Source organism: Pungitius pungitius, chromosome 15 (assembly GCF_949316345.1).
Source record: "Pungitius pungitius chromosome 15, fPunPun2.1, whole genome shotgun sequence".
NCBI classification, from domain to species: domain Eukaryota; kingdom Metazoa; phylum Chordata; class Actinopteri; order Perciformes; family Gasterosteidae; genus Pungitius; species Pungitius pungitius.
The window spans coordinates 7,116,813-7,236,172 of NC_084914.1; the positions used below are offsets into that span (position 1 = coordinate 7,116,813).

The window sequence follows — 119,360 nt, forward strand, 5'->3', positions numbered from 1 at the left end:
ACCAAAGTGCTGATGAGGTTATTCTTTCCTACCCGCAGAGAGCTCTTAGGCGTCATGATGACCTTTTTGTTGTTACTGATCTTCCCGACGTTGGTTGAAAGCTCCGTCTCAAATATTTGGCGAAGCAGCTTGTTGGAGGTCAAATCGACCATCTTGATTATGTCAAAGCTAACGGCATCTCTGTTCTTTTCCAGGAACCCTAAACAGAGAAAAGAACGTTGCTTAGCTCCTAACGTTACCCATCTGGTTGGACCTGGTCTTTGCGTTTTGCCCGTTGTACCTCTGGAGTCGTAGTGAACCTCGCCTGCGAAGTGGCAAATCCCAAAGTCTGTGTCGTGTTCACTTTTGGAGGCGATGTAGGTCTTGTTCCCTTTGTGCTGCTGGTTCATCTTGTTCAGCATAGTTAGGTCAGTGCCCTGGGATACACCATCGAAAAAAAAAAAAACATTTCAATAAAAAATAATGAGAAAAGATTTTACTGGCAGGTTTTACAGCAAAAGCTGAAATAATGTTTTCCGTGTGTGAATTGACCAAAAAAACAAAACAATACCGCACGGCACCATCACCTTTGGAAAATGGCTTTCTTCATCTATAAGAGCCAGCAGGTTACAGGGTTTCACTGCAAGAATGTCCAGGACGTTCTGATTGTCGCTAAAGCGGATTTTGTTAAACACGATGTCTTCTTTCCGGTACTCCTTCTGCTCCAGCTTGAAGATGTGGCCCACGAAGAACTGCTGCAGCTTTTCGTTGGCAAAATTAATGCACAGCTGCTCGAAGCTGTTAAAGCCAGAGGACGACATCGCGTGTTAGGTAAAAGCACAGAGTCGCGCGCTACGCTCGGCTTGAAGGGAGAGTGAAGAAACGTCCTGACCTGTTTGTTTTAAAGTTCTCAAAGCCAAAGATATCCAGCAGGCCGATGGAAAGGAAGGACGATTTGCGGTTGTTGGTCAACTTCTTGTAGATGACACCGTTGATTTTCCCAACGATCCATACAAACAACTTATTGTAGATCGCCTGAGAGATCAGCCACACAAACCCAAGGAATATAAACCACTGAAATGCATTTGTGACTGTGTGGTTGTTGGTTCAAATCCCCACTGTCCCAACAACTCCCGCCCCCTTCCTTACACACACACACACACACACACACACTTCTATTATAGTGAATGAATGTTGCTATTGAAGTCCCACTCAATTGTTCTCTCTACGATCAAAGCTCCAAATCACATCATGTAGCTGAACTATCACGCTTCCTTATCACTTGTAATATCTAAGATCCAAAGGGTAATGTTCACATGTTTCCTCTATGGTGGAGAATCAAGATCCAATAATGAAGTATGGAACATTGATTTACCGCCACTGGCTTCATTACCTTGACGAAGGCGTCTCTGCTGTCGGAGGCCTGTTCGGCGCTGAGGGGTTTGGTCACCCTCTCTCTGTTGGTCATAAAGGAACGATGGGTGAGGCTCGACGCCAGGGAAGACTTGTGGACCTGAAAAGAACAGACAAGAACTTTGTCGTTAAATGCTGGAGAATGAAGATTAACGGTGCAGCAGGTTCAAGTTCCCTCCATATCCTTTTTGTTGAGTCAACACACACAGAAAAGAAAGTGCTCACCATCAGGATTGACGCTGCGATGCTGAAGTGTTGTGACTTGCTGACGTCACTGGTTTCCAAGTTATTTTCCGTGTTGGCTGGTGGGGAAAAAAAAAAAACAGGAAGTTGCTCCAAGAAACTACAATGTAGAGGTGCTGTACTTCCAAATGATGCTACTTTACACATCCACTCCACAAATAGGGGGTAGTTCACCACATTTATTCAACAGGTGGAGTTACTTTGCAGATAATCATACACAAAACAGTTAGTGATTTTGTGACGTTGAATTCATTAGGTCAATCGAAACAGAATATACATTGTAATAATTTTCACTTACTTTAAAAAATGTGGTTTATACATGTATGCATCACAGATGATTATATATATTGGCTGTTTGTTCCCACTACTTATACTTGTACCTGTGGTACATAGATGTTGTGTTGCCTGACTTTTTACTTGTAGGTTAAAATGTGTAATTGTTACTTTGTTTATTTGCTTTTAGGTTAGCAAACATTAAAATGTTATTTTTAGAGTATGACTTTCTTAACTTAACGTTGAATTTATGCTCCCTCTATTCTATTAACTTATTAAAATGATTATTTTGAGAGAAAAATTGATCTAAAATGCAAACACTCACCCTCGAAGCAGATGTTTCCCAGATGCAATATGGCTGCCAGGAGCTTGAGGATTTCCTGACACTGGCTCTCTGAGAAGGTCAAGATTTCCATCGCGGAACGAATGATCTTGTAGTCTTTAGCGTCATCCCGGCCCTCACATTCGACATCGCCGCCCTGCAGCACACGAGAGAGGGGAGGTTTAGGTGGATCACTGTCGGGTTGATTGTGTGTTTGCTTTTAGCAGGTAGATACAGTGATACCTTGGAGAGGAACGTGTACTCCTTTGCATCGCCGAGGTTCAAAATTTTCTTCTCCTCTGCTGTGACCCCTGCCAGCATGCAGTAAAACATGTGGTAGTTTCTCTCGTGCGGCGCCTGAGCATGTGGAACAACAACGCGCTATTATTGCTGCAAAAATGTAAAAAAAACTAAAGGTGTGTGAAAGGTGTCACTTTTCTGTCAAAAGGGCAAGCAAGTAACATTTCATTTGGCTTTTTGGTGTCATTAAACCTAAGCACAGTGTAGGAGCTTGGTGACAGGCAACATGGAAATGATTGACTCCCTGTACATGACACAGCTTGTTGACCATGATAAGTGCAGGTTTATCTAACCAGCCCTGCCTTTATGGGTCTACAGCATTAATCTGCCCAGATAAAAAGGAGACAGGTGTTTGGACAGAGACAACTCACCTGATGGCAGACACGAGACTTCTCCAAAAGATACTGTTCCACACGAGCACCCTCGATCACTCCGTCCTTAGTGAAGAAGATCTCCAAATATTTGCCGAAGCGGCTGGAGTTATCGTTTCGGATTGTTTTTGCATTTCCGAACGCTGCGTGGGAAAGAACAGGGACAGCTGTTGCCTGCCTGTTGGGTACTGTCGGCACGTCTCTGCGTCATTCAAGCACTCGCGGTGGTTGTGTTGATGTGGTACCTTCTAGTATTGGGTTAGACTCCAGGATCTGCTGTTCAATCTGCTGCTGAGAGAGCTCACCGCTCACTGCTGCCAAGTACTGCAGGATTAGCTTCGTGCTCTCGGTCTTCCCTGCTCCTGATTCACCGCTGAGGGAAAAAAAAAAAAAAAAAAAAAAGAATCAGAAGGTGACCACCTGAATAAAAACTCTAATCCAGACTGCCTATCTGCAACAGTTTCCAGCAGAGTGATTGACCTGACCTGATGATGCAGCACTGGTTCCTGAGATGACGTGTCATGTGACCGTAGGCGGATTCAGCGATGGCAAAGATGTGGGGAGGGAGTTCCCCGAGCTGTCGACCGTGGTACAACTGGACCTGGGGGACAACAGGATGCACACACATGAAGAGCCAATGCCACCTGTAGGAGACAACTATTAGTAGTTACTACAAGCCTCACCTGGTCAACTGAATATAGAGGGAAGTCCTGATACGGATTCACTGCTACCAGCACAGAGCCGGTGTAGGTCTACAAACAGAAGAACATGGCTGTATAAAACTGTGTAAACATTGTGTGAACCTGGCCTTCAGAAAAATGATAGAGAAGATACTTCAGTCTCTATCCAGTGTTGATTTGTAATAAAATAACACTCATTCCCCACCCAGTGGATTTGCTTGTTGCATGTGGGCCTTACATAGATGATGTCTCGTTTGTGCCGTAGAAGGAGATTCCTAAGGAGGCCGGCCTCATTCATGTCTCCGAGTTTGATCATGTCATCCACGCCCTCCACTGACGTGGGGTGCATGATCTTCAGGGAGGCTTCCTGCTCCTGGGAAAGACTCTTTTCCTGCGAGGTCAAAGTAGAATTACCACCTCGAGGTCCTGCGCCTCTCTCAAACCATGAAGTTGCAGTTTACACCAAATGTCATGAAGAGAATAACCTGGTTGTGAAATTGAATCATCAGCAAAATCTGGTTAAGAAGATAACGATAGAAGCTGTGGCCAACAGATCACAGTGTAAAAATGAATTAAGGAGCAGTAACAATCATTATAAAGCTAATCGCAGCATATGTACTGCGTTCGATTTACCTTCAGGAACTTGTTTAGCATAAGTGTGCTAATGGTATTTACTAATATTAGCTCCACAGTTTGAGGAATGTACATGTCCTTCCAACCTCTGCGGGGAACAAATATCTTTTTTTCACACAACCTCAAACCAAGACCAGCGCAAAATCCAGAAGATCAGCCTGAAAGTGCCGAAAATCTGGGACTACCAAAAGAATTCTGTGGAGCAAACTAAGAGCCTAAAGGCCTTCACGCGAGGAGGCTTATTAGAAGCTAGATCCCGGCTGAAAACGGGTGCTCTGATGCTTCCACCTGTGCATTTTACTACAAAGAGTGTTTACCTTTCCATCATCATCCACAAGTAACCGTTGACCAGATTTAGTCACTTTGACCTTCGCTCCAATGGGAACCCCGATGTCAGAGTCCACCCACACCCACTCCCCCTGACGACACACAGCACAATAAAAGGTTAACAATTCCACTTTTGTGTTTTAATGTGTCGGCAGCGTACGGAATTAATGTTTAATCGCTACCTTTAGCAGTTCAAAGTGTTTTTCTTGAATGAATGAGTATTTTCCGGTAAGCAGTAATCTCATCTATAAAATCCATACTCGATACCAATGATTTTTTCCCACTTACCTTTTTCAACATCACCAATTTTCAGCGTTCCTACGAAAAGAAATCCACATAAAGAGTTGGGGAGTTTCAAAGAGAAAGCAAAAGTGATACCAAAAGAATCCTGTTTGGTTCAAATTGAAGAGATCTACCTATAGGTCCTCGAATCGGTGGTCTTCATTAATTCCAACTCTTGGAGCTTCCCGATTGAGCCGGCGAGCTCTGCAGTGCGTCTCCGTGTGAAGGGACGGACGCAGCTCTCCTTTGACTGGCGAGTGGATTTTATGGCTTTTCGAACTTTGAACCTGCTGTCGGAGAAAGGAAGAGGAAGAGACTGATCTTACAGAGATATTTCATATCAGGCTGGTCTTAACCTGGATACCATTTTAAAAGGTAAATCTGCAATGCATTCGGATAAAAAACAAAAAAACAATGCCATGTCATGTAAAAATACAAATCGAATGCCATTTCGGACCATTTTTTAAAACAATGAGCACGTTCATATATTGAAATCAAACAACTCCTTACATAAATGGCCTTCATGTTGATTGACCAGTCGTAAAACGGGTGTTGTAATGAACTTATGTGCAGCCTTTGGATGATGGCTTTATCAGAGGGGAAATCTCACTGTCTTGTAAAAAAAAAAAAAAAAAAAAAAGATGTTAACATGGGATTAAACAAACTATTTTTCTAATTAAAAGGAGGGTCAAGTTGAGGCTTTTCATTTGTGTGGCAATACAATCCCAATGAAATTGAGTGAGTCATCTACTGTGTCAAGAAAGGGGTTGAACTTTGTCCCTCAAGAGAAACCTGCCTCTTATTGGAATATGTGAGTTATCTGCCCCCCCCCTGTTGTAAAGTTAGTCATATGGTTGTGGGTGTAAAGTCAAACTGTTTACGTAGCGGAGTCACTGCAGGTTTATGTTGGCGTCAGTATGTTTGACTCCGTTTACTTAAATGAGGTGATCAGCAACATGTGCTGAAAAACAAAGATTCACTTCAACTGCCAAGTTTTTTTCTGGACAAACAAGAGGTGGTCCTACCAGTGTTGTGGTACACTGAGAAGTCACCGGGTGACGATGGGCATCTTTTCTATAAAAAATTAAAAAACTGGAGTATTAAAAAAAAAAAAACAACTATTATTTCACAGGGTGTGGATACCTGTTGCCATAAAAAGGTGTGGTCATCAACTGTGACACATCTTCTATCTTGACGGTGCAGAGGGTTTATGGTGGATTATTTACAAACACTCCCTGGTGATAAACACATTGACGTAGTTTGTTTGCAATATAAACTAAACCGAAGAGGGCAGTGCCACATAGTAGTTCATTAAGGGCATCGGTGTGTGTTACTGGCAGCAGAGAGTTTCACTGCTTGGTGCTTCCTCCTTGGCAGCAGTACGTAGTCGCCCTTAAAACGGTATTCATAAAAACACTAGTTGGAGTCGTATGCGTTTATTTTCCCGGTGACATGGGGAAGTAAAGTACAGATGAATGTTCCATACAGACATGAATCAAAGTTACACGTTAATGTAACTTTTCAAAAGACAGACATTGTACTAGATTTCTATGAATTAACAGCATTCTCAGGTCAAGTTTGTTTTTTTCAACCTGAAATCACAGAAACACATCCTACTAAAATCAGTACAGATGTTTTTGCACAAACACTTGCTGGTTTAAAATAAATGTAAAGTTTACATCACAACCTAAAAGCCCATGGAAGCAAAATAAACTTATGACAGGCCTTTTATTCATTGAGACATCTGAAGATAAAACAAAATAGTGCAGAGGTAGCAGATGCTTTATGACACTAAATTGGCACTCATAACTTAAGAGGCACACCGACCCAAAGCAAAATGGGACTTCAACAAATTTACAGCGGCAAAGTTTTCTGCCCACTTAAATTAAGGCTTAAAATTCACAGTTGATATTAATGAGGTCAATAAAGTACTTCTGCTGCACAAATCCAGTCGAACCGACTGATTCAGAGCATAGAAATCCCCCATAAACAACAAACGGAAGCACTCCAAACGAGCTCATCAACTTCGAGGCCACCAATCACTTTCAGCAGCAATTAAAGGCATTCCTATTTTCTTCTACAAGCAGTAAGAATTAGGTGAGAAATGATTACGCCTCGACCCATCTTAAGAACAGAAAACGTGCCTTAGTTTAGACAAGAACAATACGTTTAAGAAATCAAATCTAATGAACAGTCGTACAAGCGGTTCTGAATTAGCCCTCCAATCACACACAAGAGTCGCAAAGATCAACCGTTATAAAACAATAAATATATACGACACTAAAAAATCCTAGATGGCTTATGGTAAGTTAAGATAGCGGTTCCGTCAATCAGAGAAGGTATTTTACAGCCAGCATAGCAGGTCAGGACAGCAAAATAAGTCAACTTTAGAAGTGTGGCTCTATTGCTTTGCAGAACACAAATATATTGATGTTCAACTGAAATAGCAGCTTTCACACATTAGACAGTGTACAATACGGCCCTCAATAAATCAAACACTAAAATACAACTAATGCTGCTTTGGTTCTTTTCTTAGGAGACCTGGGTCACAATTCAATTTCAAATCCAGGCATTGAGTTATATTGGGTAGTGTGCCAATGAGTTCACTAAACTACGAATCCTAAATGATACATTGACAGCCATTTTCCAAATCATAGCATCATTTAGGTTTACATCTCCTAAGAATGAAACTCAACTTGCCTTTTGTTCCCAATAGGTTCATGTCTATGACCTTCCATGTATTGTAAAAATGAAACAAAGAAATTCGGAACGCAGAGTTCCCTTTTCAACTAAATACAAAATATTTAACCCCAAAAATAAAAAAACACTAGATTGGCCTTCACACTAAGAATGAAAGTCAATGGGAAAGTAAGTGGCGCTTACCACAGCAATGCAGCTTCTAAGCTGCTTCTACCAAACAAAAGAAAATGTGCAATTAAAAATGTCCATTGTAGTGTTTTGATTGCTTCTCAGTTGGACTTGCACTCCTCGGGCCTCTTGAGCACAGCACTGTATTTCATGGGGGCACCGTCAGCTTTGAGCTGCACCTCCACTAACGTGAAGATTGAAATGACCTGCAGGTGGAAAGAAGAAATCAGGATGATTGTAATGAACATTCTGTCAATTTGCTTGGTTTAACGGTCTAAACTCAAGCTCAAACAACTGGTCCATCGCAAGAAACAAGTTAGAACCATTTTATTTGTGATGCCGTCAATTGTTTTTAGAATCAAAATGGTAAAATATACAATTCCTGAGACAAAACTGCATCAAGAAGCTCTATAGTAACCAAGAGGATTTGCAGTCAACAAATTAGTAGCTTCTCAATCTAATAACCGGAGATTCTTTTTTCTTTTTCTATTTCTTCTGCACAGGACTGTGACACGTATCACTTTCTAGCTTCTGCAGTTCTCACCTGCTCTACCGGAGCGTTCTCTCGGTCCTCTGCTCTCCAGACCAGTGTCAGTTCAGATGTCTTCCCCACTTTACGATGGCGGAATGAGTCCAGACCCACAACAGACTGAAGGAAGCAACAAATATTGTCAAACGGTTTCCAATTGAACGTCCGCGTGACGATCCATTACTCTCTAAACGGACACATTTAGTCTCTCCTGAGTGAACTTGTTTCGGTGTCGATAGATGAACAACAGGGGCAACAAACTTTGCAATCATTTCCAAGAAAACACATTTGTCCCCTGTTTTGATAAAATAACCGTGCTTATGAATTGTATATCTATAGATAAGACTGTAGGATTGGCATATGTAAGCATTTATCCTGCTCCTGTGCCCTTCAAGCATTTGTTACTAAAATGTTTACTGTATACACTCCAAGGTTGGCTTTTATGAATACATTATATTGCTCTTTAGATTGTGTATCTGAGCTCACCTTGCAGTAGACACGTTTCTGTACTCTGTAACGGAGAACAAGCACATCAAAGGACTGATCCAGGACCCCCATCACCATGGCCTCAGACTCCAGAGGGCCGCAGTCCTATAGAGCGCAAAAAAAATAAAGTAATTCTGTATATTGATGATATGGTTTTATTAATGTATTAAACTAGTTAATACCGCTGCTTACATCTGTTCAAACCAGAACTGAGCGGGTAAGAGAAAACAAATTAACATCCATCTTAAAAACGGATCTATGCTTTTGCCACCGACCTTTACAAACACGCCAAAGAAGAGCTCAGAGCTGAGCTCCTGGACTCGCTTGGACACGGTCTTTCTTTCATTGCAGCGCAATGCCTGTTTCTCGACTTCTTCCGTTGACAGCCCCAAGCCAGGCCCACAATCTGCAGGTAAACATTTGATGCATATAATGAGTACTGGAAAAGACACACACACACACACACACACACACACACACAGAAGAAGGAAGGGCAGAAACAATGCTTCTACTCAAGGAGAGATCAGAGGCTCCTTTGTTCCCTTCTGCATTTAAATTCAACACAACTGCAACACTGTACGAAGCCAGTGGGACATTCTGTGTTCTATTTAAATGTGTGCGTTTGTCCAACAGAGACTTTGGCGGAGACGATACGCACTAAGTGAAGAAGCCAGCAGCCGGTGGACGACAATGTCAGCGTAGCGTCTGATAGGGGACGTGAAGTGAGTGTAGAAGGGGACGTTGAGTGCGTAGTGCTTAAACCGCTGCTCATCCTTAAGTACACCGGTACAGAAGTACAGCGCCATCTGCAAAATAACAACATCCCACATGGAAGACAGAAACTTACAGAAAAGTCACTGGAACGGTTTCGTGAGAATGATTAAATAGTTTGGAATATTTTTTTGGATCAAAATGGCCATCCCTATTTGATGAATGGCATCAAATAATTTCCTTCATTTTTAAGAAACTTCCATTAAGCACTTCACAAAAGCAAATGTATTGCACACAAGCTTGATATATATAGATGGATGCTGAAAGGGTAGGTTTCCCTCACTCTGACCTGCATGGGTCTGGAGCACATGTGTGTGAGGACTTCTTTTCTGGCAGTGGTATACTCATCATCGCCAAGACTTGCGTTGAGACTCTTCTGCATGTCGGAAAAGGAAAGGTTTAAAATCATTAACAACAACAATCTATACTTAAAAACAAGAAATAAAATGCATTCAATGCTTTGATATTAAAAGTTATCACTAAAAAAGGAAAATCTAAAGCAAGTTGCAAAATAGAAGTTCTAGTTTTTCTGAGGTATTAGAAGAAGGGCTACATTTGCTATAATGAGAGAACTGACATTCAATGCTCCTGCAGAGGAGAGATCCAAGTTGATTCCCAACTGGTCACAAAGCTCCTGCAGCTCATCCATCATTTTGGCCTTGGGTGGAGGGTGGCGTCTGAGCAGGGCTAGCTGGGGGAATTGCTTGTGGATGTGGTGGGCTGTAGCAATGTTAGCCAGTAACATGAACTCCTCCACCAACCTAGAGAACACAGATTTGAACAATACATTGGTTAAATGATCAAGGCTGTAGAAAACATATACTGAATGATTGTGATGAGTATATACAGTCATATTTCATTTTTGTAGAGAAAGACAAAATAGAAGGGTTAAGGGAGGGTGGGTTACTCACTTGTTACTGTCTCTGTATTGGTAAACGTAGCAGCCTTGAGGCATCATGGTCTCTTTGTCCAGAGTGAAGGACAGTTTCAACTATAACAAAAAAGTTATGTTGAGCTGACAAATGAAATGATTTAAGTATTGTTCCCATACATTTATCCATTATATATGTTAACCAGCTGAAATGGTATTTGATGAACTCTTGAGAAAAAAAGGGAACAGAAGTAGAGCGCTGGAAGCATGAACACCAGCTACAAGGACAATGGAAAAAAAACCTACCATAGCGACAAGGGTCAAACAAGAGAAAGAGCGCTCACCTGCTCCAGTCTGAGGGCTCCTCCTGTGAAGCGTTGAGCGCGGAGGTTCTTTGCAATGGAGTGCAGGTTCAGCACCGCCTGATGGATCTCATCAATGGGGTGCATGGGGTCCACGGGGGGCAGTTCCTCAGCAGGGAAAATCTTTTCAGGGGCCTCGATCATGGACTGGGCATGGTCGTAACTCAGCTTCACGCAGGAGCAGATAACGGAGCGGCCAAACCACTCGCTCAGGATCTATGGGGAGGAGTTAGACCAAGTGGAACCAGTGAGGGGAAAAACAACAACAACAACAACATCCATCCATCCACGTGTGGACTCAAAGGTCTTACCTTCCCCTCCGGTGTGATCGTCCAAATGACAGAGAAGGTGAGTCTGTCAGTTTGAGGATTGAGGCTGCACAGCTCCTCGCACAGCAACCGGGGCAACATGGGGATCACCTTGACAAGACGCGTGACAGTTGTGTGCATTAGCATTCGTCGCTGCTTCATTCGAATGTGGGTGTGATTGAGGAAATTGATTTTAAAAACACAAATTTCAAGGAACATTCACCTTCTGAACCATGTACACACTAGTTGCTCTTCGGCTGGCGATGGCATCCAGAGCATTGTCCTCCTCCACAAAATAGCTCACATCAGCAATGTGAACTCCCACCTCAAAGTTACCTGTGTTTCAAAAGACAGGCTATAACACAACTTCATATCCCACATGAAACAGTGGATGGATCTATAATCAGAGATCAACATTCAATATCACTGAGTTCTCCCGTTTACCATCAGGGAGTCTTTTACAAGACAAAGCGTCGTCCAGGTCTCTGGCGGTGGAAGGGTCGATTGTGAAGATGCACTCCTTCCTACATATGATAATACAGGGATTTGTGAACCATAAATAAAAGTCCTTTATTTTTTAAATAAATACTTGTTTGCACGAGCAGTGGGAATCTACAGAGCTCATGTTTCTCCTTTTGTGCAAAGCTGGATCATGTGGCGTTCCCACCCAGAGAATGAATGAATGAATATATATATATAAAAACAGAAACTAATATAGATATAATATTACCTCAGGTCTCTCCTCTTACTCATCTCCTCAGCAGGGATGGTCCAGGGCAGGTTCTTGGGTAAACAGTTCAATACCCCATCTGAAAACTCTGAAAAATCCACCTCGTACTCTATGAGGATGCCCTCCGTCTCTGGCTCGATTTCTCCGGCCTGACCCAGCGTCTTGGCAAGTTGACTGGAGAACACGTTAGGGGAGAGTCAGCTTGGCTGCTCGAATGGTTCCACGCATTAGGTTCTAAATATGGCACTCACCCTTCAGCAAAGTTGCTGTCGGCCGCCCAGTTGGTGATACGACAAATGAACAAGGTGTTGGTGTAGTCGCCCGGACGGGAACTGAAGTCTTCGGGACAATCGGCGAGGAGAACGTTAATCCGTGGCACCCGGTGGTCCACAGGAGAGAACATGGCGAAAGGCTTGTCTGGTAGGAATTTCAGAAAGCCTGTCACGGCCCTTGAGTGCTTTTTTTCAATGATGTACACCACCTGGAAGACAAAGAAGGGTTTCTTTAATATTCTGAAGATGAATTATTTGTTATGTCGGAATATTATTATTACAAAGACATGGGGCTGCATACTCTACTGCAGCCATGTACATGCCAATAGGCTGAAGACAGTTCAGCCTATTTTTATATTTTAATAATTCCCTTATGATTATAGACTTGAGTTGGGGGGCATAAACCCTGCTATTTGGAGTGCTTTTTTATGTGAAATGTTTAAAATATAAATGAAAAAGGGGGTTGAGCAAAGAATACGGCAAAACTAATAAACGAGTCACTGACTTTAGCAGTCTTCTGGAGTATTTCCCCATTGGGTCGCGGGGTTGAGGGGTCTTGCAGATGTTCGCCTATTTCTATTTGATGAGAGGAACAATTTTGATTTGATTGGCAACAGCTGTTATAATCATAACTCACATTTTAATACAGTACCTGTGTCAGTGAGGGCGGTATTTTGCAATTTTCGAATTAGTTCGTCCTGGTCGCTACATTGGTCATCCTCAATACCAGCAGGCCTGGGAGTACGCGCTGTTGTCTTCTTGTGCACTGTTCGCCCCATGTTTTCTTTCTGGGTGTCTGACTCACTGGTGCCCTCATACTCCGTATCTGACCTCACAACCTAAACAAACATACACAAATACATCATGGTGTGTGGTGTGTTTGGCTGTGCCCTAAAAAAGATGTCGGAGCTCAAGACATGCGGCTTACAAACAAAAGTTGTATTGTACAAAGACACGCAAGTATAGTCTACCTTCCACTGCTCCCTAGGGAGAATTCGTACCACCACTATGTCACCATTCAGTGCTCTGTTGCGAGCTACAATCCCATCCAGATATACATCTCGCCCATCATCCTGCAAAAATAGAGAGACTGCTTAAAGTCTCCTGCATGCCTGGAAATTGGTAAAACATTCTGGAAAGATGTTAAAGTACTGATTCAATAAAATCACTAACATACAGTACACTAGACATCAGCAATAAGGTGCTTCTGTAGAACCCAACAAGTAGATGAAGCAATAAAACATTAATTGTGAAATTAATTTTGGATTGAACTTACAGGAGATGGGATGAAACCATCATGATATTTTTTGGGGTTGATCCTTAACTTTCCCTGCAGAGAAAGTATGCAGAATTCAGAAATTAGTCCACTAATATATTGTGATATATATAGTTGGACCACCTTGTGTAATATCTAGGACACACATTTCCTTTGAATAAAAAGAAAATTAGTCCACACCGTTGCATGGTACTGTAGATTGTAATGCAGTACTTCTGAGTTTCTACCTGAATGAGTTCTCCTCTTTTGAGGCCATGGGAAACCTCCTCAAATGTCATGTAGGATTCAAAAACAGGTCTCTTTGATCCCCTGGGTCCTCTGTTCTTACCCTTGTCAGCAGGAGAATTGGCACTTGAAGCTGAAAAATATTTAACCATTTGATTTCATGCATCATAAACCACCAAATGCACACAACTACAATATCAAAAATGTCTGACCGCATGCTGAAAATTAAAATTCAAATAAAATTCTACAATTTACATCTTGGCTGCTGCAGTTTTTTCTCTATACCAGGAGGGGACTTTGGCCTTAACATCCGAGTGTCAACCCCAGATCGGAACTGCCCTTCTCCGCTTCTATCCTCTTCTGGCTGCCTTGAATTAGCCTTTTTTTTCTTTGACTTCTTCATCTTCTCTTGCTCCTGTCCACTTGTACCAGCTGTGTTTGGGGACTGGGGACGTCCAACAAATGACTCAGTCTCTTTCGATGCAACATCTTTGTTAAAGTCCCTGGTTTTCCGCTTCTTTGATTCATAGGGTTTTAAAGAGCCAAGCTCCTCACCAGACTCGACGTCTCCATCTTGGCTGGTGGCTGTGTCTCTTCTCTGTCCACATCGCTGTCTGTCAGACACACCCTGCTTCCTTTCAAAGTCCTGCTGAGCAGTGCGGGTGCTGAGTTTCTCCATGTACAATGACAGTGAACTCTCTTCTCCTTTACTTTTCATCGAAGAGGGGGAAAAGTCACTTGAATCAGAGAAATCATTGGGCACTTGCTCCCTTTGTTTTTGTGGTATGCTCTGCCTGTCACTCTGGGCCTTGAGCAAGGGGCTTGGCAAAGTTTCGTCCCTTTGAAATGCTTTGTCCTTTGCATATTGCTCTAGATACAGACTAAACTTGCTGCTGCAGTGCTGACTGAGGAGCCTCGCATAGGCATCTTTCTGAGGAGGATTGCTTGGCCGATTTTGAGTGCGCTTTGGCTCTCGATTCAGGTTCTTCCCCTGCCGAGGAGGATCCATATGGCAATCTTCAAAGATTACGTCCCTGAAATGTCAAACGATATAACGTTACACAAGGAGTGTCGATCTTTTATAACGAGTTACAGTAGGCGTAACTTTCAGGGAGTTTTACCTAGGACGCAAATGTTGGTGGTTAACGCAATTATCTCAAATATTTTTAGCAATCGCTAGCGTTGGTGACGTACACCTAACTTGGTGAATAAACGTCACATTGCATAAAATTAATGAACATGTATAAGTATGCGGGACAACAAACTCTGTATCATCCCATTGTCTTTGTTTCTAACAGCCCGCGAGATTCAGAACGTCTTCTGAGCACCTAACGTTAACAAACGGTTAGTAGCAGGGCCCGACTAGCATCAGCTATGCTAACTGCAACGGCAGGTTTGGATTTAACGTTATCTAACTACTTGTATATCACACAGACTAAAAACTTTACCACAATTAACGAAATGAAATGGCTGAAAATGATGTCAAACTGGAAAAATGAAACATTACCGTATTCACCGCGTGTAAATTAAGTAACTGTCGCACAGGGCAAAAAGCTGGCTGACACATTCACTTCCTCTGACGTTATGAACGGTCACAATCATGCTACCTTTGAGTGCTATCGGAAATAACGAAACACACAGCAAGGTCGTCAACGCCGTCAAGATCTGTGTAGACAACATCATCTGTGGTATACCAATATTTTACAGTAACAATATAGTGTGTCCTCTCATTATATATTATTCAGGGAAAATCGCGTCGCTCCGTAGATTATGTGATTTCACTTATCAATCCCTAAATTTGTGGCTATATAGGATATTGTAGCGACTCTCGCTAATGAAGCTCTGGACAACGTGCTCTTCTTCAGACTTTATTACGGAAACAGACTACGGTCGGCCGTAGCCTACGCCGAACAAAACACACCGCTCTCAAAAACAACAAGAACTCCCGCAACGCTCCCCCGTTCCGTTACGTGAGCCACCCCCGAAACATCACCACAACACACCCCTTTAGGTGGCACTACGATGATTGACATAAAACATTGTGAGCCCTTCACTGAACTACTAAACTCCGTAAAGTGTAACTTCGCTCACAGAACATGTAAACAACAGTCCGTTACAGTATATTAAATTAGCCCAAAGACAGGGAATTGTATGGTGGCTCCGTATCAAACATAACACTAGAAAGAGACAATTGGACACGCCTGATTGGAAGCATTAAGAGAGACACAAGCAACGACTAGAGGGCAGCAAAGACTAAATATTTAAAGACTACACACAGTGACACCTCGTTGTGTGCAAGTTGCGCAAATGAATAAAAAACGATAGGAACAAAAGTAAACATTTTGAAATCAGAGACTTTTTGTGTGATGTCTGGTGTGTGAAAGCATAGTTTATTCTACAGGATGAACACAGCTCTCTCCCGACAAGCTGATTTCACACCTGTCTGTTCACGCTTGCACAGTACGAGACAATTTATGAACCCCTCATTTAAGACAACACACATGCTTGCCCACATTCACACATTCCACTGTGAAATCCCTGGGGGGTAGTAGGTGATGTTTGGGTATGTGCATGTGTGCTGTCAGGGGGGCTTTCAGAGGATGTAATGTAGATGGGTTTGTTGCGTCTCACCTTGACAAAGGTCCAGAATGTCTTGCAAAACTCCTGCATGGCCATTGATGCATGCCCTCAAAAGCTGTTGTTGTGAAGTTATTGTGTGTACGAGCTCTACACATTTGAGTGAAATTGTTTTATCTTAACCGTTGCTCATAAATGTCACATGTCACTGTTCATAAAAATTCAGCGAAAGCTGAATTCACTCAACTCCCCCATGTGGCGTGACCATTTCTTTACTGACAACATCACAAATTATCTAGAGCTTCAACAAAACCCTATCATCTGTGGAAACATCTGTTTTATAATTACCACCTATACGCTGCGATTCTCGTCAATTACAGCTGATGTGATAAAGCCACAATTGAATATGTTATGTAATTTAATTAAGTCTAGAATGGACTGAATATTTACCTATTTGGTTTAACAATACTTACGTTTTGCTGTTATCAGTATAAGTGCTGCTAAGTATTAACACTGAATTAAATTACTGCATACAACAATGTACTTTATTCCTCTGCACTGCTGACTGATTTGACTTACAGGCAGTACCACAAATAGCAAGACTTATTGATTTATAAATTCAATTACATCATACTTGTATTTGGTTTGAATGAAGCTGGAGAAAGCCATGAACGTGTCTTTCATATGTTCTCAGGTATTATTTCTGATGGGTTGTCTCCCTGTGTGTGTGTAATAGGATATTTGTATTCTTATTTTTCTTTATTTCACTCTCTAAAAACAAGAGGGACGCTTGTCCATAACAAAGTATTTTGCCAAAACGTGATCCGATAGCGTAACAAAGAAACTCTCAGACCACTCATTTGGAGCATTCTTAACCAGCATTAGTTGATTTAACTGTCCTTCCTCTGGCAGACTGATCACTTCATTCTTCTTCATCACTCTTGATAAGCCCTCTGATTTCCTCACAGGTGCATGGTCAAAGATGGAGGCTTGAATACCCAAAGGCAATCTCCACATTAAACTGAGGCAGCAGTCAACTTCCAACAGTCAATTGCTGCACAGCAACCAAAGATTAAAAGAATCCCCCACTTTCATGTTGTTGACAGCTTCTACATTAGCTCCGATTTGGGTGTGGTTTAAAAATAAACCTTTTACATCAGAAGATGCTATCATGAAAATAAAGGGGCAATACGTATTCAAACTGCTATGAGTGTAAAGAAAAATGACCATGAAAAATCTTTTCAGACAAAGTGAGCGACTCCGTCATGGCATCCCAGATCATCCCACCAGTGACACAGCAGGCCACAGCCAGGAAATATGTTTTTATGTTCATGATTATTTTGCTCTTTTCTGAGGAAATTCATGAGGAACCTTTGGGAGAACATATAGCGTGGGCGATAGAATGGTTAGTACGACATTCTCTCATGCACTGGTGCAGATGGACTCGAGTTGTAAAGCATGCAGATGAAGCAGCAAATGCCCATCAAATATTCATCGGGCCAGGGGAGGCAGTGCAGCTTGTAAAAGAAGATGAAATAGAGGGGGCAGCAGCCATCGTTTGGTACACACTTTCCTCTCCTTCCCTGTGATGCTCTCTCCACTGCTTGGTGCCGTCTCTTCTCCTCCACCTAATTCATCACCTCCACTACATACAGATCTATTTGGATGGGAGCCCTGAGGCTACTTAGTCGTTTGAACCAATGTACAAACTGAATGAAAGAGTTCTTTTGTGGATTTTTGGGACTTACAAGCAATTTCTTGTCGGAAATATCTGGTCTATCACCAGCTGTACATCTAGCGTTATGAACATATCTCTTCTAAATGTCAGTCTGATTTGATCGGTGTGTCGGTGCACTGTAGATGCTGCAGGTCCCGACAGGCTACCTTCCTAACCTCTTGCTGCAGCAGTCAGCAGGGGGGGGCCTCGGCGGTCGTCACCTTTCCGCTGCCATAGCAACGGCCTGGGAGTCACCCCAGGCCGGAAGTGTGCTGCAACGCCCATTTAAAATCCAAGGCCGTCTCCTGATGAGCCTCATGAGCAAACCGAGATGGATACCGGACCAATGTTTGGTTGTTTAATTGATTGACAACAGATTAAATATGGAATTCTAACATATTCCATCAATACGATTGAGAAAAAGAGGCAGGTGACACACAAATGGTCCTCTCTCTGACTTCTCCTGTATTCTCTCTTTCTTTTGTATTATGGCTATCGTGATGTATTCATTCGTAGTTCCTGAATATTGCTAAATTTACAATATCGTCCATGGCTATGTATACGTCTCCATCAGATCTCCCATCATGGAGGACAATATGACAAAACAATTGATGCAACAAATATTAGCACTGCTGTATGTATATTTTTGACCCAGCAGATTTTTTCACTTTTTCTGTTAACCCATAATAAAGTCATAAAAGAACTAAACTTCATGAATGTTTTTTGTGACAAAGAAGTATCTGTTCCAATCACTCAATCAATCAGAGAAAAATCAGAGAAAAATGAGGAGGTTCAAGTTTTGGAGAAATAATAGGAAACTCAAGTGTATGTAAACGTTTGACGTTTTTATTCTGTTTTAAGACAACGTAAAGGAGCAGCCTGTCAGATACGATCAACGGGATGTTCCCTCGGTCCTGGTCACCGCCTTCGCGGTTCTTTCCCACGGCGGCTACTTTCAGCACCGGACAGCTCCGGTATCAGCCACGCCCCGCCCACCTCCGGCAGACTGGCAGAGGGGAACAACCACACACACCGGTGGGCGACACTTAAACTGGCCTATTAGAGTTATATTGGGAGGGACGGGACTTCGAGAAGAATTTGCTGCGCGTCTTCGTACACGTACACGTGGATTTCATCTCAGAGAAGGAGTCGAGAGAGAGAGAGAGAGAGAGAGAGAGAGAGAGAGACTGCGAACGCTCGTTACGCCGCTGAGTGGATTAGGGGGCCGATGAGGAGTCAGTGTTGTTATATTTTTTTGAATGAGCTATGAGGCCGGGTGGGTGTTTCGATCAAATAGTGCCACGGTAAGAAAACTGGGTCGAAGAAACGAAAAGTCTGTGTTTTCGCGGATAGAAGATGCACAGGACCGGCAGCGGAGAGGCTTCATACCGCTTTGATTCACGGGTACGTTAAATCAGGACGTTCATTGATTGGTGTGTGCTACTGTTTCTTGTAGATCGAACAAGACGTAGAGTCGCTTTGGTTATGCACGCCACACTTTGCCAAGTGCCCGCGGTGTCTTCTCTGTGCCTGTAAAACGGAACGACATGGCTCTCCTGGTGGTCCCGCTGCTCCTGCAAACAGGGCTCGTTTGGGCATCGAACTACGGTTACGTGGAGTGGTCTGACAGCGAGCGCGAGGAGAAGCACCCGTCTGTCTTCAGCACCAAAAACACCAACAGAGAGACGCCCCAACACCCGACCTACTCCTCGCTACCGGCCACCGAGCGCGCGGTGGTGGCGCACAAAATCGAGGAGGACCTCCCGAGGGTGGTGACCGCGTTCCTGCACACCGGGGACTCCTCGGCGCTGAGGCAGGTCAACTGCTCGCGGAGGTACGAGCTGAGCAGCCTGCGAGGCGGACTGCACGTCGCCTCCCACTACTCCCTGCACAGCATCCTGGACACCGTGGCGCACGCCACAAACCTCCTGAACATGATCCTCCAGGCCAACAGGTCCCGGGAGCAGACCTCGCGGCGGGACGTCCACTGGTACCACGCGCTGGTCCAGAGTATCCTCGAGGGGGACCCCAAAATCCACAGGGCGGTGGTGACGTTCCACGCGGACGCACCGACACAGGGCCCGAGCGTTTTCCTCCAGGCGACCAGGATGGAGAAGGAGGTGGTGCTGCAGGACTTGACCGGCTCCGCGCACCCTCACCTGAGGAGCAGGAGCCCGGAGTCGGACTGGTTCAATGACTTCAGGGACGGCAGGAGACCACACATGCACAGGAGAGTCCCGGAGTTATCGGGCACAAAGACTGGGAGTTACCTTCTCGACAAGAACCAGATCAAGTGGTCCGCCCCGTACCTGGAGTGCGAACACGGGGCGTTTGTGCCCTACTGGCTGCTCACCTTGTCTGCTGGCTTCTATGGACTGAAGAGCGACTTTGCACCAGAGTTCAGGTGAGATGAGGGGTGTTAGCGCGTGTGTGCATGTGTATTTGTGTATACAAAGGAAAAACTATATGCAGTTTGTGCATAAAAATGCATGCTTTGTCATTTCGTGTGTGCAACATTACAGTAACTCTTATCTACTAGTATGTAATACTACTCAATGAGGCTGAATGTAAATTTGGATCATGATATGAAGCCTCCATGCAAGAAACAGATGGTGCAAAAGTGGCTTCACACACAGGTAGCCCTTTCTCATCGAATATGCTCACCTGTCAAAGCACAGCTGCGCTTCTCTTCTGCATCTAATGAACACTGCAAGCTTTGTAAAGTGCGTGTGCAGGCTAGAGTTGCCATCTGTGTGCTTATGCTATAGGTGCATAAAAACAACCAAGGATCTCGTATAAAAACAAAAATCTGAATCAAGTCAATAACAAGGGAGGATCACACACACTGCGATACGACTCTGAATTCCAGGTGCATTTAACCCTCACAGCTGTGGGGAGATGTATCTCAGTCCAGTCCAAATTTATCAGAAATGATTTAGTGCACAAACATCTTCTTCATTTTTTGAAGTCACTAATACTTACACAAACACCATGCATATGTTTAGCAAAATGGATCCAAATTGAATTTAGAAAATGCAGACTGCATCACGGAGTGCTCCAGATCTGGGCCTTAGGTCGGCAGGCATCCACCCTGCGAAAAAGTGCTACATCACTACCTGCTACAGAGACAGTCCCCTCTGTGATGTTGTTGTACTGCGGATACCGAAGAATTGGTTTGATCAGAATTGCCACAGTCTTTCATTTTAGCGTAGTGAGGCACTCCACGTTAGTTAAAAGTCTTACTCAGTGAACATGTTGCATTTGCAAACACAGCTCACACATTTCTGGCCCGAGATGCCTCAATTTGTCTCCAACAATAATGTACTGCTGGTCTAATTAATCAACGTAAAGCAATGAGGAGGTTCAAGTTTTGGAGACAAATGGATGATTCGCTTGTGTCTGAAAAAGAGACGTTGGATACTTATTCATGGTTCCCATGTGCAATTTTCCTTTTTTGTGTGCATGGCCTTTTTGTAGTTTGCTCTGTTTTCATGTAGAGCAGTCTGTTTCATTTCAAGCAACATTCAAGCATTCGAGCGCAGTTGTCATCATTTAATCGGTGGCACTTTCAGCCTTTTGTGGCTTATTGTGCAGTTTGAAAATTCAGCCCTTGAAAATGGGAGTTTGGCAAAATTCCAAGTCGATGTCCACACGTTTTTTCCGGAGCCTTCACGGCTAACTTAAAGCCGACAGGGAGAAAAGTCTGAAAGATGCCATTTATGAATTCATAACACTGAGCTAGCATGTCAACAGATCGAAAAGAAAGTAGAAAATGTCATCTGATGAAAACTATTTCAAATAGTTGAAATCTCTAGAAAATGTAGCAAGAGGAGATTGAGTTTTTCCGACTCGATAAAACGATGCACTCGATAATTGAGTAGAACTCCACGACTCTACTGGATTTACGCTATTTTTCTCCTCACTCCACTTCTTATTAAGCGGCGTGTGGTCCGCAACTTTATGTGACTTCCGTCCTCTCATCTCGGTCCCCGTGGTGACATTTCTATAAATAGAAGGCTGGTTGGCTCAGAACAGAGCATAAGCTAGTGTAGATGAGGGAGTCAGTTCCACTATGTCTGATACTCTCTGCCTCAAAGCAACCTCGTTTTTTCTCCCGTTCTCTCTGTCCTTCAAAGACCAAATTTAAAACCAAGTCTGTGGCCAGCGCAGTCAGTTCTGATAGCGGCTTTCGTACCACAGAGAAGAGTTCATCTGCTTCCTCAAACCGGAATCACGAGGTCCGTGTTTGGATTCGTGAAGCTCAAAAGTGTTTTGTCACTAAGGTGTCAATTAATCGGCCTCTGTGGTTGTGTACCTGAGGACAGCTGGTGGCCCGAAGCCTCTCTCCCATGCTTGTTTGTTCCGCTTCCAGGCCGGCTGGTTGCGTGGGACACATCCACCAAACCGGAGAAGGGAGAGAGAGAGCAAAGAGGGAATGTGGGAATGAGAGGAAAACCGTAGAGACAAGTACGTAGTTCTGCTGTGTTCCCGTAGCAGAACATTAACGCATTCCCTTGTCAGTGTGGCTCTGTGATGACTCTGGGCCGGCAGTGTTGCTGAAACAGTAGAGAACTCATTGCACGTCCAACTGGAGTCTTTATAAGTTTACATTGAAACACAAATCAAAGACACGGCTTCTGGGTGACTGTGGTAAACTCAAGATCATTATTCACTCTCCTCCAACTCCTCAGTGAAATATCTGGCTCTATAGCTGCTCAACTATGCTCACCAGTTTGTCGGTGCCTTTGTTTTTGGGCTGTTTGGTGGTAGGCAGGTGTTCAGTGGGTTTGTCTGAGCCCCTCCACTGAGAGCAGCCTGGCGTTTACGGAGAGAGGGAGACACTCGGCCAGCTGGCGCTAAAGTATTGGGCCGGCTCCATTGCCGGCTCCTTGGGAAGCGCTGGTTAAGACAGTACCGTTGCTCAACATAATGCATTAAATTAGGTTTAAGAACGAAGAGAATGGGAATACGACTTTTCTTTTCTTCCTAGCAAACAAGGGGAAAGCTAAATTGTCAGTGTGTCCTTTGTGGTCCAAAAGCATGAAACCTTAATATATCGCTTAGTGCATCTCTAACGTCTGCTGTTGGATGTGTTGTGTTTATTGAAATTTAAACATTTCTTCTGTTTCCTCTTTTCTCTGCCGTTGTCTTCCATCACTCTCACTTCCATTCCGAATTCCAATCTGTTTTAATTCATTCCTCTCTGCAACCATCCGCCCTTTCGCTGCTTCGTCCACACCGCTGACCTTACTTCCCCTGAGCGCCACTCTTCCGTTCTTGATCATTTATTTCTCTTTCCTTCCTTTTTTCTCTGCCTCCATTTCCTCCCTCCCCTCCAACTGATCTGCTCATCCTCATATTATTGTGTCACCTCTCCACATTCCCGTTCTTTATTATCTGTTATCATTAACTCAATCCTTTCATTTTGTAATGTGATTTACTATTAATTTAATTTCCATCCTCTTCTCATCCTCTTCTCATCCTTCTTTCATAACATTTCTGGCACTCCACTATATTTTTTCTTTATCTTGGCACCGGCATCTATATTGATTTTCTCACAATTTCCTCCAATCCATCCCATTCTCCTTATTTCCTCTCTCTTTCCTTGCCTTTTTTCTCCGTGGAAGGGGCGTGATTCGTGTGGACGTGAACCTACAGGATGTGGACATCGACCAGTGCTCCAGCAGCGGCTGGTTTGCTGGGACTCACCGCTGTAACCTCACCAGCATGGAGGTGAGTCGGCTCACCAATAACCGCCGCGTCACTGTTACATTCGAAACATCATCAAACGCTGCGATCAAAGCAGTCAAATGTGCCTCAAGGTAAAAGAGTAAAAAGATGATCAACAGCTTTGAAATATCAAAAAGTAACATTACAGTAAAAAGTCATTTTTCAAGAACCTTTACTTTTGGACATCTCAAAACCATACTCTTTATTATAGAGTGTCCTGGATGCAGAAACTGAAACGTATAGTAAAGCTGTCTGTCGGTCCACCACAGTGTATAAAATGTCGAAAAGAGAGAAGTTCAACAAGTGCTTTTTCCAATCGCAAGTACAGTGTCATGCTCACAACGCCGATGCTGCCATGCTGACACGTAGCACGTATATCTTTGTGGACAATCTGCATTTAGTATGTTACCATGCTATATAATAGATAAAGTTAAGGTTGATAGAATATATTTATAATTAAACTAATATAAGTGTACAGGATTTTAGTGATAACAATTCCCCCTGAGGGGAACATGATGATGTTGCCAGGGTGAAAGTCAGCAGATCAGGATTCATCATCTGGGAACCAATACATTTCGCAATCCTTCCAAAAAATAAGATTTTACTGAATAATTCATTTTGTTTGTGCTGGTGGTGCTGTTCAAAGGGTCATAGGGTCACCGAAGGGGTTAAGTCACAGAAATCAATTTGTCTTTTGGAGTACCATGGATATCAATGCAAAATGTATCTTCAATCAACCAATAGTTGAACCTCCCAATGGAGCTAGAGAAGAAGCCAGTGGATCTATGTATCAATAGGCTTTATCCTCAGGGGACCATGAGCGCAGTCACAAATTCCAGGGCCAATAGAGGAGATACATATACATCAACACAGATCCAAGCTGCGTAATGACTGACAGGCTGACAATGTAATTCACTGAGCAACAACACGAACATGACTAAAACGTCGCCGGGATTGTCTCGTCATTGCGCACTTGTCTTTATAGAAAAATAAACTCTCGACAGTTGTGTGTCTGTCGTTGTCGGTGAATGGGCTGCGGTTTGCTCATCTGTGATGCTGATGTGTATGTGAGAGTGGTACAGTGCTTGTACCTGTGTGACCGGTGCAAAGGAACTGGCAGCAGCTGTACAGCGTGTTGGTATCTGTTAGAGTGCCCGTGTGAGTGTGTGTGTGTGTGTGTGTGTGTGGCTGCGTGTGTCACTGTGCAGGCTCGGCAGCGTCAGTGCCAATGCATTGGTGTTATGATGTGAGGCATTTCATGAAGCCTCTCTTCCTCCAGTGAGTAGCTGCTGAGGCTTGCGTGGCATGTTGCCGGCCATACGATGTATAATACATGCAGTGTAATGGATTGCTGCAAGGTGTGGTGAATAATTGACCAATGCTCTTTGTCTGTGTGCCTCCACCGGTCTCGGTTTGTCGTGGGGGGCGGGGGGGGGGGGGGGGGGACCTCACAGAAAACATGTCTTTCACCAAAATCTGCCGCCAATTATACCTTATACATATCAGTTCAGATATGTCTGCGTGTGAAACTAGTCTGTAGTGTCTTTTTTTTGCAGAACCATCTTTTAAGCAACCAAGTACATTCACAAGTGTATTTTGGTTGTAATTATTTCTACATTATTTCCTACGTTATGTGCATGTATTTTTTCTTCTGCTTTTTGCAAAAAATTGCAGCTGCTTATTTTCTGTGGATAAAATTAAACCTGAACATGAAAGACCATTAGAAGGGATATTCAAAGGGATCATCACGGAGCGCACCACTCATTACTCTCCCCCTCTGATGACTCTTCTTCACACACCATGTTTGGCTAAGCTGCAGTCAATAATTCAGTGCCGTCTTGAACAAGCAATGTTCATTTTTTTCTGTAATAAATAGTAATCATTTAAAAAAAATGCGTTACGACTTTGGAAGATTAAATGTTTTGTTTTAGGGGACAGATATTGACCAATGAAATGGATCTGTTTCTAACCATGGCATTAATATCTTCCTTTGATGGATTATTAATTTAGCTGTTTAGTCGACTAGTGGTCCTTTGTGCTTTTTCATGCTGGATGACTTCTTTTACATCTCTGGTAAATGCAACATTTTAAGTGGTCCATGCAGATAAAGTCTGCTATTCAGATTTGTCTATTAAATCCGTTACCTATTTGTCGTGTCTCAGTCAGCTAAAAGTGTATCTGCTGGAGGACAGCCCTAAAATGAATAATAGGAATCCACATGTCTTGCAGGGAGATGTATTACAGCGGTCCACTGCATGTGTACAGTTTCTCAGGATTTTAAAACAAAGGGCTTTTGAGCGGAGGTTACAGATTGTTTTTTTGAGCTTTTTCATTTTAAAGCTTTGAAACACAAGTTTAGGAGTCAATAGCCATGCCAGCAATGTCAATGCATCCAAAAGTTGACGAGACATTTAAATCAACTCTCTACCATTCATGGAGGAGCATGAATGGCAACATGGTTTCATTAGAGTTGACAGTCTGCAATATCTCCCCTTAATCCTGCTCTTTAAAGACAAGTGAGAATCAGCAAAGTTCTTTCTCATGTCATTTTTCCTTTGGTGGTATTTCCCTCTTGACATTCTGTCCTTTCATTTATTTCTATTTAATCAATTGCTGGTTGCTTGATTTTTTCACAGTTCAAACCAAAGTCTCAAAACTGAATTCTAAAATATTACCATACCATTCAGTAATAACATAAATAAAACGCAAATATATTTGGGCTTGCTTTCACAAACTAAGTTTAAATTGCCTTTGGTGCCTAAGACACAGCAGTTAATTTCTAAACCGCAATAAATACATTTTGGGGGCAATGGGCTGTGGAAAGTCAGCGTGAAGCTCATTGCTTTCCCCACTGAGAACAAACACACCTTGAGGGCTCGGTCTCAGAGAGAAACATAACGCGAGGACTCTCCAGTATGAGGCAGAGCGCAGCATTACCACAGCGGCACGCTTCTCATTGTTGTGTGGACCTAATGACTTCATTCGCGACCAAACAACTGTTATGCTACTGCTGCAGGTTGACGACTTCTGTTTGATCGAGAATTTAGCTTCCTCTGCCTTGTTGTGAAGGCCATTTTTTTCCCGTAATGTCTTGCAATTTACATCCTCCGAGCGTCATGTCTCGCTTCAATGAAACACGTTTTTTTTATCCACCAGTTGTTAATGAGAGTGAGGATCGTTTTTGGCACACAGTTACTTAATGAAAGAGATGTCCAATAGCAACATCCCGGAGCGTGTCTGGAGTCGATAATATTACATATTTAGTATTTACTCTCCTTTCAGTTTGGCTAATAGCTCCACTACATTAAACAGCCAGCAGACGTTGCTAAATATGTCCACTATCAACACGCCATGAGTTTATTATGTTGTATAAGCCGTACATCACCTGTTCAGTAGTTGATGGGTTTCACTCCAGCCCTGTCGGCAATTGTTGGCAAAACATTGCGAATTAAATTCGGAACTCGGATCTCGGGATTCAAACTTTCCGGTTCAATTTTTCAGTTCAATCTCTTTCAATCAGCCAAAGAACAATATAATTGTCAACAAACCTTTGTCAAAATGCCTGCAAATACGCCTTCACACAACTATACACTGTATCTTGTTTTTCTTGTTAAAAAAAGATGCTTTCCATAGTTGAAGGGAAGCCAGAGTAGTTAAACAGTGATGTTTACATTTCATAATGTAGATTGACATTTGATCCATGGTTATTAAGTACTTGCCCTGTAGGCTCTTTGAGTGCATAATAGTTTAACTGAAAAACAAAAACAAATTTAATATAGAAACCAAGTAAGCTGGTTCCAAAGAAGAATCCTCACAGAAGACTAAAATAATCTTTAATTCTAAGTATCGCTTTGAATTTGCTACACGTGTGCATCCCTTTACTCTGCTGCACGAGCTTCTTGGCTGTTTTTTATTCGTACGCCCGGATACGAGGCGAAGGCTGTGGAGGAAGGTAAGATGTGTCACCATAAACCAAATAAGACTTCATGCATTATGGATAGTCAGTCGTAGAGGAAGCGGCTTACATAAGGAGCCATTGCTTATATAATTAGAAGAGTACTGTGAGAACGAGAATGATTAGTGTGGGGGATTTGTGACGTGAAGCATCTGAGTAGGTTGATATTTATTTATTTTTCTCTGTGTGTGTTTTTTAAAAATTGTAAGTAAGCGTCTTTGTGTGTGCAGTGTGTTTGCGAGTGGCTGTGTGTGTGTGTGTGTGTGTGCGCAGGTGTGTGTGTTTCATCCGTCCGTCCTGTGAAACGTGCCGCCGGAGATGAAGGACTTCAAACGCAGAGCTCTGCTAATGAGTTTAAACTGCTGTGACAGACAAGGAGGGTTACCCTCCCTGTCTCCCCTCTCGCCTCCCCTCCTCCCTCAGCTGCATTCCCAGTTTCCATGGCCGCTCACATTCTCCCGAATATCTCCCGAATATCTTTGGCCAGCCCTCCCTCCTCATCTCTCTTTCTCTGGCTTTTCATTTTGCCGTCTCCGTTTTGCCCTCGCTGCTCTCTCCGTCTCTACTTTCTCGAAGCTAATTAACTCCTCGGAGGGGTTGGGGGGGAGGGGGGGGCAGAGAGACAAGTCAGAAATGAGCCGTACGTGTGTTTTGCATGTCCTGCTTTGCCGTTGCCAGTTTAACGTACTAGTAAATCATCGTCTTGAGTGATGTTCGTCACTTTCTCCTAGTGCTCCAAAAGCTGCATCAAAACACCGTCATGCAGACACAGAGAGCACAATCTGACACATGAAAAGTACTCAGCATTTACAGCTTCAGCTCAGCTACTGTTAACAGCGATGTGAGTTCCTCTATTCAAAAAAAAAAAAAGTAAAAGTAGTACCTGCACATGTATGTGGCCCTGCTCTGCGAGTCTCAGGCTGGACGAGGTGAAAAAAGGGACATAAATTATATATTTTTCTCTGCCCTACTCTGCGTCTCTCTGCAATTCTTATCGTCTCTGGCACATTGCAGGGGGAAAAAAAGAGAGGATTTGAGCTTCAAAAGTCTTAGAGTCGGTATAAATACTGCATGTAAAGAGAGGGATATCCAACCGAATGAGACAGCAAACGCCTGTGCAGAATTATAGCAGTAATGCAGAGTTAGGTTGAATGAATATGCTGGATTTGGGGTTTTCTTCTTCGATATGTCATTCAGCATTTGTCAGGGAAGCAGACACTTGCAAGATGTGTTTTTTACCTGCTTTATCTCTAATAGTTAAAAACAGGGACTTGAGGAGCAGAGGAGAAATAAAATCACCAGTTCTGCTCGGTATGTTTCACTCTCCCCTTTGTGTTTTGTTCTGCCAGAGGCTCTCCTTCTCTCCTCGGGGAGTTTGAAGCTCAACAGCTAAAGCGGGGATGAAGTGTTGCAACGCTCACCGCATCTGTATACCAGTTGGCACTGCAATGTGTGCGTTAAAGTAGTTTTCATCTTCATCATCAAAGAGAACACCAGTGTTGATATTCAAAGCTGCATTGAAAAAAAAAAGCGGGTCAAACTCAGGTAAGTAAACTCTTAAATTCAAAGAGCGAGCTGTAGTTTTACAGCTGCGAAAATGTACATATATTCAAAACAACTCGTTTCTACTGAGGGCTGCTGGGAACGCACATAGAAGAGCATGAATTCCTCTTCCATCTGAAAAGATGACTGTGACACAAAGGGGTTTGTTTCCATGTTACTGTACATCAAGACACACAGTCCCGATGAAAGCTGAGTGCTTTTGTTACTATGAGAAACACGTCCATCAATAATAGAGTTTGTAACCGCGTGACAGTCAGTTCTTGTCCACATTTTGGGACATAAAGCCACCTCCGTTGTTCCCATATCCGTGGCAACGTATTGCAACAGTCATGCACCAGGTTATTTGTGATCTTCCAGGTTTCTCTCTGGGAATCCAGTGAGTGCAAACATTGGGATGCAATCTGCCACATTGGGAGCACTGAGCCCAGCCGTCACAGTAACCCCTGCTTTATTTCTGTGAAAATGTCCTTGCTTTGGATTTCCTGTATAATTCCAAGGCTGTGAAATTGCTGCTCAGAGCCTGCTCCGGCATTTATCATCGAATGCATCAATACTTTTCACATCAACTTTAGTTTAAAGAAGAAAAAAAATAATCTCTCTGAAAAAGCTTCCAAAATAAGTGACTTTTTTGCAAACGTGGATCATCATTTTTTGTTAAAACCGGAGCTGGATTTGATCTGTTAATAGCTTTGGGGATGGCGAACCATGGGACATCTTGAACTCTGTCCCTGAACTTTCTTAAACTCTTCCAAGTGCCCCGACTTTCATTTCAAATGTGCTGGAGAGGCTCTTCAATGCCCGCTTTATGGTTAACAGTATAAAAGTGTAAAGTACATGATATGTATGAAACATTCATAACATTTGTCTTTTTAACAAAGCTGCGTCTTCTGTCAAGTTCCGGCGCATTTCTTGATTTTTCCTCTTTGCTTGGACTGCTGCATTGTAGCATGAAGTGGGGAACGGAGAGCAGAGGGACGAGGATGCGGAGCGGGATGAGACGGGGGGGGGGATGAGGAGTGACAGCACAGAGGGACAGTCGGCGGGAAAAGGATTCATCCTCCGCAGAAAAAACACCATTCACTCTCTAATCTGTCGCCTGCAGCTCAGCGTCTGCCACGCTGCCAGAAGTAGAGGAGCTCGTCGCGTCGGCGAGAGCATTTGAATCCTAATTGAATGAAGCCTCCCGATCGAGTCGGCTCAGGGAGCTGGGGACCACCCACTCAAATGTCGACGTGGGTGAGTCTCGGGGTCTCTCGTAAGTCTTACAATTCCACATGAGACTGTAGAGGAGAACGCACGTTTTCCTCCTCCTTAACTTTAAAATCAAAGCCCAATTCACAATCCCATCACCTGTGTTCACTCAAATCCTTTCCTCTAGGAATGCAGGGAGACCCCCGACTCCATCTCTGGTCGCAGCAGCGACAGGCCACCAATCAATAAATAAGCAGTGTTTGCCTCATAAATTGATGGAGAAATACCAGACAGGCTTAAATCCAAGGTTTCCTCTCCTCAGACATCCACGGTTGCAGTGGCAGCTCCCACACCCAGGGGACATGGTGATTGTAATGCTTTTAGGATTTAATGCTTTTTAGTGTATTTATAGATCTCTGAAGGACGCAGAGTGCTCTCTCTCTCTCTCTCTCTCTCTCTCTCTCTCTTCTGCTCCTCTCTTGCTGACTCCCACCGTCTTGGGTGTCTTGTTCACAGCTTTTTATTCAATTGTACGGCGAGAAACCTGAAGCGGCAGACCGTCGTCCAAAACGTGAGGGGCCTCAATGTGAAGCTCGCAGATAATTCATTTGAAGGCGCTTCAGTGTGCGTGTGAAGTGTGTTTTTACGCTTTGCGTGATAGAATCAAGAGATGTTGTTATGTGCCGCTGTGCTGCGGGCGCCGCTGAAACCTGTGGATTCGCACGTGTCGGATTAGGATTAGGAACCGCTCGCGGGGATTTACAGGGCTGTTGTGTTGCGATAGTGGTTTTGAAATTTTGTTATTTGTAAACTTTAATTGGATAGTGTTGATTTAAGAAAAAAAGTCATGGTCGGCTCAATTTGACTAAATATCTTCTCTCACGTGTGAACGCCACTACATGTCATTACGTCTCTGTGACACAAACAGGTATACGTCAAGGCGACATGTGATCACGTCAAGGCGACATGTGATCACCAGCACTTTCATCCAGTACAACTATCAGATTGAAACCATTAAAAGCCTGAACCACAGTACAAATTCATGTTGACTTGACTTGTTGCCCAATATCCATCTTTGGCCCCATGGGAAAAAATAATGAAAGTCTGAATGATTAGGTGCCTTCAAGAAAACTATACATCTTCTAGAAAATGGAGGATGGAGTCTTGGCTCTGTAATAAAACATCCTCTCTTCAGGATGTCCTTCTTAAAAGTCTTTCGCTCTTTGTGGGATTGAAAATGCGACCTTGAACCCTGTCAGCCAAGCTTTATGGGGGGAAAAAAAGCCTCTCGCTGCATCCAAAGTAAGGTGCAATTATCAAACACTTTTTCACTTTCAACCTGCGGTCTGATGAAGGTGATCCATCAAACTGAGACGCGTCAGACGACTGTTTCACAGCCCCTTTCATGGTGGCTGAGGGAAAGAGAGGCCACCTGTGTGTGGGTGTGTGTGTGTGTGTGTGTGTGATTTACTGGAGAAAGCAGTACTGGTGATAGACGACATATGGATAGCTATGTGCTTTTGACTATTAATTGGCTTTAATGCAGCTTTTATGGCCGTGTCGATCTCCTTTGTGAGATGCATATTCTCCCCATGAAGCCTTTGGGATCTGTACTTCAACATGTCTGAGAGATTTATACACTTAAGAATTGTAGGTAGGTTGGAAACAGTGTTACTCACCTAATACAAGGTTCAAATTATTTTATCGTAGTGAGAATCCACTTCCTTTGGAGTGGGCAGAAAATAAGTTCACAACAAATACTGGTGGTGTATTTTCATGTGTGTGTGTCTGCTTGTGGTTGGAGACCTTTTCTCAATTTGCCATACAGTATTTGTGCGTTTTATGTATGCATGCACGCTCTACATGCTCCATCCATCCATCCATCCATCTAGGTCTTTTATCTGTTTCAAAGTTGGACCCCTAATGTGTTTGCGGCCCTACGGGGGCCTGAGTCCTCAGCCACCGGCTCTAGCCACCGCTAGAAACATTCTGGCAAAAAACCTTATTCCTTCTTGTTATAAAAACAACGAGTGAGCAGACTCTAGTTGAAATAAAGGCCCCTTTTTCTTTGTTTTATAGACTTTACAGGAATGCTTTTCTCCGGAGAGACAACACACACATAGATTTGCCAGTAGATGAGCAGCAGATGGGTTTTTGTTTTATGATTGCTGGGTGCCAATTTGATTTTTTATGCAAATTGTACTTGAAGTTAAAAAAAAAGAAGAAAAGAAAGACTACATGACTCATCTGCCTGTAGGAGAGAGGCTTTTTTCATCCCGGCTATGAGAAGCTCAGCACCGACCGTTGTGTGGGTGTCCAGCTTTCTTCAGCCGACATGCACTCTCCATTCTGGCAGCTTGGAATTGTGCTTTCTCTCTATTCACGACTAATTTCTATTCACGTCTTGGAGAGAAGTCTTTATTAAAAAAGGACATTATTTGCTAATAGGTGTAAAATGTTCTTACTTTGCACACAAAATGATTGCACTCGCAAAACGACAGATGTCAGATTCATGATCCAGACAATTTAGTTCTAAGTTCTGTGCGTATGAATCAGAAAACCTCTTAACGGAAAGGCTGCTACTTGCAGTCGTGATATTTCCACAGCCACTTTTATATAGAATAAAATACTTTGCCAGGAGATTTATCATGGAAATTTATAATGGAAAAGTATAGCCCTTATATAATAAAAAAACGAATAAAGAGCTGTTGAGAAAATTGAGACATTGAGAAATTCTGTTTGACGTGGAAGGCAGAAAAAGGATGCCAGAAAAAGTAAAAAGGCTTTGGCTGAAAAGTGGTGAATGTTGTGTCCTCTGAGATTGTGGCTCAGGTAAAATGGAAAAACAAATGGTGTGTGGAAATATAAATAACAGACCAGAAAATATAAGGGAACAAATGGAGGAGGAGGAGGAGGAATCGGAACTGTCAGCCCAAGATAGGACACATTTATTATACAAACGGATACAGGGAGGAAGGGGCGACATTCAGCAAAGACTTTCAACCAGAGGCCATTTTTCTTTCATAATTGTTTTCGGCCTGTAGCAATAACTTTGATGCTCCATTCATAACGTTGACATCCCACATTTGAAATACCTCCATAGCGTTGAAAAGTCCAAAGATCATCATTGATTTTAAGAAGATTGATGCCAGGAATTAAAAAAAAACATTTTAAATATCACATTTTTGTGTGATGGGCACATGAAGTATGAGAATTATCATGAAAGGCTTTGTTCAAATTTCTCTATAGAATTGAAATATACAGTATGTTTGAATTAACAATAAGAAATAAAACAGAGGCTGAAACAGCATCAATTTCAATTATTTAATCCATCTGGCCAATGCATTAGTAAATCCATTTATGTCTATGATGCTGTCTATCAAAGCCTTTTCAAATGAATGCGGTTTATATATTAAAATTAATTTAGTTGTTTGTTTACAAGACAGGCTGGCCTGTGCTCTCAAATCTGTTCTCTTGTTTAGTGGCTGACTACTGTGCAAAGAATCCATTTATTATTAACAGACTGTGCAGAAGTACTGTGCAGGACTAGCTTTACAACAGCAATAAGTGAATGTATAACAGAATCAGGATGAGTTTCATGTGAAGGTGCAAAGTTAATACTCTCTTCCAATAAGTGGAAACATTTATCAGCTGGGTTTCCCTGGGGCAATATACCGTATGTTTATTTTCTCAACCGCTTCAGTTCAGGCATTGATACCCAGGGCAACTCATCCCCCCTGCTGCCGCTTCCCAGTTTAGAGATTTGGGGCTGTTTGTCAGCTTTGAGAAAATACAGAGATTAGAAGTAGCTTTAAAGTAACACAAATTGAAAAGGAAACACATACACTACTGCACTACATTGTTGTTAATCAAAATATTAGTAAGAAGTCTTCACAGTAAACAAAAAGGATGTTTTCCGTTTATCTCATTCCGATGACACACAGCGGGTGCATCATTAATATAGATGGAGGCTGAAAGAAGTAAGTTTAGCATTGCATAAAAAAGCAGAAATACCACTCTAATGCATTTGAGTTTTTAATTACTGAGGTTTACAAGGCTATTTTGGATCTTTGAGGTCAGCTTTTTCCCCAGCCTCCACTTTATGCTACAGTAAGCTCATTGCCTCATGGCTTCCTGTTACATGTAGCTCCATGCTTAGCGCACAAACAAAAGAATTCTGAAGAAAGCAAATGAGCTTTTTAGGGTTAGGGTGAAAATTAAAAACATGTAGACACAATTTTTCACAATTCACAAATTTCTTCAAGTATGAATGCTGTTATATTGTAGCCGTCCCTGAGAAGATATTCTGTTTTTATTGCGCAACGCGATGCACTATTTATGAACATTCATGTCAAATTTATTGCAGCTTCATGGAAGTACGGGGACGTGTGCGTTCCCATGAGAGTGCAGAACCCACATGGTGCCTTTGTGTGAGTGTTTTTTTGCTCCAGATGGTGTGTAAGCCCATGTAGCTCGCAGTTATTGATGCAAACTGGAATTCTGCCGACACCAATGAATTGCAAACAACCCTTTATTCTTAATTTAGATATTAATTAGTTTCCCTGTTATTTTGCAACACCCTTTGATTTCACCTGACACCAGGTCCGCTCATAGGTGGAGGGTCTTCTGCTTCACACCGCAGAGGAGCATTTCAACGCATATTAGTCAACGCATAATATTCAATTGACAAACAATGAAACTTTTTGCAATAAGCTTATTACAATGTACTAGCAATATCTTGTTGTTGTCGAGTCCTATAATATTCTATTCTGCTTCTGAAATCTTAAATACCAGAAAAAACGTCCTCACTTTACTCCCCTTTTGGTTTTGGATTGAAGAAGCAAAACAAAGCAGCATTGGCTTAGTCCCCGCCTCCATCCTGTTTCACATATTTTCCATTTCAGCTTCTCACGGTTGGCCTCCTGGGGTGTTGTATCAACAACTAAAATTGGTGAACATCGTTCTTTCTTCTATTAATGTCTACCTGTCTTTCTTTCTCCCAGTGCATTCCCATCGGCGGCCATGGATTTGTGTTGGACAAGTACAAGTGCCAGTGCAGGAGCGGATTCTACCATTCCAGCCGAGTGGTGCTCAATGGCTTTAGAAGTAGGTTCAAAATCCCTTTGACACATATAAAATATCCATATTGCGGTGAGCTGTTCGATCGAAACGTTGACTTGTTCAATAGCAAGCTTTTGGGATTCATGAGAAATAAAAGCAAAAAACAACACGCATCGATTTTGTTTGTTGTTGTTTTTTTTCAGCTGACATTTTGTTTGAAATTCTTCTCTTTAAATGGGTATCCTGAGGCTTGTGAGGTTATGAAACCTCAAGCTTCAGTCAAAGGACTTTCACTGTTGTTATTGTGGAAATGTCTACTATGGTTCTATTCAGAGGCGGCTTCTGCATCACAGACCTGTTGGACTGAGGGTGTGCACTGTTGACAGAGTGCGCATGTTGATGTAAAATAAATGAACAAAGGATTAGTCAAACGTTAATTGTTCACTAAACCCTCCAACCCTTAGTTACCGTTGCTATGCCTGTCGAGCATCTTTCTAAGTAATGTTTTAAAGACAAAAGTCCACAACAATGGATTTCATCGGCCGAAATGACAAATTTCGCAATTAGATTTAGTGAGCTGCAGAGACATAGCACAAGATAATGCTAACAAAATCTGACGGTTTAATGTTTCCAACTGAACTATGTAAAGAAATATGGAAATGAAGCAGAAATACTGTTCATGTATCTGTAGGTTCAGACGTGAGTATTATAGTTCTATTCTATTGCTAAAGATTGAATTGAAACATCATTTGTGTCCAAAGTTTTTCTAAAATCAAATCTCGGGCAGTCACTGTTTGAGGGAGTGGTTCATCTAATGGTCCATTGATATTATATGTCTTCATCTGGCTCTGATCTTTTCTTATTCAGATGTGACAGACCCAATGAATATGGGCTGAAAACTTTGTTCTGGAAAGGTTCTCCTGTGATGCCTTTCCTTTCACTCTTATTATTTTCTAGTACATCCTTATCTCTACCTCCGTGCTCCTGCTGTGATTTTCAAAGCCGGTATTCTGACACCTTTACCAAAAGCGTTGCAGTGTCCTCGGCCCTGATGAGCGATATAATCAAGCAACGGCTGTGGGTTTTCATCCATGACTCAAACAACACAGGGAGGGGGCAATATGCTAAGCTGGAGCTTTATTGTAATGCAGCACGATGAGTCTCTTCAGTCTGTGAAGTGACCCAATGCCGACCCAGTCATTAACAGTCACGGCTGCTCAGATTGGGTCGCAGTACTTTGCAAACCCCCGATTTCTCCCCACCGGAACCTTTCTGTTATTCCTTGTGTATTCCAGAAAACAGGCTGCAAATAGATTTTGTTTTGTTCCCTAGCAACAAGCCAATAGGACAGATATCAAACGGGGGAACGGGATGTAGTATTATAAAATGTGCAGTAGAACCTCATGAAAAATGTCCTTTCGTTCGAATGTCACAACGACACAAGTTGGTCAGCTCAACAGACGATTTGAATAACAAAACAAACACACGTCAAACTGACAAATATTTACACTATTCATGGCAAGTCCTGTTTAACCATTTTAAATCACCCAGATCCCAGTCATATTGTGCACCTATATTTTCTCTGAAATGTGCTTAGGTCACCTAGTAACAGTCAATTTCAAGCAATGATGTCATCCAATCTGCGCTCAACCTTTAGCAATATGGGAGGTGTGTGTGGAGCCACAGTCCTTTCTCGGCTCTGGATCACTTCACATTTTAAGTGGAAGCACTTTTTAACAATCCAATCAGATGTAAAAGATTTGATTGAAATCCTTCCCGTAATGGAACACTGCTCGTAAATTCCATTTCACTGTGTAATACATCCCAGTATAGAAGAAGAAGCCCGTCTCCCTTACGCTTCACTCGCACTCAAAGAAGCCATAAGACACAAGTGTTGCTCAACAGGATCTGTGGAAAACCTTTCACCGCCTTTACTTATTACCCCGTCACCAGGTAACGGGTGTTAATAGCTGCTTCTTGTTCTACTTTTGTTATTTGTGCAGTTTAAGGTGCAAAAAAAACACCGCTGGCCTCAAACAGCGAGGTGTGGAGAGTTTAGAGAGGAAACCATCACATTTATTCAGGTACAGGGTGAGGGTGTTCTATATCGGCAGATCTATGCAGGAGAGTTGTGGGCGGTGGGGTCTCCATCACTGGCCGCAGGGAGAACCCAAGGCTCAGGGGCGATGTGAAACTGACACGGTCAGAGCCGCGAGCCACTTCCACTTTCCAGGGCCCAACCAGCTGGTCCACTGCGGTGAAAATGCTCCCACGGAACGCCTGCCAGCCAAATCGTTTAAAGGTGTAAAGCTATTTTGGGTTCATTATGAAACAGTGCCGGGAGAAAATAGTCTTTGGTGGGCAGGAACATTCCACCTTTGCCTCACACCAGTGTAACTCACATCCGTAGATACATGAATATAAAAGAAGATGAACATCTCAACGGGGATTTGCAGCTTAAAGGCCAGTGACAGTGGGAGGGGGGGGGGGGGGGGTAGAGCACGAGTCACCTGCTTTCCTTCTTTTCAAAAACACCCAAACACATGAGACTAACTAAAAAAACTAGTGATTTCTTAAACCTGTGCCTGAATTATTCATCATTTGTCTTTTATTGTATATTATTACAGTGCTAAATGTCCAGCAGTCATTTCTGCTCATTCTATTGCAGGGTTTGCATAGTGTAGTATTGTAGTATTGTACCGGTATGTCAAGAAAAGCAGCACCATGTGTGCTAAAGATTTAATATTCTTGACTTGTATTTGGTTAAATTTGGGTTTGAAAGGCCCTGAATAGAACATACCTGTGCGATTATATCACTCAAATGAGATGTATTATAGGGTGAGATATGGTAAATTGTATTGAAGGGTGTCACAAGCTGACATAACAACAATTATTATTATGCAACCCAGAGTGATGAAGGGAGCGTGTCGTCCTGTCCTTCATTATTCTCTCATCTGCCTAATTAAATGCTGCATTCCTGTAATTATCACCCCCAAGGCTTTTGATTTATTGGACTGATGATTTTGATTCCTTCAAATTGATTCACTGAGCATTTAATGAGAAGTCAGTGTGAAAGCTGCACCAAATTAATTACATTGATCATCCTTGAAAACACTGCAGTAAATCAGACTAGTGCTCCAAATTGCAATTTTGATGCAATGTTTTTAAAAGACTGTCATCCCTAGGTTACTTTTACTTTGCTGTAACTTATAGCATGCAAATAATCAACACTGTCCAAAATGTCACATCCTCAGGTAAGGAGCAGGTCTCTAACAGGGACGAGACCTCGGACGCGTCCACCAAGTGCATGCCGTGCCGCGAGGGTTGCTCCTTTTGCCGGGACGACACGCCGTGCCTGGTGCACGAGGACGGTGCCCTGCGGCTCACTCTGGCCTCCTTCCAGGGTCTGTGCATGGTGCTGGACCTGGCCTGCATGGTGCTGGTCTACCACTTCAGGAGGAAGAAGGTAAAGCGGGACGATGCGGTCACTGAGGAAGGCTGTCGGATGCAGACCGAATGCTGTGAATTCAACAGCACTTGTGATTGTACATGCTGTTACAATATGGCACTACCATACACGGCTTTCTGATCATGCCGCTTGATTTCTATCCATTAGACTAAAGCCAATCCATCACAGCTTTTTTGGAAAACTACTGTGACCGTACCTCAACAGTATTGCAATGCAGTATGGGAATTGTGGGAACCAACTTTTGCACCCGGCCTGTATATGGGTTTCGGCCCCAAACCCTCTACAAGAAACAGTGCATACTAATTTTTTTTTTGATGCATTGTTAATAATATGCAATTACTTTTCCTTGTCTCAATCGAATATGGGGACTTTTGGGGTACTGCATATAAAAATCTGAAGTTCTGATTTTGATTTTAGTTACCATGGGAACTAAAGGAGCTTTGAGGCATTCCAGTCGGATGTAATCCAATCCCAGAGGGAAAATAGGTTTTACTCAGAATAGAAATTTCATAGAATAAAGTAAAATAAAGAGATAAATAAGAGATTCGCACGGTGTAGCATTATTACAACCCTTCCTCAGGATAAGTTGGGTTGAATTTTTCCGTGTGGTATTTATAGACATTTGTGTTGTTGTCTCAAAATCTCTTCAGTTCACAAGAATGTCCCTGGAGCTCTCTGAATTTACATAAAAAAACATTCAAGGTAATGTCGGTAATTAAATCCAACCCAGAAAAGGTGCTATTGTCATTTATATTCTTGTTTCCGGGGAAGGCAAAACACTGGCAAGTACATATACTTGCCAGTGTGTGTGCTGAACAAACAGCAATAAAAGATTTAAACATGCATTAACATTTGTCATGTTGTGTTTTATAACTCCAATTCACAAAGCTGAGGAATTACGTTATTTCATATTTACAATAACAACACATCAGTTTCCAAACTCCCTTAAGACACAATAGATCATTTTTCCCTGTCAGTGATTGATTAAATGATTGATTAATCATTTTTTCTTTTGTGTCTCTTTCCCAATTTACAGAGGATTCGCACATCTGGTCTCATTCTACTGGAAGCCATTTTGTTCGGGTCTTTACTGCTCTACTTTCCAGTAAGTATGTGTTCTGATCTCAAGCGGCACCCACCTTCTGCTCAGCAAGTCTATTACACAGTTTTTATTAAAAAGGGTTCCTTTTGCCTTCTACTTCTTCAGCTACATATAGATGCTGTTACAGTCCTCTGATCAGTATGAGGGTGTCTTTTTGTGCCTGTGCCATGGCCAGCCTTTCTGCGTAAACAGGTCCAGGTTGGTGCCAGCGTGCGCTGTATGTGGGTGTGTATTTGGCGCTTGTGTACACAGCCCATAGTGCACCTGGAGCTCCGAGTAAGAAGCCCATCTTTAGCAGGGAGACAGATGGAATAAGGCCCAGCGCCATGTAACAGGTCTTGGGGGATTGGTGCATATAAAAAAAACACTGTATAATAGTGTAGAAAAATAATTTTTAATGTTAGAATAAAAGAAACATCTTATAAAATGATGCCTGCTATTAATGTGTGTTCTTCTAAAGAATTCAGTTCAGATGTTTAAGGGCCTGAGTTGGGGGAGTATTTGTATGACGAGATGAGTTTACAACTGTACATAACTATACGTACATCAACCTTCCGAAAGTGTTTTCTATCTTGAATACAACTTTGTGAATAAATAATCAAAGCTGTGAACTATTCAATACACTAATACTTTGCCATGGAGCCAGCAGAAAAACCAGAGAATGTGAGCCAAGGTATTTTTAAGCTGAGCAATGAACACGGTTGGATTAAAGATGGACTCCACAGCTCTCAATTACAAACTCACCAGGCAACAAAAGTGTCTGCCACCCACAAAACAAAACTATATATTAGGGCTGTCAAAAATAGCGCGTTAACGGCGTTAATTAGCTGTTTGTTGTTAATTACGTCAATTTTTTTGACGCATTTCACGCATGCGCAGTGTGACAAATTATTCAGGTCCGGAAAGAACCTCTTCTTCTAGGGAATGCACTTCATCCTATACAACACATTACTGCCACCTGCAGGCATATGTCAGGCCGTCAGGTTCAGCAAGTTGTTTGCGCCAGAGACCCGCTCCCCCCCCCCCCCCCCCCCCCCCCCCCCCCCCCCCCCCGTTCTCGCGCAGCAGAACAGAGAAGAAGAAAAGCTCCGCCCAGCAGAGCAAGAGCAGCGCTGTTCTGAAACATGCGGAGGAAGAGAAACCAATGCGATCTAAATCCTCCCAGGTATGGGAATATTTCACACTGAAATGGGGGTGGTAGCGGATTTCTTTGCAGCGCCAGTCGTTCTAATCGCCGCGCTCGACTTCAAGGTGTAACCTTTATTATTGTTCGGTCTGAAACGGCGCGCCCAGTGACGGGTGGTGCAGCAATATTGTTGTTCTGGGTGGAAATCGGGAGAAAGGTCGGTCCGGGAGATTTTCGGGGGGGGCTTTGAAACATCGGGAGGGTTGACATGTCTGGTCATGTCTGGTCATCGCAGGAGCACAAACTCGCAGCAGAGTGGGATAAACTGCAGAGGCTCGAGACCCTTCTAGAGCCATGCAGGGAAATCAGTCTGTAACTTATCAAATAACATTGATTTGATTATTTTCTGGAATGAATTAAAAAATCAAATATCAATAACATATATTTATGTAAAAAATAATAATTATGATAATAATAATGATAATTATGTATCTGTGTCCTGTTATTTATCTTTAGTATGCATTTCAGAAAGAAAAAATGGTTAGGATTCAGGTGTGATTAATCATGATTAATCCACTGAAAATTCTGATTAATTTGATTAAAATTTTTAATCATTTGACACCCCTACTATATATATATATTTAAAGTTTCGGCCAATGATTTTGAATCCATCCATCCCCCTTTCTTTTGCCGTTAGGATGAATCAAGCACCACAAAACCTTCCCAAAGTTATCCCGCCCCTCTCTTGTGTTCACAGACCCTCGGATACAATCGAGGGTCTCTGTCTTCATCTCTTCCACCTTCGTTTCCCAGCACCTTGCCTGTCTATCACCACCTCCTCCCTGTCCATCCTTACCCCTTGTGTTTCCTTCATTACCCCTGTGCGCTGTCCTCTCGCCGCCCCGTCCTTGTGTCCTCCTCATCTCTTTGCTGCTGGTTTCTCTTTGTTGCAGCCTTCTCAGCTAAGATTAGCGCGGCCGCTCCGCTCTGGTGCTCTGGATGCATTTTTTAACAGTCCATCAAGTTCTAGCGCAACTTGTTTTAAAAATACATCTGCTGATTAATTTATGGTGCAGGCATGCGAGGTTGGAGGCAAACCATGAGGGCCACCTTCTCTTCTGAGATATATAAAAATGTGACTTTATATTGTGCGATGCCCTGGGACTTTGTAGTCCACTCGGGTAGCAGAAATGGTTTGTCCGTGTATGTTGTGTGTGTGTTTATCGGCAGCAGGGGGTTGGCTTTAAATTTGAATTTAAATGTGCATTTGTGCAGGGATTTACATTTGTGCATTGGTATGTGGGTGTAAGAAACAGCGTGACCTACTTTCACTTTGTGTTTGTGGAGGTGATTTAGAGTTTTTGTCTGACATGTAGGTTATACCACAGCGTTGGGGGGTGTTTGCTCAGGAGGCAGAGACGAGGGTGCCAAGCAGGAGGATTATCCTGACTGCGGGTTAACACAACTGCTTGGTGAATTGTTGGCAACATTTGCTTCGTTAATCTGTCCTTTACACATTTGTTTCTATACGTACATACTGTATATGTCCGCTCTTATTTGATTTAGCACTAACCTCATTGAAGGGCTACCTTGCTCCACAGAAACAGGAAAAATGAATTAGTGTTTAGTTCAGTTATCAAATCAGTGCTGGTCTAATCGATATGTGTTATCAAGCCATGAATACAAAAAGACTACATGTGACAAACGCATAGAGACATACAAGGTTAGAGACTGGCTGGTGAACATATTTATCAGGTGGCCGATAAGTGCACATGTTGCTATGCATTAAGCAAATGAGTTCATTAGCTTTAAAGCTGGAAAAGGATTGGAAAACCAAGGTTTCCCTGATTAGGGTAAAATTTAAATAACCCTACAACTGACTCAGTCACTGATAAAGTTAGCAGTGGAACTATTCAAGTAGTATTTGCTCCGCTATGAATAACTGGATACACAAGTATTTGGAATAAAAAAGAACAATAGTTTACTGACTGTTTTTTAAAAGGTTTAAGAATATATTTTCCCTTTACTTAGAACACGACTTACACCCATACTTCTGCAGCCTCCGGGTCGGCTGGTTTCTTAGTTGGGTTTGCCACAGATGTTCTGCTTCCTTTCTGACGGAAAAGAGGTTCCAGGTGCTGTTGTTTGTTTGCTCAATTACTTTGGATAGCTGCCGTCTCTTGAATGCCGAGGCATCCCAGGAGTTTGGATGAATCACAGGCTGTACTTTCCTGGAATTCATTTTTATTGCATTTGAAATTGAATCCTGGCCTCATGGTAAACAATTACCTCCGGTGGATGGATTAGGATAAAGAACATGACTTGGTGTTGAGGTGCTTTAACAATTAACAGAGCAAGAAGGAATGAGCACAAAATCAAATACTGTGAAACCCAATAGAACCCCCATAGATGACTCAATCTAGTTGTGCCAATCTGGAAATGTATTACTATTCATTTGATATTGGAACAAGCCGCTTCAATACAAGAGCTCAGATTCTTTTCTAAACCTCATAGTTTATTATAAGCTAAAATTGAAATCTTAACACAAAATGGTTGGTTGAAAAGGGCAAAGTTGGAGGCACCTTCATCCAACCATTGCTTCCTCTCTGTCAATTTACAGAAAGAATAAGAAACGTTTTTGCTCTGCTACATTAGTGCTCTGCAAAACATATCTCAGAGCTAATGAATTGGTTCAATTTGGGAGGCTGTATAAAGATGAAAATCCTAAATAGATTATAAGAAAGATTTAACAATTTGTATATTAAATGTGGCGTGCATGTGCAAGCAACACTGACTATAAGGAGTTGTTCTTTGACATCCTGGAGGATGTGCATCCGCCAGGTGAGTGAAGCACATTTCCTTTGCTTCAGTGGAAATGAGAATCGAGTCCCTGCAATGGATCAACAGCTTCACGCGTGTCACTGGAGATTGGACGCGGGGCGTCCCCTTTGAGGTACACAAATAAAAAGAAGCTGCAACGGAAGTGCAACTGGAAGCTCTGATCTTCACAGCTTGACGTGAAGCTTGTCACGTAACAGTAACAGGTAGGGAGGGATAAAGCCCACACCGAGCGGGCCGACATGTTCTGAGGTGTCGTAAAATACTCACACGGACCCCCGAAAAGGACGTGGGCCCCCGATCAGGCGCCAGTGAGAGTACACCCACCGTTAATGCAAGTAAACCTGCAAACACTTGATGCAGTCGTTTCTTGTTGTAATCCCACCGGTGAGGTAAGAACCGAGCCTTGGTTCCGCAAGGCTGACGTAATGAACAGCGCACAGTAGAGGCATGGCTGCCTCGACGGGAACATTAGGAGTGCTACAATGAGAGATATCTAATCTGTGTACGTCTTTTGCCGCTCTGCAGGTGACGATCATGTACTTCCATCCCAGTGTGTTTCGCTGCATCCTCCTGAGGTGGGTTCGCCTCCTGGGTTTTGCCGTCATGTACGGAACTGTCATCCTCAAGCTCTACAGGTACTGTGCACTCAAACCATCTGAATCAAAAGAGCAATCATATGAGAAATTACATTTCCTGTGTGGTGGAGCAAAAAAGCCTTTGCCAACATCGCTTCCTTTCTCTCATCTCTTATATGATTTTGTCTTTGCTCTTATCTCCTTCCCTTGTCCTACCTCCTATCTTCTGATCTCCTTGTTTTTCTCCTCTCTAATTTCTCTCTTCCCTTAACGCCTCAGCTTTATTCTACCCCATCCTCTCTTTATGTTGTTCTGTTCCCTCTCTTTTTCTTCAAATTACCTTTTATTCCCCCTATCTCCTCTCCTTTCTTCCTAACTGCTCTCCCCTCCTCTCTTGCCCTCTAAATATGCTTCCTCCCTTTGTCCTCTTATACATCCTCTCTTCTCTCCAGATATTAACTTGCCCTATGAGTCAGCTGTAGTGTTTCAATAACTCACCTTTCTCTCAGTCTGCAGACACACACACACACACACACACACACACACACAGTTAATAAGCACATATGAATTTGCCATCAGGAAGGTCTATCCGCATCTGCCGGCTGAAGCATCTGTTGAGACACATATACTCTTGTCCTGCTCTCTGCCCTCTGAGCAAATGTCGCAGCGATGGTAGAAGGGGGTCGAAGGCCGCCCACAGTGTTGTTCCCTTGGCAAAATTACCATTTTTAATTTTTGACGAGCTCGCTGGGTGTTAAGTGTGCCCCGAAGCAGAGCTTGTGCATGAGTGTGTATCTGAGATCCGATTGGTCACAGTCTGCAGATGACAGTGAACCGGGTGTCTAGATGGGGATATTTATATAACGTCGTCCCCTATAGCATTGCATCATTGCATCAAATCACAACAAATACAGATTATTCCCTTGCTTGATCAGGTCTGCAGCTGTATTAGGCAGCTACAACAGAGAAAATAAGACAGAACAACAAATTATAGAGAAGGCAAAGTTGCTTATATGACTAAACCCATTTACGTAGTGCATTTAAACGCCATTTAAATTGACATTCCAGCTAATAGATTTTTAATTCACATGACCCCGGCTGAATTGTCTTGTGTAAATGCAGTGGAGATACTGTACAGCTTCTGCAGTAATGAATTAACTTCAATTGTAGTTGTTGGAACGTTAAATTTGGATCTAAAAAAAACGCATTAAGAAATCTGTAATCTCATTCTAGGCTCAGACTTTTACCTTTCTTTATTTCTCCCGTCAAGGAGATGTCCCTGCATGATTAAAACTATGATGAATCAAATTGGATAACTGCGCCATTTTCTCCATCATCCTTTTAATTTAAGTGGGCACGTTAGCGCGAGCAAACAGCCCTGGGAGGGGGGGGGGGGGGAGGCGTGACTCACCCGCACCGCTCATCACGATCACACCCAGCCGCCTCAAGTCCTCTTCCTCCGCTCTATACCCTCAGGGTGTTAAAGGTCTTCCTGTCCCGCACCGCCCAGAGGACGCCGTACATGACCAGCTGGCGGGTCCTGCGGCTGCTGCTGGTGATCCTGGTGGTGGTGCTGTGGTTCCTGGTGGCCTGGACCTCCTCGGTGTGCCAGAGCCCCGAGCTGAGTCAGGCCGTGATCGCCGCGGGCCTCACCCCGGAGGGCCTGCAGTTCAGCATGTGTCTGCTGGATCGATGGGACTACATGATGGCTGTCGGTAAGTGCGTGCGGGGGGGGACAAGAAGCGAGTGAGAACGTTTTTGCTCCCACTCGCCACTTGAACTGTTGGGGAGCTTTTGGGCTTATAGCTTTGGGGGGAAGCTGCTCGGCTGAGGCTGAAGAACAGGAAAAGGGAAAAGGCTTCAGTCAGCGTCAAGGGGAACTCGTGTGGCATCTGCTGATTCTCATCCGAACCTTTGTTTGACTCTGCGTTGAATGCTTTGTAGATGCACATTCACCAAAATTGCTTCTTCTGATTCTGAGGGCAAAGTTCTCATTGAAGAAGAGCAAAAAGGTCCGCTGGGAAGTTTTTGAGACTAACAATGTTTTTATTAGTGGGTTTGAACTGCTCAGGGTCCAAGGTTGGTCTAAAGGTGAACAAAGACTGCAGCAGGAGTTTTTGATAGTGTAGCGGCACCATATCTGACCCTTGCATTTTGAACACTTGAGTCCTCTCCTGTGCTTCATAGAAACTGATGGAACTAGAATAGAAGGGACTATTTGAAGGCCTCCTGCTGCCTCTAGCGATTTGCAGCGAGACTTTTGCACAATACACCCATTGTTGTTCAAGTGACAAATCACGTCAGCAAAACAAACAGGTTTGGGAATAATATAGAGGCAATAACTTTCTCTGCTTTAGGAGATTTTTGGCTCCAGATAAATCAAGACACTAATTTAAGTTGGGTAAAAATGCTCTTAAACATGCCACCTGCTTTGTTACCCAGCGCCGTGGCCGCGAGGCAGCATTTTGAGAAAGATCTGCTTTGGACTTGAGGTTAAATGAATGCGGTTGTGAATTTCAATGACAGGGTCCATTATTTAATTCACCCTTAGCTGTAGGGTTTGCTCCCAAATGGAATATGCTCTATATTAAATTGACAATGGAATGCTCTGATAAAAAAAGATAAAGTTTATGTCTTGGGCTGCCGACATTAAAGCAAAAGAAGGAGGTACCACAAAGTCCCTCACTTCCTTAGTGCCTCATATCTTTGTTTCAGCCCTTCATCACAAGCATAGATAAACAGGACAATCCAATTTTATAGGTAACCATGGATTGAAGAATTATATTGTTTAACGTATCACGGGACACTGTAGCATTTCACCTTGACTTCTCATACTACTACTCTCATACTTTCAAGCTAATATATCAGGAATAGAAAGAAGAAGTGATTGCATCGGTGAGAAGTTTCACCTTCTTTCCCTCATGTGTCCGAAGGTCAGCCAGAAAGCCTTGTGTGTGTGAGTGACAGTAGATTCCTAATGACAGACCCTAGAAGCAGGAGGCCGTGATGGGCACCTCACCCAAGACGGCCTGACAGCAGGTCAGACTAATCCTGTTTGGAAAGAAGCAAAGGATGGATCCCTGAGAGAAGCCCGGTCCTCTTCTGAGAACTGATAGACAGACAGGCAGACAGACAGAGAGAGAGAGAGAGAGAAGGAAGGGAGTGGTTGGCAATAAGAAGAGTGGGGCTTGGGAAGTACATGAAGCTTGAAGGGAGGTGTCAAAAGATGCAGAGAGTTTTCTACCAGCTGGGGAACCGGGGGGAGAGCTTGAGAGGAGGAGGAGAAGAAGAAGTGAAGGGACACTGAGGACGCAAGACTGAGTAACGAGGCATCTTCAGAGGGAGCGATGGCGGGCTCCTGCTGCGACGGCTTTTCTACAAACGTATTGCACTTTAAATTGAATAAGCCACGCACAGCATCACAATCTGTGTGTGTGCGTGATGCCGTGTGTTTGCTGTGAGAGCCAGGGAGAAGACACGTGTGTGCTGAGGCTACACCGAAGGCCAGGAAGCACCCTGCAAAGCTGCTTTGAGGGATTTTAATAAAGCACGTGATTTTTTTTGTTTGTAATGTTTGTCTGGAAATGAATAAAATCATCCGATCTAGTCCTAAATTGGAGTTGAGGCACAACAATATGAATATGAATGAATCCGACCATAAGCAATTCATTTGGATCAGGAATGAATCTGCATTAGTTGGATTTGTTATTCCTAGCTTCCTCCACGCGGCTTTTGATGTATCCTGATTCAGAGGCATTAGTGATGATTTATTGACAAGCGCTGTTCATGAATATTAATGGCTTGTGATCACTGTACGATTACAGTAGGACGTTAAGGAATCATATGCCAACACAGTCCTGGCACGGTTTTGAGTGCTCTTCTCTGTCTGCAAACAAAGCAACAAGCTCATGTAGCGTACAACCCAGAGGAAAACCTCTCGCTCATCTGATGTTTTCACGTGCAGAATAAAAAAATGGAAAATTCATTTATTATTTTAGAATGCGTTTAAGGCAATAATGGTGAAATGGTTTGGTTGTTGAAGACACATTTTCTAAATACACCTTGAGTGTAAAATTGCATTGCGGGCTGTGCGACCTTGGTGAGATCAGACGACAGCAGCAAGGTGTCAAAACATTGTCACGGAAACACTGCAACGCAGAGAATCCTTGTTAGATCAGGACCTGCTAAATCTGGAGCTTCTTTTTCGCTTTGAGCGCAGAGTAGAGGATCCACTGTTTTCAGCTCTTTGTTTCATACAGTGTGCGATGAATGAGTGTGTTGCTGTGTATAGTGCATAGTAGTGACTCTGCATTGCGTTTGTAGAGCTACAGTGCAGACAAATAAAAACAAAGAGCAAATCAACGCTTTAAAGAATAGTTCTTTATTTTTAAAGATACCTGAGGTGATTAATGCTGGAAACGGGGGGAAACAGCCTTTCTCTGTCTAAAGGTAAAACTAAAAAAAAAGCTTACTATTCAAGATGTGCTTTTTGTTTACACAAAACAGAAAGAAAAGTTAATTAAAAAAATACTATTAAGAATTACTGTCTGGTTGCATCATGACCTGCAGTAAATTCAAATATGTGCTCACCACTAATTTGTTGTCCATGGATTAAACATCCTAAAACCACACATTTAATACTATCAGGTTTTTGAGCGGACCAAACAAAGCATTTTAATTAGTGGGCTTTGGAAAGGCTGCTGGGTTTGTTTTATAGTTTTGGACCGAGCTTTTGTTTTGAACTCAGAGACATTCAAAGCGTTACTGTTCTCAGCTCGCCCTCAGACTGAAATGAGTTTATTGAGTTTGGCCCAAGAGTGAGAGACGAGAGATAGGGTGTCCAATATCAAAAGGATATGCATTTTCTATGCAAAGATACATTTCTTGGATTATACAGGCTTGTTCCAGCGTGCGGGCCATAAAAACACTGAATCAAATTTGGAAATAAAGAGAATAAATACTTGAAATCATTCTTCCAACCATCCATGTGAACTTGTCAGTTCCTTCTTTTTTTTTCATGTCCCAGCGGAGTTCCTGTTCCTGCTGTGGGGGGTCTACCTCTGCTACGCAGTCCGCAGCGTACCATCGGCCTTCCACGAGCCGCGTTACATGGCTGTGGCCATCTACAACGAGCTCCTCATATCCGCCATCTTCCATATCATCAGGTAGGTGAGAGGACCGGGTGGAAGAGAGTGGGAGTGAAGGAAAGTTCACTTGAATGGCAATAACGACGTCTTCACAGAGGGCTAAAAGGGGCGAGGACATTTCTCTTATTTTCCTTGATGAAAAACTCGACAGCAACTCGACTTAACGGACTGTTTCTCCTTGTGTGCCAGGTGGCAGGTAACAAAATGCCCTTCGTGACATTGTCTTTTAATTGCATCATTTTCATATGTTTGCTTGCAAATATGTTGAATAAGCTAAATGTTACCCCAAACTTGACGTGACGATAGGGCACGAAATTATTCCTTGAATCGCCCATCTGCAAGAAGAATCGGTAACAGTTTTAAAATGTTAAATGTTATTCAATAATCAAATTCGAATTACTACATGCAAACCAAAAGAAGTTGTGATGAACACGCTAGCTGCCCAGCAGCAAACATCAGGCAGCTAGTGGAGCATTTAGCAGCAAAAGCCTGAGATATTTAGGTCAATAGTTGTGTTGTGGCGCTAAAAAGAGAGAGCATATTGTGTGTAATAAGTGTAATAAGGCAATTGTTGACTTACACAAATACTACTTAAATAATTGATAAATATTTCGTCTTTTTAGCTCGTATAGCTACAATGTCCCAAACGTTTAGCATTTGTTTCTTTTAGTTTCCTCCTTGTTAATTCACACACGAAACAATAAAGTTGTACAGGCCCAGTTAGACTCAACGTCTCAACACCCTCTCCCTTTAAAGCAAATAGAATCATTTGAAAACAAACTGTGTCTAATGCATGCAGGGCATCCTGGCGGCTGGTTTTACAAATGTTATTTCGCAACCTTCAGGCAGCCTTTTCATGTTTGTGTTGCATGAAAATCAGCTTACAGAAAACTGGAATGAGATGCATAATACATGTTTTCACCTTACAGCTCTACTACACTGTAAAATGTTGATGAGAAGTGACACATTTGAAGAGAACATCTGGTTGGAAAAAGAAAAAAACGGCTTCTTTTGTTATAAAATGCATAAGGAAGGTTTGTAAAAACAAATGGATTACTTCCCAACCCGTAAATTATAATCTAAATGACTTGAAGATCTGGACTAGATTATATGTGTGTATGTGTACATAAGATCTGCACGTCATCATTATGACATCATCCACTAGTTTGTCAAAAGCCTGCTTTTAAGCTTTAAAGACTTTGGCATTTTGGCCGTCGCCATCTTGGCAGAAAGGCCACGAGAGGGTGAAATCAAAAGTGACTGTTGCAACTGTTGCAATTAACACACAGTGAAAGGGTGGGAGTTCTAAGAGGAAATCGTGGACAACTCCCACAACCAAACGATGGAGACACCATGCTGTATTGATGACTAGAAACTAGCACATGTTCAGTAAACAGTAATAAATCAAGTGAGAAGTGCAGGGTGCTTCTCCCATGAACAACCTGACTTTTACATTATTACATCCAGAGGAGTCGTCTCTTGTGCCTGTAAAAGACAACGCAAGTTTAAGGCCGTTGCGCATCGGCTTCAGTTTTTAGAGCCGCAGGTTGCCGCCTGATCCCGACTCAGCCACAAGTAACGCGAGCACGCGTCCCCGTCTGCCCTCGCCGAGGGAGCTTATCAGAGGACAGGCTGCTTTTACGTGCGTACGTCTGAATATCAGCGTTCACTATCTGAGTTGGAAAAAAAACGAACGGGGTACAAAAGACTCCTAAAGAATACGTTTGACGTTTGTCAGTCCTGTTGCAGTGGGAATAAAACCCGGTCACGTATTTTATATTGTTTGTCCAGAGAAGCCTGGGGAGGAAAATTCCATTTGTCACACTCTCCGATAAAACTGCAGGTGATTGAATATGCTTTCATTGTCGCGGCGCCCTATTGTGTTCAGTTGGAAGAAAGGGAGAAGATCACATCCTTTTAATCTGTCGAGAAAGTGAAAAGTCCAATGGGTACACCTTCGATAAATAGTGTGAAACTCTTATGAATCAAACTGTTGTCGCCTCTTGGGGAATAGAACAAAAGTTTTTTTTTTCTTTTTTTCTGCTGCGTCCCAGAGATACGGCTGGACTCAAGCAGAACCTGTGTGTGTGTGTGTGTGTGTGTGTGTGTCACGGAGGGAATCTTTCCACAGACTTTGGACCTAATACGCTTAACAGCTCGATACTGCCTAATACTTGCAAGGATGTATCGGCCATTGTGCCTGGAGCACATTGCTAGAGGCTATTGGCGCTTTTTTCAGTTTTAATGCTGTCCAGAAATAATGTGAGCGAGAACCTGCGCTGGTAGTTGTGAATACAATGAAAACTGTGATGAAAAAATATGCCACAATAATGTAAATGATGTCATCATCAAAAGGAGCAACCACAAGCTACGCATGTTGTGTTGTATAAAAACCTCTTTGTTGGTGGCAGAAAACAAATGTCTTTGTTCACCTTTATACTTTCAATTCATAATAATCGGAGGAATGTTATCAATTTGTTTTCAAAATTGCAATAATAGCAGACCTATTCTTTATCCTGTGCCTCCTGGAGTATTTCAATCAGACTGATAGGGAGCAAACCAACTACAAATAAAAAAGGCTTTGCCAAGCTTTGAAATGTCAGCAGCGAAATCAATTTTAAAGTCATTAGTCAACCAGTGAAGGGCAGCAAGGACGTAAAAAATCACTCTACGTTCCACAGTCTGTGTTTGAGAGAAGGCCATTATCTCGGATATTGTTTCAGGACATGCAAAAGGCCATATTAAGGCACTATATTTACTATATAGTGTGCTCTGTGCAGGCTCCAGATACACATTACATTTGACATGCTACTAAACCAGATAGTATAATTCCATGTTGAGACCAATAATAATTTCCTAGTCGTGGATGACTTTAAATCTACGGTCTACAAAAACTCCTTTCTTTGCACATTGTGTACATAATGAAACAGTTTGTTTACCCACTCAATGTTAACTACTTGCATTATTAACAATACACAGACCACTTGACTTGATCACTATTGAGCTTGTTTACTAGTACTTTTATAATTTACGTTTTCCTTTTATCTCTCTGTACAGTTTTTTGTCAAGTGTTGATTGCAGCAGCGTGTTGTTCTCGAGAATCACCATAGAAAGCTTTCAATGTCTGAGCGTATTTCACCGAGGACTCTCTTTGACTGGCTCCCTCCTCAGGTTCACGCTGGTGCCGGGCCTTCACCCCGACTGGATGCTCATGTTGTTTTTTGCTCACACTCACCTGACTGTGACCGTGACCCTGGGCCTGCTGCTTGTTCCAAAGGTAAACACTCTGAAGGTTTTAGTGTACTGGGTTGTGGGTGAGTGGTTCGAAGTAAGATTGATTTGGCATGTGTAGTATATACTTTCTTTAATTGGGATTTTATATACAAAAACATGTGACGAACCCATAGCAACAAACAAACTCCAATTCCTGGTTGTTTTTATGATTCCAGATGTTCATGAGATGTCTGTCGTTGAGAAAAATTCCTTGTTAAAAACGTTTTTTTGCAATAGCAAAAATGTATATTTGGTATAGAAAATATTATCATGCAAATTGTGATTCAGGCATATAAAGATATAGCTGTTAAATGTTTTCTAATATCTGCAAAGCAGACATTGAGTGCTGACAGATATCCATGATGGCTTGTTCTGTACTGTAGCTCTACTGCATACAAAAGTCCATTAGTCATCTTAAGTTGATTTGATATTACTCCTTGCCTCTGTATGTACAACACACAAATACACACTGAGGCAATCAGGCACAAATGCTGCCATTAAACTCCTTCCGATTGCATTAGTAGTTACTGTTATTCAGCTAAGCACTCTTGTGGGTGTCTTCATCTCTGAAGTCTGATGGAAAACATTTAATTATCCGGCTGTGTAAGAAATGCAATACACCTTCAGCGTGTATCTGTTCCTTCATCGCTTCATAATTAGTCACCTCAGAAGTGCAAGTCAGTTAAGTACACAAGGATAATTAAGCACAAGGGGAGGAAGTTATTATTACACTGCTTCTGTTCCTGAATCTCTGCTAAATATTTGGTTTTCCTTCTTTTCCCAGATTTGTTATTTAAGCAAACATGAACGAGTGGGTTATGAAAGTCAAAACCAACTGATCATTAGAGCTCATTCCCTCCTCTCAATCGAATGCGTTATTTGTATCAAAGAGATCAGTGCCAGCAAAACCCGAGATGCATTAAATAGATATACACAATTTGCATAGTACTATGTAGGGTTAATAATTAAGGAATGTACTGCTCGGCTTCTAACTTAAACTGCCAATATTAAAAAAAATAAAACCTGTTGATAATGTGCTGTGTTTGAGCTCATTTGCTGAAATGAGAGTCAAACGTGTATTTAGTTGGAGGTATTTTTAAATGCAGATTAAGATCACATTAAATACTCAATCGAGACAAACAGAAATCTCAGTGTTCAAGAAAGAAAACACAGTACTTTTTTCATAACATATTTGTGTTATTCACCTCAATTGAATCATAGATACTACATTACCCATTATTCATTCTAGCTCTCCATTTGTCTTAGTTCTTCTCCAAAGGGACTCAGGCCAGGGACGACATTGCCACTGAGGCCTATGAGGAGGAGCTGGACATGGGAAGGTCTGGCTCTTACCCCAATAACAGCATTACCTCGGCCTGGAGTGAGCACAGCTTGGACCCTGAGGATATACGGGTAAAGTAGCATTGAGTATCACAGCGTCATGAAAACATGAATCCATCAGTACTAATGTAATCATTCAAAAAAGAGGCCCAACGGGTACGGTCTGAATCCTGTATTTCAGGATGAGTTGAAGAAGCTGTATGCCCAGCTGGAAGTCTACAAACACAAGAAGATGTTAGCCAACAACCCTCACCTCCAAAAGAAGCGCAACTCCAAGAAAGGGCTGGGTCGCACTCTGATGAAGCGGATAACAGAGATCCCGGAGAGCATGCACATACACCGCCAGTGCAGCCGCGAGGACGGCAGCGAACACGGCAGCAATCGCAGCACCTTGAGGAGAAACCCACTAGAGCCGAGTCATCACGGTGAGATCTCGGCTCCGCCTTTTCAGAATGTGGAATTGAGTCTGAAAAAAAGCAGTTTAAAATTGATACTCAAATATATCCCACTTTGATGCCATTCATTTGTTAAATCTTTCCCAAGGCAAACCCCGGGACGACTCATTGAAGAACAAAGTCATAAGCCTGAAGAAGTCCCTCAGCTACGACCATGTTTGTGACCAGGATGAAGAAACCGAGCGCCCAACGGGCTCGACAGCAGGAGACAGTGCGCCTCCTGTCGGAGGTGGCGGGGAAGGGTCTCTTCTGGGCTCTCTGATTGGCCGGAAAAACACCAAGAAGCAGCTGGAACCATCCGCCGCCGCGCCGAGGCTGGAACCGGCCGAGTCCACCGAGTCAGTTCCCCTGTTCTGGAAATCGGCCAGCGCCCACAACCTGACCCACGAGAAAAAGCCCGTCCACCTGCGGACCTCCATCATGCAGAAGTCTCTGAGTGTGATTGCGAGTGCCAAGGAGAAGATGCCGGGGCTGACCAACAGGACGCAGACCGCGGAGGACGCCAACAAGAAGAGTCCGAAGGGACAGGACGAGAGGACGCTGTCCGAGGTGGATGAGACCCCTGAGCATTACCCCAAGATGATCATCAGTCAGTCGGTGGAGTACTCCAAGACGCCCATGAAGATGGGAATCATGAAGCAACAGGTACGGTTAACATTAACATTCCAAATCTAGTGAACTGTTTACTTCAGTTATCAATTAGTCATTAACATGCCTTTCCTGTCATTTGTGACTATATATATATATATATATATATATATATGTATATACATGTTTCACCAGATCTTTAAATCTAAGGTTTCGTTGTTTTTATTTTCCGAAAAATACCTTTTGATCAAAAACACCTGTCTTACTGGATGGATTTGTTACTGTTTACCTTTAACAGGTAAGTGGCAGCCAGCCATCCATTTGCTCCGAGACGGGGAGGAACCTCTACGACGTGTCCGAGGTGTGTCCCTGGGACCTGGAGGAGCCTCAGACTCCCACTGAAGCCAAGGCCCAGAAACACGTCTCCATCGCTCCCGGAGAAACCACCACGGAGCGCAGAGGCAGCAGCAGCAGCTCTGGGATAAGCAAAGGTAGCCGCTCGCAGCAGAGGCAGAAGGCGGGGCAGTCCCCTTCCACCAGGCGCCGCTCCAAAGACAAGGGAGCGGAGAGGGAGGAGGCCAGGGAAGGGCGCAAATCTCGACCGCCCAGGTCGCCGCTCCCTCTCAAGCCGGACGTCTGTCCCTGGGACTTCGACGAGCAGCCCGCGCTCGGAGGCGAGTCGGACTCCATCTCCCCGGACAGGATCAGGCGCAAGAGGAGCGTCACGCCCACCGATGGGAAACCCAAGGGGCTTCACTCGGACCACTCCAAGTCCACGGGGAGCCTTTTGCAGCCCCCCTCCCTGATGGTAGAGATCTGCCCGTGGGATTACACCAGCCCGCCTTCGCCCAAGCAGGAGAGGGCCTGCAAAAGCCCCACCACACACAAGAAGAAACGGAAAGGCTCCTGCTCGTCCAACCACAAGGCCGAGAAGGAGAAGGCCAGGGAGAAGAGCAGAGAGAGACGGAGCTCCTCCAGCGGCAAGCCGGCGTCGGAGAAGAGGCGCGTCAGCCAGTCGTCAGAGTGCGGCGGGCCGGCCTTTGAGCGGCGGAGGAGCTCCACCAGGGACCCAGAAGTGATGGAGGTGAGGAGGCCGGAGGTCGAGCCCTCACACGCCAGCTTCGGTCAGACTAAAAAACCCACAGAGAGGAAAAGGCAGAACTCTCTGAGTAGCAGCTACAAGGCCGCAGCCGTCAGCGGGGCGAAGGTGGCCGACGTTTGCCCCTGGGACTTTGTGGAGCAAGACTCTGGAGATACGGCATGATGACTGGTGTGATGATCGGATTTTTTTTATAGGCACAGACCGACAGCACCGAGGACAGAGCTACTGAATGACCGATGTGTTACGTTGTATTTGACAAAAAACATTGCTCTCTGGATCACCTAGATGATGAAAAAAAAGAAGAGAATATTCGTTCTGCTGTCCATCGATTCGGTCCGGACATAAATGAGTAAATAGCAAACATATTGTTGTAACCTTGAGGTGAATGCAACTTTGAAGCCACTCTTCCTTGCACATTCATCAAACTTACATTTTATCTATGTTTTATTACGTTGAGTACATCAGGGTAATTTTCTAAATTAAAACATACCTGTATTTTACTAGCAAGTCGGACGTTTTTAGCAGTGACAGTGAATGCTATACATATACGCCAATTGAGCTTACAGTTCTATGTTCTACGTTACGCATCAGGCCAGTGGAGATCTGTTGCATCAGATGGTGATGATGAAAACAAGCAGGTGGCAGAGAAACACAAGACCTAAAGAAACATCTGAGCTACCCGATGCAGGACCAAAGCCCCAGACACAGCTATAGGCCAGATATATAATAAATAGCATGATAATTCTGTTTGATTAGTGAAACGTGGGAATAACATCAGGATTGTAGTACAGCTGGATTTTTTTTTAAACGGTGTTTCAGCAAAATATGCAGGAGTTTTTTTTCTGAAAAAAAGCAATTGCATGTGGCACACTATCAAGCATCAAAATAACAATGTTAATAATGCTCCTCGGTTAACATATGCACAAGGTCATTTTGGATTGTGCTGCTGCTTGTGGTATGCGTCTCTTTACGTGACACACGGCCTCTGACATGATGTGCATTGCTCCCTTCGGTTGATTTTTGTTCAAAGTTTACTCGCCACTCAAGCCCTGGATGTCCCTTCTCAAAAGAGGCTGTAGTATTTACCCAACTCTAAATAATGTGACGAAGTCTTTCAGTGACGAAAAAAAACAGTCGAGGGAGGAAGCTGTGAATAATGCATTTTTTCCTGTCACTTGGTGGTCCATTTTACACTCTTCTTTCAAAGCGTTCCACATATTCAATTGCTGAAACCACAACTATGCATGGCCAAAGCTTTTTTTTGTCACTTTGTCACGAACATAAGAATAGTCATTTTAACATTTCAAAAAAAAAAAACACAACACACCCCCTTTCTGTCCTGTAATAAGCCACCCACCAAATTATACCTGAAATACAGTCACACGCGATAGTCGGTTAAGCTTCTTTACGGCTACGCGTCCATGACACTGAAAATACCAGTAATGACACACTCAAATTCACCAGAGAGAATTAAAATAAATGATTGCATTTATTATGAAATACTTAGTACGTAATTAACAGCACATGAGGTTTTCAGACATAGATGTCAGACATCGTGTGGTTATCAAGACTTTCCTGTATGAGATTACTTCATTAAGAAGCCATAAAGTAAAAGGCTCGATAAATAAACATGAATAATCACACCTCTCTGACTTTCACACGTTTTTTTTCTTCTATCGGATGGTTTGAAATGCAATGTTGTAACTTGCCCACTAAATGTATTCTATGCTTGTTATCCTGTAAAGTGTTTCTCCAAAATCTTACAAAATGTTGTAGCGTCCACATGGGAGTATTTATATGGTACATTCATATTGTGTTGCATGTACATTCAGTAAATACCGCGTTCTCAGTTCTGGATTAAATATTTCTATAAAATCCCAGTCTGGTTTTCATATCTTTGGTCTTATTGTTACTATATTGTCACTAAAAGGTTTCTAATGATTAGTCGTTAATAGATCACCATGGAGACCAATTATTAAAAATCAGCTTTACTAGCCATCTTTAATTTACTAAAGAAATTATTTTTTTAATTAATTCTAATAAATCAATGGGTAAAAAAGGAACCTGCTTGTGTTTGCCACATCGCAAATGCAACCCAGTGAGTTCTAGTGATCTGTTAGTGGTGGAAGGCTGTGCAATACTGCCACCAGGAGGAAAATAAGGCTCTTTGTTGTTGTCAGTGGTTGCGAAAGACAATTTGACTTGAGGAAAAGTTATAAAGGACTTTCCTTAAAGTAAAGGTCTATTGCTAATTTTAAGTAAATATCGGAATACTTTTGCTACCTCTCAAATTCAAAGCATGATAATGACCTAATAACAGGTGATCATGCTGACCCACTGCAACCCACTGAGTGGATTCATTTGAATTAATACTAATCTAGTGCAGAGATTGAGACTCAATAAAGGCTATATTTCAATGCAATATATATGTAAGAACTAGGGTTGTCACGATACCAAAATTATGACTTTGATACTATACCTGCCAAAATATTATGAAAGCCGATACTTTTGATACGATACCACAAATAAGACGCTGGAACATTTATCTATGATAGTAATAAATAAAACACTTAACAAATGGCATTCATTTTAGTATTAGCCCACAGCACGATATTAATGAAAACATGGTAAAATCATAGCATTGATTATAGACGGCTAATTAAAGGGAAATTTCTCCCCTTTATTGAAAAACGACTTTGCATCGAGTGTGTATTATTTGGTACAATTTTGTGTGCATTCTGACCTCATGATCACATAGGCCCATGTGAGTGAGGTTATTTTGCATGTTAGGAAAGTTGTTTTCAAGCCAACACAGCTACAGGGCTGCCAGATCTCAGGGTTTCCCCATGTAACTCGAAAAAAATTAACGCCCACTAAGTTGAAAGTGACATATTGTCCTACCTCAAAAATATCTTATGTATAATTGTCAGGGTTTATTGTATATTTTTTTACTGCCTGATTAGGCTCTCGCCTCACAAGAAGAGAATCCATTTACTTGTTTATATCCTCTTTTCTTATAGGTTTCCGGCTTAGATCAATGACCCTGTGTTTAGCGTCACATTGCTCTGGTTCCCTAAGACCAGGTCTCAATATGTCACGGCTTGGGTTTTCTTCCTGTTTTATTTTGTAGTTTTATGTCTCTGGTTCCTGCCTTGTCCTGTGATTGTCTGCAGTGTCTGATTGTTTTCACCTGTGTCCAATCACCTGCACCTGCCTTGTGTATTTAAGCCCTGTGTGTCTGGTGTCGCTTCTCGCGTCATTGTCCTGGTGAGTGCACAGGTTTTGTTGACTTTTGTCCATGTTCGGGAGTTACTAAAATACCTTTTTTGGAAGTCTGCATTGTTGTGTCCTCCCTCCCTCCCTGCCTGCCTGAACCAGCCGGCCTGCGACACAATATGCCTTACAAATAAAAAAATACATATATCATGTACATAGTACCAACAGGCTATCCAATTAGGCTACTTGAAACGTGCAAGTGCATAAGTAGGCTACCAGTAACATTCTTTTTTGTGCAAGTAGTTGCATGATTCACTATTCACTCAGCAACTAGCTGATGTTTACTCCCAGGAATCCAGCATAATAGCCCTCCTCCCTTCCTTCCCCATGGACGGCAGTGACGTCACACCCCTGCAGCAGCGGACAGGGCTGAGTCCATTCAGGAAAGAAGCAGACGTGACACATCAAGTACAGATCAGCACGACCCATCAGGACACACACACACACAAAGCTCCCGTTTGTCACTCAGAACAGGACGCAGTGCTCTGGAACAGGATGGGAAACGTGCAGGTAGGAAAACGGGATCGCCTGTTTGCAATTTTTTAAACAAGAATTTGTAACTCTTAATCAGTGAAATAAAACTGCGATGGGTGAAAGATTGTGTTTGAGTCGATCGTAGCTACAACAAAACCAAAAGTCACACACCTTCAAGGGTCAATGTGTACCACCGACATCCTTCTTTTATTATTATTATTAAACAAGACTCTTTTCTCTGTACAGTCAGTGCTGAGCAGTAAAAACGTGCGCAGTTTAGTTGAGCAGAGGCAGTGAGTTCAGCGACTGGCAGCAGGGAGGAATTTTTCCGAAACGCTGATCAATAAGGCCGCATTGTATGAAACGGAGGGTGGGAGAGGAGAGGAGAGGAGAGGAGACGAGACTCCATACTGCTACTGGCACATGACTCAGCGATCTCTCACAAAGGCTGCACCCTGTTCCTGCGGCCTGCATGTGCTGCAACACAATACAGCCTCCACATCCTCACTCTAATCCGTCTGAGCTGATGGGATTCACAGCCCAGGAAGCGGGTTTATTTACATGTGTGAATGTTTGTGGACTCACGGGTCCGGAAATGAAGCTGAAATGGTACATATTGATCTAAAATGTAATACTTTTGCAGGCTGTCAAATTTTAATCCCAAATAGTACATGGCTTGTGTGGACATAAGGATTTGATTATTTCTTTAAGTATGTTTTTTATAAATATTATTTCCAATAATACATGCACTTTTCACTCTCTAGCCCACCATAGTCCCATATGAGGACTTCGATGTCACAGCTGATATCAAGGCCATCAGAAAGGCTTGTAAAGGCTTTGGTAAGTGACTCTTCCTCTTTGTGTAATTGGTTCTGTTGTTGTTTTTTAGTCAAGCATTAGCTCTTTTTGCGAGATGATTGCATCCATTATCACCTAATTATGTCTTTACAATGCCTAAAAATCTCTAATCAGAAAGGAACAATAACAACAAAAACATAATGACATTTTATGTCACTGTAATTAATGTTCCGCAGAGACAATGCAGAACATTTTTAGGCAATCTGTCAATGCATAAAAACACCAATTTCTCCCCATTTTTAACAGACTGTCTGACACTTTCCTAAAAGGCCTGTCTAAAGCCTCTGTGGGTAGTAATGAATGGGTTGAGAATGGATGAATGGGTTAAGCCCCTGCGTTGATGTCAGCTTGCGTGTGCGCTGTATATTCTGCAGGCACCGATGAAGAGGCCATTATTCAGATCTTGGCCAATCGCTCTGCAGCTCAGCGTGTGGAAATCAAACAGGCGTATTTTGAGAAGTATGATGACGTAAGTAACTGCCTACAGCGCTTCTCCGTCACTCACACATGCATGCAGTTGATTCTGTCCTTGTCCAGGAGTTAGAGGAGGTCCTGAAGAAGGAGCTGACTGGTAGTTTTGAGAAGGCCACGGTGGCCATGTTGGAGCCGCCTCATATTTACTTCGCCAAGGAGCTGAGGAAGGCCATGAAGGGGGCGGGGACGGACGAAGATGTACTGGTGGAGATCCTGTGCACAGCGACCAATGAGGTCTGTCGATTAGGGATACAATTATTCTACAGTGATCCTGTCTGTTACTGTTAATGCTTTAGTTACTACACAGTGGCTGCTGGTTGAGTTTGTATTCAAAGAAAACCTTGTGATCATGCTGCATTTTGGTCATAAAGTGAGGTAATTGTGTATCAGGTTTCTGATCACTCCTAATAAAATAGGTTATTTTAGTTGTCCTGATTCTCTGAAGCACTTTCACTGAGGGTAAATTGTCAATAAAGCATGTAACTTCAGCTAAGTGGAGATAATTACATAGATTATTTTACTGATTAGTTTGTTTTATTTTGCCATATTTTCATGAAATGGCCAATAAAGAATCCATTTTGATCTGAATTTCGGGACGAACACAAACATTTATTTTCACTGTGTCGTATTTCTTTTAACAGGACATCGTGAGCTACAAGGACACTTATGCAAAGGGTGAGTTTGCTTCCCGTCCGAGTCATGTAGCCTATACACTAAAATCTGATGTTTCACTTAAAGACTCGTAATTCAACCGGCGTGAGTAACTGACCCATATCAGGTTTTAAATTTAAATGTTGTGGCTGTTTTAGGAATGGATCATGGGTTATGAGTTATGAGCCCTGTTTTCTGCTCTTGCTGGCTATGAATATAGTTGTATTGTAGCGTTGTCAGGGTCGAGTTTCACTGGATGAAAAATAGGTTGCAGCACTCTGCTTTAACGAATTCATAACAGATTTTGTACATTTGCTGATTGTGTAAAGAATACTGCCATGTGTGTGCCTCACAGTGCATGAGCGCGACCTAGAGGCAGACATTGAGGATGACACCAGTGGAGACGTGAGGAACCTGCTGATGTCACTGCTGCAGGTAAAGACTCATTATTTGTAGCATTATTTACTTCACTGATAACATTCATAGTTTTAGAGTTAGTTGCAACAAATAAAAATACATTTTTAAGCGCAATTAGGTTGAAGTCTTGAATCTGGATGAAGGCCATGAATAGAAGGATACTACTTTTTTATCTTTTATTCTGGCTCTATCTATCCAAAGAGGCCTTCAAATGTTTCCAATCGAACAGATCCCACTAGATATTTGCCCTCACTCCATACACATGCATCGCCTCTCTCATGCGTCCACTTTAAATCTTTCCTTTCCTCTATTCCTCTGTGTCCCGCTCTCCTCGTGTCCCTTTGCATCTGCAGGCGAGCAGAGACGAGGGCTATGAAGTTGATGAGGGTTTAGCCGAACAGGATGCCGCTTCTCTGATTGAGGTACGTTCCCATATAACACCACCGTTTGGAAGGGAAATGTGATCCTACATTTAGATGTAAAAATCACAGATCCTATTAAATCCAAGATTGTTTTTGTGTTTTTTATTACATAAAAGGATTGTGGGATCTTTGTGGAAAATCACAACTAAGGTGTGAAGCTTTATCTCAGATTTCACACCAAGAAAAATATATGTATAAATATAACTGTTATGAGAATGTGTGAATATCAACCGGTTCCTCTCATCTCACATGCTACATTGAGGTGTTATTGTGATTGTCATGAAATGTATAAGAAGGACCTTAATGCTCCCCACGTTGAAGCATATATTTCCTCCTCTTGTCCATGTCAGGCAGGAGAAGGCAGATTTGGCACAGATGAGAACACCTTCAACTTCATCCTGACACGCAGAAACTACCTGCAGCTTCAGGCCACCTTTAAGATCTACGAGTCGGTAAGGAAAGCGGCCAATCAGTCTCATTTTGACATTATAAATGATAAGTTGTGATGTTATCCTTTTGTCTCGCAGCTTTCAGGATCAGACATTTTGGACACCATTGACTCTGAAGCAACAGGAACTCTGAAGGACTGCTACATAACTCTGGGTTGGTTATTCAGTTCTTAAACAATGAAATATCAGTTCTTGTAATAAACCAGCTGCCCTTTTGTGTATGTTTTTTAAAGTCAGGTGCGCTAAGAACCCGCAGCTGTATTTCGCCCGGCGCCTTAATGCTGCCATGAAGGGTCTGGGCACCGATGAAGACACGCTCATTCGGTTAATCGTGGGCCGCTCTGAGGTGAGTCAAGTGTCTTAATTCTGGGATTTGCCAATGCTGAAAAACCAAAACGGCCCGTCAAAAAGATTTAGTTGTGTCAGCAGTATTATTTTGTTAACCCACAGATCGACCTGGAGACAGTGAAGGACATGTACCTGGAGAAATACGATGTCACCCTCAAAGACGCCCTGGATTCAGAGTGTGGTGGAGATTTCAAGCGTCTCCTCATGCAGATCCTGCACTGAAGCTTCTCCCCCTTCTTCCTGCGGGCCGTATTTAACCAACGTGACGCAGCCGTTCCTCTCTCATCCTTCTTATTTATTACTCATTCCCTTTCGTGGACGGCTTTCTGAGAGTTCTCTCTGCAGCACGCACCAAAAAAAACCCACCTCATTGTGTTTTACAAATACATTCATAGTCGTTAACCATTCAGCACTAATCATCTTAATATATCTATTCCAACATAAAATGAGTGTTATTCCTTTAACAATATAATGTCAGCATTGCTGAACATGTGGAAGTTGTGCAGATGGGCTTCGTGTTTATGTATTTATCCAAAGCTGCAAATATTAAGAGGCTGCTGCTGCTGCTCATCATAGACTAGGTCACTGCTTATTTTTGACACCTTGCTAATTTCCCAGACCATGCCAAACAATTAACTACCATTTGCCTCAAATACGCCTTTGATAAGATGAAAGCAATGCAATTTATGTTATGCCTCAACACTAAAGTGCCGAATTATGTTTGATCTCTTATATCTCTATACTCTATAGAGAATTATTTATACATAAATATATTGCCAACTGGATATCAAAAGCTTACTTTTTAAGTACTTTTTGTAAGTGTCCCTAAATGTCATGTGGGAATTTTAACTGTTTGTAAAGTTATTAGTCACAGCTAACATGCTGCCTCTCATATTTACACTCTTTATCACAGTTGCCTTTTTCCTAATCCCATACAATTCACTGGATTTTGATTAACTGCAGATGTAGTCCCACATATAAACATGTGTAAACCTGGGGGTGGATTGTGCATTTAACATCGTGAGATGATAATTCTATTAAAGAATGCCTTTTGTGTCCCTCGTAGTACGACGCTGAGACTGAACAGTGCACCATCTGTGTAATTAGAGCATCATTAAGTATTTGAACTTCAGATCAGTGTATAGGACTAATATATACAGTTGTGTTGTCATTCAGAAAGAACTAACTGTCAACCTTATGTAATGTTAAAAATAAATAACTACAAAAGAAACGATTCTCTTGATGTCCTATGGGGGGCAGTATTTCACCACGAGCAGTATGTTGCATTCCAGGAAGGAATGACAGTTATGAAAATGGAGGGAAATGAATTCTTTAATGTTCAGTTTAGTTGCACAAACCCATGTGTGCAGCAGTATAATGAACATTTTGGTATTAACCTTTCGGTTTGATGTTAAGTGTTGTGTTGTCTACCATTTCAAAATGTTTTTAATTATTGTGGCCTACAACAAGTTGGCAGCTCCGTTTAAAAAATAGACGTACTAGACGGCACGCGAAACAGTGGGATGCCTTTGGGTGCCTTATAGGCAGATAGAGGGAAAGGAAGTCAAAACGAGGGAGAACTGCTTCCAGATGCAGATTTCTCACTTTATTTCTTGTTCTCCCATATGTCCGCTGTATCTTTCTTTCCATTGAAGTAATGGTTTGAGTATGGAGGGCAAAGTTTGCAGAATACTTGCTTTCTGCACATTCTTGCTACCTGTATATCCACCGTCTGTGCGCCATATGCAGCCCGGTAGCCTTTACAGCTTCCTCATGCTACACTTTGGCAGCCGTCCTTACTCACACATGCCAGTTAATGTAAGGCAAAGGTGGACAGTGTTTAAAAAATAAGAAAAACAATACCTAAAACCTGCAATATCCCCGGTCAAATATACCATTTACCTAATATCTCAATATAAAAGCAATGCGTTAGTGGCCTATGGACAACATTGTCATGCTTGTTCTAAGTATCACATTAAGTGATGTAATGTGTTACGACCCTACATTTTCTTTCTTGTGCATTTTGGAGGGCATTAAAATCTGCTAAACACATAAAAACCATGTGATGATGTTTCTACGTAGGAACTAATCACTAACATCTGTTTTTTTGTCATGCATGCATACAAAATAACTCACATCCTGCCAAAAGAAACCCATACCAGCTCGACACACTCCTACATTTGTCTTTTCATCTGTCCTCTATTACCCAGAGTGCTAATGTGTAAGGGCAACTCGCCCTGTCAGACAGCGCTCCACTTTTTATTCCCTCAACGTCGTCACACTACCATAACTCACCCAGCAAGTCACCCGTAGGCCCAGAGGGGGTTTTAATTTGTCTCGTGAATCATTGTGTTACTTGATTTGGGATCTTCTTATTGCTTTTTGTCTAGTTTCTGACTAAATGTTTTTTTCACTGAACTGTGATGTTCATGCTTTATTTATTGTGCAATTCTTGTCAAGCAACCTTGATCTAGAGAGAATTAGACGACTGGTGCAGGAAATGTCGGCACTCTTTTGATCCCAGAGACTGCAGCACTTTCGAGACACAAAACCGTCATAATAAGGACACTAAGTCCTCTAAAAGTAACGATTCATCGAATAATCCATAGCACTCACTAACCTGGGGGTCATGGCTTCAAAGGCTGAGACAATAACATCAACTGGTCTACTGGTTTTTATATAGAGCGCTTGCTCAGGGTTCGCTTTTTGATCTTGTGCCAAAGCAGAGTAGCGGCTCTTAAAGAACGAGAGGGGCCGTCGGTGGACGTGCGTAGGAAGGCCGCCAAGAGGTTAACTACCCGGCTAATACCGTTTCTACCGTTTAAATTCATGATAAAGAACCTGTGTTCTTTGATGTGCAATAGAAAACACCTGGCAGCTTCTGCCTGTACTGCAGCAGATATGGAAAGTCTCATAATAGGTTTAGTACATGTACAATTATGGCAAACAACACACTATTCCTCCTTTGTATGGAAAAAAGTGGATGTTTGCGATTTCAAGCACAATCTGTGTCTGAACGGTGGATTTGGGATGAGACGTCCCTGTCAAAATTTCCATTACTGACTGCACTCCATTTCTCACCAGGCTCTGTCCTGCAGCAGCAAAATAATCCAGCAAAACATTCGAATTTTTAATTGGATTTTATATAAAACATCAAATATACACTTAGTTACAGTTTAATTTGAGTAAACAGTAACCGTTTCTTAAGGTGTCAATATATCGGTGTAGGACAGCTATGTGTCAACGAGGGCATGGTGAAACACATGACTCTCTTTTAGTTCATGAAATGCAGAAATGGGTCATTAAACAAGGCATGCACTGCGGCAGATATTCACAATAGAAGAACGGCGGCTAACATGAAACACATGCTCTTAAAAAACAAGCTGAATGAAACCAGCACCAGTCAACCGCTCATGGAGAGAGCAGAAAATGCTCTAGTCACAGTGGAGATAAGCTAAAGGGTACTCTGGCGTCAACAGAATAACTGAATTACATAAATAAAAGACAGAAGTACAGCACACGAACAAAGAGAAAAATGAAGCCCGAAAAACAGGTTATAGACATCATTTAGTTAGTTCAAATATTTATGCTTGCACTGATATAAATACAGTGATTAAAGCGTAATGACACTTTTTAAATAAGTCATATTTGAGCTTTTTTCCACAAAATATTAAAAAATCTAATTAGCTGTAGGGTACAAAAATTTAAAAAGTTTAAATTTGGGTAGTCAGCATACCTCCAGGGTGGTCCAAGTTAAATTGTAAAACTAAAGTCATTGTTAATACCAATTCAACTTATTGACATATTAGTATAGTGCAGTAAAAAATTCACATCATTATTAAGGAAAATATCTTAATGTTTATTTGGTTAAGTAAACTATATACTATATTAGTTGTACTGGAGTAAATGTAATTAGTTCTGTTCCATCAGATAATGCTAGCTAGCTTAGCTAACTGTACTGTAGGTGGTCTTAGTTTTTGATATTTTAATTTTGATACTTTTTATGTGGCTGCTGTGGCGTTATTGTTGTAATTTTATTCACTCGCTCGATGAAACTTGACTCACAGTAGTCATTCTTTATTTATACATTTTTTAAACCCTAGGAGTAACTTTTAAACATGGTTCCTCACTTACTTTCTCTATACTAAGCTAAGCTAAAAGACTGCAGTGAGAATGGTTTTAATAATCTCTTAACGTGGACTAAACTCCAATAAAAAACAGCAATAACCATATTTTCCAAAATGCTAAACTATTCCTCCAAAATCAAACCAGTAAGACTACTGGATCATATATATTGCTTAATATCTGGTCTACTTTTCTAGAAAACCCATACAAAAGCCATGTTTGAGTTGTGTATTTCATATTCTACACTGCAACCCAGAGGATTGACACTCCGCTTCCTGATTGGCAGTTGATCTGGTTGATTCGTCCACGCACGCAATCCAGTGTGAAGAACACCGCTGTGCCGTTATGGACCTGGAAAGACGCTCGCAGGCCAACACTGGCCCAGTTGCTCCCCTCAGGCATCTGACCACCAACCTGCTGGGCCACCGTGACGGGTCTCGAGCCCTCCGCCTGCCGGCCTCCCGCTGACCCCTCCGCGTCACCTCGCCTGAGAAGAGTCACCTTGAGGAGGTTGCAGGAGTGAATAAGTTTGAGATCCAGAGCCACGCTGGCTGTTCCACCCTCCCTGAAGACAAAATCCTGTCTCTGATCTGGGGACCCCTTCACTAGCAGCCCCATCTGGGGCACCTGAGTGCTGGTCTGGCGGAAGAACAGCGGCTTGTTTCGAACTGCTCCCGAGGGAAGGCCGGTGTGAGACACGGAGGCGGACAGAGAGGAGGAGAGAGCGGCGGGCACCCAAACCAAGCTGAGGATGCTGATGCCCGTCTCGTCGCCAAAGAATCTGACGTTGCACTGAGCAGGAGAGAGGATCTCGAAGCCCAGGGTGTCCCCGGGGTCGACTCTTGCCGCGCCAGACAAAGACAAGGAGGTGTCTCGGTAGTGGACGCCGGGTTTGAAGGCGCGACACAGCTCGGCCCCCGTTCCGTTGTGGTTGAGGTACGCTAACGTTTGGAAGCCCTCGCCCACGCAGGCCTGGCCCATGGAGTACAACGCCTGCTGGAACACAAAACGCACGGTACCGCTTTCGGCAAAGCGGATCCCGCGGCCATCGTGGGTCAGCCCCACTACGTACGGGTCAGAGGTGGAGGAGGTGCGGAAGACCGGCCGATAGTTTGTGTGGTAGTGCGAGGCCACGACGGCCTGTGCTGTCATGGCGACAGCCCCGGTGTCATGGGAGAGCCAGAAGAGACTGAGCGGAGCTGCTAAAGGGTCGTACAGCTGCAGGCCTTCGCTGCTCTCGTTGCAGTGCCGGCTGGCGCTCCGGAGGAAGAGCGAAATCGCGTTCCCCGGGGCGACTTCTGCCACGCCGCTGATGCTGACGCTCTGGAGCGATCTTCCCTCCCGCTGCTCGACCCGAATCCCGCTGAGGTCGCGGCCTTCAGAGCCGTCTGTGTTGTTGATACGGAGACACAACTGGATGAAGCTCCGGCAGCCGTGGCTCACAGAGAGGTTCTCATCCAGCCAGACCAGACCGTGCTGCCTGACCATCAGGCGCCCGTCTTCAGCGGACAGCAGGCCTGCATCGCCCCTGTCCTGGATTTGAAGCTGCACGCCAGGGAAGGCGTGAGCCAGGATTTGGCCTTTGGTGCCGGACAGCTTCACATCTCCAGACCAGGACAGAGAAAGGGCGCTTTCACCAGCAGCAGCAGAGCAGATGGTATCTTTGGTGAAGGTACAAGGTGAAGCCACGGGCTCGCCATCACACTCATTACAGGCCTGACACTCGTCCATGTCCAAGACGTAGAAGTAGCCGTGGCCACACATTCCTGAATTGGCTTCTCGCTCTGTCATGCCCTGGCACCTGAATCCACCTGATGGTAGAGAAACAAGGAGTGTTTCAAGAAAGACCAAATTAAACGGTTCTGATCAAATGCCGACGAAATTGACAAAAGTCCTCAGTAATTCAGGTTACCTGGAGTATTGAGACACTTCTGTTGGTCTCTACACGAATCAGCAATTTCAAGGCATTCATCTCTGTCCTGTAACGACGAACACATTGAAACTTTAAGAAGCTTTGATTAATAGTCAGTTTGTGATTCTGTCTTTTCATGGAACACAATCCCAAACTTCCAGACGGGACCACACAGTATCCTGTTTGCATGTTTCTGTCCATCTATCTTCTCTGTCAGGACTGCTCTGGATCATTTTGCTCTAGTATTCTGTGGGGGAAACATTGGACGCATCTGCTGCAACTCAGGAACCCACCATAGAAAGCTTTGCTTTGTCTCTCACGTATTAAGCTAGTTTTGTCACATCACATGAGTTCTGAGTCAAACTGTCTATAATGTTCAAACGATCGGGTAGAGCTACCTGGCAGATCCTGTCTGCGTGGACTGAACACTGTGCGACAAGGAAGAAGCCGGCAGGACAGACGGTACATTTCTCACAGCGAGGGTGACCGGTGCTGAAGCCACAGTACTCCTCAGGGCCGCAGCTCCCACAATCCATCAGGGAGCGCCCCACCTGGACGCATCAAACAGGTCATACAGCGTCAGTAGGGTCTGTACGTCACATAAAGACGGCTATACGGACTAGCGAACCAGATGGCATGAATTGCAAGGACTTCATTTATGTTTTACTTGCAAAATAATGTCTGAGAAGAGATCAGAGCAAGTTGTGTGCATGACTCTAGACACAAATGACCGTTATATAACAGTTAGTTAGCTCTCTATTGATGGAAAGCTGAAATCACATTGACTGTCAGTATGCAAATCTTATACACTCTAATTACCTCCATCACGCTGGCCTCCACGTCCACCTTGTGCAGCGAGAGAGCCTGCTGTGCTTGGTGAGCTCTAACCTGCCCACTCGCGGTTTCCATGTGACGGTCGAGCCCCTCCTGGAGGTTCTGGAGTGATGTTTGTTTGAGGCTGTCCATCATTGTGTTGTACTGGGCTTTGACCTGAGTGTAGTAAATAAAGAGAGAGTGTGATTGATAACATCCGTGTTTTATGTTATGAAAACACACACACACTCTGTTATGGTGCAGAAAGTTGGTGGTGGAATAGAGACACTAAGAGGTCAGTGGTCAGTATCATCTGGCATATAAAACTTTCCAGGGTCAGATGTTTTCAGATGTGGGTCAGATGTTTTCCATCCAACTCCAAACAAAAGACCTAAAACAAACAACTACCAAGATCATCAAACCCCAAGAACCTTACTTGCTCCATCTGGTCATACATCTTCCTCTGTTGTTCCAGTATTTCTCTCTGCTGGTTGACCAGCGTCCCCTGCTGCTCACTGAGGAGCCTCTGCAACTCCTGGACCTCGTCCTGCTGGCCCCTGAGGGCCTCAACCAGCTTCTCCTGGCTCTTTGACAACTGCAGCTGCAGCACGAGTGCGTCCTCTGAAGGAAGATCATTCGTCCCTGCGGAGAAGAATGAAAACGTTACAATTTAAGAGATCATGTTCTCACTGAGAAGGCTGTCGTTCGAAGTAGTGTCGTTAATCTTTCCATTTTATGTTTTCGAGCACGCCAAGGCTTACACTGACCTGGTTTCATGTCACATGTCAACTGTATCGAAGCACCACGTTCCGACCCAAAGTCGGGAAACTCATCCAGAAATTGCGCCGCTCTGTCTGTCACGTGAACCGGCGAAGAGGCTCCTCTCCCGTCGTCTCCTGCGTGCGCAGCGCAACCGTCTCCGACGCACGGCTTCGGCTTCTGGCGCATGAGAAGAGGCAGTTTACATCCGATCCCCTTGCACTCCCGCGCCGCGCTGTCATCACTCGTTGGGCGCTGGGAGACAGTGGTCGGGCAGGTCCCGCCGGCGCAGCCGGGATGGAACACCTCCGCCGTGATGGTTCTCGGATTAGTCCTCCTGTTGCCGTTCGTTCCCGCGGTTTGCACAAAGCCTCCGTGCTGCGGTTGGACGATGGTGTACGGCGCCAACGGCGCACTGTGGGCTCGTTGGTGACTGAAATGAGCATCCTGTTGGTAACTAGGGTAGGCTTGTACTTGTCGGGATTGTGCAGAGCTGGGAAACTGTCGCCGGGACGCGGCTCCCTCTGCGCGCCCTTGGCATTGCACTCCGGTGCACGGTCTCCATTCCTGTCCGGAGAAGCAGTGGGTCCCATGGCACACCCCAGACACGCTTTTGGCCCCGCTGAGCAGAGTGGCTACGCAGAGGAAAAATATGGCACACATACCTGCCATGTTGGAACGCTGAAAGGTACAAACGAATCCCAGGCCACGGGCGAACGGCGACCTAATCCTTCAGTCTTGTAGATCTTCTTTTATCATGTCTTTAAGAAAAAAACGTGCAGTAATTACAAGTAAATGCAGGTTGATCTTGAACAAATGGTTGTAGCAATATTAAGGTTGTCTCCATTGCGCACACCGCGGTTCCCGCCCCCTTTGCTCCTTCTGGAGATGGCTACGTCTGTCCCACATGTGGCACTGCTCCTAATTGGCACCAGGCTTTGCTCCTAGTCTTAAATTAACCCGTAGCGTTCCCGGACATACCACTCTGCAGAGTCACCCCATTCCCATTAAAGCTGTGCCAGTGGTATTTGAACTATTTTAATGTTATTTTTCTTTTCACTTCATTCATGAGATTTGTTTGCTACAGAAGAAAGCTCCAAGCAGTCCATTCAACTTTCATATATATATTTACATTTAACCACATTATTTCAAGTGTACATGGTCATTTTTAGTTAATTCTTTTGCTTTTTTTATGCCCTTCATTTTGATGACCGGAACGTTTTTAACAAGCCCTCTTCTGAGTCTCTGCTTTATATGGCACCCAATCTTTGATCTCTTCTGTAGAACCAGGAACGGGTGCAGTGGAAGGGCTCTGTGACATTATTGAAGACCTCACTGCCTCTCCTGTAAAATCTTTACTACAGTTTATTGCCAGTCTCACATCCCTCCCCTGAGCCCAAATGGTGTTGATTAAAGCCTTAAACCCACATAAGAAACACTTAAATGGTTCTTCCTCTTCTCATTTTCTTGGCAAAATAGATCTTACTCTCTCTCACACACACACACACACACACACGTGCACACACACTCTAGTACACACACATACGCACAATGTCTGTATAGCGCATGTCAGTAAATGAACCCTCCACCTCAGAGGTTTTTGGTTATAAATCATCTGCTTATAAACAGTCAAATAGAAGAATGGAAGTACTGTCTACAGAAGGGTCGCACTTTGACACGGTTACTCATTTACTCCCTCGAGTGGGACCACAAACGATTCTGATACTGTCAACAACGATGTGCTAAAAAAAAACACAGAGAACAAATTAAACCGTGTCAAACCGTCACAACGTCAGAGGCTTTTAACGTCTGTATGAGAATTCACACATTTTGTTTCCCATCTGCACTGTTCATAGTGATGCTAGTGACATGGTGACATGGAGTAACGTCTCACAAGGCATCTTCAATGTATTTTTCTGTCAGTTATTTTTGAGAGAAGCTGAGTCAACTTTATGATCACTGTGGTTGGCTGCGACTTGTGGTGCAATGTACAGACACTTGTTTCTATTATTCGGCCTTCACTTATTGATATAAAGGTGGACAAAAAATAGCAACACCGGTACGTCTAAAAAATAAAGTTTTCTTCCTTTTTTTATTAGAACAACAGTTGTTCTTCTTACAGCTTTTATCAGACCTGCAAGTGCTGCACGAACTCACACAGGTGCTTGCAGTTGTGCTTTTTAATTTCCCCTCGCAATAAGGCATATTTCTTTATTTGCATAGCTCCTTTAAATGAAATGCCAAGTCATTGTTTTCTTTTGCATCAGACATGAAAAACACCTAAATGCAGAAGAAAGAGAAGGCTAAATTAAAGACACAAGAAATAGGATTTTAATAAGAGATACAATAAGTAGCACAGTTGCAATGCAGGGGATACACAGAGTATTCTTCTAATGAACTGGAAAGGTGAAATGTTTCTGAGAACTGTTAAGCAGGAAGTCGATATTACCAAACTCCTTATATTTCACAAAAGGTTAAATATGTATTGCAAAATTAACAGAGTAAAAGCCATTTTAATCAATTATGCTACATAACCAGGCAAAATAGGTGGACACTTGCATGGCTCGACCAAGGACTGCAAGAAATGAATAGAAGAGGCAAGTAGATCATGGTAGATGTACCACAGTCCTGCGACACAATTAGAAAAAAAAACCTCACAGTTTAATGTACTTCCTGATATTACAGGAAGTTTAATATCTGCGGAGGCAGTGCAGGCAAAGTCACATGTTCAAGTGGTTTCTTAGAGACTGACCTTTATGCGCTTTAGCACTCACACACACACTGTATGATGCTGCCCTGTGTGAAGGAGACAGAGAAGGTAAGAGCTTTAAATAAAAGTCAATGTTTGTTTAAGGATCTTTATGAACTGAAATATACTCTGTTCGTCCCTTTAGGGGTTAAATACTTGAGCAGCAACATCAGCTTTGTTTAGGACAAACACATGTCCTCCCACAGCAGCCAATGGATAGTTGTGCAACTAATTAGAAAATAGCAAGAAGCTTTCAACCACGAGAGAAGAGAAAACATGGTGGTTTTGCTGTCAATAGGCACGGCTTTCTGATTCCTTTCATGCGTTTAAGTCTCAATAAATCGCTGTTTGGCACCGTCCGCCGGCTGCTTGGCTGTCTGTCCCTGGCGGTTCCTTGTGTTCTTCATGTGAGAGCGGGAACAATTGATGCGAGCATCGGTCCGATTGTTCCCGCCGCAAACCAACGGTGGTTTTGGAATACGTTGCAGCAGGAATTGAATAAACCCACCTATGTATAATAAAGAACTCACAGAAACAAAAGTTCTGTTTGACCGCGAGGCAAAAGCCCCGAGACCCCACAAAGGTGGAGTTCACTTTCTTGATTAACAAAATACAATTTCATATGGAAGCAATACTCAGTCCACCACCGTCCTCCCGACGTCCCCCTCCATACCATTACAGTTTAATGGATGGTCTGTTTAGTGTTCAGCGTAAACACACAATGTGAGTGAACAACGCAGGAAGAGCTGTATCCTGTATGTGTTTTCGGGATGGACATTAGCTGCATGTGTGTGCGCGTACAGACATAAACAGTATCTGTGCAAGAGGAAGATAAAGTTTGCATACTTTGCATACTTCCAGCTACACCAAAAATGTGTAAAATGTCGTGAGGTTAAACAAAGCCAAGCAAATGTATCTGCCAGGCCCGTCGCATATGTAGAGGCCTTCTGAGATTAAACCCCAATGTGGTCCAACCTGTGTCCAGGCAACTATTAACACAAATAAATAAAGATTTATATTAACAATGGATCATATGACAACTTGTGTTTGAGAGGAGTCACCCGTGGCAACTAAACCACCCAATCCACCCAGCAGTTTTACCGCAACATTTGCTGTTTCCAGTTTAAAGGTCACGACCCTGGTTTCAAAGCATGCGGCTGTGGCTTTCCAATATGTTATTATTGATGACCACCACACATATAGCGTCAGTCTGAAATAGTCGTTGAGATGCACTGAGCTCATTTTTCAATTTGCTGCTTGACATTCATGGACACTGAAGCTGGCGAGGTACCGTCTGCATGTGCAGTTTTTCCCCATTAAAATCTCAGTGGAGCCCTTTTCCCTTTTTACAGAAATGATTCATTTTCAATGCAAAGAATGTGATGTGGTTTGGTTGAAGCCATCGCCCATGGAGTCAGATATTATAAGTGACTAGAGTCATTACACCTACACAAGACAGATTTGCATATTGTTTATCTGACATCCAAACCGAATCCTGATGGGAATGCGTATGTCTTAAGAGTTTTATGTTTTATCTCCATACCACAAACACGTCGTTATGCAGGACCTAGGAACTTCATTCAGCCATTTCAATAGTTTATTTACTAACTTTTCTGCTTTCTGCATGACAAGCTATTTGAAATTGGGTGGTGTAGAAACTGAATTAAACTGAACTGAAATGATCCAACGTTTTTTCAGTTCCTTATGCAACTGTTTTAGTCACTTACTATACTGTGCTGTCCTGAAGCTAAAATCAAAAAATTGCTTTATTATTCTCAGATGGACGACTTCGACACCATGTTCAGTGACCTGCTTGGAGAGATGGATAATCTCACTCAGGTGAGTTCTATAGCAGAATCTGTAGGTGTCTTGTGGAGGATTCAGTCAGAAACCTGATGATGGTGCTTTGAAAAGGAAAATGATATAGTTCATGCTAATGAATGCCTCTAAGAACCATTACTGTCTACATTAAATTTCCCTCCAATCCAATTATCAAACAGTGGTTGCGCAATCTCAAACCGGGCCAAAATGGTGCATGGTCCAATCCTAACTTCCCGCAATGCATTACTAAAATCCCTTTGATTGCATTGTTTCTCGAAACATGACCAAATGAGTTGAGACTCTTTCACTCCAGCTGACCGTTCCCTCGGGTGCTTTTGAAGCACGGGAACAGGTTACGAGAAGTGAATCAGAAAAAGATCCCTCAATGTTTACCTCATTAATCTGGACATTAGCTGATTACACGTGGCAGTCTTCGTGTTGAATCCGAAGCATCAGACAGAGACGCCAAGGAGTGAAGTCACGGCATCTGGATCGGACCGTAGGTGATCGCTGCTGATTCCCTTAAGCACACATAAGCTGCTCATCGCACAACGGCAACCCGCCAAAAAAAGAACACGACGCTGTTCTAAACTGGTGCGACCCTGAGGCCCAATTCGGTGTTGTTGATTTCAAATCTCTTTATGTTAGCTAAATTACAGCCATGATAACAAGATCAGTCTGGATCATTACATAAGCCATACTAGAATATAGGCGCTATTGAATGTCACTTTGGCATGCACCCTTCTGGAAATCTGTAACAGTAACAAACAGCCCTGCACAAGCCATCAACAGAGCGTTTTGATTAAAGCATTGATACTCCCGGAGTCTTTTTTTAACAAAAGGACTTAAACGGATTTGATACGGCTCATTCCCTGATTTACTGCCTTGAAGCCAGAAGACAAAAAATATATAATTTTATACCTTTGACATTAAGGATTTTGGTGTAATTTAAGCAACAGCTCCATTTATTTATTTATGTGTGCTGGGAGATGTTGTTAATTCACCATCTCGTTGCTTCACTGCAGAGTTTAATGGCTGCAACGGACACACTTGAAGTGGACCCTGGCTCACAGGGAAACGGCACCTTTTCCATCGGCTTCACAGACCTAAACGGTACAGTAAGTGTTTGTTCAGATGGGACGCTCCCATCCAAAGCAAGAAGAGTAGATAAAGCTTGACTATCCAGATAAGCAACGTTGCAGAGTTTAGAGGCGTACTGCCCTGGCTGAAAAGTGGGATGTGAAAGCGGGGGAGATGTGAGAAAGTCTTTCAAGAGATACGGCTTCAGTGGAGAGACGGGGGAGCGGCGGATTCTTCTTGTGCCAGAAGGTCAAGCCAACCTCTAGGAAATAGGGTGGATACAAGTGGAATTACCAAGCTCGTATGTTGCTTCAACGAAACTGAAGGGATACTCATCTTTGATTTGAGAAGTGTCAGAGCGTTGTCTTCTTTCCTAGAGCTGGATGAGAAGATTGTTGCACTCTTCACAAGGGGCAGGAGACGATTAGCTGAGCTTAGCATAGAGACTGAAAAACTGTCTGAGGATCTCCTCCTTAGTGAGATGTGGTGGGATTGAACCTGAACCTTTACCTTCATAAGGCCTCCTCCCTAACACACAGCCACCACTGTTCCCCCGATCTCCTCACAGAGTCTCTTAATGAACTGGAGGACCAGGACCTGGATGCTCTGGTGGCTGACCTCGAATCCACCTCAGAAGGTCACGACCCCGCCGATCAACGGACCGGCAGCTTGGCAGCGGCCTCAGCCGCGGCTCGGGAACCTGAGGCAGCAGCGACCCTTCCTCCACCATCAAACTCTGTTGAATCCTCTGAAGGACTGCAGATGGTTATCTGAATATGTCACTGATCATGAAAAAAATTAAAGTTGTAAAGTCATAAAAACAACCCCTGAACCTCCTGCTATAATTATTCTTCTAGGGCGAACCCCAGACAAAGGCAGATAGAATTCAACAGGCCCTGAAGAAGCTGAAGGAAGCCCAAGTCAGAAAGGTACGTCAGCGGGGGGGGGGGGGGGGGGGTTTGCAGGTTAATCAGCCCTCCAGATGAAGTTCAACCCAGCCTCTGCTAGTTGATAGTCAAGCTGCTCATGAGTGACGGCAGCTCCAAAACGCTGATGGTGGACGAGAGGCAGACTGTGCGAGAGGTTTTGGACCAGCTGTTTGAGAAGACACACTGTGACTGCAGCATCGACTGGAGCCTGTGCGAGACCAACTCGGAGCTGCAGATTGGTGAGATGAATGTGTGCGCGTGCTGCCCAAGCGCACAATGCAGCACATGCCCGAAAAGACGATCCGCTGAGGCGCGGTGCACTGCTCTCAGCACACGTGTTTTCTCACCATTCCAGAGAGAGGATTTGAGGACCATGAGCACTTAGTGGAGCTCCTGTCTGCATGGACTCGCCTCAGTGAAAACAAAATCTATTTTCTGTCAAGACCTGAGAAGTACTTGATGTTCACTGAGCCTCAAGTGAGTATGAGTTGGGGTTTTTTCCTCGCCAAAGTATAATTGCAATAATTCTTTGGTCAGAAAATGGATTTCTCACCCTGCAGCTCTTTTACATGTGGAAAAAGAAGGTTGCATGTTTGAGTGGGATCAATGAGCAAGCCAAAGAGCTCTTAATCAAGGTCAGTCACATTACCATAATACTGGCACTTTGTCACAAGTTGCTGGATGTCATTTTACAAAGTGGAAGTTGATTGTTTCACAAATTGAAAGTTTATCATCTTTTAACCTGCAGGAACATTTTGGAGGTTCCACTGTGATTGTTCCTGATCTGGAAGGCAAGCTGTACCTGAAGGAGGATGGGAAGAAGCTTTGGAAACCTCTTTACTTCGTGCTCAGGGCTTCGGGCCTTTACTATGTACCCAAGGGAAAGACAAAGGTAAAAGAACAAAAAAAAATCCCAATTTTTTCAACAAAACAAATTGGTGGGTGATGATTTTTTGCACTAACCACCAATTACAAAAAGACAACCCACTTTTTTTCTATCTATTTATTTGTTTTAAATATTCTTAGATAGCTGCAACTAAGAGATCTGAGAATAAATGTATCACCTGAACTTTACAGATCGGAGAAGTGCGTACATTTTAGAAGTGCAATGATGTAGAATTATAGCAGCAGCACTTTTACAGGGATAAATAAAATGTTTTCCCCCTGTCTTTAATGGCTCCACTCTGAACGCCCAAGCATAGAAGAGGCAAGAGAGAGCGACACAGCGGTGAGGACGAATGTGAATTGAGGCCTCGCCACTGTTAGAGCAGACAGTCGTTCTTTCACTGAGTGGAAAAACGCCGCCCATGAAGACAAACACAGAAGAAAAAAAAAAATCATACAAGAAGAAAAAATAGATGGAGGGCAAACTGTGCGAAGCAGATGTGCAAATCGCAAACATAAGAAACGCAGGAATTCTGTGAGGTCAGGACACGAGAACAAAGCAGAACACGGATAGTTCATTGGGAGAATCTTCACAATATGATAACAAAATAGTGTAACAGCATTTAGACCCCTCTAATTTATGCTACATTTAAATATCAATGTTTAGCTTCTCTTGATTAACAGGTTTTTTTATTTAAAAAATGCTCGAAAGTTGTTTACCGTGGCTACAATTGTGTATAAATTACATTCAAACATAATATCCTGTGAGGCCCATGCACATTTTCCACTATCCCTTCCAAGCACTTGGTAGGAACACATTTTAAGGATGTTTCATATATGAACATATGAAATAGCGTATAATATTTCTACAATTATACGTTTTCTATAAGACAATGGTAAATGGGATTTATTTTTTATCTCTCTGCTCGACAGGCCATCAGCAATCTCGTCTGCTTTGTTCGTTTTGAAAAGGTCAACATCTACACCACCAAAAACTACAGACATAAATACAAAGCTCCCACCAACTTCTGCTTCGTGCTCAAGGTAAGCTCAAAATATGTGAGCTCAAATGAGCAAAACTGCTCCTGGTTTGTCAAGAGAAGTGAAAAGGATTAAGACTGGCTTTCCTCTGAAACTATAAATAACAAGCAGCATCTATTTTTAGTGGGGTGAACTACTTTTTTTTTATAAAAACATTCCGCCTTAAAATAAAATCATGAATTGATGTTCAAATTGAGCTTGTGCACTTTCAGTAAATTTATTTTTAGATTATAACTAAAGTTGTTTGTAAGGTAAGTTTTGTTAAACCCGCTACTGAAGCCCTTCTCCCTTCTCCATGCAAATCACTTGTGAGGAAATTTCACATTTAGGAAGGATGACAAAAACATTAACAAAAAAAGGCTACAATTTTAGTAGGAATGAATTACCAAAAAAATCGCAGACTTATCAGACAAATGGTCTCTCCCCGACCTGGGCAGAGGTGTGTCGATTCATGTGTATGTTTACACAAAGCTGTGATTTTTTGTTGAGCTATCGAGGGCCTTTCGCCGCATGACGAAGTGACACCCGGAGGCCCATGCAGTTTGGATTAACAAGGAATTTGAGAAAGGGGAGTGAAAATGAGACGGAGAAGAGAAGTGAAAAAACAGCCAGCTGAGTAAAGATGAACATCTTAAACTCTTAGACTCTGCAGCCAGTGTTGGGAAAGTTCACTTTCTACATGAACTAGTTCAAAGTTCAGTTCACAAATTTTAAAATGAACTAGTTCAGTTCATAGTTCAAACTTAAAATGTGAACTAAGTTCACAGTTTAGTTCTAGTTCAGTTCTTTTTTTCCCCATATGTTGCTGCAAGCTATTATTTATCAAAATTATTGCCACAGCCCAGAACCACAGACAGCAATTATTTTATCAGTTTTAACACTGAAGCTATGCATCAGATTTCATCTTCATATCCAGTTTTGAATCCTTATCCAACCAGGGTTTACATTAGCATTAAGGGGATTGTTGCTTTAATGTTGCTGTCCATTCACTCCACACTAGCAGCAGCTGCAGCGTTCACCCCTACAGTACATTCTCAAACACATGCTGCTTGAATGCTCTTTTTTAAATAAGGAATAAAAACACGACAGTTATCATTAAGGTGCAAATGTTTGCAAAGAAAGGTCAGATTCCTCCCATCCTCATCGACCATGTCAGTAACTTCATAAAACTCATTTAAATTATTATACCCCGCCTCCTTGCTACACGCAGCTTTCGCCTCCATGCATTTTTTTTTTTTTTGATGACGCATGCGCAGTGCAACGCTGGAGGCTGGTGTTGCCAGATTGGGTATTTTTTCCGCTACTTATTAAAGCGCGTTTACGGTGTGTTTTCTATAGAAATCTGGCAACCTATTTGAACGACGTTAACCTGAAAGAACGCGCCGTTCAGACACCAGAATGAACGAGTTCACAGTAACGTTCATCGGGCATTAATACAGTACGTTCAGTTCACGTTCACCCAAAATATGAACGAGTTCATGAACTATCGTTCAATGAACGCGTTCAGGCACAACACTGTCTGCAGCCCTTCGTGGTTTTTAATCATGTAGCAGTATGTTTGATCAGGCAGGTATGTGTGTGTGTGTGTGTGTGTGTGCGTGCGTGTGTGTGTGTGTGTGGTTTGTGAGTGAGTGCAATGACCACATAGGAACAAGTGAAGCTGATCCGGACAAACTCACAAAAACAAGATGTCAAACCAACTTTAAAAATAAAAGATTAAAGATAAATAAATAAAAGATAAAAGACGATGGCATGAATTGCAGGACCATGACAATGAGCACTGTTAAATTCCACTATATGCACCATGGTTCTGTTTCTCAAATCATGATGAAAAGCTTAAAGGGAGGCTGGAGATAACGAGAGGAGGACTTTAAACAAGTGGCAGATCAAGAGCAAGTTGTTAGGACACAAAAAAAGTGTTACTGGCAATGATGGTTTGTGATGTTGAGGGGGTTGAGGGGGGGTGAGTTGTTTTAACGGAAACCAACAAACCCAAACTGGTTTGCAAATTTTTGCTTTTGAAAAGCAATGGTCACATCTAGGAGTTCCAGTTTCTGTCTTCAATTCAATTCAAATTTGACTAATTAAGCGTCGCGTTCCCACTGAAAATACTTAGTTTTATCGGTTATAATCGTAGGTCAGGATCGAAGCTTGGTATCCGCTGCCCTCTGCTGACTTGTACGTGTGCTGCAAATATATAGCAGAGACGCATCAGTTTTGACCTCTATATAGTTTATATGAAATACATAAACATATATTTATTAGTTGCATACTAAATCAAGTGAGTGGACCTGCATGTATCAGAGGAACAGCCCTGTAGTCCCATTGTTCTCTCTCCCCAGCACCCCTGCATCCAGAGAGAGTCGCTCTACGTCCCGTTCCTGTGCTGTGACGACAAACACACACTGTTGCTTTGGGTGAACTCCATCAGAATAGCCAAGGTCCGATTCACCAGCGTCCTCATCACAAATCACTTTAATGAGAAATCCATTTGTAATTCAGCTACAAATTTGTGACTTATAATAGACAGAGTAGCAAATATAGTCATTTTGTCTCCAGCTAAGCGCGTGTCCTCTGTCTGTGTTCAGTACGGGACCGTCCTGTTTGAGAACTACCAGGCTGCAATGAAGAGAGCCTCCGGTTTGAAGCCTCTCCACTTTGCTGCAGGTGAGTGCTCACGTTACAACACCAGCTGTTGTCTCTTGGAAGCCTTGCACGAGGAAATTTAAAGCAGCGTTTGGCAAGTTTGATTCTTGCAGTAAATTTAGGAAAATGAATTATTATCCGTCTCCACAGACAGATACAACAGCCCGCAGCCTAATCCAGCTCCACCCAAATCCACAAATGTGGAGGACTATCCACATGAGCCTCCGCCTGACTTCGTCCCCCCTCCTCCTCCTTCTCTTCAAAACACACAAGATTGAGACACATCCTCTCCTCCTTCAGTCTGGATTTAGAACAAATGCACATTTTATAATATTTTAATAATGCACTTAGGTGTAGTAGTAGTACTAGCGTTTCAGGAATATTATGCAATAGATCACATTTTAAAATCCTTTATTTATTCCTAGATGTATACTGATATTTAAATAAAACGTATACTTTCATCCAGCTTTACGACAAAAAAATGAACGCACTTCTGTTTATTGTTTTAACGGGCTGTTTATTAAAAAAAGACTGTACATAAATTTCAATGAACACATAATATGTACAAACAGAGAAGAAGACAAATATTAGTTTCTGTTCCCATGAACATTTAACTTACTTACTGATTTTTTTTTCCCCACCAATGTTTCATCATTAAGAAAACACACATCAAAGAAAGGCGCCTTGACCTGTGATGCCCTGAAATGCAAGACGTTAAGTGGTAAACATTACAAAGTCATCAGTGGTTGTCTCATGATTTCTCTATGAAAAAAGTATAAATTAATCCGTTACATACAAACCGCTAGCGGACGTTTCTCAGCAGTGTCCGACACAATAAAACATGTTGAATGCAAAGCTAGAAATACATTAGGTAGAAAAAGTTGGTTTTCTCACAAAAAAGATTACCTCATGATGGAAAAAATACAATCGAGAATGGGATGTAGTGGCGAATCAATCACTGCAACGATGTTTTATACTTTTTTGCACAGCGAGGTGAATGAATACTGTCGATTTGAGTCATGCTCTTTTGTTAGTCTGTGTGGAAACCTGAAAGTGGAGATAACAACACGAGATCCATTCCAAAATAAAAGTTTGTGTTACAATGACCGTTAATCCCAAAAGTACAAATGATTGTTTTATGTAGATTGGTAAAAGAAAAACATGAGATAAACAGTGTAGCGTTTGATGATATTTGACAGCGGGTTTCACTTAAACCAACGATCACCTCTCATCTCATTTCGCTTAAAAGTATTTGAAATCAGAACAGAAGCCTTCACCTCGGGCACCGTTTTGTGAAACCTCCGGATTTCAATTCACTCCTTCACCGCAAGCAAGCAGGTGCCATTCATACGAGGCACAGACCTTCGTCGACAAAAAACATCCTGTAAGTAGCAGACGGAATGTAGCTGTTGCACATGACTGCTGGGTCGCCCACGTTCACGAACAACGCAGAGGGGATTGAAGACGTCTACAGTCAGATCTGAAATAAGGTTGATCCTCTGGAACGGAAGCAACGTGGCTTAGATCACTTCTACAGCAGTTGGAGCGGTCTTGGCTTGAGGTTGGTTGGGTTGGTGATTGTGGTTATAGAGCACCAATGCAGAGCACCACACCACTGAAAGACTGCACGAGTGTGAAGGTGAGTGCACGTTTCTGTAGACGCAACTCTTGAGTAAAAAAAAAAAAAAAAAAAAAAGGTCAAAAGCAAGAGAAGGAAATCGTTGAGTCATCACAGGCGTTGATTACTATCAGTGCAGCCATTTCAACACAATGGAGAACAACGTGAAAACACACAGCTTCGTCCTCCCTCCGATTCTCCTTTAGAAGCCACCTCTGCAACAGCAGCTGGATCGCACCACCGAATACAGTGAGAATGATCGTAAAATGAAAAAGTGGTTTATACACAGCCGCTTGGCGCCGACGAAGTTCAAATGGCACTGTGAGTGATGAATTAAAAAGGAGTAAAAAAAGAAACAATAAAATTGAAAACATCCAATCTTGGCATCACGCTGATGGTGAAACACACTAACCGACGAATGCACTGTACTGGCAGCTTCTCACGTTACAGTTTATATACAAGAGAACAGAAAGAAGAATCGCTTGTCTTTTTTGTAATCATTCTATACACTCGGTTTAACCCCCCTTTTTTTTTTTCTTCTTCTCTGCAGCCCCACAAACACAGAGCATAGTGAACACACAACTCGAGGTTGCTTTTGTTCCCTCGTAAACACCTTGCGCTTCGGACATCGACGACGTCGAACATTCAGTCGTGTCCTAAATGCACTTGTTGATGTCTGTTTGTCCCTTTCGGGTCGTTGTTTTTTTTTTCCGCGTGTGTGGTATGTTGTAGGTTTTAGAAAGGAGGGGAAAAGGTCGGTCTGGCGGTCTACGGTGCAACTAAAAGGGGTCTCGTCCAGAGAACGCTGCACTGCCTCATCGTCACTGTCAACTGGATCAACACTGGTTGCAAATACACAAAATCTAGATGTGCTTGATGGGAAAAAAGGCCCTTATCTTTATCTCCTCCCTTTTGTCCACAGTGTAAACTAACAGACCCCAGTCCGAAGTGTCATTACCCTCCTTCTCTGTTTTTTTTTTGGGGGGGGGGCATTACAAAACCGTGCAAGCACAAGCCCCCTAAAAGAAGAAAAGCATCTGAAAAATCCACCATGGCACTTCATTCAAAAACGGGAGGCGTATGAACTGCAGTCAGTGGCAAACATCTGTACATCTTCACGGTTTTACCTTCGCTCAAAACTAGCAGTGCCATTTTGGGTGTGTTTTTGTTTTTGTTTTTTTCAGTCAGCATAGTGCATGATCGACTCCACGTAGTTTCCCGGGAAGAGTCCGGTGACGCCGTTAGCGACGCCTTCAAACCAGCCGTCGTCGTTTTTCTTGATTATGTAGATGATGGCTCCTTCCATGAAGGACAGCTCGTCCTCCTTGTCCTTGCTGTAGTCGTAGATGGCCACAACTGGGGAACAAAAATTCCCCAAATAAAAGTTATGGTTACAAAATTTTAGGTTTTTTTTCTCAGTAAGAAAGTAATTTGTAATTTGTCACTAACCTTTCTCTAAATAAACCTTGGGGGCCCACAGGGGGTCCCCGTCTGCGTAGGGATCGCTGTAATGAACCACCGCGGCTTCCTCTTCCTCGTAGTCCACAGGCGGGGGAGGCGGAGGGGGGGAGGCCTCCTCAAAGACACCCATGTCCTCTGGGGGGGGCGGAGGAGGCGGGGCGGGGCTGTCCGTTACTGAAAGAGGGCAGACGGTGGAGGGCATGGAGGATCAGAAGGAGCCTGCTCTCCTCATCTCGCTTTCAGAGTGTGTCTCTTGCAGCAGAGTTTGTGTTCAGTTCAAATGCGCTGTTTCATCACACCCTCTTTTATTTGTTGTACTTTTGGTGTTTTTTGTTTTGACATATCGTCAAATTCATTTTCCCATCTTGATAACCATCATACAGACTAAATCTTATCTTATACTATACTATAACCAGATTAGTGTGGACTCATTTAAATGTTCACTAGAGGGCAGCTTGGGGTAATTTCTTCTCTGTATTATGGCTTACAGCTTCAACTACTAATGTTCAGTAATAATCACCTCTTTTAAACCAAAATTTTATTCTTTATTCTATTCGTATGTTACTTTTTGTGACATTTTCCAGACACAAAGCTGTAGAATCTGTATTTTACTCGACTCGGTTCTGACACCCTTCCACCGGTGCAGGCTTTTAAACGCATTCAAGTCCAGAGACGAGAGAAAAATTGCACATCCGTTCCCAACTAATTCATGAGCCTGCCTATGAGTTAACAAACTCAGCAGAAGAGGCAGCAGAAATCTGCTCACAGAGCTTATTCTCCACTGGTCTAACAACTGACCTTTAATCGCATTAAGAGCTGAAAACGCTTCTTAATATAACAAAATGTTGACTTGTGTTTTATTAGTCCAGTCAGTTACCTCTCTAAGGTCTGTGTAAACACAGCACACGTTACCTTTATTCTATCTATTTCTATTATCTCCAAGACAAGAACTGCATCAATAGTAAATTACAATTCACGAAGATTTAGTACCAAAAGATATAAGTGGTTATATATGTGATCTTAAAGTGGATCATGTGTTTAAAGTGGTTATATTGATATATAATTTTTTTTATGTTTAAACAAGTTACCGGGAGATGACTTCTGTTTAAACATAATTACTGAGGCCCCCTTTGTCTATTCGGCCTGGAAAGGGGGGGGGGACTGTGTATCGCTGGTCATACTAACTAGTCACTGCTTCTTCCATTCACATATTAATCCTTGCTTCTGGTGGGAAATCCACAACGTGTCACGTTCTGTGTGGCTCATAAATAAAAAGGCGAAAGCTTAATGGATAGAGGTTCAACAGTCCTTAATATCACAATGTTTAATTTCCTGAGACCACACATTGGTTATAAAACGTATAAAACGTACGTTGCATGTGTGACTCCACTAGTGCAGCGTCTGCATTGCGTTTGAGACGGACAGCGACGGACAGCTGGATCGCCACACGGCTGCATTCCTCCGCACAGGCGGCGAGGGCAAACGGACACGGCATCAGGTCCCATTCTCTCTTCCCGGCGGAAAGGAAGGAACGTGCGTTTTTTTTTTTTCTTCCGTAGATCCATCACCACGGCAACAGACAGTCAGCCGAGGGGCGTGCGCTCAACCCCAAATACAGTGCAAGAAAAAGGTGTGGCGAGTGTAGCGAGAGGAGCGTAGAAGTGAGGCTGCGTGTTCAGACAGCGCCAGAGAATGGACGAAAAGTGTCTCTCTATACATGCACGCTCGCATTCATGGAGAGCTAAAATACGACCAACATTAATTCTCTCGACGTGAAACTCTGTACTAAGGTTAAGTTTTCTATTCTCACGCTCAAATTTGGATTTGCGTAAATTTAGGTTGTTACGGGATTTGTGAGATTTTGGAAACGGCCCAAGTAAGTGTGCACAAGTGAGTGTGTGCATGATATAATGTATAAGAGGTATAAACTCACACAGGTATATCTGCTTAACTCAGTGCAGCGTCATGCTTCGGAATAGATTTTCTACTTACTGCTCTCCTGCATTCTGGCAACAAAGCCGGTCAGAGGGATCTGTGGGGTCAGCTGGACCATTGGAGGAGGAGGCGGAGGAGCCACAGACACTGGAGCGGCAACACCAGGAGAGGCAGACATGGCAGCAGAGAGACAGACAGAGACGGAGGTGGTGGACAGACGATGTCAAAGGGGAGAGCAAATAGACACAATGGAGGAGATGGAGAAAGGGAGGTGAATTTCAGAGAAAACAAAAAGCTTGTGAGCGATAAAGGGCAGAAAGCATAGCTGAGCAACTCATCTACACATTTCCAATCGTTGTTCTTTTGGGAGGCCTTTGGTCCAGCTCAGCTAACGAGACATTCGTCTCATCTGAGTTTGGAAAACCACCTCGTCAGCACATGTTTAACTTCAAGAGCAAAAGGCTGCGCCTAACGAGCACAGTACACAGACCTGAAGACATGAGGTGGCAGCTCAGGAGCTGTGCGGTAGGAATAACAAGGCAGGGATGTGTCTTCTCAAGAAAAAAATCCCTCCCAGGTAGCGCTGCAGCATCTTATATCTGATCTGAATAAATGCTAAATTAGAGCGGCATGTCTGGATCAAATGCTACATTTAGTTCACCCTTCACTGAAATGCCCCGCATCCAAACCATCTTCTGCCTCCAGAATGAGGCTTTTTGCTGCAATTTTTAAATGAAAAGAAGAAAAACGCAACAAAACAAACGCAGCTCTCCTCACCGATGAAGACATGATGTCACACGAGCGCACGCCAGGTCTGACTCATAAATCACACGTAATGGAAAGGCCTCTGTTAGCTCTCTGGGCAGTAATGTGTTATTATCCCAGCCCGCTCTCAGTGCAGCGCCATATGCATCCACAGCTACACCCTAAAAGATCGATGAACTCCCTCGGGTTCCCTCGTGCACGGGAGCCAGCCCCCTTTTTCTGCAATAAGGCTTCTATTACATCCACCAGAAATCCAAAAATATATTTTCACAATTTCAATGAGCAGACATTACAGAGCCCATACGTTGCCCCAGTTACAGACCGCGGTTGATGCGGCTCTGCATCATTGTCTCGCTCCTCCCAGACAAGAGAAACCAGCCTCCTCTGTGCCAAGGAAGACGCTTGTCCTTCAAGGGAGAGAAGCCATTAGAAGAGAAAGGCTCAGAGTGATGCTCCCTCTGGCAGAAAATATGCATGTGTCCTGGGTTTCCCCCTGTCTAGCAGCTCGTTATGTATGAATGGAGCCCTGAGAGGCTCTCCTGCCGGCCCTGCCTGTCCCTCCTGAGCAAGAAGAAGCCCTCTCCAGCGGACTGAAGTGATAATGTCATAACTCATTTACAAATGGTAGCGAAACACAGCACAGCAGTGGAGAGGTGGGAGGGCTTCAACAAGCATGACTTCAGTAATTATGGTTCATCATTCGTTTTCATTAGCCGCTGGATGCCCCAGCATATATTTTAGACCATTGGGATCGTTTTTAGCAGTCTCGCATAATCATAGATTTTGGAGACAAATCAAAGTACAGCCGAGAATGGACACTACAATAATACAAGCTTTATACACAGGAGTGTCACAAAGCTTTGGTTTCATCTTTCACGAAGCAGCGACCATCTACTAAACATGAGTTACCATGAGTTACCTGCGTTCTGTGGGTAGGCAGGGCCACCGTTCATGTGGGGCTGCTGGGAGGAGACGGAGGGGGCGCGGCGGTAGGTTCCAGTGGCCGACACCATGGAGGCAGAGGAGGTGGTGGAAGAGTTGTGACGGGAGATCTGGCGGGAGATGGTGCCAAACTGGGACATGGGTATTGGACCCAGACCGGGGCCCTGGGGCACCGAGGCAGACGATGTCACCACTGCAGGAGAGGAGAGAGAAGACGCGAGTCATAAAAAAAAAAAAATTCACTATACTACCATGCAGAATGGACCTTGCATCCTTTAAGATTAGACTTCCTCCAAGAAGTTTCTTTAGTGTACAGTATGTGCAGTAAGGGTACGGCTGCTGAGGCTCACCTTGCCCCATGCTGGGAGGGGAGGGGGTGGGAACTGCTATTGGAATCCCGACTCCACTGCCTCCGCTGTTCTCCCTGCCGCCGCTACCACCACTGCTGCCACTGCCGACGTTGGGAGTTGGAAAAAGTTTTTGGGGGTGATCATTAGAGGGTGTGTGCGAAAAAAAAAACTGAATTGCGTAAACAGCATTTGACATCCCATCATTACACTCTCATGTGTCTTTTCCGTCATGAGAAAGTCCTCGTCGCCGTGGTAACATATTCACGGCTGTGTGAATATGGGGCGGGCGCCGTCTGGCGCGTCCACACATTCACACAGGGCACAGACTTCGGGAGCAAGAAAAACAACACGACAGCCAAGGCTTGTTTGGAAGGTACAAAGCACCGTGGACAAATCTCTAAAGTGCCGATCAAATGAGTAATTACATCTCGCCGGTAGATGCTCAATTGTCAAGTTGAAAGTGATAAAAGAGAGATACAGAGATATAAAAGTTAAATGCCATACTGAACACAATGCTATATTCTGATTTGGGCCATTGTATAAAACACTGCTGATGGTAAAATAAAACATTTTAATTGGAACTGCAGTCTTCATTTAAGCAAAAGCTGGCACTGTGTTGTTGTGGGTGATTTATTATAATCGATGGATGGCTGTTTTGGTGCTCCAGCCAAATGGATCAGTACTGAATGACTGGGATGGTGAAAGTACAAGCTAAGAATGCAAAATGATCAAGTGAGACCAGCGCTGACTGAGCAGTGGCTCATCTAAAAGGCCCACAGGAGTTTCATTTAGCTGCTTTGGAGTCCTAGTGTGAGCGCTTGTCCCTTGTTAACACAGGTGTAACTAATACGATGAATCATGGCCCTGTTACGCCGCGCTATTCTGAATGGCAGCAAATACAAAGGGGCCATAATTATTTTGATCTATTTTAACCGTGTTTACCCTGCTACGACAAGTCAAAATGGCTGCTGTGAAAGGAGCCACCGGTGCACGCTGACTCACTGGTATAATGGGTAATCTAAGTGGAACAGAGACACTGGTTAGTGTCACCTGGCATTTTACTACGACAGGTCAAACCAATTTTTATGTATTACCCGTTATTGCATATTTACCACCGACTACCGAGCTGTGTGTATTTTACGTTGCATGAGTATCACAGCGGCCACACACAGATTGCGTGTCGATGCCGTGGCCGTGCTAACCTGTGTGTCCTGGGCCTCTGGTTGAGCGAGGCTGTGCGTGCGGGGCTGTGCTGGTTGCCCAGTCGGGCCGGGCTCGTCATGTAGTCGTTGGGCACCACGGGAGGCTTCACCGGCTCCAGGGTCTTGTAGGGAGTGTTACGCCTGGATATGGATAAACACGGCCAAAGAGGACAGTTACTTCTCAGTGTTTTCATCAAGTGAGAGGAGGTACTCGGAGCTTTCACAGACATTGTTTATGGAGCCGCGGGCGGGTGGTCCTGGTGTTTACAATAACCACTGTGTAATGTAGGAATAGTCTCAAACTGACATAAACAAAGAAAAGGTACAATGGAGTAATGGTCCAGAGCTTCTGCCTGCAGTGCAAATGCATTTCATTCAGTTTTATACACAGAATATGTTTTAAAAGTGTTTTGAAATGTACTACACAGCTGTATGTTCTTACCCTAGGGTACCACGACCAGCCATGGGGGGGCTTGGTGGTTTCTGTGAGGGAGGGGTGGTCCTGGTAAGTGTCGCTCCCCGTCCTGCCGCATTGTTCCCATGTTGCTGGAGGAGCAAATACAAGTTAAAGCATTGTTTTTTGTACAAATTTCACCAAATTCATTTGGAGGGATCCGGGCTTTTTTTTGTCCATATAAAGACAAACACTAGGACACAATGAGACATGAAGGAGGAGAGCAAACAGAAGGCAGCACTAGGAAGGTGACTAGCTGCCTTTCTACGTGTCACTGTATATGGATTAGGATAGGAATATGGGTAAGAATGATTACTGTAAATATTAAATATAAGGTTTCCCTTCTCCTGTTCTACATTTACTGTAACATACATAGAGATTTCACACTAGGTTTATACTTGCAAGATGAAAAACACTGGTGACGTTGTGAAGGTTAAACGGGAAAGAAGAGACACAGTTGGTTTAATTATGCTGCTTTGCACCATAGCAATAAATCAGCTTTTTCTTGGAATCCTATTTGTAAAATGAGAAAGTTATCTTAAATGTTTTTTTACAAATGAAAGAAAAATGAAGAGAAAGACACCCATCTCTTACCTTGGCCTTAAGCCACTGAGCGTAAGCAGGCAAAAAGGAGGAGAGAAAACAACATATGCCCATAGGTTAAAGGTTAATATGAGTTTAGTGAAAGCAAGTATGATATTTAAGAAGAATGCATGAACCATGTATTCGTAATTACGTAATACAGCAGATAGTTATATACAGTGTATCAAATTTCAAAAGAGTATTACGAATCATAAAAAAGGACGGAAGGGAAGAGGACACCAAGGAGGTTCTAACATGTCAGTCTGAAATAACCAGCTGGCCAATCAAAAACATGCAGAAAATATGAGGGGCTGAAAAGCCGTGTTCCTTCCTCATGTGTGATGTTTGTGTCAGTTGTATGCGTGAATGTGTGCATATGTCCGTGGGAAATGCTTGGGTAAATATTACAGTTTTTCATGATACCAACGTCAACACACTAAGCCAAATGTGAATTAAAGCAATTAGTGATCATTATTTTAGACAGTATTATTTTATTTGACAAATATCTGGCAGGTTATCTTTTAATCCTCAGCACCAGAATGATGGCTCTAATATGTCAGTCACTTATATTTAAATACTTAAAATTAAAGACCAAATCACCCAAAACAGGTTTCAAGCAACAAAAAGAAAGAAATAACCTTTTGTACTACTAGGTTTGAGAAAAAAGGAGCAAAAGAGGCAAAACCACCACTGAACTCCAGATCAAATATACATAGAGACGATACTGACTAACCCTGCGTGTGTGTGTGTGTGTGTGTGTGTGTCTAGACTTGTGTTGTTGACTAATCAGAATGAGAATCACTTTAACGGCTAGATAGACTAGAAATAATGAGCCTTTGCCTGAGCTATATGCCACTGTGCTGACGTTTTAAGTGTTGCAGGAATAAAATGAAAGAAGAAAGACCTGGGCAGTGAAGCACGCCGAGGTCTTCAATAACGTCTGTGAGATGTTCAGACCGTCGGAGTGTCTGTAATGTAGTCAAAGCGATGTCACCCTGGTAACTGCTAGTAATGCCAGTGAAGGCTGCTAAGGTGTGTGTGTATGTGTGTGTGTGTGTGTGTGGGAGAGGGGGGGTGGGGGGTGGCACAGTCATCCGTACATGTGGGAATGGGTCTTATGCTCAAGTCGGACTTCCATTCCATCCACGGGTCACTTCCCCCAGTTATGTGGATGACTGATTTTTACAGACGATCACCACTACGAGGACGAGGCTGTAATGTTAAAGTTCTAATACGCTGCCACATTTTATGAACACACCAGAGACAAACACATTTCTATTTATCTGTCTGTCTCTATCTGGTGCAGAAGTGACTATTAAATGATATCAATCCCTCTGAATATATAATACATTTATGTCTGCAGCCAAATGCACATCCACGCACACACACAGAAATGAACTAGTAGCCAGAGAATCTCATTACTCCAGTTTGCTTCCAGCCTAAAATGATGATCTGACCCTCATCCAAATGGAACTTGATTGAATCAAAGATCCTCCCCCAAATGTAGACTCCTGAAATGAGTCACTCTACTCACGTCCGGATCCTTCTTTAGCGCTGGGAGCGTAAGTAGTTTTTCCCTACACATGTACAACTAGAAAGAAAAAACTGGCACATCTTCTAACATACGCAGTGATTTCTGCAGAGATCCGTCATTTGCAGCATTCATGAATGATGCCTCATTTGCATAGCCGGCCGCGCCAAGTCTGTGTCAGTGTGCGCCAGCTCTCACAGGAGGAAACACTGGCTTTTGAGTTCAGATCGTCGGATGTTTGAACATCAGTGGGCAGCCACTATCTCCACAGAGACAGACGGGGGGGGGGGGGGGGGGGGGGGAGGGGGATGAAGAGGGCAACTCAAACAAGCTGCGGAAATGTGACACCGGCAATGAATGCCCATAAACTGTGTGTGTATACAAACTCTCAGTGTTGTGCCTGAACGCGTTCATTGATCATATTTTGGGTGAACGTGAACTGAACGTACTGTATTAATGCCCGATGAACGTTACTGTGAACTCGTTCATTCTGGTGTCTGAACGGCGCGTTCTTTCAGGTTAACGTTGTTCAAATAGGTTGCCAGATTTCTATAGAAAACACACCGTAAACGCGCTTTAATAAGTAGCGGAAAAAATACCCAATCTGGCAACACCAGCCTCCAGCGTTGCACTGCGCATGCGTCATCAAAAAAAGCTGCGTGTAACAAAGAGGCGGCGTATAATAATTTAAATGAGTTTTATGAAGTTACTGACGAGGTCGGTGAGGATGGGAGGAATCTGCCCTTTCTTTGCAAACATTTGCACCTTAATGATAACTGTCGTGTTTTTATTGCTTATTTAAAAAAGAGCATTCAAGCAGCATGTGTTTGAGAATGTACTGTAGGGGTGAACGCTGCAGCTGCTGCTAGTGTGGAGTGAATGGACAGCAACATTAAAGCAACAATCCCCTTAATGCTAATGTAAACCCTGGTTGGATAAGGATTCAAAACTGGATATGAAGATGAAATCTGATGCATAGCTTCAGTGTTAAAACTGATAAAATAATTGCTGTCTGTGGTTCTGGGCTGTGGCAATAATTTTGAAAAATAATAGCTTGCAGCAACATATGGGGAAAAAAGAACTGAACTAGAACTAAACTGTGAACTTAGTTCAAATATTTAAGTTTGAACTATGAACTGAACTAGTTCATTTTAAAATTTGTGAACTGAACTTTGAACTAGTTCATATAGAAAGTGAACTTTCCCAACACTGCAAACTCTCACACAAACACACACACAAGACAAAACACTTTATATAAAAGCAGGGAAGAAGAAGAGAGGGGGAGGTGGAGAGCCGGATCATGGGGAGAGGACAACAACAAAAAAACTGAGGAACAAGCCGGAAAAAGGATTGAAAGAATATTTTCTCAAAGTTGAGTCGAGGATGTGATGGTGTGTAGCACTTGGCCAACGTGCCTCTTTTACCCACACTGCGGGTTCTTCACACACTCAAACACACTTCTCCTTTAATGTCCACATTAGGACCATGTTAATGGGCATTAAGGAAACCTCAAAAAAAAAAAGAAATTGCCACAGACATCCACACTTCCCATAGCTAGGTGTGTCTTGACTTAATAAACTGAAAGGCCGGCGTATTGATCGCCTCGCAGCGTGAGTGAAGGAGGCCATCGGCTCCTTCGCGTGAATGTGGGAAGTGTGAACTCGACTGAGCGTTTGTTTTCCTGTCTCATTAAATTGATTATCAATGGAAATCGAGATGAAACGTCAACGTAATGACGTTGGGATTTAGCTGCAACACTGGCTTTTTGAAAAACCGGTGACTCATGGGGTGTACGGACGTCAGGGTCTCGTCAATGTGCGGGGTGGTCTGATGTGACGGATGTCTCACTTTGACGCCGTGTCCCACGTCGTCCAGCAGCGTGTAGTCGATGGGCTTCCGGATGTAGCGCACTGGGCGCTCCATGTTGCCAGGGGCGATGATCTTGTGGGTGCGCGCGGTGTTCTTATTGGTGGTCAGGATGCCGATCTCTCGACGCGCCACCTTCTCCTTGTGGATGTCCACGGTCTGCAGCAGAGAGACATGACGGAGAACATGAGGGGCACGGTGCCGCAGACACTGCAGGCTGTCTCTCTATGTTACAAATGCTCAGATTGATGCAAGTGTATTGGCTTATTTTTAGACAGGGTATAATAACAGACATATAGGATTTGTACTTCCCCCTGTTTTGTATAGAGGGAGAGAGAGAGAGAGAGAGAGAGAGAGAGAGAGAGACAGAGAATGACTCTCTCTATTTTATTAAAAGGCTTCTTACTTTTTTTTAATGCGAACACATTACTTCCTCCATCTGTTTCACATTAAAAGCCTCCCAGGAGCTCAAGGGCACAATCACCTCACTTCCTTGGTGAGATGTATTCTAAAAAACGTTTTAAACATGTAATTCCATCCTTTAATTTAAGTATATTTATTGTTATTATATCAAGCATCTATTCAAGCATATTTAATGTCAATATATATGTTATTTTGTGAGACCCGGTCAGTAGCTGAGAATATATTTGAGTATTTTCCGGGAACCATTGCTGCTCCCCGATACATTGAGCTAGTTATTTCACACTGTGATTGAGTCCACTGTTGAGTGACATCTGCTACCAACAGAGAGTAACCACATTAAAATGGGAGGGTATCAAAAAGTAATCAAACTAATGAAAGTTTATAAATTCACAGTTTATTCCTTTGCGTTTCTTATAAATCCTCCAACCTCCCACCGCTTGGACCCACAGCATCGGTGAATCCTTTGAACTCCTAGTGACCCACCATCCTGCTCTGCTGGCCCACACCCCGGGGGCCCACTCAACGAAGCGCTCCTCTAACCCCTCGCACCGGGACACACCGACAACACCAGTGACCTCCATCTCTTCAGCGATTACAGTCATTATCGCTCAGTGCTGCGCCGCCTTCGCACAGGCCTTCAATTTATGAATGATGGATGAAACTTGAAAAGATTGAGGGATTAACGGAGGGAGGGGAAGCCAGACGAAACCTGGGGGAGGACGGAGGGCTTTATTTCAGGGGGAGAATGCTGACGAGCGTGTATAAAGGACATCAATTATTCCATTAATCATTCTCGGTAGTGTACCTACCCCTGCCTCTGTGCATACTAGATTGTCGAGGAGACTCATTTGATATCAAATTAAAACATGACACAAGTGTGTGTTCATTTAGGTATTTGTCAGTGTGTGTTTTGTAAGAGTAGTTTTTCTTATTAGTGTTTGTTTGTGTGTGTGTGTGTGTCTGCACTCATAGATCAGAGCCCCTCTCTCTGATGAAGAATCCAACGGAAGAGATTGAAAGTCGGATGGGTGCAGAACTGTCTCTGACACCACCAAGCCTGTGTCCGCTGCTTATGAGATATATATAGAAAACGTACTCGGCCCTCTTTTAGGAGAGGAAACTGAGGCGACACGCCCAGCTTCAGCTGGGAAGTTGCGAGAAGAAAAAAAAAAAAAGAAACGCCTATTTCCTGCCGGTGATAGGCGAGCAGAGGTGGAGCACAGATTAGAGAGAGAGAGACGAACTCCGAAGGACAGAAAGGACGAAGCGGTTTGAGATACACCAGCTAGAGAGGGGTCAATAATTTAATGTGAAACCAGCAGCAGATTCTGGTGGTGATCAAAGAGAAATGAATGCGGGGATGGGATAGATGATAAGAACATTTTTAGTATCTAGAAATGGCCCCTTTTTTTTTACTAACTGTCACCACCCACCTGGTGTCTCTGCTGCAATAACATTAAAGCAGCTTCCAGAGGTGCAGCAAAAGCGGCACACATATGTATGTGATGGCTGAACTGTCAGCGTCATGTCAGCCTTTACTCTAAATATATGTTATTAAACCAAAGTGAAGTCATCTTTAAGAAATGTTTACCTAATAATAGACAACAGACTTCTGTCTTTCCTCCTGCTGCACTCTTAATGTAATTCATTTTAATTTCTTCACTCCAATAACCATTCTGTGAGCAGATGCCACCGCTGTAACTTTCACTAATGGATCTATATTATAGTTTCAGCCAAATAAATCAGTTTTTTAGCAAAGGATTGGTTTCCGCCGTGCTGTATTGAAACTACAAGGCGTGCGGTGCATTTCAAACATCAATGATCTCACACATGGCTTAGTAACACATCTACCACAGTCTACATAATATTTCAGGAGCTAAGGATAAAACCTATCAATTGCCAGCATCAGAGATTTTGTGATTGAACGAATTAGAAAGAAAAAATCCTATTCAGCAGGACTCAAAGAAATGGAATAGAGGAGCAAAGAGACTTCTGGGATGGTACTTGTGTTTATGTGTCACAACGCAATTTCCATTACTGCTTTGAGTTGGCAGCAACAGCTCTGCTTTCATTAAACCTGCTGTAGATTTGCATTTAGTGGAATTTCGGGGTAGAACTTTGTGACAGCCACCTCTGCAGCTTTAAATCCTACACAGAGGGGGCTTTGGATTTGACAGCAGTGCTCGGCAACCTTCATTTTCTAATCCCATTTGAACTATTTCAGCAAATACCTTTCCAAAAACACCTAGCACAACTAAGCAAGATAAATTGTAATTTCGTGCCAGCATCACCACTAGCGATGAATCAAAGCCCTAGTTTGTGAGATATGAGATGCATCCAAAGTAAATAGACCTTTCCCTACCTGTGAAGATATCAACATAGAGATTTTATAGACTCTACATACAATAGTACCATTCATATTCAAATGGTCATGTACCCGTGTCAGTTGGATTGCCTTCCATCGAGTAAACCTTTTATGAGAAGTACAGCTGTAAATAAATGACTTTAATGATGGCTGTACCTGGGGAGCTTCAACTGTGTTCTGCATATTGGCTTCAGAGGGACTTTCATATGAATCAGAGCCATCGTGAAAGCACTGGTGTGTGAAAGCAGCATTTTAAACAACATGGATCAACTGGGGCTGAAGTAAGACCCACGATTGACTCGAGACGAATGCTTTCGGCACCAACGACAGTTACGTGACCAGACAGGCTTAATGGTTTCCATGCTGAGGTGCAGGTCTAATGACCCCACCGGTGTGGTGACGTCTCTCTACAGAGCTATTGTGACCGACGCAGAAATATCCATCGACCAAGAAGAACAATACAAGACTCTCGTTGTTCTCGGTTAGAACTTCCCTTGAACTGTGCTCCGTCCTGCAGCCTGTGAAAGGAAACGGACGCTGAGAAAATGCCACCCGGGGCGAGGGAGCTGGTGTCAGGATTTCACTTCATCCCTGACAGGCTTAATGAAGCACACGGGGAGGAGACGGGGACATTCACTGGATGACAGGCAGGGTGGCAGTGTGAAGCACATACAGAGGGGAACAGAGAGAGAGGACTGAAAGAAAGAGAAAGAGAGAGAGCGAGAGAGAGGACTGCTGATGAAGCAAGAGGCACTGAAGAGGGGCTGTGGCGGTTGGGCAGCTCCAGCATGATCCATGCCCCCGCCCTATCTGTGTCCCTGCCATTATCACAAAGGATAATACCAGCAGTATTGGACTTAATTGTACTCAAATAGCTTTTCAGATTAAGATCCTCAAAAAAGCACACGAATGACATAGACATCATTTGTATTTCTGTTGAAAAGAAGAGAGTGTGAGTGACAATTATCGTGGGAAAATGTACATCACACTGGATTCATGCAAATTAAAACAGGGTAACACCCGACAATTAGGGAGGACCTTGACATTATGATTTCCTGCCACCGGAGTGCATGAGCCGGCGCTATGGTGTGAACCTGACCTGGGAGATGTGGTTGATGGAGGACTCCATGCGTCGCAGTTGCGAGGCCTGGATGTCCAGCAGCTGCAGCACATTGTTAGCTAAGGCGTTGATCTGGTAGGCCACGCTGGCCAGGGACTGGGTGGTGTAGGCCTTGGTCTCCTCCAGGGCCTTCTTCTTGTCTTGAGCCTGGCAGGAAGCGGAGAGGAAAAGAGGAAACGAGAGGAAGAGAAAACACAAGTGGGTCAAAATCAGTGGCCGGATGTGGGGTAGAAAAAAATAGAGAAGTTGGCAGAGGAAAGTAAAGGGCATAAGTCGCAAAAAAACAAACGCTGCACTCTCATTGCTACTCCAATCAGCTGTGTGAGCGAGGAGAGGGCAGCTTTTCCACAAGGGGTCCGCATTTGACAGGACCCTTTGTTCTCGACTGTTTTCAAACTGCAAAGCCCCGTTAGGATCAGAAGGGAAGCGAACTCAGGTCCATCATTCTCAAAGGGGATGACTGTGTGGATACAAAGCAGCCAGGAATTGTACAATTATCATTTTTGGAAGAAAAAAAACCCAGATGGACAACATGGGACAGGTGCATGGTGGGAGCAGAGCCAAGGGAGCAGGAATGCCAAGACATTTCCTGGGATCCCAAATATCCAACCGGCTGCGCAAACCATCTGTTTCTGGGTGTCTTTAAATAGCGAAGGGACTGGATGGACATATTTAGAATTTGGAAACGAAAAACAGGGGTGCAGCCACACAGAGCCAGTCCAACTGGGGACTACCAGTCTTCTGCAGGAAACGGGAAGCAGGAGAAAAACTAGCTAATTACTGTAAATATAACTGATCCCAATGTTTTTCATTTAAAAAAAATCCTCCACCGTGTATGTAATGATGAATAACTGCCCGTTGCTTCACTAATGAGTGTCACCAAAAGCCCAAGATAAAACCAAACACAACTGACACACACCAGCATGACGTGGCGCGTCATGTGCTTTCACATGCAAATGTTTGATGTGTGAAAGAAGCTGTGCATGAGCAGCATCACTGTTTTACAATAGTCCGATGTGTATTATCAACACAGTACATGTAGCTATCACCCGGATTCAAACAATTCAAAAAGACGACTGATCTAGAAATGTTGGCACCTGGAAAGTGGAATTAATAAAAACAGTGCACGACTCAGGACCTACAATGAAAAGGTGCATATTTGGTGCAATGACGGTAGAGGCCAGAAAACAGCAAACGGGCTTTCCTAATAACATATAGCACAAAAAAGGAAATTCACAGGAAGTTAACTTATGAAATCTTCTGCCTGCTTGCTACAATCTGACACCGCAAAAAAAAGGAAACCCCTGCCCACAAGCTACTGAGCAAACCACCAATATCTGTTAGAGATTCCTGGTGGGACAAACCGGCCCGCAGATCTCTGTCCGAAGAGACAGACTGGAACGCGTCCTCTTATAGGAAAACGCTGACATGTGTTTCCAAGCACATGTGCAGACTAATAAAACACCTTGCATTTTACTATTCTCATGAGCCACTTAAAAAAAGTAAAAGAAAAGGGGATAAATAACATCTTTAACAAAGACCAATGCTCGCATTTGAGGGAGAAGAAAATGTGTGAACTAGGATCAAAAGAGTGATTAAAATTCATATACATGTTTTAAAAGTCAAAGAAATATCCTGCAGAGGCTTTGTAATAATTAACACGCATTTAATTAATATACCCTTTTCATTATTATTCTCTCCCTCCCTTTCTCTCTCTACTCACCGGGTCAGATACTGGAATAACTTGAAACCCATGAGTCATGAACAGCAGTGAATCAGAGAGGTCTCGTGTTTAGCACAGTCAACGTCAGGGAAATTTAAAGTAGGCTGAGTTTCCATCCAAAAAACTATTTCTCTGGAAACAAAAACTAATACCTTCATTAAAAGGGAAACTCAAACATATGGATTGGTACATTGTTTAATAAGCCTAAATGTAAGAACCCATTTAAATGCCGGCGGCAGGGCGAATATCGAAAAATAGCACTTACCAATGTTAACACAGACGTCATTCAAAGAGTCGCTATTTTAGTATAAAAAGCATTAAGAAAGGTACCAACAAAGCTGTGTTCTGCTTTCATGCCACCAATCACTTTGTAGTGGCAGCTTTTCATTGGCCAATTCAAAAGAAAAATCTCATCCAAGAACGAAACTATTTTTCCCCCTGCAGAATAAGAATGGATTTACATATCAGGGCGTATCAGTGGCCGTGTGGTACTTTGAGAAGCTATCCTGGTGGATACTGAGAATGTATTCATGAGATGTTACATCTGAAACTGTATTACAGAAACATATTGCATGTCTAATATTGCTGCTCACAGCCTGAGCATATACGCTGTAATAGCCTGCACAGCTTATCTTTAATTCCCTGTTGTGTTTGTCAAGTGGATTCATACACATGCAGGATTCTAGATAAGGATACTAATGTCCCCGAAGAATTCACCAGTCGGGAGTTGCGGCACACACATGCACCTTCATATTTCAGGAAAGATTGGAGCTGTTGAAGCTGAAGGTGACACTATAGTACAGACCTCTGAAATCAGCACAGATGGGGATTGAGTTTGTGAACACATCCACAAACATTACCGCCTAGTAGTGACACAAAGGGGCCATTAAGACACCCACTGTTCCACACAACTGATGTCCTTTCTGATTTCATGTCCGCGAGATAATTCAAATTAAGAAAATGTAAAAAAAATCCATGAGTGAACATGTATAAGCCTGTGCTAAATCTAACCCTGCTTCTAATAATAGACACATATACCAACAGTAGCATGACATTACCTCTCAAAAATGGAAATATACCTGTGAGACCTTATATGCCTTCTGATAATAGCACAACCTTTAAGCTTAACGCTTAAATTCTCCGGCAGCGCTCTGCGTGATGGTATCGGGGTGAGCAAATGCCAACACAGAGCCGGGTGTGCTTCTCAGTAGCAACTGTGAGAACTGTAACATTGCGTTTTCTGATGACAGGCGAGGCAAAGCGATCTGACGCGTTATTACTGCAAAACTTGAATGCTCTTTGAGCAGCGTTTTACCACGCCGGGGGGAAGGGGGGAAGCTGGGTTTCATGTGTGTGCTGGTCTGTCAGTAGACTGTTGACACCAGACCATCTAAAACCTAGCGACGGTCTATAATGTAAGCGCACGATCAAACCATTAAAGTAATACATTCTCATTTTGCCCAAGTGGCAGGGTGATGAAATGTATTGTGGGAGACCTCGTCCCAACAATTGTTTTAATATTTCAACACATGTCTGTCTGATCAGTGTGATTGTGTCCTAGGGAGAGACCATCCAACTTGAGCAGAACGTATACGCTGCTGACATACACCTCGTTTCAATTGAAATAATACTATAATATGTCAAACTTGAGATGAACCAGCGGGTCCACGTGTTTGCTTACGATTGCTACTCTTTCCTGGCGGACACTGATTTAAAATTCAGTCTGGGTGCGTGAAAAGCATCAGACACACCTGTCATCCGCCTGCACCTTGCATTTGATTACAGGCAAATGACCCATGGGCATGCTGTCATCACTGTAGGGCCAACACATTCTGCATCACCAAGTGGCTCGACCACACATCTCCTCGATGACTTTTTCCTCCCCATTATTTAAGCAGTCGACCTACATAATGATATTCACTAATAAGCAACACACCCGCTGAGAGATGCTTGGTTGCTTATGTTAATGACTGAAGACTAAATCTCTGTAACACTCCTAGTAGTAAGTAGGGGCATCACTCAAAGTGTGAAACTAGAGGTAGTTGATAACGCCTATAACACATGGATAAGCACTTGCAGCTCTGCTAGATGAGTAAAAAAAACGTTGTTTTATTCATTAACCCCAAACTTGCGGCGCCTCTTATTGGTTCGAGTCCAGTAACGAGGATTACTACGGCTCGGTCTGAATATGTTAACGTTGGGGCCCGGTACCATATTCTGTCACAGGTGCCTATCACAGAATGCAGCCCGGGACTAAACCACTCGTTCATAACAGCGACACACCCTCTGCAACCTCCCCCCCCCCCCCCCCCCCAGCAGCGTGCAACACTAACCGTAGCCCTTTAAACGAGAACACGGCTCCGGTAAACTGGAGTGGACAAAACGAGGAAACAGGGCACGGAATCATCATTTCGGGGGATAAAATGGGGGGCGAGGGGGGTGGGGAGTCATTTTTAAAAAAGGGCCACTACGGGTAGCTATTGGCGGTTTGAGGATCCCTTTGGTTCCGACCAGCATTTCCTGTGGTTTCACTCACTTCTAACGCGACTACGCGGAGATCCGATTCCAAACCCAGCGAATGCAATGGCCGTTAGGCATCTCTTACCTGAACATAATTGTTTTCACAGTATTCCGCAACCCGGGACAGGTTCTGGTAGCTTTCGACGAGGGCTCTTTTACCGGCGGGGATTTCCTCCTCTAACAGCATTTGTAGCTCTGCCATCTTACATCCCTTAGCATTTCTCTCCTCTCTGTGAGGTTTTTTTTTTCTTCAGCGAGGCGAGGCGGTGATGCTGTGGCGTGTAGCTGAGAGTGGGGCTCCCCCGCCTGGCATTGTGGGGCCGCTGGCCTCCGGTTTCACAATAGCCCGTGACGAATGACGGCTACGTTGTAAACGGTGGCCCGTGATTGGCTGAGTGGCCGAGGGAGAAGAGCAGTGGACCAATGAGGTTTCGCTGTGATGCCGTTTGCTCCATCTGTAAAAATGTTAGCCAAAATAAAAAAATAATTACGGTTATTACACTATTTGGGGTTCCAATTGTTTCGTAAAATAGTGGATTTTCATTATTCTAAATCAACACGTACAATATGAATAATATATCGGAGGTTTAAGGACACTACACCATCTTAAAATCAGATAGTATATAAAAGGAACAGACAAGAAAGGTCTAAATATTCTTACCGTTAAAGTAACAACAAACATCAACATTTTCCTCTCACTCATTACTTTCTAAACATACATTATAGAGCCATAAACGATTATTGGTAGTAACAGGATAGTATGGACTACATGAACACATTTGCTTAGAAATATACATACAATATACATTTTGACCTATGCTTTTGACAGTAAAGATTAAAAATACAGAGAAAAAATGTTGTTACTCTATGAGTTCATAAAAGCACTGTTAAATCAATTTATTTTTTAAGGACACTTAAGGGTTAGCTAGGCAACACTACACTTCCCATAAATCACCGCGGTTTAAATCCCCGGCTGAGGTGGGCTTCTGGGGCTTGAAGTGGTGAACGTTTACGTTTTGACCCTCTACGACACGACGCTTGTTCGGTAAAAACTACATTTCCCGTAATTACTTGTACTTATGAACCAGACGTTCGGCTCATCCTTGACGCGACTCACCGGAGTGGAAATTAGCTTTTCTGCTGCATATTGCTGACAATCATCCGGGTTAATGAAATCATTATTGCACCGGCGAAAGTGAAGTTCTTGGTGAGTTTCTAACAAATCAGCCGTAGGAACAATCATAGAATGCAAGTCTGTTGACGCTAAATCGACAATGTATCTTATTTAGCCCCAGGTTTCAATTTAAGATTGAAGAAGAAACAGCCTGCCATCCTTAGATAAGACACGTGACAATCAGCAGCAGTGACCACATTGTTTTAAAGTGTAATTTGCTGTTCTGATTTGCTTTCACATTCAATTGCTTCGTATATTCTTTTAAAGATGTCAGGACTGCATCACTTCATCCTTGTTGCGATTCGGCATGGCGCCGGACGAGGACACACACAGCCTGGAGGCGAAATTTGTTGCTGCAGTTAAAGTGATCCAGAGTTTTCCTGAAGAAGGTGATGCTGCTCTATCCTAGTCTGAAAGAGATGGGACAGTCTGGTGCCTGTTTGTGTGTAAACACTCCACGTGATCGACCTACATGCAGAGCTGAACTTAACTACCCCCCTAATGATAAAGCTGCTATAAGGATAAGAGCTGATTAACCAAATCAGTCAAGTCTATCCACTCCACGTCGAACATACGTGTGTGCATGTATGTAGGTGTATAAAAAAGAAACATTTATGTATTAATTGCCTCTTTCATTTCCCAGGTCCTTTTCAGCCATCTGATGACATGATGCTGATGTTCGATGGTTACTACAAGCAGGCCACTTTGGGGCCTTGCAACATCTCGAGACCTAATGGCTTCTGGGATCCGAGTGGAAAGGCTAAATGGTATACTATGTTGTCTTAATGCACAGGTGATTGTGTTGTTCCACAAAGAAAATACAGAGTTGTTGCTAATGGCAACAGAGGATGCCGACAGCTGGTGCATTTGCACGTTTCAGACAAACTAAGTAACTAATATTAATGCTGTCAGAGTCCACTCAAAGCCTATTTCAAAGGCATAGTCACTTCCCATAAAGTGCCATTGTTCATAATCCGCAACTTACTTTAATAATGTAATACTCAAATATTAAGGCACAGTACCGCAAGTATGGACAATTCTGCAGTAATACAGAAGAGATCAACATTGGGGAAATTTCTGTATTCCCACTTTTTTTGAAGCTATTCAGTGTTGATTTTCCTCTAAGGGTTCAAGTGTTGAAGTCAGACTCTGTTTCTTCAGGGATGCGTGGAGGTCTTTGGGAAATATGACAAAGAAGGAAGCCATGGAGAATTATGTTGAGGACATCCAGCGGGTAAGTCCTTTCAGAAACAACTAAAGATGAATACAGGCAGTATGCATAAGAATAAAAGTAGACAAACAGACAGGTTCTATGAGAAACATCTGTGGCATAACAAAGAGTCTATATTTATGTATATTCAATATGTGCATATGGAGGCTGATAAGACCCAATTGCAGTTTGTGTCTATTGCTAATTAGAAAATGCCAACTTAATAAACCAGGGTAGTGTATGGTAAACAATATACTTGCTTAACATCTGGATTAGCATTGTCATTGTGAGCACCTTGATGACCAGCATGTTGATGCTAAGTGCATGTTTTAATCCTGTTGATGAGGACTCACTTCATGAATTGATTCAGCTATTTTGGAAAAACATCAAACCACTTTGACAAATTGTATTTTCAGGTCCTTCAATTTTCAGCTGTTTTTAATCAGCTTTAATTATATGGTGCGGCGGATAAATCAGTCAGCCTTTGCTATATGAAATGATGAATTCAATTGTTTTCTGGTGGCCTATTGAAAGTTGCACTGCACTGCACAATGCTAAAGCACTAATGTAGCCATTTCAAAAGAACATGCATAAACATGCGTTAATAATGTGTTCTCAGATTTTGGAGACCATCCCAATGTCTGACGAAGTGTCCGATCTGGTAAAGAAGCTTGGCAACTTCTACGCAGAGTCAGACAGAGAAGGAGAAGAAGAAGAAGAGAATGAGGTGGATAGGAGACCCTTCACCAGGCCTTTTGCAAACAGTGCAGGTAATGTACATGATCAGTGATGCCATTTTAAAAGCAGAATGCAATCCAAGTTGAGCAAGCGGGATGAAGTGCTGCTGTTACCCACCTTTGTTAGTCACACAGATGACATTTTCTGTAGCACTGAGCCTGTCTTACTTGTGTCTTCATCACTAGGTGGGCTGATAAAACAGTTTGTCAAACCGACAATGGAAGGCAAGTCTTTATTGTTCGCCATAGCTGCACAAGTTCATTTCAGAGCATAATTTGCTTTCAACACAGTTTTATTTGACAAAAGAGTGATAAGTGTTTTCTCTTGCTTACACTGCCGGAACATTAAGAGATTGTTAGAGGAAACGTGCTTGTATAATCTATGTGTGCTGTAGTTAGTCAGTGTGCTATTAGTGTTAGCGCTTTTAGTGTTACCTGCACTTTGTTGTATTGATGTAGAGTACTGTGAGTATTTCTTTTCTTTTATGTAGATGTGCACTGAGCAACGTGGACTTAGATAGAGAGTTAAGTAAGCATGTTTCCCTCGTCGCTCAGGCTACGGGGATCTGTGGGACGATATTCAAAATCTCGGAGGAGATGATAGCAGTGTCGTAAGCGGCGAGGAGGCAGAGGGAAGCAATGGAAATAGTGAATTTGAGAGAAAAGTGGAAAGTTGTGATTGGAGGAAAAGTGAGGAAGAGGAGAATGGGGATGAAGAAGACAACGCATACGATGAAGACAAGGAGGAGGAAGAGGATGAGGAAAAAGGTACCACCTGTAGCAGAAGTTGTTGTGGCGTGAAATGTGCTGTGTTATAGAGGATAAACATGACACCAGCAGTAGTTTCACATGATTCATAGGGTGATGTATCATCAAAACCTTATTTTGTTGCAGTCTCTAGTCATTTTTATTTCTGGTTGTAAATTTGAGCATTTGAACATGATTCTGAGTCTGAGGGGGCCTCAAGTGGTCATTTGAGTAACTGCAGTTTTTGGGGAGTTTAGGAGTCACACTTTTATTTCTCTTGGGGCCATTTTAAGGGTATAGGATCCACATCATTAGGGCCTGAGCCGACTGAAAGTCGGGCGAAAGCCCTATTGAAATTGCAAGAATTCTTCTTATTATTATTCTTATTATTTCACCACTTCAATCGCACTTTTGGGGCCTTTGCCATGTTCAAAAACTCTTGAATTTTTGCATGCGCTTCAGAAGTGCGAAAAATTTATATATTCTTGGGGTCGCGCAATTTGGCGATGAAAAGAAGTGCTCTCTAGCGCCCCCTAAAGTGCTGCCTCTGGGGACATTTTTGTCCACTTTTACGGATTGACTTGAAATTTTGCACACAGGTGCTCTTGGATGGGCTCTACAAAAAAGTCAATCATGGTATGCAAATGCGCCTACCGTTTTATGGCCGCCATTTTGAATTTTGTGAAAAACACGTTTTTGCGAACTCCTCCCAGACGCTTGGTCCGATTTTGACGAAATCTTCACCAAAATGATCATTGGCTCAATGCCATCAAAAGTTATTAAAAGCTTGTTGATATCTCATTGGGTTTTTAATTGATGGACCAATCAAGTTGTCGGGGGTGTGGCCTAAAAAGGAAAGACCAATAACTTAAAAAGTAAAAGGCCTGTCGCCACCAAATCTTTAGGACATGTTCACATTGGGTTGTAGAACTTCCCCTGAGAATTAAAATAAAATCGAACATTAGGGGGCGCTATGGTGATTTACTGTATTTTGGCCTTTTTTTCGCAATTTCCACCGTATTTTGGTTTTACAAACGAACGAACTCCTCCGAGAGTTTAAATCCGATCGATTTCAAAATCGGGCCAGTTGATCCTGACCCCCTTGGGGTCAAAAGTTATTAAAATCAAGAGTTTTCATAAAACTACCTGGGCGTGAGCTTGCGTGCAGTTTGGACGATTTTTGACGATTTTCCTCAAATATGTAAAATGGTATAACTCCAAGGAACATTGATATTTCTGGCTAGAAATTTTAATTCATGATGCTTGTGTAGGCCTATAAGTATTGCCATGAAAAGATTTTCGAAAAAGTATAGCGCCACCTATTGGCTTACGTCAATGCAAAGTTTCTACATTTACATGTCCATTTCCTAGCCCTTTAATCTGATCAACTTCAAATCTGGGAATATAAGACGTAAGACTGTGACGATGGCTCACAGTGAGAATTGGGAGTTTTGGACCAACTTTCTTGCTGTGACGACGTCATCTTCGCATGAAAGTTCAAGCACATCTTCTGAGCCTTGGCAAACTCCAAAACTCTTGGAAAGCTCATTGAGTGTCCTAGGTGATGACCTTTACAGACCTGATGTAGAGTTTTGGATCAAATGCTAAGAAATCCCTCCATTGCGCCCCCTGGAAGTTTTCGACGAAGCGGCGCCGGCACCATGTTTGACCTACAATTGTGGTGATTTTTTTAACAATTGTATTAAAGTGAGACTTCAAATAAAGTCTCTGACGACTATGCTCTAAAACAAACAGGAAGTCAGTTATAGCCATATTAGTGTGAATATTCCCTGTAGTATTGCAAGAGAGTCACCAATCCTATTTGAAGGACGTTTCAAACCACTAAATTGTATCAGAGCAGATAGCTCATCTGCAGAGCGCTCGGCCCCCAGCGCTGGAGATGTGGGTTCGATTCCCAGCACGGCAGATCTTTTTATTTTCACCTCTATTTCGGTTTTGCACTTTGTACATCGCCTCAACCTATTTATTAAGACTCCTGATGTGACTTAAAATGTATTTAATGAATCCAGGATGTAATATTTGTTCAGTATGCAGGAGCAGTGATTTAATTTGTCATGTTTAGTTTTTTTACATGAGAATATGGTTCGGTACATGCTGAGTTAATGCGAACAGCTGACGTGGGGCGCTTGTGGTAGCGGGGCAGCTAACAGACACTTTAATATAATTACATCTATGGTTTAAATACTCGTATTCTGCCACATACTGGTGGAGATGCAAACACGTTTACTCTGCGATCTCCATAAACTGTCTCTGCTCTGCTCACTGAAGCAAAAGTCTCTGACGACTATGCTCTAAAACAAACAGGAAGTCAGCTATAATTTTTTTTAGTGTGAACACTCCCTGTAATTTTGCAAGAGAGTCACCAATCCTATTTGAGGGACGTTTCGAATTACTACATTGTATCAGAGCAGATAGCACATCTGTAGAGCACTCGGCCCCCGGCGCTGGAGATGCGGGTTCGATTCCAGGTGCGGAAGATCATTTTTTTTCACCTCTATTTCGGTTTTGCACTTTGTACATCGCCTCAACCTATTTATTAAGACTCCTGATGTGACTTGTCAACTTTTTGCAGGCCTTTTGCAGCTCGGCAGTAGCCTTGTCTTGGTGGATTCCGTTCATGAGACCACAGAGTAAGGTTTGAATGCCGGCCCCGAGAGTGATTTATTTTGTCTCCTTAGTCTCTTTTTGACCCGCGCGCCCGGCCGACCGCCGCCCCACCCCGACGTGCAAGGGGGCGAAGGCCCGTTCATCGCTGCTTGCAGCTTTAATTTCCATTGAAATTAAATTAAAGTAAGTCATGTTCCATCCAAATACTGTAAATGGGAACAGAAGTGAGATAAAGGAAAAAGTTATTTGCTTTTTTTACATGCAAAGCGAGAAATGACAAGACATACAGTACTTAAAAAAGAACTGCACCCTCTTGTAATGCTTTGTTATACTATCTCTTTTTTTCTTTTGTACTGTCTCAGAGTGGAGGCCTGACCCGAGGCTGCTGATGGTGGAAAAGAGGATGCGGTCTGAGACCTGGGGGTCCAGCAGCAGCATGGAGCCCAGCATGTACTCCTTCACCAACGGGACACACAGCTCCCTCAACAGCGAGGTGGAGGAGGAGGAGCTGGCTTTTTGCTTGGAGCCCAGTGTCCAGTGTAACTCCAATATGCACTTTAATGGACACCTGAGTGGTAAGATTACCCATCAGAGTGTTGTGAAAGACACATTTTCGCATGATACGTATACTGTATACTCCAAAAATAGTTTATGATAACTATTGTTTTCTAGATTGCTCTTGTGTAAATCCATTGATGTACTATAAGAATAAAGTAAGCTGAAAAATGAATCGCACACTGAAAATGTTATTGGTGCAGAAACAAAATAATAGAAATAGAAGATATAAGAAACTAACTGTTTATCTCTATTGAACAACAACAAACTTACCATTATATCATTCTTCAGGTCAAACTGATGCTTTTCCTGAGGTGAAACATCGTTCAGACTCCGACAATGAGGAATTCTGTGACTCAATGGATCATCTGGCCGTGGAAGAGGTGTGGTGTCCATCCTCCACAGTGTGCACCACATCAAAGAACTAGTTTCAACATTGTGGGAAATATCCTTATTTACCTTCTCTCTGAGAGTTATGAGCTTCTTTTCTCATAACCCCAGGAAAGAAAGAAAATTAAAAAACTCCCGAATAATTTGAATAACATCTACATTGTGGATAAAAAAATCATAAATACAATCATTTTTATTTGTTTTGACCTAATTATGTCCATTAAAATGGAAGTTGACGCTTCTTTTCCTATCAAGGGGCCATCCTCATCAAAGATACATTCACCTGGATCAGGAGCTGCCTCGGTGAGGCAAAGGGATCTTTGCTACGAGAGCAGTACTACCCTTAAGGGGCGAGAGGATCAAGTACTCGTGGGAGCTTCTTACCTTAAAGAAGGGATTAGTTCCAGCCAGCACAACAGCTCCGTGTCAAGAAGAGAGAGAGGTGACGACTTGGATTTATACCAACACTGTGTGCCTAATTGACCTTTCTTCTAAGATGTGTAATTGCGTCGTCCTCCTATAGCATTTAAAGGCAGCTCATAGCCTAAAGCACAGCAGTTCTCCACGAACTTGCACTTGTAGACATGAAGAACTAGTGAGGAACATTTACCCCCGCTAAATGCTCCTCACTAGTTCTTCATGTCTACATTGGCAGAAATTCATTATCATTAAGTATGTTTTCTTAGTATATTTCTCCACCATGCTCGCCATCCTTAAGAAGTTTCAGTAGCCTCCAATCTACAACCTCGCTGCCAAATCCCTCCCAAACCAGACCTTTCAAGCGGCCCCATTCTGACCCGTGTTTCAGGTTCACAGTCGCCAAGGACCACCTGCAGCTCTCACCGGTGTACAAGTGTCGACCCCGCGCGCCGTGGCGTGTCTCAGAGCGGACATCCAACCAGCTCTGCCAGAGGAGACGTCAATGAGCAAATAGCTACAGCTCTGCTGCGGCTGCAGCGGGACATGGCGTCGGTGTTGCAGAGGCTGCACGCGCTGGAGGGGCTTTCGGTGTCACAGGGGAAACCACCCACCCAAGTTTCAACCACAGTGCGTTTACCGGAATGTACAATTGTTGGTCACAGTATCCATAACATTTTTTTATATATTTATTGACAGTTCTATATTTTCTTTTTCAATTTTTCAGTCAAGATCCTCTTCGCCAAGGCCGGAAGACTCCCTACCTGTTGCAAAAATGGTCTTTTAGAGTTTTTTTTATTTCAAAATGTATATTTTTGTGTTAATTTTAGCACCAAGTTGAAGTAATTAAGAAAAAAACACTTTAATGTGAGTTTCTTTTTTTCTAGTTTCTGAGACCATCTTGGTGGCCTTTTGACTTTTCTCCACTCACTGCCGTGCTGACTGCACTCTGGCCTCCAATCGCCCATTGGCTTGTGCAGCTTTATTTACAGCGGAGGAGAAGGTGAGCCAAATGTTGAGTAAGAATATGCTGGTGTATTATTACAAATTACTTTTACCAAAACGCAGTTTCATTTATCCCCCCACAGAAAAATCACCTGAATCATCCATCAAACGTCAGCATCAATCAAAGAACATGAAGCTGGGATTGTTGCACTTTTGTTGCTTTGTGGCTTTCTCAAGCCCCTTCAGAGACAGAGTGTAATGAGGCTCCAGTAGAGATGGAGAGCCTCTTTAGATAAATGGTCAGAAAGGTGTGAAAGACTCTGCAATGTAGTGTAGCATTTTGACTTCATATACTTTTAAAGTGTTTAAAGAAACATGTGCATTATAAATGCTTGCATATTTTCTTTGTTATAGTATGCTTAGCATTATCTGGGGGTCTTATTTATGACATGTATCACAGCCCCCCAGGGAATCAACATACCCCAAGTTCTGTCAACTATTTATTGAAATTAATTTATGATTAAACAGTAGCCGTTAACCGTAAGTGATTCCCCATTGTTATCACCGTTTATATTATTTAATGTACATTTCATTGTTTATTTTGGTTTACAAAATGCGTTACCAATATTTGTTTCTGACTACTAAGGACTTTTATATTTATTGTTGGAAATGTAGACATATTTTCTTTTGGACCAAATAGAGATGGGGACCAATATTATATTTATATCTCAAAGAATGTTCTCACTTTATGGCAATAGTGTCATAGATGGATCTATGCCATCTATGTCGGCTTTACAGTGAAAATTAAGAAAACAAATAAATGGTCTTTCAAATATGCAATTATTAAATCTAACAAGATAAAGCACATGGCGACATCCAATAAATGCATCATTTGGACAAATAAATGTATTGCAGTGATTTATTCCATTTGTTTTTAATATAAAGATTGTGTAAGAGCCATTTTGTTATTGTTTGTCTGTTAGCCCCACCCCCTAGGGAGGTGAGAGGAGGCGTTTCAGTTTGGGCCGCAATGGCTATATAATCAGAAGGGTTACTGGGCACAGGGGTTGGGTGTTGGAAGGGAAATAGTTTTTCGAACGTGAAGCGTGAAACGTGAAACGTGAAACGTGAAGCGTCAAGCGTAAAGGTAAACGTGAAGCGTGAAACGTAAAGGTAAACGTGAACGATTGGGAATGGTATGTATATACAAAGAAGAACAAAATAAAGGACAGCAAAAAGACTGGTTGACTCATGAACTTTGTCACGCGTCAAAAACAATCCACACGAAACCCCAACCAAGAGGAACTCAATGTGCGAGGCAAAGGGCCTCTACATTTAAGTCGAAAAACTCGCTTCGTGGGATAGGAGCGGCAGCAGTTTGGTGCTGTAAAAGGAGCAGCTGTGGAGCCGCGATTGGAGCGGCGAACCCAGCGGCAGTTTGGAGCCGCGATTGGAGCGGCGGACACCGCGGAAGTTTGGAGCCGCGATTGGAGCGGCGAACCCAGCGGCAGTTTGGAGCAGCGATTGGAGCGGCGGACACCGCGGCAGTTTGGAGCAGCGATTGGAGCGGCGAACCCAGCGGCGGTTTGGAGCGGCGAACCCAGCGGCGGTTTGGAGCGGCGAACCCAGCGGCAGTTTGGAGCCGCGATTGGAGCGGCGAACCCAGCGGCAGTTTGGAGCCGCGATTGGAGCGGCGGACACCGCGGCAGTTTGGAGCAGCGATTGGAGCGGCGAACCCAGCGGCAGTTTGGAGCGGCGAACCCAGCGGCAGTTTGGAGCCGCGATTGGAGCGGCGAACCCAGCGGCAGTTTGGAGCCGCGATTGGAGCGGCGGACACCACGGAAGTTTGGATTAGCAATTGGAGCGGCGAACCCAGCGGCAGTTTGGAGCAGCGATTAGAGCGGCGGACACCGCGGCAGTTTGGAGCAGTGATTGGATCGGCGAACCCAGCGGCGGTTTGGAGCAGTGACTGGCGACGCAGTCTGAGCGGTGGCTGTTTGGTGCAGCGGACAGGAGCGGCAGCAGTCGTAGTTGTGCGGTACGGAACTTCACTCACGGAGGTAGAGACCGAGCGTCAGCGCACCTGCATGCAAGTGTCAAGGTATGTGTAACGCTACATACAGGGTGAACATTGTTCTAATTGCGTGCAAACATGACTTTACGTGTAAAAGCCACGGCATTTGTGACTGAAAGGAACTGAGCAAGTATTCACAAAAACGAACGTGCATCTTGGACAATGGAAGAAGCACACGCTGCTGATCCTGAACTCTTACCTGAGACAGAGTCTCAAGTTGAGTCAGGTAAAATGGACTACTCTGTAAAACGACGGACTGTTAAATTGACAGAAAAGGCACTTATGGAAAAAATTGTACGCCTGCAAAAGGAGAGAAAGGTAAAATTTCAAAGGGCACATAATCTCAAGGAGATAATTGTTGATTTGATGGGTGATAAAAGCTATGTCACAGAGGTAAAAGGTACATTTGAAAAGTTTAAAGTTCTTTGTGGTGAAGCAAAAGAAAACCATGATGCATTGATGAAGTTGGTACCTAAAGAAGAGGTGGAAAATCATGAAATGTGGTATAAATTAAAAATGCTTAGCGTCAAGGTCTTTATTGACGATATAGACAAATGGTTAGTCTGCAACGAAAGTTGCCCCAATACTAAAATTGTCGATATTCATAATGATGTGGTTAATGTGGACCCTCAAGACAGCATTTCAAATGTTGGATCCAATGCTTCCAACATATTCTCAGAGCGAACCAGTAATGTGTCTAGGGTCAGCAAGGGTTCAACGTCCTCCACAAGGCGTCAAACTGAGGCAGAAAGGGCTGCACTCATGGCACGTTCTGCAGCGCTACAGATGAAACATGTTCTGGAGGAGCAGGTTGATCAATTAAGGAGAAAACAGGAACAACTTGAAATTGACACAGAATTAGCAGCATCTACAGCAAAGTTGGCAGTGTTGAATACCTCAAAGCATGGCAGTGTTTTAACTACACGGTCAGATGGCATGGATTCATACTTCATAAAGGGAACCAAACTTAATCCTTATGCTGAACAATACAAACTAGTGCAAAAGGAAAAACTTACGCAAAATTACTCAATGCCTGCGAGCGCTCAGTTAAAAGTGGAAAACCCAATTGAAGCAGGCAAGTACGACAAAGCAGCAGCTATTGAGAAAAAGGACAAGTGGCAAGAATTTGATCGAATAAAGCTTCAATCAGATTCCAAATCTGGTGATCCGCAACCAGCATCATTGCAAGGCAATCCTCAAGTAAATGGAGATCTCTACAGTCTGTTACAAAGACAAAATGAAGTTACAGCACTTCTTGTACAGTCACAGAACTCTCAATTCTTACCACGCAGAGAAATTCCCATTTTTGATGGTGACCCTTTAGAATTCAGATCATTCATTAGAGCTTTTCAACATTGTGTCGAAGCTAAAACAAACCAAGGAGACTGTTTGTATTATCTCGAGCAGTTTACTAGGGGGCAGCCTAGAGATCTGGTGCGTAGTTGCCAGCATATGGCTCCAGAAAAAGGTTATGCTATGGCCAAAGAACTTCTCGGAAGGCATTTTGGAAATGAAGTAAAGGTCACAGCTGCCTATGTGGACAAAATCATTGGATGGCCCGCCGTTAAGGCAGAAGACGTTAAAGGGCTACAAGCATATGCATTGTGTTTACGAGAATGCTGCAATGCTATGGAGGAGTTGCAATATTTGGATGAACTCAATATGCCAGCCAACATGAAAGCAATCATGCAGAAACTTCCATATAAGCTCAGAGAAAAGTGGAGAGCAGCTGCATGTGAAATCTCAGAAAAAGAAGATCGCAGATCTGGTTTTAGAGACTTTATAAAGTTCATTGAGTATCAAGTCAAAATCATTTCTGATCCTATCTTTGGCAACATCCAGGACATTCAAGATGGTGTAAATAAAGGAAGCAGCAAGACAAAACTAAGTCAAAGATTTCAGTCTAAAAGAAATAGCTTTGCAACTGCTGTCTTTATGTCTACTGAACCAGCCGTAAGTGTAAACAAGAAAAGCGTTGAAACTCAAACGCAAATTAGTGCACCTACAGCACCAAATGTTTCCTGTTTGTACTGTACATGTGGACACGCATTGGAGAACTGTCCACAATTGAGGAAAAGAAGCCATCGCGAAAAGTTGGACTTTATGAAAGAAAAGGGAGTTTGCTTTGGTTGCTTGCACCTAGGACATATGAGCAAGAGTTGCAGTAAACGCTTATCTTGCAATGTTTGCCACCAGAGTCATCCCAGTGTGCTTCACATTGATAGAAAGGAAAGGAGCAAAGGCGAAGAGCAGCCAAAGGAACGGCCGGGGAGTGGCACAACTGTCTCTACTTGTGGTCATACGGGGGCCGGAGGCAGTAACGGCATCCTTTCAATCCTACCTGTTAATGTTAAGTGTACGAAAGGAAACCAAATCATACAAACTTACGCATTCCTGGACCCAGGAAGTACAGACACTTTCTGTTCTGAAAGTCTAATGGAGAGACTGAACATTAAAGGAAGAAAAACAAGGATTAATCTACATACAATGGGTCACAGTAGTACTGTTCCAAGTTGTATTGTCGAAGGCTTGGAGATCTCAGAATTTGCTCGCAATCAATTCTTTGAGCTTCCAAGTGTGTTTACTCAAAAGGTAATGCCAGTGTCGACACAAAATATCATATCCGAAGAACAGTTGTCAAAGTGGACTTACTTGAAAGAGGTAAATATTCCCCGTATTAACGCAGATGTTGATTTGTTGATTGGCACAAACGCCTCAAAGTTAATGGAGCCATGGGAAGTAGTCAATAGTCAAGGAGAGGGACCATATGCAGTAAGAACTCTATTGGGCTGGGTGGTTAATGGACCTCTCAATGGGAACTGTGCAAAGCAGGGTGAGAGTGGCCACCCTACGGTTAGTGTAAATAGGATTGGTGTTGACAGATTGGAAGAACTATTGATGAAGCAGTACAACCAAGATTTCAGTGAAAATTTCTCTAATGACAAAGAGGAGATGTCAGTAGACGAAAGGAAGTTCATGGAAATAGTGAAGGGTTCAGTGCAGCTTAAAAAAGGACAGTACAACATAAGGTTGCCTTTTAAAGCACCTCATGTAACTATGCCAAACAACTTTTCCGTTGCTAAACAACGCATCAGCTCACTGAAAAGAAAACTTCTAAAAAATCAAGGTTTTCACAAAGAATATGCAACCTTCCTTACTGATGTCATCAATAAAGGATATGCGGAAAAGGTTCCAGAGCATCAGTTGGAACGGACAGATGGGAAAGTGTGGTTTCTCCCTCACCATGGAGTATACCATCCACAGAAAGGAAGCTTGCGCGTTGTGTTCGACTGCGGTGCAGAATTTAAAGGTGTCTCACTGAACAGTCAGCTCCTACAAGGACCAAACCTGACAAGCTCATTGTTAGGAGTGTTAACACGGTTTAGGCAAGAACCTGTAGCAATTATGGCTGATGTGCAATCAATGTTTCATCAAGTTAAAGTTGCAGAGGAACACTCTGACTTTTTAAGGTTCTTGTGGTGGCCAGAAGGGAACCTGGAGCAAGAGCTTGTACAGTACCGTATGACAGTTCATTTATTTGGAGCGGTATCTTCACCTAGTTGTGCATGTTATGCTTTAAAGAAGATTGCCGAGGATAATCAAACTCACTTCTCAGAAGAAGTAATAGACACGGTAGGAAGAAGTTTTTATGTGGATGATCTTTTAAAAAGTTTGCCTTCTGAAGAAGATGCTATCCAAATGGTAAAAAACATTACAGCTATCTGCAAGTTAGGGGGTTTTAATCTCACAAAGTGGATCAGCAATAGCCGTGAGGTGCTATTAGAGATTTCCGAAGAACAAAGATCCAAGAACTTCAAGGAGTTGGATCTAGACAGGGATAAATTGCCAGTTGAACGGGCCCTTGGACTACATTGGTGCATCGAGACGGACGCCTTCAAATTTAAATTTAACATCCGAGAACAACCACATACAAGACGTGGGATGTTATCCATGATCAGTTCTGTCTACGATCCTTTAGGTTTCTTAGCACCTTTCACAATCCCAGCTAAGATAATTCTGCAGGACTTGTGTCGCTTGAAGTGTGGTTGGGATGATTCAATACCCCAAAGCGTTCAACAGAAATGGAACAAATGGATGGAAGATCTCAAGAGTGTGGGAAGTTTCAAGGTCAGCAGGTGCTTTAAACCTAAAGACTTTGGCCATGTCATATCTGCTCAGTTGCATCACTTCTCTGATGCCAGTGAAAGTGCATACGGAACGGTTACATATATCCGGTTGCAAAACAGTAAAAACCAGGTCCATATTGCATTCGTACTTGGAAAGGCAAGGGTTGCCCCACTGAAACAAGTGACCATCCCTCGTTTGGAGCTCACAGCTGCTACTGTAGCTGTTAAGGTGGACAAGATGCTGAGTTCAGAGCTGCAGCTTCCTTTGGAAGAGCCACAATTCTGGACCGACAGTACATCTGTACTAAAGTATATAAAAGAAGATGGAGACAAACTCAGTATTTGGCTGACTTGTTTTGGAAACGATGGACACAAGAGTATATACCGTTGCTGCAGGAAAGGCAAAAGTGGAATGAGGAAAAAAAGGATTTTTCCCTGGAGACATAGTTGTCGTTGTTGATTCAACAGCACCTCGTGGATCGTGGATACTTGGAAAGATACTACAAACATTTCCTGATAGGAAAGGACTTGTGCGTTCTGTTCGTCTCCAAACCAAAAGTAGTGTAATCGAGAGACCAGTGACAAAGATTTGTCTTCTTTGCGAAGCAGCAGATATGTAAAAAATAATATTGAACTAGCATGATGTTTATACTGTAAAGTGTATATAGATAAGTGAATTGAAACTGATTACTTTAAAATGTTTTTTTTTGTTTCAAATGTAATGGCTCCTTATGTTATAGAATTATGTGAAATTGTCTTGTCTGTCGCCAGAACCAATTAGGGGCCGGTGTGTAAGAGCCATTTTTGTTATTGTTTGTCTGTTAGCCCCACCCCCTAGGGAGGTGAGAGGAGGCGTTTCAGTTTGGGCCGCAATGGCTATATAATCAGAAGGGTTACTGGGCACAGGGGTTGGGTGTTGGAAGGGAAATAGTTTTTCGAACGTGAAGCGTGAAACGTGAAACGTGAAACGTGAAGCGTCAAGCGTAAAGGTAAACGTGAAGCGTGAAACGTAAAGGTAAACGTGAAGCGTGAAACG

The 119,360-nt window shown here is 43.1% G+C and overlaps 8 protein-coding genes across 13 annotated transcripts in view; 4 read left to right on the forward strand and 4 right to left on the reverse strand.

The window, feature by feature from the left end:
- LOC119209502 (unconventional myosin-VIIb-like) overlaps nucleotides 1-5,297 on the reverse strand; it is a 17,005-nt gene extending 11,708 nt beyond the window's left edge. Inside the window, exons 1-16 of the mRNA XM_037458904.2 lie at nucleotides 4,958-5,297; nucleotides 4,830-4,859; nucleotides 4,532-4,633; nucleotides 3,820-3,972; nucleotides 3,585-3,653; nucleotides 3,387-3,502; nucleotides 3,147-3,274; nucleotides 2,902-3,044; nucleotides 2,474-2,587; nucleotides 2,234-2,387; nucleotides 1,618-1,694; nucleotides 1,373-1,492; nucleotides 872-1,014; nucleotides 567-777; nucleotides 281-416; nucleotides 33-199 (exon numbers count right to left, since the gene is read on the reverse strand). Of these exons, the coding sequence (XP_037314801.2) occupies nucleotides 33-199; nucleotides 281-416; nucleotides 567-777; nucleotides 872-1,014; nucleotides 1,373-1,492; nucleotides 1,618-1,694; nucleotides 2,234-2,387; nucleotides 2,474-2,587; nucleotides 2,902-3,044; nucleotides 3,147-3,274; nucleotides 3,387-3,502; nucleotides 3,585-3,653; nucleotides 3,820-3,972; nucleotides 4,532-4,633; nucleotides 4,830-4,841 (1,845 nt within the window). The 5' untranslated portion in view covers nucleotides 4,842-4,859; nucleotides 4,958-5,297. The remainder of the gene's footprint in view (nucleotides 1-32; nucleotides 200-280; nucleotides 417-566; nucleotides 778-871; nucleotides 1,015-1,372; nucleotides 1,493-1,617; nucleotides 1,695-2,233; nucleotides 2,388-2,473; nucleotides 2,588-2,901; nucleotides 3,045-3,146; nucleotides 3,275-3,386; nucleotides 3,503-3,584; nucleotides 3,654-3,819; nucleotides 3,973-4,531; nucleotides 4,634-4,829; nucleotides 4,860-4,957) is intronic.
- Nucleotides 5,298-6,400: 1,103 nt separating this feature from the next.
- On the reverse strand, nucleotides 6,401-15,129 carry dis3l2 (DIS3 like 3'-5' exoribonuclease 2). 2 transcript variants are annotated; one of them, XM_037458906.2, is made up of 21 exons: nucleotides 15,029-15,129; nucleotides 13,777-14,555; nucleotides 13,524-13,654; nucleotides 13,297-13,350; nucleotides 12,992-13,093; nucleotides 12,673-12,859; nucleotides 12,526-12,590; nucleotides 12,000-12,229; nucleotides 11,749-11,922; nucleotides 11,463-11,542; nucleotides 11,242-11,354; nucleotides 11,022-11,129; nucleotides 10,693-10,926; nucleotides 10,389-10,468; nucleotides 10,055-10,238; nucleotides 9,767-9,853; nucleotides 9,365-9,512; nucleotides 8,982-9,112; nucleotides 8,707-8,811; nucleotides 8,236-8,340; nucleotides 6,401-7,897 (listed from the first exon to the last, which is right to left on the reverse strand). In XM_037458906.2, exons 2-21 carry the CDS (start codon nucleotides 14,528-14,530, stop codon nucleotides 7,793-7,795), a joined length of 3,177 nt encoding a protein of 1,058 aa, XP_037314803.2. In that variant the 5' UTR covers nucleotides 14,531-14,555; nucleotides 15,029-15,129; the 3' UTR covers nucleotides 6,401-7,792. The 2 variants fall into 2 exon arrangements, with proteins under 2 accessions (XP_037314803.2, XP_037314802.2); XM_037458905.2 differs by having other exon boundaries at nucleotides 12,526-12,596.
- Nucleotides 15,130-18,980: 3,851 nt separating this feature from the next.
- Nucleotides 18,981-58,214, forward strand: gpr158b (G protein-coupled receptor 158b). Its single transcript, XM_037458126.2, has 14 exons — nucleotides 18,981-19,119; nucleotides 19,272-20,219; nucleotides 23,443-23,548; nucleotides 35,258-35,360; nucleotides 38,570-38,781; nucleotides 39,821-39,889; nucleotides 44,379-44,488; nucleotides 45,905-46,143; nucleotides 49,455-49,593; nucleotides 52,747-52,852; nucleotides 54,115-54,261; nucleotides 54,371-54,614; nucleotides 54,733-55,289; nucleotides 55,531-58,214. Exons 2-14 carry the CDS (start codon nucleotides 19,363-19,365, stop codon nucleotides 56,494-56,496), a joined length of 3,855 nt encoding a protein of 1,284 aa, XP_037314023.2. The 5' UTR covers nucleotides 18,981-19,119; nucleotides 19,272-19,362; the 3' UTR covers nucleotides 56,497-58,214.
- A 1,741-nt stretch (nucleotides 58,215-59,955) lies between these two features.
- anxa13l (annexin A13, like) lies at nucleotides 59,956-64,934 on the forward strand. Of its 2 annotated transcripts, none has more exons than XM_037459236.2 (11): nucleotides 59,956-60,120; nucleotides 60,849-60,924; nucleotides 61,317-61,411; nucleotides 61,483-61,650; nucleotides 62,058-62,091; nucleotides 62,423-62,502; nucleotides 62,838-62,906; nucleotides 63,257-63,358; nucleotides 63,434-63,509; nucleotides 63,589-63,701; nucleotides 63,806-64,934. In XM_037459236.2, the coding sequence occupies exons 1-11, from the start codon at nucleotides 60,106-60,108 to the stop codon at nucleotides 63,923-63,925; spliced, it is 948 nt and encodes a 315-aa protein (XP_037315133.1). In that variant the 5' UTR covers nucleotides 59,956-60,105; the 3' UTR covers nucleotides 63,926-64,934. The 2 variants fall into 2 exon arrangements, with proteins under 2 accessions (XP_037315133.1, XP_037315132.1); XM_037459235.2 differs by having other exon boundaries at nucleotides 59,958-60,120; nucleotides 61,480-61,650.
- A 1,909-nt stretch (nucleotides 64,935-66,843) lies between these two features.
- Nucleotides 66,844-72,194, reverse strand: si:ch211-252f13.5 (uncharacterized). Its single transcript, XM_037458396.2, has 6 exons — nucleotides 71,321-72,194; nucleotides 70,990-71,195; nucleotides 70,560-70,730; nucleotides 70,139-70,291; nucleotides 69,741-69,807; nucleotides 66,844-69,639 (listed from the first exon to the last, which is right to left on the reverse strand). The coding sequence occupies exons 1-6, from the start codon at nucleotides 71,982-71,984 to the stop codon at nucleotides 68,069-68,071; spliced, it is 2,832 nt and encodes a 943-aa protein (XP_037314293.1). The 5' UTR covers nucleotides 71,985-72,194; the 3' UTR covers nucleotides 66,844-68,068.
- A 1,843-nt stretch (nucleotides 72,195-74,037) lies between these two features.
- Nucleotides 74,038-83,092, forward strand: LOC119209237 (amyloid beta A4 precursor protein-binding family B member 1-interacting protein-like). The gene is made up of 13 exons (XM_037458402.2): nucleotides 74,038-74,130; nucleotides 75,841-75,900; nucleotides 76,908-76,995; nucleotides 77,531-77,727; nucleotides 77,820-77,891; nucleotides 77,971-78,130; nucleotides 78,247-78,368; nucleotides 78,452-78,526; nucleotides 78,640-78,783; nucleotides 79,710-79,820; nucleotides 82,160-82,258; nucleotides 82,406-82,484; nucleotides 82,614-83,092. The coding sequence occupies exons 1-13, from the start codon at nucleotides 74,098-74,100 to the stop codon at nucleotides 82,739-82,741; spliced, it is 1,368 nt and encodes a 455-aa protein (XP_037314299.2). The 5' UTR covers nucleotides 74,038-74,097; the 3' UTR covers nucleotides 82,742-83,092.
- Nucleotides 83,093-84,139: 1,047 nt separating this feature from the next.
- On the reverse strand, nucleotides 84,140-103,643 carry LOC119209236 (abl interactor 1-like). 2 transcript variants are annotated; one of them, XM_037458398.2, is made up of 11 exons: nucleotides 103,406-103,643; nucleotides 99,057-99,224; nucleotides 95,152-95,328; nucleotides 91,785-91,799; nucleotides 91,179-91,282; nucleotides 90,737-90,877; nucleotides 89,535-89,635; nucleotides 89,162-89,377; nucleotides 87,535-87,624; nucleotides 85,531-85,716; nucleotides 84,140-85,437 (listed from the first exon to the last, which is right to left on the reverse strand). In XM_037458398.2, exons 1-11 carry the CDS (start codon nucleotides 103,520-103,522, stop codon nucleotides 85,262-85,264), a joined length of 1,491 nt encoding a protein of 496 aa, XP_037314295.1. In that variant the 5' UTR covers nucleotides 103,523-103,643; the 3' UTR covers nucleotides 84,140-85,261. The 2 variants fall into 2 exon arrangements, with proteins under 2 accessions (XP_037314295.1, XP_037314296.1); XM_037458399.2 differs by lacking the exon at nucleotides 91,785-91,799.
- A 737-nt stretch (nucleotides 103,644-104,380) lies between these two features.
- LOC119209372 (acyl-CoA-binding domain-containing protein 5-B-like) lies at nucleotides 104,381-112,883 on the forward strand. Of its 3 annotated transcripts, XM_037458659.2 has the most exons (14): nucleotides 104,381-104,527; nucleotides 104,762-104,883; nucleotides 105,138-105,261; nucleotides 105,656-105,728; nucleotides 106,324-106,474; nucleotides 106,628-106,666; nucleotides 106,997-107,209; nucleotides 110,179-110,391; nucleotides 110,663-110,754; nucleotides 111,017-111,203; nucleotides 111,570-111,808; nucleotides 111,906-111,956; nucleotides 112,066-112,181; nucleotides 112,267-112,883. In XM_037458659.2, the coding sequence occupies exons 2-14, from the start codon at nucleotides 104,802-104,804 to the stop codon at nucleotides 112,277-112,279; spliced, it is 1,593 nt and encodes a 530-aa protein (XP_037314556.2). In that variant the 5' UTR covers nucleotides 104,381-104,527; nucleotides 104,762-104,801; the 3' UTR covers nucleotides 112,280-112,883. The 3 variants fall into 3 exon arrangements, with proteins under 3 accessions (XP_037314556.2, XP_037314557.2, XP_037314558.2); XM_037458660.2 differs by lacking the exon at nucleotides 106,997-107,209; XM_037458661.2 differs by lacking the exons at nucleotides 106,628-106,666; nucleotides 106,997-107,209.
- The last annotated feature ends 6,477 nt before the right edge of the window (nucleotides 112,884-119,360 follow it).

Bases quoted from the DNA above. Each gene is read 5' to 3' on its own strand.
- anxa13l (XM_037459235.2), top strand. The intron at 62,092-62,422 runs GTGAGTTTGCTT...TGTGCCTCACAG, and splicing joins CAAGGACACTTATGCAAAGG to TGCATGAGCGCGACCTAGAG. The intron at 62,907-63,256 runs GTACGTTCCCAT...TGTCCATGTCAG, and splicing joins ATGCCGCTTCTCTGATTGAG to GCAGGAGAAGGCAGATTTGG.
- dis3l2 (XM_037458905.2), bottom strand. From the start codon at position 14,530: ATGGATCCTCCTCGGCAGGGGAAGAACCTGAATCGAGAGCCAAAGCGC. The intron at 13,094-13,296 runs GTAAGTTCAATC...CTATTTTTGCAG, and splicing joins ATGGTTTCATCCCATCTCCT to GATGATGGGCGAGATGTATA. The intron at 10,469-10,692 runs GTGAGCGCTCTT...TTTTTGTTATAG, and splicing joins GAGCCCTCAGACTGGAGCAG to TTGAAACTGTCCTTCACTCT.
- LOC119209372 (XM_037458659.2), top strand. From the start codon at position 104,802: ATGGCGCCGGACGAGGACACACACAGCCTGGAGGCGAAATTTGTTGCT. The intron at 104,884-105,137 runs GTGATGCTGCTC...TTCATTTCCCAG, and splicing joins CCAGAGTTTTCCTGAAGAAG to GTCCTTTTCAGCCATCTGAT. The intron at 107,210-110,178 runs GTACCACCTGTA...GTACTGTCTCAG, and splicing joins GGAAGAGGATGAGGAAAAAG to AGTGGAGGCCTGACCCGAGG.
- si:ch211-252f13.5 (XM_037458396.2), bottom strand. From the start codon at position 71,984: ATGGCAGGTATGTGTGCCATATTTTTCCTCTGCGTAGCCACTCTGCTC. The intron at 69,808-70,138 runs GTAGCTCTACCC...TCGTCGTTACAG, and splicing joins ACGCAGACAGGATCTGCCAG to GACAGAGATGAATGCCTTGA. The intron at 69,640-69,740 runs GTAACCTGAATT...CTCTACCATCAG, and splicing joins GAAGTGTCTCAATACTCCAG to GTGGATTCAGGTGCCAGGGC.
- LOC119209237 (XM_037458402.2), top strand. From the start codon at position 74,098: ATGATGCTGCCCTGTGTGAAGGAGACAGAGAAG. The intron at 77,892-77,970 runs GTACGTCAGCGG...AGCCTCTGCTAG, and splicing joins AGGAAGCCCAAGTCAGAAAG to TTGATAGTCAAGCTGCTCAT. The intron at 78,369-78,451 runs GTGAGTATGAGT...CTCACCCTGCAG, and splicing joins TGATGTTCACTGAGCCTCAA to CTCTTTTACATGTGGAAAAA.
- gpr158b (XM_037458126.2), top strand. From the start codon at position 19,363: ATGGCTCTCCTGGTGGTCCCGCTGCTCCTGCAAACAGGGCTCGTTTGG. The intron at 39,890-44,378 runs GTAAGTATGTGT...GCCGCTCTGCAG, and splicing joins CTTTACTGCTCTACTTTCCA to GTGACGATCATGTACTTCCA. The intron at 55,290-55,530 runs GTACGGTTAACA...TACCTTTAACAG, and splicing joins TGGGAATCATGAAGCAACAG to GTAAGTGGCAGCCAGCCATC.
- LOC119209236 (XM_037458398.2), bottom strand. From the start codon at position 103,522: ATGGCAGAGCTACAAATGCTGTTAGAGGAGGAAATCCCCGCCGGTAAA. The intron at 95,329-99,056 runs GTCAGGTTCACA...TCTCTGCTGCAG, and splicing joins CCATCAACCACATCTCCCAG to ACCGTGGACATCCACAAGGA. The intron at 85,717-87,534 runs GTAAGTAGAAAA...GCCCTCTTTCAG, and splicing joins TGCCAGAATGCAGGAGAGCA to TAACGGACAGCCCCGCCCCG.